Source organism: Doryrhamphus excisus, chromosome 3 (genome assembly GCF_030265055.1).
Source record: "Doryrhamphus excisus isolate RoL2022-K1 chromosome 3, RoL_Dexc_1.0, whole genome shotgun sequence".
NCBI lineage: Eukaryota > Metazoa > Chordata > Actinopteri > Syngnathiformes > Syngnathidae > Doryrhamphus > Doryrhamphus excisus.
The window spans coordinates 30,090,872-30,231,610 of NC_080468.1; the positions used below are offsets into that span (position 1 = coordinate 30,090,872).

The window sequence follows — 140,739 nt, forward strand, 5'->3', positions numbered from 1 at the left end:
TTTCCCCCAGCATTTGTGTAGTTTTTACATAGTTTAATTGGTTTTTCCAGCATCTGTGTACTTTTTACATAATGTAATTTTGTTTTTCCAGTATTTGTGTACTTTTTACATTATTTTGAGGGGGGTTTTCACAGCATTTGTGTACTTTTTACATGATTTCATTGTAATTTTTTTCCCACAACTTTTGTACTTTTCACATAATTTGTATTTTACCAGCATTTGTGTATATTTTACATAATTTAAGTGTGACTTTTGACAGCATTTGTATATTTTACATGATTTAATTGAGACTTTTTTCCAGAACTTGTGTACTTTTTACAAACATTTTTGTGTTTTTTCCAGCATGTATGTACTTTTTATATGATTTAATTGTATTTTTTTCCACCACGATTGTATTTTTTACATAATTAAATTGTGTTTTTCCAGTATTTGTGTACTTTTTACATAATTTCATTGTGAGATTTTTCCCACCACTTGTGTACTTATTACATGATTTAATTGTGTTTATTCAGCATGTCTACTTTTTCGTTATTTAATTTTGAAGGTTTTTTCCCTCAGCATTTGTGTACTTTTTACGTAATTTAATTGTGTTTTTTCAGCATTTGTGTACTTTTTATATAATTTGATTGTAATTCTTTTTTCACAACTTTTGTACTTTTTACATAATTTGTGTTTTTCCCGCATTTGTGTATATTTTACATGATTTAATTAAGACTGTTTTCCAGCATTTATGTACTTTTCACATGATTTGATTGTGCCTTTTTTTCCAGCATTTGTTTACTTTTTCCATAATTTAATTGTGTTTATTCAGCATTTGTCTACTTTTTCATTATTTAACTTTGAGGGTTTTTTCCCCCTAGCATTTGTGTACTTTTTACATAATTTAATTTTTCCCAATATTTGTGTACTTTTTACACTAGTTTGAGTTTTTACCCCCATCATTTGTGTACTTTTTACATGATTTTATTGTCATTTTTTCCACAACTTTTGTACTTTTTACATAATTTGTGTATATTTTACATAATTTAAGTGTGCCTTTTTCAGCATTTGTGCACTTTTTACATAATTTAATTGTGTTTATTAAGCATTTGTCTACTTTTTGTTATTTAATTTTGAGTATTTTTTCCCAGCATTTGTGATTTTTTCACATGATTTAATTGTATCTTTTTCCATCACGTGTGTACTTTTTACAAAATGTAATTGTGGAGATATTACTTCCATTTGAGGTGCATTTTAGGGTGTGCTGCTGATCAACCATCAACACTCCCATCCCAAATAAATCAAGTTGAACAGATGGAAGGCGCGTGCACCATTAAGAGGCTTTCAATGCGCGTAACAGAGGATTAAAGAGCCTACTTTTTAAACAGGCACACGCACGGGGACGCGCGCACGCTTCCACTGTCTTGTTCATTATTATTGAAAGGGACAATAATACACCGCTATAAATGTTGATGGATTTATTGTTGTTACTATAAACGCCAGCAAGCCCACAACAAATACAAGCATTGATTACAAATAAATGAATGATTAATTAAAAATAAAACCAATTCATGATCAATGAGATGTTATTTTCACCTATAAGACAAAGCTTAGATGTGGATGTTTTGTTCAGAAAGCGTCAACGTGATTGGCCAGGTTAATTGGACGTGTTAATAAAGTCGGCTTGCCACAATCACAACCGGAAGTTGAACGTTTTTTTCCAATGCACTTAAATCCCAAAAACGTACTCTCTTTCGGGTTAAATGTGATAGAGAGTTGATTTATGTAAGGACTAAAAATATGTTTACGAAGACAGTTTAATACGTTTATACGGAGTGTTGAGGTAAACACTCTTATTTTGACACATGGTAACCGGAAGCTACACCTTCATCAGTCCTAACTTAACACTTGTTTTTTCCCTGGCCATATACATAGAGATAATGGTTTTTTTTGTTGCAAATTTGAAACTCTGGAGGTTGTTCCTCAGCTGAAAACGTGTTAAGACCCCACCAAGACGGACGGAAAGGCGCGTTTTTGTCTCGCAGTCTTCAAAAAGATGGACATGCACGCACAGAGCCGGACGTTGGTGGTGAAGAGGTTCTTCCAGGATCTGGAGGTGACCAACATGAGCGACATCAACAAAGCCAGCCCTCACGGCTGCGACAACGGCGCTCTGACGGACAGGTTCGGGGTTCTGATCCAGGGACTTCTGGCCATCGTAGCCTTCAGCACGCTGATGTGTGAGTGTCATCTAAAAAATGAAATGGCGTCAGAGACGCAGCACGTGTCCACGTGGCGTCTTGTTGATGTTTGTTTGCTACAGCTGACGCCGAATTCCGTTAAGAAAATCTGAAAATTCTAACACGACTCGCTTATTGCGGATATTTCAACAAGAACAGAAAGCAATGTCAAACACAACTTGAATCCTAATAATTAAGAGTCACATTCGGCGTGTTTAAACTGGATTGTAACTTCAATTAAAGTAGGGACTTTGTTGCTTTTGCTGCAAAGATGCTTCATTTTGTTTTCGACCACTGCGCATCTAACCCCGTTGAGAAATCTGCGAATTCTAACTTGACTCGCTTGTTGCGACAAACAACAACAACAACATCAGAAGGCGATGTCATACACAACTCATCACAGCGACGAGTCACATTCGGCGTGTTTCAACCAACCTGTAACTTCAATTAAAGTGAGTTTTACAGTCCTCGTTGTACAATACACATTGATTTTTTTGTTTGGCATAAGCTGAATTTTCAAAGCAGCATCTCAATAGCGCTTTGCTTAAAGGGATTTGTCACTTAAGCAGAAAGAGATTTGGAGTTATCCGGGTTGCTGTGCTAAGTAACAAATCTACTTTAGTGAGTGCTTGTTGTTTGTTGTTTGATGACACATATTGTGGCAAACGCTTCCTGATTTGACTTCCTCCCTGTCATGGTATCTCCCAAAGCTGCAGATGTCAAAAAGGTCAAGCGTGTTTGACACGATGACATTTTAGGCGTGTGGTGCTTCTTAGTGGCTCTTTCCTGTAGGCCAGGGGTGGGCAAATATTTGGACTCGAGGGCCGCATTGAGTTAACAAAATTGTCTGGGGGGCCAGAACATATACGTATTTAACACACACACACTATTTTATGCTTATCATTTTCCTTGAATTATTTGTCTAATTTTATCTGTAAAAGTGTTATCCTATATCAGTTGTATGTTCTCATGTCCCTTTTTTAGGAGCACTTTAAACATCACACCACATCAAACTATGTCATTTAATTTTACAGTTTTGTTGTTTATTTTTTACTAAATCAGACATCCGACTTGCTAGTCATGTTGCCAGTTTGTATGTTAAAAGTTGAAGTTACTTAGAAAGCAACTGGCGGGCCGGATTCAAACGCTTGGTGGGCCGCATGTGGCCCCCGGGCCGTAGTTTGCCCACCCCTGCTGTAGGCGCTGGATTTAGTAGACGGGAAGAATGACCGCTGATGGTGAACAGCTTGTGATTCCTGCAGCAGCTGACTCGGGAATGTGGGCCATCTCCACAGCTTCCGAGTGGAATAATGCTGCATCTCTGAGTGTGCGGCCCGAAGATACACTCATCACTTTGTGCTTGGGAAAGGTCAACACACTCGCAGTGATTTCATCAAGCCAGCCAAGAGCTGCGAGAATGGAGGCCGTGTGAGATCAATCAGCATCCACTCGGTTACTTATTGTCATGAATACCGTGTTTATTTGCGTGTGAGCAGACAGGCCTTCAGCTGTTGTTGAACACAAAGTACAGTGACAACAATAACGTGAACTTGTGAAATATCTGAAAGAATAAAAGACCCTTTTATTTTCTCTTTGCAGTGAAAAGGTTCCGGGAGCCTGTGGGGATCCGACGCCCTTGGAGGATCTGGTTAGAAATATTCATGATCTTTACACACGTCGCAGTGTATAGAAAGTTTCCAATGTGTAGGTACCATGCGTACCATGCCACCTATAGTGGCCTCCAGCAGCATTGGGTGACTGAAAAACCCAAGGATGCAGACACCACTTTGATATTTTTAATTTTGTAAAAAGTCCTGAATGAATTTGGATGACATTTTCAGGAATTGTTGGAGATGGGATATGGAAGAACCGATTCAATTTTGGGGGTGATCCGGTTCACCGTCTGTATCCGGGATTCTTTAACTTTGCCAGATGAGAGCATTTTCGCCATTTGTACATATTCTTACTCCACAAAAATAGATCAATTTTCGGACATTGCACAATCATGCTAGGTGTTAGCGTCCTAATGTTAGCATGTTAGTAACTCTATCATGCTAATTATAGCATACTAGTTAGCATACTAGCATTTTTTGCTATTTTCATGGGTGTATTGCATATATAAACACCACTATCATCAAGTGTGAGCATGCGAACGTTAATAGCATTTTAATAAAGTTTCATAGGTAGACACTTGTTAGGTGTTAGCATGCCAGCATGTTAACTTTGCTACTATGCAAACATTTGCGCAGTAGCATTTTAATCAATTTACAGGTAGACATGTATGTCAGGTTTTGCATGCTAATGTGTACATACTAGCATTTTGTTGTGGTTTTTGTGAATATGAACCTGGACAGACACCACTATCATGTTAGGTTTTAGCATACTAACATAATTATAGTATACAAACACTTTAACTTTTTCAGAGGTAGGCGCTTAGACAAACATTTAGCGCTATTATGCTAGGTGTTAGCATGCTAACATTAGCATAGTATAGTATTTGTATCCATTTTCACAGGTAGACACTTACATATGTCAAGTTTAGCATGCTATCATGAGCAAACTCGCTCACAGCCTCACAGCTAAGAGACCCGAGTTCGATTCCACCCACGGCCATCTCTGTGTGGAGTTTGCATGTTCTCCCCGTGCATGCGTGGGTTTTCACCGGGGACTCCGGTTTCCTCCCCCATTCCAAAAACATGCTAGGTTAATTGGCCACTCCAAATTGTCCATAGGTATGAATGTGAGTGTGAATGGTTGTTTGTCTATATGTGCCCTGTGATTGGCTGGCCACCAGTCCAGGGTGTACCCTGCCTCTCGCCCGAAGATAGCTGGGATAGGCTCCAGCACCCCTGCTACCCTCGTGAGGATAAGCGGTAGAAAATGAATGAATGAATGAACTTAACAGACACATACTGCTATCATGCTAGGTTTTAGCATGCTAACATAATGGCAGTGTAGGAAACATTTAGCATTTTCAGAGGTAGGCACTTACACAAACATTTCACGCTATTATACTAGGTGTCAGCATGATAACATTAGCATTATATCATTTTTAGCCTTTTTCACAGGTAGACACTTACGTACATATATGTCTGATTTAGCATGATAACATCTACATACCAGCATTTTGTTGTGATATTTATGAATATGAACTTGGACAGACACTTACCACTATCATGCTAGGTTTTAGCATGCTAACATAATTCATTCTTTTTCTACCGCTTATGCTCACGAGGGTGGCGGGGGTGCTGGAGCCTATCCCAGCTGTCTCCCCGGCAAGCTAACGTAATTATAGTATACAAACACTTTAACCATTTTCAGAGGTAGGCACTTATACAAATATTTAGTGCTATTATGCTCGGTGTTAGCATGATAAAATTAGCTTAGTAGCATTTTCATTCATTTTCATAGGTAGACATGTGTCAGGTTTAGCATGCTAACATGACCATACTAGCATTTATTTGTGATTTTCATGGATATTAACTCAAGTAGACACTTACTGTTACCATGTTAGGTGTCAGCCTACTAACATAATTACAGAATACTAACATGGTTACCATTTTCAGAGGTGGGCACTTATACAAACATTTAGCACTATTATGCAAGGTGTTAGCATGGTAACATTAGCATGTTAGCATTTAAGTCATTCAAACCCTTGCCACATTTTGGACGTCATAGAAATAGAAAAAGTGTTTTTGTCAAACAAATTTCTATATAAATGTTGAATCTTTTGCAGGTTTTATGACACGTCCAAGCAGGCCATTGGCGCTTTGTTCATCCACTTTTCCAACGTCTTCCTCTCCACGCTCACCAAAGAGGACCCATGCTCACTGTCAGTCACACCATATATTTGTGTCACTATTATATCAAATAATAACAACCACATTTTTTTTAGCTACCTGATGAACTTCCTTTTGGATGCCACCATGGGGATGCTGGTCATCTGGCTGGGGGTGAAAGTGGTGTCCAAAGTGGTGGAGCACAAGCAGTGGACGCTGCTCACCTTTGGAGAGTACGGTGAGTGCATAGATCAAGGGTGTCCAAAGTACGGTCCAGGGACTATTTAATTTAATAATTATATTAAATAATTTAATTTAACAAGAAAACCAAAAAAATGTTTTAAAGCAAAAAATTGAATATTCAGCAGAATTTTTCCAAGAATAAATAAAAACTATTAAGAGGAAAAATTGTAAATTCCATGAGAATGTTCAAAAAAGGAAAAATAGTTGGAATATTAAATATTAATCTTTTGTACAAAGTTTTACTATTATGAGAAACAAAACAAAAATTTAGGCTTGCAAAAAACGTAATGTCACGAGAATAAAGTTAAAATTTACAGGAAAAAAGTTTAAATATTTGTGAATTTAAAAAACTAATGACAAAACAAACGATATAATTTTACAAGAATAGGGTCAAAATATTGAGAGAAAAAAAAGTCACAATTTTACGAGAATAAAGCCGTAATATGAGGGAAAATAATGTTGGGCGCATAGAGTTGAAATGTTAAAGAAAAATGCTTTCCTTTTTAAAGTAGTAACATTGTGCGAAAACAAGCAAAATTAAGTTGTAATTTTTGGAAATGTAGTTTGGGGAAAATATGGGCAAAAAGTCACAAGACATTTGACCCTAGGAGGAAAAAGTGTGGACACCCCAGGGCGTAGACCAGGGGTGTCAAACTCATTTGGCATCGTGGGCCACATACGGCCTAGGGAGATGTCAAGTGGGCCGGACCATTCAAATTATACCATACTCTGCTATAAATAACCAAAATATCATGTCTTTCCTTTGTTTTGGTGTAAAGAAGCACAAGAACATTAGGAAAATATTGAAATTTAATGAACTATCCTTTTACAAAACATTTCATGAAACACCTCATATTTCCTTAGACAAATGTGCAATTTACTTTTATCATTCACAAATATCAAATCAAATCAACTTTATTTATATAGCACTTTTCCTGCAAGGAGATGCAACACAAAGTGCTTTCCAGAATTAAAACAATTTCCACAATTAAAAAGGAAAACAATGAAGCAAAAAGAAAGCCCCTCCTTCCCACCCTCCATACTAGACCCACACACGCACACACACACGCAAGCACACAATCACCCACAGTAGGGAGACATGGCATGGTACTGAGGAACAAGGAAACGCCACCTTTGGGGCCGTCCACACTGGGAGGAGCTGCAGGCCGTGCCATCGGAGGACCAGCACCCGGGCCCCCCGACTCCGTTAGACGGGCGGACCCGCCAGTGCCGGAGGACCGCAGGGTCCGCGGGGGTTGATATGGTAAAAGCAGATCAGATAAATAAGAAGGGGCAAAGCCGTTAAGACATTTAAAAACCAGTAAGAGAATCTTAAAATCTGCATTATGCAATATGCATTGCAACTGATCCCACTGATTGTACAAAGGCACAAAACTTTAATTGGTACTGAAAAATATAGTAATGCACTAAATATGCACTAGATTAAATGAGACTTTTAAAGAAAGGGATTTTTAAACCACTTACACATACGCATATAAAATCTACATGTAATCCCTGCGTACACCTTACAAACTAAGGAGAGTGATTTTAAATGTGTAATGATGAAAGTGTTCGCCTGTCCTGTAAATCTGTAAACTTCATACATGAAACATACATACACATACAATATATACTGAAAATGTATGGAGTTGTATGAACAGTAGAATTCCATCACACAACTTTTGTTTTGAAGCTGCTGACTAACATTAAAGTGCACATTTTTGAAATCACCACAGTAAGGATTCATCTTCACAGAGCTGTATTCTTTCAATGCAAACAGTATCTAAGGCAGCATTTTAAAGGTGTTAGTCTAGTCTGGACTTGTATTTGTTCCTGAAACTTGGCATCTTTTGGCCTGTACAAGTGCATCAACACCCGGTGTCATGTCCTGACTAGCTGTCACTTTCAGAATGTCATTTAAGTGCTTGTTTGTGAGCCTTCAACGCTTTTTTGTTTTATTGATATTCATCACTGAGACAATTTGTTCACAAAGGTAGGTTGTCCCAAACATGCACAACATTTTAGCAGCCAGGGCTGTTAATTTGGGGTACCCTGGTAGTTTTTCGCTGTGGTGAGTCTCGTAGTGGCGTCGAATATTATATTCCTTCAATACCAAAACTTGTTGCAAACACACCAAGCACAGAGGTTTTCCGTGCATCTCTGTAAATAAATAGGACGTGGTCCATTTTTCTTTGACAATTCTACACTCCTTATCTACTTTTCTCCGTTTGGATAACGACATTTTGGCTAATGAGGGTGTAGCGGAGAGGTAGAGACCAAGGTATTAACAACGTCGTAACAAGCAGCAGATGGCGCATTGATACCGTCTGCTGTTCTCAGTCTGTCTCAGTGATGCGGCTTGTCTTCTACTCTGATGGAAAGAGTGCGCCCCTTAGCGGATAATCCATGAATTGCAGCGAATTAAAAATATTAATTCCATGTCTTTTATGCATTTTTTCCACTTTCAAATTATCCTGCGGGCCTGATCGAACCTCCTTGGGGGCCAGTTCCGGCCTGCAGGCCGTATGTTTGACACCCCTGGCGTAGACACTCAAATACTGTGTAGCACGAGGCTGCACTTCTCGTCTTGGCCGCTGAATGTCACTGTTGCCATGGGGACAGACTCCTCATTTACCGTACATACTGTATAGCCACAATTTATCTCCCCTATTCCTGGTCCAGGTGACCCCCCCCAGGCGGCAGCGTGGCTGGGTCAGTGTGGCATCTACCTGCTCATCATGGTGCTGGAGAAAGGTGCCATCAGCCTGGTGCTGCTCGTCCCAGGATGGTCCAAAGTAAGTGGTCCACCCCCTTTAAAGGACCTGCCGTGTGAATTCAGTCCTGATCCCAATATCCGTCTCAGCTGCAGGAGGTTCTGCTGGGCTACATCGCCAACCCGCAGCTGGAGCTGGCGCTGGTTATGCTCATCGTGCCCTTCATCGTCAACGTAAGACATCAAGTTTCTCGTCTTTGCTCCAGTGTGACGCCTTCCCTGTCGTTTGTCTCCTCCAGTCCATCATGTTCTGGGTGGTTGACAGCCTGATGATGAGGAAGTACAAGAGTATGAAGAGCCTGGACGACTCGTGTGATGGCTCCGTGAAGAAGGCCGACCCGCTGCCCTGGGCTGTCAATGACGAGTCTCAGGTGGGACTAATAATGAACTCACCATCACTTGCTATACCGCTCACAGCCGCTCGAGGGGATTATTTTCGCTGTCAGCCTCTCACCTGATTGTTACTTTGTGTGTCTTTGCCGGCTGGCAGGTTCTCCTCACAGTGGACACAGATACCGACGAGGAGCCCAACGATGGAGACTCGTTGCCTCCGGTGCAGTACTCTGGCGCGCCAGTGAGGCCCAGCTGGGTGGGGGTGTGAAGCCACCACGATCTAAACCACACGTGGTTACCTCATCAAATTAAAGGTCTGAGCGTCACCTTTCAAGTGGGAACGCCACCGTGTGAAGTTGTAAATCAACAACATTGAGGACTCGGGAGACGAGCTGCACTTCAAAATGCGGAAAATAAATCTGCCCGTGCTCTTTTGGGACTTTTGGGAACGCCGTCACCGCTCTCAATCATCTCGTGTTCCAAAGAGGAGCCTGACATAAGATGCAGAACGCTTTCAAGAAACCTTTTGATGGAAGGTGTGATTATTATTCCTACATGCTGCGGCTGTTTGCTTAAACTTCCATGGAAGGTTAGCGTTCATTACAAGACTTACAAGAAACTGCCTCAGCACGGCAAACATGGAGTTGAACTGAAGAACAAAGAAGAAGAAGGTTCTGAGGGATATGTCACAATGTCACAGTCACGGCACACAACAAAGTGTGTGTATTGCGTTGTGGACTCCTATAGCAGCTACACACGATAACCCGCACACAAAGATGTCTAGATCTTCCAGAGTCTGCACCTATCCAGCTCTATTTCTTTGGGTTTTGTTGTTCCCGCGAAAACAGTCTGTTTGAATGTATTCCACCCGCAGGCCGCCTCCAGCCTCGCCCACTCCGCTGTTGTTGGTCACACTCCTTAATGCATAGAAACACTTTGGGTTTGTGCTGCTAACTTAAAACGGCAAATTATCTTTACGTCTGCTTTTAACATCCAGCCATATGTGTTGGATCCCAAATCCGATCTGGAAGTAAAGACTGGACAGTAGGGATTGACCGATATGTTTTTTTTCCGGCCGATGCCGATACCGATTTTTTTCCATCACCCTTAGCCGATGGCTGATTTTGCTTGGGCCGATATTTGTAGCCGATACTGCTTTTGCTCCCTCAATTTATATGAGAAAATGACAATGATAACAAATATTCCAGGTCTCAAGTTTAAACAAATATTTATTGAAATGTAAACACTGAACACAGTAGGATTCATCTTTCTTAAACACACATTTAAACGGCATTATCAATTTTAAAAGGAATAAATATTCAACCATGTGTAAAACAAATTCTGTCGTAGTTGAAGTTTTATCTAGCATGGATGTGATGACTGCTCCTCCGCAGTGTGACGCGCACCCCCCCCCCCCCCCCCCCCGTCCGCCTCCACACACAAACACATCACACTGACACAATTTAGTAAGATATATAAAACATTTCTCTCATCATTAAAGTTTGTGTTGTACACACTAAAGACCTCTCATAAGTAGACACGGCTGCTCCAATTCCTTCTGTGTGTGCGTGCGTGCATGCTCGGAGAGAGCAACACACACGTAACACGACACGCATTTAACCTCAGCCCGGCTGAATGATACCGACTATCGGCCGATACCGACTCAAGTAAAGAACGCAAATATCGGCCCGATATATCGGCCGGCTGATGTATCGCTCGATCCTTACTGGACAGTCCCAAGTTTGGTTTTCTACAGCATTTTTTTAACATCTAATGTGGCCACTTGTGGGAAATGGCTATTAGCAGCACCGCTCCCTGTATGCACACTATATAATGCTTCACAGACAAGCGTGTTTGCTCCATGACTTAGCCAAAATGAAGACAGTTGGACACTGATAAACTGTTACTTACTGCTGCCTCTCTGTGACATCACAAAGGAACAGTTTTACCACACCTTCTGAAACAGAGCGTTTTGAGCCATCTCAAACTTCTTTCAGGACTCACTTCCAAATGCTCAAACCTCATGATCTGAACCTTTGGCATGGTTTAACACCAGAATACAACATTCTAACTACTTTTATAGGTCAGAAAAGTGGAAAAAGTATCATAGACAAATATGTAAAAATGATGTTTTTGTGGTACATGTACGCTGAATTGTCGCATATGTATAAATTATTACCCACTTATGATGAATGTCAAAAGGAAAAACAGCTTGTTTTTAAAGAAAGAAATTTGGGGAGGACCAAAAATCCGCAAATTTGAATATTGTGTATGTATTTTTCTAGCCTTTTTTAATGTCTAAAAATAGCACAACCAAGGCATCCTTTGATTTTTCAGTATATGAAAAGTATAATGAAAAAGTATAAGTTTGGACACCCCCAGTGTATTTAAATATATACAGTATAAGTGATGGGAACATACTACTAACAGCTGAATGTCGACTTAGCCACTCTGGAACCACTGTGTGGACCCTGGACCCCGCCCATCAAAGGGTTAGTTAGCGGGCCGTATCTAGCAAAGATATTTACACGTCAAATGATTACAGTAGAAACCGATAATATAAAAAAACAAAAGAACTGGTCCATATGACTTTTTGGCAGCCCCCTGAAGGGGCAACTGGAAGTGTACCACATGGTGGACCGATGTAGGGACGGGGCTTCACTCCGTGTTAGTCCCGTGCGGCCACTCTCCCGTGTCAAACATGTGCAGCACCACATAGTCCTGGTACTCTCCGTCTATGAGCTTGGCGCCGTTGTTCCTGGCGAACCAGCAGTCCACGCTCTGAGCACCGCCGTAGATGCGCCGCTTCTTCCGCACCGCCAACACAGAGCGCCCTCCCACCTTCAGGAGCTTCCCGTCCCGGTCTGCTGGATCTTCTTCTGCGAGTCCCACCTCCTCGTACAGGAACTGACCTGTCAAGAGGTGAAAGGTCACATACTGACAGAAAGCCTGCCGGTGTGCCAGCCGGTCACGAGGTGGTGCCCCCTACCCAGCAGGCCGTGGCAGCCACGTGACAGCCCTGTGCTATTCTGGATGTAGAAGCCCAGGTGGTCTTTCTGGTAGGGGGCGGGGTTCTTGTAGCGGTGCAGCAGGATCACAAAGCTGATGTTCCCTCCGATGCCCACCGTCACGTTGGACTCGGCCATGATGGCCACCGAGATAGCACCGCTGTCCACGGAGACGCTGGAGCGGCAGGGCAGCACCAGGCGGTCCCGCCCGTCCAGGATGACCTTGTTGGGCGTCACCTCGATGTAGGCGCGCCTGGGCTGGTCCGCCACGATGGTGATGGTGCTGAAGTACGTGCGCAGGTGCTTGCGGCTGCCGGGTGGGGGCGGGGCGCTGATGAGTTTACCATTCACCGTCACGCCTGAAGAAAAACCAGAACACTCACTGGTCGCTTCATTGGGTACACCTGCACCATCTCATCCAATACAAGAGCCTCCCGGATGCCTCCCTGGTGAGGTGTTCCGGGCATGAGGGCCCCAGGTACCTAGGACACTCTGGAGGGATTAATGTCTCACAGCTGGCCTTGGTGTCCACCCGGTGGAACTGGAAGAGGTGAAGTCTTAGGGAAGTCTGGGCTTCCCACTGCTGCCCCCGCAACCCAGGGAAGTTTTATTCATCTAATCGTCGAGGGCGTCTTACCGGAGAACTTGTGATCAGAAACAAGGCGAAGGACATCTCCAGGCTCGCCGTTGATGTTGAAGCAGACGGCCATGTTGCTGAGAGGAAAGTCCACCACAAAGTGAGGGTCGCCGTCCGCTGAAATGACGCAAACAGCAGCTTTTAATACACACATACCACATAATACACACTGGAAAAGTCCATTCTAGCTAGAATAACTTTGTTTTGGACGTATTTGTCCATGCTGCTAGTGTGAGAAGCCCCAAAGATGAACAGCAGTGTGATGACAGAGTGGCTGTAATAACAGGGTCGTTACCCTGCTTCTTCTTCTTTACTGTAACACAAAAGGCCTCGCTTGCAATTATACCTTCTGCTCTTCCCCCCAGTTCGCGTTCATCCCGGTGGCTGTGTGACCAGCATGCAAATTACAGGCTGAAGACGGAAAGCCTGTGTATTGTACACCCCCCAGCCTGCACTTTAAAGACGGTTAAGAATGTGGCGTCACCTGAAGTTTTGGAGATGGTGACAGACTTCTTGGCGGGTCTCCTCGCGACTTTGCCTGCTTTGAGGAGAGAAAGCACGTTTAGTTCATCACTGCAATGAACCTACTGGCTTCATTTGTTGTTATTCATGCTAAAACAATGATGGAAGGTGAGCACACACAGCTAGCATACACATTGTTGTCTCCGCCGAGCACTGTTTACCTGTGTTCAAAATAACGTGAAAAGTTCAGAATGGATTTGGATGACATTTTCGGAAATGGGATCTGGAAGAACTGATCAAATTTTGTGGGTGATCCAAAATTCCAAATTTGACCCAAACCACCCTTTTCCCTACAGGTAATTATTACCTGCTACTACTGCCACATTTCTAAGCGATTCAAGTAATTCCAAAATCAAACTATTCAACGCATTCAGGACATACCTATATTTATACCGAAAAATATCACCATTTTCCCAAAATGTACTTTTTCGTAAAACTACTAACTACGACTTCCACATTAGACCGTCTCAAAGTCAAATTTGTCAAATCATGCGGGACGTTTAGTCTTCCCGGTACATTCCGCTATCATGCTAAGTTAGCATACTAGCATTTTTCGCTATTTTCTTGGGTAGACACATACAGTATATAAACACTAAGCACTATAATGCGAGGTGTTTGCATGCTATGGTTGGCATGCTAGCATTGCTATCATGTTAACATTTGCATAGTGGCATTTTTAGCCACTTTCATAAGTAGATACTTATATCAAGACAGACCACTATCATGCTAGGAGTTAGCAAGCTAACGTTAGTACAGTAGCTTTTTTGCCATTTTCATAGCTAGACACATATTTAAACGGATGATGATGATGATGATGATGCCCTTTATTTTTGTCACAGAAGTTCAAGCAAAATGGTGCAATCATCCGTCCATACATATGCAGTGAGACAAGGGGTGACAGGACGGGATGATTGGGCTATGAAGGGGGGGAATAAGGGGGACAACGCTAGGAGAGGGGAGGGAAAAAAAACAACAACTCCAAACTAGACTCTTAAATGAAGGAGCACAGTGTGGGACTGTTAAAAAAAAGTTTGCAGAGTGTCATTGCGATACATAGCAGTTGCCATGGAGAAGTCTGTGGTGGGCCAAGAGAAGAGAAACAACAGGTGTCCGTGGAGAAATGAAGGAGGGTCAGAGCGTTAGCCATGGTGGGGACGCCGAAATCCAGAATAAGAATATTGTTTGGGTTAGTTCGGGCAGCCACATTCCAATAGACCGGACCACCCTATTGTCCATTCTGGCCTCCCAGTTGATCCGACTGCTTTTGCAAAGCCGAAATCTTCACCAAGATGGCATCCTTGTTGTGATTGGCAGTCACAGCCAGAGTGTGAACGGCTTTGCCCACCAAATCATTCACGATGGGCAGCTGTGGGCCTACTTGATCCGCTGCCTTCATCATACGAATTCTGCGATACACCAGGAAAGTCCCAATCCAAGTAGATGTCTTCGATGTCCTCCACGGAAAGAATCGCCAGGCACATGACCTTCCACTTTCCCCAACTGTCCATCACGTACCCGGCGGTGTACGTTCCGTCAGGGCAGGCAGGTTCCCCCGAACCTGAGCTTCTCGTCGAGAAGATCGTGTCAATTGCGTGGAGAGACCAGTTGATCAATTCCATGATTTGGGTTTTTGGAGAGCTGTGCAGAGAGAGGCTCTTGAAAAAGTACAAGATGAAACTAGACAAGACATAAGAAGCAAGCAAAGCAGGGGAGATAAGGGATAGGAAGGAGAGGGGAAAGATGCGACCGCTATTATGTTAGCACTATTATGTTACATGTTAATATGCTAACATTAGCATGTTATCATTTTTTGTCAATTTCATAGCTATGCTTAGTGTTAGCATGCTAGCATTACAATGCTAGCACAGCTAGCATGCTAACAATAGCATGTCATTATCTAAATATGTAGATCAGGGGTGCTCACACTTTTTCAGCATGCGAGCTACTTTTAAAATGACCGAGTCAAAATGATCTACCCACTACAAAAATGCAAAACATCTATTTATTTTCAAATGTATTGAGGATTATTTGTACGTACAATGTATGTTGATGTACCTTACATAACCAAATGAGCCAATATTGCAAAACACACATAATTAACTATTAACATTTTTTGTAATTACCTGAGTTTACTTTGATGACTTGCACTGAATTGAACCAGCCAGGGATGCATAGTCCGGACAGTAGCTGCTGATAGCCAGGTTAGCCAGGTTAGCCAGGCAAACGCACTTCGAAAAAGACATTGTGAAAAAAAAGTCCACCTCCCATTCCGTATGGAAGTGATATGTTTTTGCCTTTTTACTTGGTCCAGCTCCTTCACTCATTTTAGTGACCATAAACTTTAGCGAGGGCTTAAAATCTGACGCAATTCGCCGACTAGCTTAGCACTTTGCATCGTTGTTTACGCATGAGCGGTGACCTAAAGGTCAAAATTCAGTTGTCATCTGATTGGTTGTCCTGTATGTCAATCAAGTAACGGGGATGGATGATAGGCTGACATCGTAAGTTCTGCTGCACTTAGAGACGTTGTTTGATTTGATTGGTCGCCCGAAGGGCAACATTCAGTTGTCATCTGAATGGCTGCCCTGTATATCAATCAAGTGACGGCATTGATGCTAGGATGATATTTTTTTAATGTCACGCCGCGATCGACCAGCGATCGACCAGTACCACCTCCGCGATCGACCGGTAGATCGCGATCGACTTAATGAGCACCCCTGATGTAGATCAAATAAATGTGGGACTAATATTTATGCTGTAAATCACAATATGGGGGAACTATAGCGCTTGGTGGAGGTCTGTGCTCTCCGAGTGCTTTTCTATTTTTTTAATTAGCTTTTTTTAATTCATTATTTTTTAAATTTACTTTTTGTTGCCAAGTACTTGATATCATCTATAAAAAATGAAATTGCAATGTTAATACTGTAATTATGTAACATATTTGGGTGCAACAATCCAGAAAATTCACGGTTGGGTTCATTTACATGTGTGATACTTTTTTCATACAAAAAAATGACCTTGCATTTTTTAATTTGAATTTTATTGAAATTGCCCACATTTCTCTCACTTTTAGGTGTTCCCACAAATGAGTATCGTAAAAGCGGGTTATAAGGGAAGGCGGGGTAATAAGGGACAATTTTCGGGGAAGATTTTGTAATTCTGAAGAAACGTAATTCTGCCTTTTCATGTTAAACACGAAGCTGCTTTGTGTTGTTTGGTTTTTTTCAAAGAAGCATATATTCTTGAACAAAATCGTTCAAAAAACATTTTCACAAAAATTGTCCCTTATTACCCCGCCCTCTCTTATAACCCCGTTTTACGGTAGTGTAGCCGTGGCTAGCTTGCATCTGTCCTAGCGCCTCCACTTTTACTCTTCCCATATAAAAAATATAAAAATATATATATTTAGTGCATTTTCCTCATTAGCATAGATTTTGTTACTATCGTGGAGCATTTTAAAATAAAAACAAGTGGTGGCATTGGGCTGAAAGTGATAATACATAAGCTGATGTCTGGTGTTTTTCAGCAAATACATGATGAGTTGAGTTGTGGACTCCTATAGAGCAGCTACACACAATAGCCAGCACAGAAAGCTTTCTAGATCTTCCAGAATCTGCACCTATTCCAGCTGGATTTCCTTGGCTTTACAAAACGGTCTGTTTTCATTTATTCCACCCACGGCCTGCCTCCGCCCATTGGTTTGGTCCCACTCAGCTTGTACAGCTTGTACCCAGCACGCCGATGTAAGGACGGCGACAGACAGTGGTGTAAAACAATGCATGTTGAACACAGCAGAGCGAGTGAGAGCGTGTGAATGAGAGGATCTTACCCATGTCATTGCTACGAGTTGAACTTTGTCTGTCATCTTCTCTCTGCAACTGTCCTTCCTCTCCGTGACCTGGCAGCTCGTTATCAGCGTCTGGTGTGATGGTGCCGTCCGCCAGCACCTCGGGCTTGTCCACCAGCATGTTGGTGAGGGGGGTGAGGAAGTGGTACTTCATGGACAGAGTGGTTGCCCGCTGGACGTGCTCTTCTCTCTCCCTGCTGGTTCGGCTTTGCAGGCGTGAGCGCAGCCCCTCCTTGATGCTCAGGAAACCCCACACCCGCTCCACAAAGTCCGCCCCCATCCCGCCCAAAGTGTCACCCCAACCCTGTGTGAGGCCTGGGCTTTTAGCCACCGCCGCCGCCGCCTTCACATGCATCTCCGTTTCCAACTGCTGGCTTCGCTGTGGCACGTCGGCCTCCAGGACGACAGTCTTGTCGTCGTTGCTGGCGGTGACCTGGACGTGAAGAGACCGGGCGCTCTGGTTGCTCAGTTTGCCGGCCACGACCAACTCGGAGCCATTGAAGTAGTTGGCAAAGAGATGTTGTGTGACGTACTCCACAGAGTCCTCTGTGTAGTTGATCCTGATGTCCGACAGCAGAGGCGTTCCAATCTCCTTGTAGAACCTGGAAAAGGGATGCAGATCCACGCTTCACTGATGTACCACCAGAGCTGGGCAAAGTATGGACTTTAGTTACAAGACACTTGTAACTAAAGTCCATAGGTTAATGTTCATTGAAGTTATCATATATTTGACTGTGAACACATTTAAATGTTGTATGTATGAGCCCTGTATCCTGCTGACCTTCGGATGAGTGTCCGTGTGGAATAGAAGACTTCAAGACACCCAAGATTGTGAAGAGGAAACAGAAAACATCTGACCACAGCGGCACACAGAGGCACAACCAAGTCCACCAATTGTATTCTTGTCATCCATCTAAATGCCATCAACCGTTGTTGTGTAAGCTTGATCACATCACATTGCAACAGCCACTTCCCTGTCCTTTAGGGCTGCATTGTGAACTTTGTAACTTAGGGAAGACCCCACGAAAATAAAAAGGGAGGCAACGGAGAGTGTACTCAGAGCGGTTGGAGATTGTATGCCAAGTACATCTCTTTTCTCCTCGCGAGTCTGAGTACATCTCAACCGTTCTCCTTGCGAGTAAAATTGAAAACTGCTGCCTTCTTTCTTCCTTCTCATTGTCAAGGTGCCTGGACCTGACACTTACCCCACAAGGGAATTACTCCTTCATAAATGCTGGGAAAGAAAACAACACTGGTATTACCCGCCTATCTGTGTGCGGATCCCGGGGTAAGCAGTCTTCCCGGGTTGCGGTCGCCTCCTCCAGCTCCACCGGGAGGACCCCGAGGCGTTCCCAGAACAGCTGTGAGACATAATCCCTCCAGCATGTCCTAGGTCTTCCCCGTCTGCCCCCGGAACACCTCACCAGGGAGAGGCATCCGGGACTAGATGCCCGGAGTACCGGCTCCTCTGTCAGATGACTGAGCTCCTCACCCTATCTCTTAGGATGAGTCTACTCATTTCATCCTTTTGTATCCTCGATCCTTGAGCTTTGCCTTCCAGCTCAGCTCTCTTTTCACCACGACAGTCCGGTACAGCAGAGGCCAAAGTTCACCGGAAACAGGATGGACAATGCCATGCTGCTTCCAAGCTCCTTCTCCGGTTGTACAAGGACCGAGGACCAAGGACCAATCCTATACTCCTGGAGCACCCTCCAAAAAACGACGCAAGGGACATGGCCTAAAAGCGAAGGCCTTTTCCAAGTCCACAAAGCACATGAGGACCGGATTGGCAAACTCCAGACTGGGACGAAAACCACATCGACCAATAATATTATGGGAATAAAGTCACAATACTACGAGTCAAAAGTTTAAATATTCAGAAAATGTAGAAAAAACAGCCAAAATTGGCAAAAAGAGCAAAGTTGCTACAAATGATATGATTTATGATATTTGATATAGTGAAAGGCGATATCAAATATCAGGAAAGGAAAAGTGGCATCTTGTCGTATATTTTCATACAAATGGCCCCAGGGCCACACATTCAACATCCTCTCGTACCAGCATCCTGTTCTCTGACACCTTTCCACCTGAATGTGCTTGTGCAGCCTCTCCAAACGACCGCCACCCTACTTGAGAGGTGTGTTCACCTGCATCCTAAATCCTGCATCCTGTCCTCTTCACCTTGTGAGCAACGTGTTTGTTCAAGGCCTATTACCTGTTGGGTCAGAAACAAGTTGCGCAACACGCGCACATTCCTCACGCCGCAGTGCAAACAGCTCACAGGGCGGCCAAGATGAGTGGATGGTCGGGGATAAAGAGCAGGAAAGACGGGGGGGGGGGGGGGGGGGGGGCGTCTTGGAGGGTCTGGGGCTGATTAAAGCGGAAAAAATAGGACTGCTGTCAGCACTGACACGTTTTTTGGTGTTGCTGTTTCATCGCCGTGATGAATGACGGACGGAGGGAGGCAGGGAGAGATTAAACACACACGAGAGTACGGCAATGAGCAGTGAAAATATCATTTATAATGTTGCACACTAATAGATGTCACCGTTAGAGCGGTTCTAAAGAGGCCACTAGGTGGCAGAAGTGAATTTGATAAGCGCTCACTACCCCTGACAGCAACGAGGAGTGTAGCATGACAAAGGTTAGCATTGTAGGGACATTGTAGGGACACACACACAGTCTAGTTCAAAACGTGACAACTGTAAATAGTTCCTGGTGTTATAAGTATAAATAAACTGTTTAGGGATGTCCGACAATATCGCTCCACCGATATTAGCAGCCTGATACTGGTCAATATCAGTATCTAGTTTTTCCCTATAATGAAAACCGGTTTAAAAAACTGCTGTATATACCCTATGGGCTCCCGTACGACCGAGCTGGCGAGCAAATGATCTCATCAAACCGCGCCGCAAAGCATGTAAACAGGCCTTGGTGGCTGCAGTAACAAGCTAGCTTGCACCTGACTAACGTCATGTCTGTCGTGTCTCCTTCGGATATTAAACTTGCGATTCACAATGACTGCATAGCATTGGTTGCACAAGGCGGAACCTTCTTCCTTCAAAACTTTCCATTCCCAGGGCCAAGACGCCGGATGTTTCTGTGGGTTTAAGTTGCTCACACAAGACGTGGACAAAGTTTTTTTTCGGGGACATAATGTACATTTTACCTTTGACATCAACAAGGTTAAAGTAGTGTCTCTACTTTCATTTGGCAAACGCTATTTGTACGTGCTCGAACACCCCACAAAAGCGAAACGATTGTGTCAAAGTGAAAGCTAGTTTTCTCCCTCTTCTAGTCGGGAACTGATATTTTCCTGAAACATACCTATGTTCTACTGCTGATTACTAAAGGACGGAAAAAGGTAGAAAAAAAACAGGAGTATAATCTTTCTTTTGGTAGGTTCCATGTTTATATAGCCACAGAACACAATATACTGTTAATATTAATAATTAGCCTATTATTACGATCATCATTATTCTACTTCCGATTAGTAGTGGTAGGCTAGTGTTTGCCTGCTTATCGGTTTGCTTATTAGCCAGCTTTTGCATGATTATGAAATTTGTCAGAGATATTTTTTTATATAAAAAAAATCAATACATTTTTTTTAAAAATCAATAAGAAATATCAAATTATTTAGGGGGGCTCAACATTTTAGGGTGATTGAAGTCCCCCTAAAATAGGCCTAATGACACCCCTGCTAAGGACACAAGTGCACCAACCAAGACGCAGCCTTTCTCACCCTTTGAGCATGGCGCTGGCGTGGGCCTCCTCGTGGATCCGTCGGGTCATCCCGCAGTTCTCCAGAGACATGCGCTCTAGAAGCTTGTAGTCCACGTTGTTGCCGATGCCGATGGTGAAGATGCAGAACTTCTCCTGCACAGCCGAGCGGGTGTTTCCCAGGATGGCTGTGGACTGGGATTCGCCCACCGTGGGGCGTCCGTCTGTGAGGAAGACGATGAGGGAGACGCTGTTGGGGTTGGCTTCAGGACCTGAGAGGTAGTCGCGGAGGAGAGCCGAGCCGGTCTGGACGGCGCCGTCGAAGTTGGTGCCTACAGGGAAGAAGTCCATGAGAACACGTAAACCATGATGAGGTCTCCTGCATGGCAGCGTGACCCTCTCACCTCCAGTCGCCACCAGTGTGTAGATGAACTTCTTGGCATCTCTGATGTTGAGGGGCGTGACAGGGACCAGGTGGCTGGTCTTCCAAACTTTAATCTTGTTGGAGAAGCTGATGAAGTTGAAGCGGTCCACAGCTCGCAGGTCCCTCAGGATGGTTAACAGGGCGTCTTTGGTCTGGGAAGGAGCCACGTGCAGAACATCATGTGAAGTGCTTCAAATATTATCACATTCATTACCAATGGATTGGGAGGAAATTTTACTTTACGGGGATCCGGATCACTGGCTGGTTCCAGGAATGTTTTATACAGCAAAATACATATACCGCTTATCCTCACTAGGATCGCAGGTAGGCTGGAGCCTATCCCAGCTGTCTTCCACCGAGAGGCGGGGTACACCCTGGACTGGACTGGTGGCCAGCCAATCACAGGGCACATATAGACAAACAACTATTCTTTGGGCGAGCCAGCCAATCACAGGGCACATATAGACAAACAACCATTCCCACCCACATTCATACCTATGGACAATTTGGAGTGGCTAATTAACCTAGCATGTTTTTGGAATGTGGGAGGAAACCGGAGTACCCGGAGAAAACCCACGCATGCACGGGGAGAACATGCAAACTCCACACAGAGATGGCCAGGTCGAATCCAGGCAGAATACATACTTTGCCACACAAAAAATGGTGAGAGCACTTGTTGTAGACATTTTTGCCTGCCCGCTGCATTGCGGTGTTAGCATGCCAACGTGTTAGCCCTGCTAATGTTTATATATATATATATATATATATATATATATATATATATATATATATATATATATATACATACACTAAATATATACATATAGTGTATATACACATATAGTGTATATACACATATATATACTACGTATATGCAGAGATACATGTATGCATATATACCTATATACATATATATAATGTTGAATATGTATATTTATATATACATACATATATAAACATGACCATACCAGCATTTTTTGCAATTTTCATGAATTCAAACTCAAACAGACACTTAGCTGCTATTATGTTAGGTGTTGGCAACTTGGCATGCTAACGTTAGCATTCTTTCAGTCATTCAAACCCTTCCATGGTATGTTTTCATGGTCAAGGCATCTAAATATGTCGATAAAATAAATGTAGGAGTAATATTTATGGTGTAAGTGACAATATGGGGGGCCATGACGCTTGGCGGAGGTCATGCTTTTTTTGTGTGACTATGTTTTTCCATTATGCATTATGCATGTGTGTGTGCATGTGTGTGTAGGCGCATTGTGTCATTTGGCGCCGTGGTTTTACAGGCTGTGTACATTCCCGTCAGAACCAAATGCTTGACCCCAAATGAAGAACACCCCCCATTGTGGAAGTGCATCCAAACACGCTTGTTGTTCTGTTCCCATGCCGCCCCGAGAGTAGCCATGGGCGGGGGCGGGGGTCAAGGAGGGGGTCGAGTGTACCGTTGTCTCAAAAGTTCCATGACTGAGTCGACGCTGACCTTCCTCCCTTACAGCGCGGCCTTGTGCTTGGTCCACATCCCAAGTGGATCTGTTTTTCACTCTCATGGATGGAGGGAGGGGATAGGGGACATTGGAACTCTCATCTTCCAGTGTTTTCGAGCTCAATCGGATTCCCTGGATGCATTTCAGACTACACTCCTGCATACTGACATTTAGCCTTTTGAGTGCATAAGTGTGTTCGCAGTGGGTGGGACGAACTTGAGTGGTTGTAATTCACCATGAAGTCGGAGGGAAGAAAAAGACGTTTGCAAAGACAGTCATCGATTTGGGACAGCCACCTGTCTCATCTTGGTGCCCAGCATGGAGGCGCTGGTGTCGATCACAAACACCACGTTCTTTGGCACCACAGGGAGGTCTTTCGGGGCGAAGTAGTGCACAAAGTATCCGTTTAGAACCTGGCAAAGACACAGCAAGACTCAGTTCGTTTTAGGAGAAGAATAAATCCAAGCCTCACCTGTAAGTCCCCGACCCCCATGTCTCTCTGGACGTCAAAGCGGACAATAAAATCTCCCAGGATGCCGTTGGTGGTGATCTTGGCCTGCTGGACGATGTTTGGACTGAAGGTGACCTTGCAGACATTCTTCTCTCTTTGGATGGCGGTGGTGACAGGAGGCTCAGGCTTGGCTGCTTCCAAGGAGGGAAAGGGACAGGAAGCGCTTGTTTGCGACCGTAGCGTTTGCGGTCGAGCCAAGATAAAACCAGAATGGCTAACCTGGCGTGCGTTTCTACTCAGAAAAAAATGCTCATATGCTAATGTCAGCATATTAGCAATGCTAACCTTGGCATGCTAAACCTAGCATGATACCACTGTTTGCCAAGGTTAAAACTAATGAAAATGGCTAAAAACAATACTATGCTAATGTTAGCATGCTATCACTTAACATGATAACACTAAGCGAACTCATGAAAATGGTTAAAAGCGATACTATGCTAATGTTAGCATGCTATCACTTAACATGATAACACTCAGCGAACTCATGAAAATGGCTAAAATCGATACTATGCTAATGTTAGTATGCTGTCACTTAACATGATAACACTAAGCTAACTAATGAAAATGGCTAAAAACGATACTATGCTAATGTTAGCATGCTATCACTTAACATGATAACACTCAGCGAACTAATGAAAATGGCTAAAAACAGGTGGCTCAGGCTTGGCTGCTTCCAAGGAGGGAGAGGGACAGGAAGTGCTTGTTTGCGACCAAAGTGTTTGCAGTCGAGCCAAGATGAAACCAGAATGGCTGACCTGGCATCCTGGGTGAGTTGGGCCCGCGCAGGGGAAGCACCTCCAAGTGGGTGACGGGCGAGTGGTCCACAATTGTGACATCCACGCTGAGGCGGCTCACCAGCTGGAGCGGCTGCAGGCTGGTGACGTGCTCGTAGCGGCCTAGGCGGCGCTGCAGCAGCTCCTCGTAGGCGAGCAGGAAGACAGCGCAGTTACGACCCGGGATGTTGGCCACCATGCGAAACAACTCCACATCTTGCTCTTGACTGGCAAACCAAAAAAGAAAACGCAGTTACTCATTTATAGCGGTTAATTGGTTCCATACCTGACCGCTATAAATGAATATCCACGATATAGAATTTTGTTAACTGGAGGTATGAGGGCGGCACGGCGGTCGTGTGGTTAGCGCGCAGAACTCACAGGTAGGAGACCAGGATACAATTCCACAATCGTCCATCTCTGTGTGGAGTTTGCATGTTCTCCCCGTGCATGCGTGGGTTTTCTCCGGGTACTCCGGTTTCCTCCCACATTCCAAAAACATGCTAGGTTAATTGGCCACTCCAAATTGTCCATAGGTATGAATGTGAGTGTGAATGGTTGTTTGTCTATATGTGCCCTGTGATTGGCTGGCGACCAGTCCAGGGCGTACCCCGCCTCTCGCCCAAAGACAGCTGGGATAGGCTCCAGCACCCCCGCGACCCTCGTGAGGAAATGCGGTAGAAAATGAATGAATGAATGAATGAATGAATGGAGGTATGAGCCGAATGAACGGCTGAAATAGTAATCTCTACTTATGAAAATGACTACATGCTAACAATGCTAACATTCATCCATTTTCTACCGCTTATCCTCACGAGTGTCGCGGGAGTGCTGGAGTCCATCCCAGCTGTCTTCGGGCAACAGGTGGGGTACACCCTGGACTGGTGGCCAGCCAATCACAGGGCACATATAGACAAACAACCATTCACACTCACATTCATACCTATGGACAATTTGGAGTGGCCAATTAACCTAGCATGTTTTTGGAATGTGGGAGGAAACCGGAGTACTCAGAGAAAACCCACGCATGCATGTCTCTGTGTGACTATGTCAGTATCAGCATGTTAGCACTAACATGGTAACAGCTGACATGATAAGGGTGCTCATATATTAGCAATGCTGACATTAGCATGTTAAACCTAACATGATACCACTGTTTGCCAAAGTTAAAACTAATGAAAATGGCTAAAACAATACTATGCTAATGTTAGCATGCTAATGTTAGCATGCTGCCACTTAACATGATAGCACTAAGTGAACTCATGAAAATGGCTAAAAACAATACTATGCTAATGTTAGCATGCTGTCACTTAACATGATAACACTAAGCGAACTCATGAAAATGGCTAAAAACGATACTATGCTAATGTTAGCAGACTGTCACTTAACATGATAACACTACGCAAACTCATGAAAATGGCTAAAAACGATACTATGCTAATGTTAGCATGCTAAAACTTAACATGATAACACCAAGCGAACTCATGAAATTGGCTAAAAACGATACTATGCTAATGTTAGTGTAACCCAGCTAGAAAATAAATAATATATAAATATTAAATTTACCGTGCGTACCATGTTTTGGGGTGCAACGTCATTAGGTCACGTGACGGTGTCTCACCAAGTCACGTGACTGCGCGCCACCAATCAGTGACGTGTATATATAGTCCGGAAGGGACTACACACCGGTAGCGGTGAGGGACGCATGGAATCGCTGCAGGGGCCGTCCACCGACGCAACGCTGAACTTTAAAAGAGCAGTGTTCGATCACACCTATGGAATTGGTGAGTGTTGACATTTCATTACTAAACGGCATTAGCACCGTTTACTAGCACCTTTTGTCTGTCACTGTTCTCCCGATTGATTAGATTATAAGATTAATACTAGTTGATTATAATGAATAATACCATAAGTGCAATTATTTATTATAAATGATAATATATTGTACAATTGAAGTTATGATACGACTTGTATTATATATGTAATTTGAATGGTTGTGTGCAAATAATTGATGTCTGCTGGTCCTATTTTACATAGGCCAGGTTTTGATGGCAAGCTAGGAACCCTGCATTGAGGCAACACGCCTGGAAGTTGGAAGCCCAGATGAACTGATGAGCTGTTACCCACCTGCTCTGCTCTGACCGGGCTGGTAGGAGGCTTTGCAGCCGTCCTTTAACTTTTTGTCTCTTTGGCCTTCATAAAAATCTTCACTCCTTTCCTCCACTCCTGACCCTCTGGACACTCGATTACTGGGCCATTGGACTGTTGTATGTTTTTGGGACTCTCAGTATATGAGATGAATGTGTTTTGTAAATTGAGCTCATTGAAATGTAAATTTGTAAATTAGTGTTGTGAATTGTATTGTTCTGGTTTTTCACTTTGTAATATATGGTACCGCCACTGCTGCAAATTATGTGCTCGCCTCTTTTCCATCTCACTCCCAGAGCCGAAATCTGGATTTTTCTGAGTCTAGCCTAGAAATTACAATTACAATTAAAGTGTCTAAAGCTAATATTAAATGTACTAGCGCATTCTACACGCTACATTAGCATGCTGTCACTTAACATGATAACACTAAGCGAACTCATGAAGGCTAAAAACGATACTATGCTAATGTTAGCATGCTGTCACTTAACATGATAACACTAAGCGAAGTCATGAAAATGGCTAAAAATTTATACTATGCTAATGTTAGCATGCTGTCACTTAACATGATAACACTAAGCGAAGTCATGATAATGGCTCAAAACAATACTATGCTGTTAGCATGCTGTCACTTAACATGATAACACCAAGCGAAGACATGAAAATGGCTAAAAACGATACTATGCTAATGTTAGCATGCTGTCACTTAACATGAAAACACTAAGCGAAGTCATGAAAATGGCTAAAAACGCTACTATGCTAATGTTAGCATGCTGTCACTTAACATGATAACACTAAGCGAAGTCATGAAAATGGCTAAAAACTATACTATGCTACTGTTAGCATGCTGTCACTTAACATGATTACACTAAGTGAACTCATGAAAATGGTTAAAAATCATACTATGCGAATGTTAGCATGCTGTCACTTAACATGTTAACACTAAGAGAGCTCATGAAAATGGCTAAAAATGATACTATGCTAATGTTAGCATGCTGTCACTTAACATGATAACACTACGCAAACTCATGAAAATGGCTAAAAACGATACTATGCTAATGTTAGCATGCTGTCACTTAACATGATAACACTAAGCGAACTCATGAAGGCTAAAAACGATACTATGCTAATGTTAGCATGCTCAAACTTAACATGATAACACTAAGCGAACTCATGAAAATGGCTAAAAACGATACTATGCTAATGTTAGCAGACTGTCACTTAACATGATAATACTACGCAAACTCATGAAAATGGCTAAAAACGATACTATGCTAATGTTAGCATGCTAAAACTTAACATGATAACACCAAGCGAACTCATGAAATTGGCTAAAAACGATACTATGCTAATGTTAGCATGCTGTCACTTAACATGATAACACTAAGCGAACTCATGAAGGCTAAAAATGATACTATGCTAATGTTAGCATGCTGTCACTTAACATGATAACACTAAGCGAAGTCATGAAAATGGCTAAAAATTTATACTATGCTAATGTTAGCATGCTGTCACTTAACATGATAACACTAAGCGAAGTCATGATAATGGCTCAAAACAATACTATGCTGTTAGCATGCTGTCACTTAACATGATAACACCAAGCGAAGACATGAAAATGGCTAAAAACGATACTATGCTAATGTTAGCATGCTGTCACTTAACATGAAAACACTAAGCAAAGTCATGAAAATGGCTAAAAATGCTACTATGCTAATGTTAGCATGCTGTCACTTAACATGATAACACTAAGCAAACTCATGAAAGTGGCCAAAAACTATGCTATGCTAATGTAAGCATGCTGTCACTTAACATGATAACACTAATCGAAGTCATGAAAATGGCTAAAAACTATACTATAATACTGTTAGCATGCTGTCACTTAACATGATAACACTAAGTGAACTCATGAAAATGGTTAAAAATCATACTATGCTAATGTTAGCATGCTGTCACTTAACATGTTAACACTAAGAGAACTCATGAAAATGGCTAAAAATGATACTATGCTAATGTTAGCATGCTGTCACTTAACATGATAACACTACGCAAACTCATGAAAATGGCTAAAAACGATACTATGCTAATGTTAGCATGCTGTCACTTAACATGATAACACTAAGCGAACTCATGAAGGCTAAAAACGATACTATGCTAATGTTAACATGCTGTCACTTAACATGATAACACTAAGCGAACTCATGAAAATGGCTAAAAACGATATTATGCTAATGTTAGCATGCTCAAACTTAACATGATAACACTAAGCGAAGTCATCAAAATGGCTCAAAACAATACTATGCTGTTAGCATGCTGTCACTTAACATGATAACACCAAGCGAAGACATGAAATTGGCTAAAAATGATACTATGCTAATGTTAGCATTCTGTCACTTAACATGATAACACTAAGCGAACTCATGGAAATGGCTAAAAATGATACTATGCTAATGCTACCATGCTAAAACTTAACATGATAACACTAAGCGAAGTCATCAAAATGGCTCAAAACAATACTATGCTGTTAGCATGCTGTCACGTAACATGATAACACCAAGCAAAGTCATGAAAATGATTACAAACTATACTATGCTACTGTTAGCATGCTGTCATTTAACATGATAACACTAAGCGAACTCATGAAAATGGCTAGAAATCATACTATGCTAATGTAAGCATGCTGTCACTTAACATAACACTAAGCGAACTCATGAAATGGCTAAAAACGATACTATGCTAATGTTAGCATGCTGTCACTTAACATGATAACACTACGTAAACTCATGAAAATGGCTAAAAACGATACTATGCTAATGTTAGCATTCTGTCACTTAACATGATAACACTAAGCGAACTCATGAAAATGGCTAAAAACGATACTATGCTAATGTTAGCATGCTGTCACTTAACATGATAACACTATGCAAACTCATAAAAATGGCTAAAAACGATACTATGCTAATGTTAGCATGCTATCACTTAACATGATAACACTAATCAAACTCATAAATATGGCCAAAAATGCTACTATGCTAATGTAATAAAATGAATAATTTTGTACTTAGAGCATGATAAGATAGAGGAATGATCTGTTGAGTATTTCAGTGGAGCAGGACGGTGATAATAATCTGCCACTTAAAGTGTTGTGTTTTTGTTTTCCTTAGAAACACAGAAAGAGCATGAGGACATGATGAAGAAGAATCTAGCAGGGAGGAGGAGGAGGAGGAGGAGGAGGAGAGACAGGGCGATGACTTGAACAGAAGAGGAGGTGATGTCATGGAACGTCTGTCTATTCTTCCTTCTCGACACACAACTTTCATCCGCCTCCTCCTCATCTGAAAAGTCATACATTGTACAACAATAGGCTCTTTTACTGCCTACTTGCACACACACACACACACACACACACACACACACACATGTACACACACACATGTACACACACTCTAATCGCCATTAAAGTTGTTGTGTCAGTTTGTTAGCAAACTTTAAGAAGTGATTGGAGTTTGTGATTACACAGACACACACGTTACCTGGCGTCACCTGACTTCTGAGCTTTGTCGCCGGCCTGCTTGCCCTTTCTCCTCTCCCTCGGCACGACCCGACTCTGGTATACATGCCCTCCCACGATCCTAATTCAAGGGGTCAAAGGTTGACAATTAGCGTCCCTGCCGTGCCCACAAAAGAGCCAAACTCATGCACATGTTTACAGCGTGTTGTTGCTGTGTGAAGCTATCTTTACTGCTAACAGTCTGCATTGGAAGCCATGGATGTCTACCTTCATGTGCTGACTAACTATGAACTATATAAGGAAGTCCGCCCCTCTGTGACATCACAAAGGCTCAGTTTTACCACGCCTTTTGAAACCGAGTGTTTTGAGCCATCCCAAACTTCTTTCAGGGCTCACTTCCAAATGCACAAACCTCATTATCTGAAACTTTGGCATGGTTTAACACCGGAATACAACATTCCAACTACATTTATAGGTCAGAAAAGTGAGGTTCCCTTTCACAATGTGGCACATCACTGTTCAGTAGTTTTCTTTTGATTGGGCTCATAATTATGACACCTGTCCAAGATATCAGTAATCCAAGGAGCCCCAAGACTCAATGCCATTCATGAATTTTATTGTACAGCTGTCAGACGCCATAATATAAACTGCTCCAAAAACCTTGTACAATAACTGTGCAATAAACGAGTACAATAACCATGCAATAAACCTGTGGCTTGATCAACATGCACATAGCGGAAAATGGTGTACATAATGTCAAGCCGCCAGTGTTCTGTCTTACATGGTGAAGTTGGTCACGAAGGCGCCGGCGGGGACGTGGAAGCGGAAGAGACCCTCGGCGGTGGCAGCGTGCCGGTTGAGCATGATGCAGCGTACCGCCGTGAAGGAGTAGCGAGAAAGGATGGTGGTGTTGATGGACAGCTCCTGGATGTGAGGCCTCGTCTCCTGCTGGCACGAAGGGGCGGGAGGTTGGAGAACAAGTTGTTATGACCAAAGAAGTTACGTGAACACGTTAACATGATTGATTGATAATATCATAATATGGACATGCAGGTCCTGAAGCAGCAAAACAGCCCCAGACCATCACACTACCACCACCATGTTTTACTCTTGCTATCATGTTCTTTTAATGACTTTTATGCCAGATGTAATGAGACACACACCTTCCAAAAGGTTCAACTTTTGTCTGGTCAGACCACAGAGTATTTTCCCAAAGGTCTTGGGGATCATCAAGATGTTTTGCTGGCCAAAATGGAGACCAGAATAAATGTTCTTTTTGTTCAGTCATGGTTTTGAAAATGCACAAAAAACGTTCCTAATTGAGCTAAAGTGGGTCAGCATTTTAACTCAATTAAGAGCTTTGCCGTGGGTAGATGTAGATGAATCAGAACATTCATGATTCATATCAGTGAAGTGGGTTCTACCTTGGTGAGGATGTTCTTCACCTGCCGTGGAACTCGGTGTGGAGCCTGCATACACACAAAAGTCAAACTGCGTTAAATTATAAAACACACACACACATGCAATGATAAGTCTTTTAGAAGTCTTACAATATCCAAAACGAAGTCATCAAGGTCGTCATTGTCTCCGATTTGGACCTGGTCCACCAGTGCAGACAGACTGGTGGTGGACATCAGCAGTAAAGCCCCCAGCAGCATCTTCATCTTCTTCCACTTTGTTTGGCTCACATGTTAGTTTGCAGCCCGCAAGGACAGCAAGCGCCCTCCCGCTGGAGGCGGGGTTATTAGAGTCTTCAATCAAGGAGCAGTTGCAGTTACTAGCGCCCCCTCGTGGACGTGAGGCAACACTACAGATACTACACGAACTAAAAGTGATCTTCTGCCATCAAAATACCAAAGCAAACTTTAGATAGTGTGAACCGTTGAGCAAAATTATTCACTAAAAATAACTCACCTTGTTATCTTGTGTTCTCAAAAGTGTGTGTACTGGCGCCACTAAGTGGACACAAAGAGTAACAACAACTACGGCTCCTTTAAACGGAGCTTAGACTTTTTACAAAGGCCTTTTCTTAGCCTTTTTTTTTAACAAATATATATATATACCTTTTGTTGTGTTGTAGGTTTTATGCTTTCTTTGTAGCACTTTGAGATTTCTGTAATGTAAAGTGCAATATAAATAAAATGTATTATTATTATTATTATTAACTGCATCGTGGCTGCGTGCCGGAAAAGGAGGGATTGGTTGCAATTCACCATTAAAACGGAGAGGAGCAGAAAAGGGATCAATATTATGATAATTTCCGACAGATTCAATGTCAAATTATTGTCACACACTTACACAAATTAATATTTAAGGTTAGTTTTACCTTTATTGAAGACGCGACTGTTCCCAGAGACACGGTGTGGCAGTGAGATCAACAACCACCACCTTCCTGTTTTCAGTCACGTCAAGAATCACGTCTTTAATGAAGGTGAAAGTCATTTTAAATGTGCATTTTTGGGTGGACATGGGTAGATCCATATATAAATACGTATATATATGTATATACATAAACATATGTGTGTGTGTGTGTGTGTGTGTGTGTGTTTAAATACGTATTTATATATCTATATATATCTATATGTATCTACCCATGTCCACCCAAAAATATACACACACCTACCACAATCCAAATGCTAGGTGTTGGCTTGCGAACATTAGCATGTTGGCGTTGTAAGCATGCTAACATGAGCATACTAGCATTTTTTAATGGGTAAACACATATATAAACACTTACCACTATCATGCTAGGTGTTAGCATGTTAGCATGCTAACTTTACAATAATATTTTTTAAAGTAGACATTATGCTAGGTGCTAGCATGCTAACATTAGCATTTTGACATTGCTAGCAAGCAAGTATGAGCATACTAGCATTTTTTTGCAATTTTCATGAACATTAACTTCAGCAGAAACTTTTTCGGTTTTAGCATGCAAACATACTTATATTAGCATTTATAGCTTATTCAGAGGAAGGCACTTATACAAGCACTTGACGTGATTATGCTAAGTGAAGAAAAAATGCTAGATGCTCGTCCACTTTAAGCGTCATTGTTATTCGTCAGGAAGGGCATAAAGTGCTCAAGCCAAAGCCGTAATCAGGAAAAAAGCCAAAAGAAACAAACAAAAATCTTCACTTATTAACCAACTAGCGAGGCGAGGGCATGCATCATCCATCATGAGGCAGGCAGACAAGGTGAGAGGTGAAGGTGTGTAGTAAATGAGCCTTTATTAGAAAGGTTACACACGTCTTCACTCAGTCCAACAACAACCTTCTAGAAAGAAATAATAGTTAATCAATGGAGGAGTCTATTGCTTATTAATCGTCTCGATGAATCAAAGATATTCAGATCAAATAATCAGCTACATATTCTAATGATCTAACGTGACCTCCCAGCCACACGTAGCTTCATACCGTCTTCATCGTATCTTCGTCAGCTTTTGCCTCTGTCCCGTGTCTCCCCGGGCCCGTCTCTGGTGGGGGGGCGAGGGGACAAAAAGGACGGCTGCTGGTGTCGTGGCCCCATCTCAACGCATTGTCTTGAAAAATGACATTTTTGCACAACACCTACTTTTCTTTGATGTCACGCTCACGGAAGCCTTGCGGCTGTCGGCCACACACAAGGACGAAGCGCTTGTGCTTCCTTGCGTGTTTTATTGTGTTAGCTTAGCATAGCCTAAGTCCCATCCCAGTGGCTGAAGCTAGCTAACAAGCGTGTTGTCCTTCTATCGCTGGAGGTGACGCAGTAAAAATAATAAGAAAATTATACTTTTGGGATGAACGCACCCTTCCTAGCAGGAGAGAAGCTCTCTTCTTGGAAAGGAAAATATATCTGAGCAAGCAGGGCAGAATCTCCACGTATGGCGGGTTCAAAGCGAACCCTTATGGCAGAGAGGAAACTCTGTAGATTTGTGTACAGATGGCTTCGCGGGAACATGTAGCACCATCAATCAGTCAACAATCAGCAGCACAACAAGAAGTCCACCATCAAACGTCATCACAAGCACATCATTGTTGCTAAATGGTCAGCGCTAAGTAAGATAGAAAGTCTAAAAGAACACTATTCGATAACTGAAGGAAAACAATCAGCTCTTTGATCAAAGTGGAATTAGCTCACTCGCATAGGCTAGGCTAGGCTAGGCTAGGCTAGGTCAAGGTGTGTTCCGGGTGATTATCAGGATGCCACCTAGTGTGTGCAACAGTGCGTTGTGTAAAGCTCCCCGCCACCTTAAGGGCTGCGCTGGGCAGTGGGTTGACAGCTCAGGGCTTTTGGCTCAACGGCTAGCGCTGCTGGACTGAACTCTCATTTGGTGGAGATGATGTGTGGTCGCGGACGACCGCTGAGGAGCATCAGTCAGGTGTTACTTACGTGGTTCTTCACTTGGAAGGTTTGTGCTTGTTAAAGAGCTCAGCAGTAATTCAGCGTTTGATGAAAGAGCGGACGATACGAGAGGATACGCAGCTCGCTAACACTCAGGTCAAGTGGAGCCCTCCAGCAGCTGTCTGAGGGCCCGCTCGATGTTGATGCGATGACCCAATCGGGTGACGCCCAGCTCCACGTAGTCGTCCTTTGTGAGGGCGGGAAGATGCGAGCCTTCAATCTCGTGTTCCTGGAAGCGTTGGCGGTGCTCGGCCAGGCCCACGCTCTCCAGCCAGTCGCCCACGTCGTATTTGTTCCACAGGCTGAGAGGCCGCTGCCTCCACGGCCGCAGGGCCAGCAAGGGTCCGCTCAGGACCGGCGAGGGGCATGGCGAGGCGTGGGGGGATGGGGAGGGCGAGCGGGACCGGGTCCGAGCGCTGGCGCTGCGCATGACGAAGCGGACTTCCTTGGGTTCCGAGGGCAGACTAAGACTGGATGACTTGAGGATGGTCAGACCTCGACCTGAGCTCAGGTCCGGCCTGTCAGAGCACGGCAAGGGGGACGAGCCCAGCCCTGTCGTCCTCTCCGAGGGAGAAGGGGAGGGAGAAGGGGAGGGGCTCCTGCGGGTGACAGGGTAACGGCTTCCTGGTCGGACCGTGTAGGTGGCGCCGAATCCTCGTTGGGAGATGGTGTGCAGCTCGCCCAGACTGGAGAACAACCTGGAACACAACGCCCCATGTTAGCACTTTATCATGTTAGCATGAACATGAGAGGGCATAGTGTTTGTAAGAGCAACAAAGTTAGTCAAGGAGTGTATTGCTACAAGAGACAATTAAAGATGATGTGTAGGATGTTAGCACGTTAGCTTCATGTTAGCACAGCTGACATATCATGAAGCTAGCCTACATATATGTTAGCAAGTTAGCTTTAGCCGCGAATAAGAAGGAATGTTTACCAGAGATAAAAACCTACGATTTTCTATCGCCACTGTCCACACACCTGCAACGATGATAACACAAATGACACCTAGTTTATTACACAAACAAAAACACACAGACACACACAGGTGACATACCTGGCCCCGCCTACTGGAGACCTTCGTCCCGGGTCCAAAGAGCTAGGCTCCTCCCCCAAGGAGTGGCTGTCCTTGTTGAGCAGTTGGAGCCGGTTGGCGAGGTCCAGGCCCGACCCAGCACGGCCACTCAGCTCCAACGCCGACACGGACACAGATCGCCCACTCAGGTCCACCCCTGACCCTTGACCCCCCAGAGCCGCTGGCCGGCCGCCGCCCTCCTCAGAACCAAATCCTCGGCGGTCGCTGGCACGGTCCTCGCCACCCCCCCACAGCTTGGAGCGCCTTTGGAAGAGGTAGCGAGGCTGGCGTCCGCCGGTGGGGGAGGCGGAGAGGGGGGAAGTGGGGGAGGAGGATGAGGGGGCTGAGGGGAGGAGCTCGCTGTCAGATGACTGCTTGAGGAGAGGGTCCCTGAGCGCTGAACGGCCTCGTCCAATAGGGGAGCGGAGGCGGGGTTTGAGGGCGGACGGGGATGTGGCGGCCTGAGAGGCGGGCGGTGAGGATGGGGAGGAGGTAGCAGGAGGTGAGGCTAAGGTGATGGAGGGCGGGAGGGAGCTGGGAGAGGAGCTGTCGTGGAGACGCTCTTCATCACCCTCCTCCTCCTCCTCGGCTCTCCTCCCCAAGGAGTCGGAGGCGCTGCCCCCGCCCTCCCCACCTCGCCGTGGCAACAAGGTAAGTGGGGCGGGGGAGCTGGAAAAAGCAGGGGGCGGAGTCACCAGGCCAATTCTGCGCAGCTCCTCCCTCGTCTCCTCGTCACTGGATGACAACAAGGCGGGGGGGAGCGTAACAGTATATGCCCCGCCCTCTTCCTCTGAACTGCCAATTGTCAGGCTCCTGCGCCTGTCAATCAGAGGAGAGTGGCTCTCATTGGCCAAGCCTGTCAGCGGGACAGGCCTCCAGCGCTCAGAGGAGGGACCGGCGGGAGATGTCACGCCCCCCTCGGCTTCGGGCCGTTCCACCTGATCATCGGGGAACAGGGGCGGAGTTATGCGCTTGTGCCTGAGCTCTGGGCTGGTCTGAGGAGTGGTGCGCTTGCTTCGCTGCTCGGGGCTGGTCTGAGGGGTGGTGCGTTTGGATCGCGGCTCGGGGCTGCTCTGCGGAGTGGGGACAGGCGTGCGCTTGTGTCTGCCCTCAGGGCTGGCAGCCGGGGTGGGTATGGGAGTGGTCGAGGCAGAAGCATGCTTGCTTCGTGGCTCAGGGCTGGGCGTGCGGGCTGTGAGCGCTCGTTCTCGTGCGGCCAGAGCCAGGGCGAGTGGAGATGAAGGATCTGTGTAGTGAGAGGGCATTGTTGATTATCAAAAACAGGTCAGTTATTGCTGCCGCCTGGAGGGCGTGGAGGGAGTGGAACATTACCCAAAGGTTTCCCGGTCAGCGGGTGGAGGAAGGTGTGAGGGGACGGCGATGGCGACAGGACAGGCGCGGGCGGAGGCAACTCCCCGAGGTCGTCCATTGAGTGACTCTGGGTCAGGAGAGGCGGAACCTGGTTTTCAGAGCCAGAGCCCTCCACTGACAGGAAGAGGGATGAGCGGCGGCCCTGGACCCGAGCACGCTCGGACAGGACCTGCTGCTGGTATAGCTCTGCCCTGCTGGGGCTGCTGGGTCCGCCCACCTCCAACTTTCCATCGTGGTCTTTGAGTCCTGGAGACAAAATGGAGGCATATAGGTGGGGAAACACCATGTTGATGACGACTCTCACCATCCGTACCTTGCTCCTCTACAGGAAGTTGTTTCAGCAGCGGTGACTTTCTCCTCTGAGGTTTAGAGGGCGCAGCCTGCTGGCCCACATTAGCGTAAGGGTTTTCTATGGGACGTCCGCGGCGGCGTGACAATGGTGACTGGCCGAGGGCGGCAGTTGAGCCGTGGAGCGACAGCGTGGGGGTGTGCGTACCGGCAGTGTGCAGCGTGTGCATGGCGGCGGCGACGTGCATCTCCGTCTGCAGCTGAGGGGGCGTGTCCTGCAGGATGATCATGGACCTGGCCTTCCTCTGGCGCTCTGCGTGGGCGTGGCTCCTGGATGGCGAGTCTGAGAGCTCCTGCAGCCGCGGTTCCGCTCCTGGCTTGAAGCTGGAGCGGGTCAGGCCCTCCCCTCGGGCAGGGGGAGGCGGGGGAAGGAAGGAGGGAGGAGGCCCGGAGTCCAGCAGGAAGAGGGGGGAGGCGGAGGGAGGAGGGGGGGGAGCTGTCTGAGGAGGAGGCGGGATGAAGCTGTCCGTCAGTGAGGAGCTCCTCGGGAAACGACTCTCGTTGATCAGAGCGGAGAGCCTGTCGTCCTCAGGCGTGCCTGTGCAGTAACCATGGCGACACAAATGCACATCTTACTCTGGACCGGTTCGGCCAAGCTAGGCTAACAAGCTTAGCAGAGTAAATATTGTCACTTTCACTCACCAAAACTTTTGGTTCTGGACATTCCTCTTGGCAAAGCCATGGTGCTCTTCTCTGGAGCAGTAGGGGGAACCAGACCCTGACGCTCAAACAAGGACTACAAACACACACACAAACTATGTGTCATTGCCTTGTAATGCGTCTACTGTCCACCAGAGGGCGACGGCCGCCTTACATTAATCTCAGCCTGTGTGATTCGCCGGCTGGTGGGCCGCTGTTTGACGGTGGCCGCCCTGAAGTCATCGGAGGGGCGGGACCGCATGATCACTTCCTGTGTGTTTCCAGCCAACATTTCGTCCAGTTTGTCTGCAAATTAGAGACACGCCAATGTGTGAGATAGTGGATGTGTTTAAACCTCACTCCCTGACACCTTAGAGCTGCTTGGGACAACAAGTTGACAGCCCAGGCCTTATTTATTATTTACTATTATTAGCTTATTGTCGACTTAACTCTCACTCGGTAGGAAGGCATGGACCCGGGTTCCGGATTGTGCGGGGCGACTACTTTTACACACATACACGACACATACACGACGCATGCACACAACACAACGCTTTAAGAACACAACACACTGTGACCGCCGTGGTCCCATGACTCACCAAAGCGCCTCCTCCTGGCTGCACGGTGGGCGGACAGAAGGTCAACACTACCTCACACTGACTTGTGTTTTCAATGCGTGTGTGCGTGTTTTACCTACCTATCTCCTCCAGGTCAGCGGTCATCGACTTGGATCGGAGAGTCAGTGAGGTACTGGGTGCGCGCTTGGGAGGGGGAGGGGCTATGAGACAATAACCAATCAGCTGTCAGAGCTCATTAAAAGTCACAAAAGTCACAAACAAAACTAAGAGCTCCACCTTTCTTCCTGATCAGGTTGGTGTCTGACTTGCGGGAAACGGACACCACCTTCATCAGCAGCCGGCTGCCGCCCTGCCGGATCAGCGACACCACCTGGCGATGGCCCACCTTCACCACATCAGCGCCGTTCACCTGAACAGACGAGCGCATGGTGAGGGGAGGAAATGAAGGCATCGTCGCAGCAGGAAGCTCGTCACCTCTATGAGGAAGTCTCCCGTACGCAGCCCCGCCCTCCAGGCCACCCCGCCCTGGTCCACCGACTCCAGGTACTGCAGAGCGGGAAACGCTGGAGTGGGCGCAAACTCCTCGATGGGCGTCTCAGCTGACGAGAGGTGAAATATTACAATGGAGCGTGAAATGTGCTTTCATTGTTGTCTACCTTTTGCTCCTCTGAGGACAAAGCCGAAGCCTTCGCTCTCTCTCTTCTGCAGCACGGCCATCTTCTCCTCGATCACGTAGTCGCTGTCATGCCACAACACACTGCCTTAGCTACAGAAGCTCTGTGAGCGTCCCCAGGTGTAGTGTGCGTGCTTCACCTGTAGGACGTGTAGTTGTCGTAGGAGCCCACTGTGTAATGCCGGAAGAGTCTCTTGGTGCGGTCCTCCCTCGTCTCTGAAAGAAACGTGCACACTGTCAGGCACCAACACGTCACGTCTTCACACGACTTTGCATCGTCTTTACCCAGTCGGGGGTCATACTGTCTCATCTGGACCTCTTCCACACAGTCGGCGGGAAACCAGCCGGTTCTTCCTTTGACGCTTCCTTCCCAGAATCCTCCTTCCCCGATAGACAGGACTGTAGAACCACGACACGTAGATATGTTAGCACCGGCTTCTCGCACGCTCTTGCGTTATTCAACATGGCGGCCCGGTCACCTTTCACCCTCTCGCCGCGGTGCAGCTGGATCTCTCCGGGCCCCTGGGGCACGTGGGAACGCGTGGCAATGAAGGTGCGTCCCGGCACGGCACTGTACAGTCTCTTCTTCCTCAGCTGGGGGGTTAGCGGGGGCGAGGATGGGGGGCTGGTCTCCACGTGACCACCAGTGCCACTCGGACTGCACACACACACACACACACACACACACACAAGCAAGACACGCCGTTGGCCTGCTAGCTAAAAGTAGGTGTGCTCACCTAAGTACCACAGGTGTGCTCACCTGAGCCTGCGAGTGTGTCGTCGTAGTGAGTGTGTGTGTGTGTCATGATGCGTTTCCAAGCTTTGCAAGGAGGGGCCGGGAGAGGAGGCGGGGCTTTCCAGCGCGTTGTCACTGGCTGAGCGAATCAAAGAGCGCGGTGAGGAGAGACCGTTTCCTGCTGGCAACCTGATGGTTCCCAAGCGGCGGCGTTTGGTGTAGGACGGTGTCTCTCGGAAGGGAACTGCTTAGACACACACACACACACAGGCAGTATCAGCACATGCTGTCAGCCATGTTGGAGGCGGTGTGAGCACGACGTCACGTGATGCATCTGACTCACCAACATCAGAGGTTTTGTGGATCTTGATAATTTCAGCCAAATCAAAATTGCCAGCGATGATGGCCACCTGCACACACACACACACACACACACACACACACAACAATTACAAAGACAGTTTTAGTCAACTAACCAAGTCAAGTCTTCTCTCAGCGCTCAGACCTGAAAGGCAGTCTGGTTGTTGTAGTTCTTGATGTCCTTGTTGGCTCCTCTGAAGAGCAGCACTCTGGCACAGCTGTCCTGTTAGAGCAGCAGTGGAGAAATGAGTCTAAAAACAAACCAACAACCAATACAGTCGTTAAACTTTGTTTACCGCGGTTAAATCGCATTGTTCCAGACCTGACCGCATGATATAGGATTCCATGTTAATAAATTGTATCTTTTTGTAAATCTGTTTCTAAAAAAGTTTTTTAGAGCCCTGTAGATATGAAATAACACCCCTATAGCCACCTTTACACTCCTACTATTCACCGTTTACACCACACTGCAACTCTTATGCTGCAGGGACTCAAGATGGTCACTAGCTAGCACATTAACGAGCAGAGCGTTTATTACTTGGCTTACTAAGCCTAAGGAGCGAAAAACATGCCATTTCAACATTTCATGGGAGGAGAGCTTTTTTAACTCCATTATGTCTGACATGCAGTGTTAAGGTAACCTAGTGCTTGTCAAATAGTAGGGCGGGCATGGTGAGAGCCAGGGAGGACGTTCCATATCAGTGCAGACCTACCAACATGTCTTAGAATTTGTCTTACTCAGCATGTAATTGACGCTTTCCGTTTTGTTGCATGTCGCCAGTTTCTGTTTCGAGTTCAATCTGTACAGTACAGATAAATAAATATTTAATTTCAGAAAAAAACGCAATATAGCAAGGGAGCAATAACCGAACCGCGATGTTGCGAGGGACGACGGCAATAAAGTTATTGTCGGGGCTGTGTGTTAGAGACCTGGTTGTAAAGAGCGCAGAGGTGCAGAGCAGTGTTTCCTGATGCATTCTGGGAGCTCATGTCAGCACCATAGAACAGCAGGTGCTCCAAGTGCTGTACGTTTCCATAGCGACACGCCTAAACACACACAAACACTGTGATTACACTTCTAAAAACGTACAGATAATTGTAGCTGTCATCAGTGTGTGTGTTTGTGCATCACCTGGTGGATTTCCTGCCATCCGTTCTCGTCTGTCATGCCTGTAACCATGACAACCATCAGTCTTTGAGCAGTCAAGCTTGACGTCATTATGGAGACAAGAAGGTACCAATGGTGGCGTGGTCCTGCAGAAGCAGCTCACAGCAGTAGGGGGCGCCACCCACCATGGCGCAGTGATAGAGTGGCGTGAGTCCTCTGCTGTCCTTGTAGTCCGGCGAAGCTCCCAGGTCCAGCAGGGTCTGGAAAGCAGCAGATGCGAACCATCAGCGAGGTCCCCTGAAACATCGCCCGCGAGGTTCAGGTTCTGACGTCCTCACCGTGAGAGCGGCGCTGTTCCGGCACAGGACGGCCCGATGCAGGGCGGTGATCCCATCTCTGGTGCGGAAGTCCAGGTGAGCGCCACCACTGCGGAGAACTTTGATGAGCTCGCAGCTCTCCTCCAACTGGACCGCCAGTGTCAGAGGACACTCTGAGAGGCAATGCAGGGTCTTTCAGAATAAAAGCCCTGGAAGGATGGCGGCTGAATAACCACACGTCGACTTACCACCACTGTCAGAGTCGTGGAAATTTGGATCCAGTCCTTTTTCCAGCCATTTGGAAACCTTCTCCAAGTTCTTCTGATGGACATGTTCCATGAAGCGCTTCAGGTTGGCCTGAGAGGTTTGCCGAAAAAAACACAACAAGATACTCAACACTCTCTCATTCCTGATGTCTTATTGTGAAATGCGTTGCCTACTTTTGTGTGCAGCTTGGCCAGCTGCTTGTCGTCCACGTAACTCTGCGTGTAAACTCTGCGTTTGTAACGAAACTGTCAGGATGACAGAAGAGTGGAAGGTGTCAAAGTTTGAAGAGTTGTTTGCGACCAGGAAGTGGCTTCGGGGTTAGCGCACCTCCAGGTATGGGATGGGCGTGATAGGAGGGAGGGGGTACTCTTTCAACAGTCGCTCCTCATCCAGAAACTTGCCAGCTCGGCCGTTGAACGCCGGCTGGAAGAGACCATAGTTCAAAACATCCGACAGAGACTGAGTCAAGGTGACCAGAACCCTCTGCTTACTGGTCCAAACGGGTAAATCTGGGTCCAGCCGCAAACACTTCTGAGGGAGCCAGAGATGGACAGAGGACATGTTTGACTGACTCTACCTTCACTTTGTCTTCCTGTCCTCCACCGGTGCCGCAGAGTCAAGTGGCCTAACGAGAGTAGCGTGTGTGTTACCGTCTGCTGAAGGTCCGGGATGCCGATGCGGACGACGATGCTGTTTCCAGAGGGCGTGTCCTCCGCGTCGTCGTCCCTGGCCACGGTAGAGCCTGTCGGGTTGCCGTTAGTAATCGCCTGTTGGCGTGGGCGATCATGTTTGGTGTCAGCAGCTGGACTCAGAGGCATGTGGCTGCAAGACAGGACATCACCAAGATCAGGGGAACTCGCATCCAAACCTTAGCACCTAGCTGTGACAAGAGTGCGTAAAGGAGGAAGTGAGAGAGCATGGAGGAGTGTAACGTGCAGAGGGTTACGCAGCCATTGTAATAGGGGACCTATTATGCTCTTTCTATTGACTTGTGGACTCCTACAGAGCAGCTACACACAATAACCAGCAGAGAAAGCTTTCCAGATCTTCCAGAATCTGCACCTATTCTAGCTGCATTTCCTTGGATTTCCAAAATGGGCTGTTTTAATTTATTACACCCACGGCCCGACTCGGGCATTGCATGGTCCCACTCCCAAGCTTTCCCAAAGACTTGCACACTACTGCTTTCTAATTTTGTCAGAATAGGAGTTGATAAAAAATAAATGAATAAACCCTTTGGAGAAGTACTTGAATGCTAACCTAAGTGGTGAAGAGCTACTGTAGCTCATGAGATACGAGCTGGAGACAACCGTTTATGAATTAATGGTGATGGACGCACAGCGGCCAACGGTTTCACAGTCCCATGTGAAATGCCGTTGATTGATGAAAATGTTTTTCTCTTGCTGGGAATCACCAACTCCAACCACGTCCACCTTCGAGGAACGCTTCGTATAAGGAAGCCCGGAAACTCAATAAGACCGAGCGTTCAGAGCCATTCCAAACTTCTTTCAGGGCTCACTTCTAAATGCGCAGACCTCATTATCAGAAACGTTGGCATGGTTTAACACCGGAATAGGTCAATAGGTCCCCTTTAACACATGCACACGCCTTGTCTTATATTTGTAAATAAATTGGTATTCTGTTTTTTACTTTATTTTTTCAATTTTGTTTTTTAAACAAAACATCAACATTAATACAAACAAACTCAAAACAAAAAGGGAGCACTGGACATACACGGGTTATAAGTTAGGATTTCACATTCCTTGTCATGGTGCAATTTGAGTCATTTCCTTGGTTTCTGTCCGTGAACAGTGTCCACTTCACCCATTTTTCTCCACATATGTCTTCTGCAGTCCTCAATCTATGTGTTAATAGTTCCGTATTGTGTAATGTATTCATCACACATAGCCAGTCCTCCAGTACCGGGGGTCTTGGATTAGGCCATTTTTTGGTAGTGGCTTTTTTTACCTGCTGCCAACATGATTTTATATAAATACCTATCTTCCCTTAACACAATGTCTTGCATGAAAAAGTCACACTGTAACCTGAAATCCTCTCACACGCACGTTTTACATGCCATCTTCCAAAAATTGGTGATATTTGGGCAGAACCAAAACACATGTGAATGCTTAGCATGGACTGCACCACACTGACGTCAGCATGGCTGGGTAACTTTAAGACATTTTTGTTTAATTTTTGGTGTAATAAATAATCTGATTATATTCTTTCAGCAATACTCACTCCAGACCCGAGATGATGTTGTGGAGCTTTGGGTCATAATCATACACAACCATTCAGGTACTCTGTTTTTTGTCTTGCGGTGCAGTTGTTTAGATAAAAAAGCAAAGTTATGCTTGAAATGTATTGTTTTTCATTTTTCTTCCAGAAACTTACCTATGTTCTACTGCTGATTACCAAAAACGTAAAAAAGGTAGAAGCCCCTGAAAAAACGGTCAACATGGTCTAAAATGGCCGCTACTGCAGGGCCTGATTTGTGGAAAATGGCTGGGAAACACAAAAGTCACATTTGCTGAATATCTCCATTTCGATTTATCCGGGTTGATGTGAGACTTGGAGAAGATTTAACACTCATCTGACCTCCACCTTCTCCGATGCTAATATTGGCCCAGGAATGTTACATCACTTCCTGTTTTTCCACTCTCTCTCTCTCACACACACACGCACACGCACACAGTTTTGGCAAGAACAATGTGGAAATGAATCAGAAGATGCAAACCACAGTCAAGCAAGCCCTGTTGCTATCCATCCTGAATGCAAGACCGCTGAAGTACTTCCTGCTACTGAAGGAAGTGGAGGCACTCTACTTCCTGTTGAAGGAGGACATTTGCTGACCAGATTTAATGGCTGCTCCCATCCCAGTGAGCCAGCGAGGCCATCCACCAGTGGCGTGTTGCCATGGCAACTTGAAAAACAGGGAATCCTGTGCTAACCTCACTGTGTCAATCTGTGTGTGTGTGTGTGTGTGTGTGCTCTACATGCTCGCTGTTGCTATGACAACACAGCTGAACAATTTTCACAGTTTCCGTGTGAAACTACATCCTAACTGCTGACTCTGGCTCTTTCCATCCTGCTCTGCGCGTCCACTAACACATCTGGGACGGCGACGGGATGGCCTGCAAAGCTTGCAGCTGCACCAAAAGGTCACATGACAACAACATTCTGACCCTGACATCTCCTCGACGGGTTCTAAGGCGGACGTTCTTAAGGTGAAGGTAACATAAACAGGCTCGTCCCCAAAGAATGAAAAAGAGGTGGGGCTCCACAGCGGTTCGGGTGGGTAGCGCGCAGACCTCACAGCGAGGAGACCCAAGTTCAATCCCACCCCCACCCTTGCATGTTCTCCCCGTGCATGCGTGGGTTTTCTCCGGGTACTCCGGTTTCCTCCCCCATTCCAAAAACATGCTAGGTTAATTGGCCACTCCAAATTGTCCATAGGTATGAATGTGAGTGTGAATGGTTGTTTGTCTATATGTGCCCTGTGATTGGCTGGCTCGCCCAAAGAATAGTTGTTTGGCTATATGTGCCCTGTGATTGACTGGCCACCAGTCCAGGGTGTACCCCGCCTCAGCTGGGACAGCTGGGATAGGCTCCAGTAACCCCTGTGACCCTCATGAGGATAAGCGGGAGAAAATGAATGAATGAATGAAATACATAAGAGGCTTCTTACCTACTGGCAGCAGTCCCATCAAACTGTGCTGGTCTGATCCCGAGCCGGACTGCTTTAAGGCTTCAGTATCCTGATCTGGTCCTCGACCAGTCTGAGGGGCAACTCGATGTCTTGGATGGACGAGGCCGTGGGGACGCCTCAGGTGGATAGCGGCAGAGAGACCTTCAGATGGTATTGTGGGAGCTGCCCAGCCCATCCTGTGGCCAGGAGAAAGAACGACAGGAAGATGGGGGGGGGGGGGGGTGGAGGTCAGGATGTAAGGGGGTTGGCGGAGAAAACAAAAGCATTAGGCAACTGGAGACGACATCTTATCAGATCGGTCAACTTATTGTCTCGCACGTCTGGCAAGCAGCTCGTACTCGCTCTCCGCTCCTGTTAGCCTTCCGCTACACCTTGCCACGCCGGCAGGGCTTGCTAGCATTCGAGGGGCAGCTTGTTGCAGTGGCGACGCAGACAGCAAGAGGACGCAACTGAACCAAAAGGGATCAGAACTACTTCCTGTGACTCACAATTCCTGTTTCCTGTGTGTGTGGGCAATGGAGCGGATGTGAGGAAGGAAAAGGTGACAAGCTGGACTACTCTGATAACGCACACACGCACACACACACGCACACACACACACACGCACACACACACACACACACGCACACACACACGCACACACATCACTGGTTTTCTTCTAGTGATGTTCAAGTGGTCAAAAGTTGACATGAAAAAGGCGTCAAGTACGAACACAGCGCATGTGTCCTGGAAATGTAACTCCCTTTGCCCATTCCCATGGCAACCAATGGCAGGAGCTGATAAAACCCACTGTTCTTTCTCTCTCACACACACACGCCATCTTGTCAAGTTTCTCACATCGGCTGAAACATTGAGGCTGCACTTCTTCTTCTCGCACGAAATAGCGAAGACACGAGACATAAAACCCCAGAAAACGTTTGTCTCCGGTCTTCATCAACGTCTCATCATCGAGGGACGTTACCATGGCAACCAGGTCTCGTGCCAAGAAGAGAAGAGAGAAGAGAAGAACACTTCCTGTTCTTTTCTATGCTGAGCAGATCATCTCTTAGATAGACACGGCCTACACATTCACTGCTGCACTTACGTAACACACGCTCACACTCAGGGGATGCTGGAGGAAAGAAAAGTAGCAAAAGTAGAGAAAGAAGAGGTGGGAAGGAGAGGAAATAGGAAGAGTGAAGGAGGTGAAGGAAGGTGGCAGGGAAAGGAGGAGGTGCAGAGAAAAGTTCAATCGAGGAAGCTGGCGGATGCTTGCCTAGAAGATTCCCAACCGGCAGGAGGCAGCATGTTCTGTGGCAAAGGGAAAATGAAGCATTTAGAACTCAAAGGTTGGGTTTCGTAGGACATGTGGCGTGGCATTGTGCCTTTACATATGTGCTCCATAAAGACATTGATCTAAGTGATCAATGGATAAGTGCAAGCCATGCCCGCTTATTTGTGATGGGTGGAGCTTGTCGCTTGTTGACGCAAAGGAAAGGAGCTGAGGAAAAAAAGGCAAGAGGGCTAAAAAGGACGGAAAGTGTGTGAAGGTAGAAAAAGTTGCACACACACACACACACACACACACACACGCATGCATGGAGATGTTTGTGCGCAGAGACTCACCCAGCAGATGAGCAACTTGTTCTCCATCATGAAGGACTGATCCAGCAGGGAGGAAGAGGAGGATGCTGATGAGGAGAGAGGAAGAAGCAGGACGAGTGGAAGGCTGCTGGGTTCAGCCCACGCACACACTGCTGTGTGTGTGTGTGTGTGTGTGTGTGTGTGTGTGTGTGTGCACGTGAGCATGCGCACACTATCTCCCACTCCAGTGCGTGGGTTAGAACACACACCTCTCTCTCGCTCACTCTCTGGCATCTACAGTGAGCAAGTCGGGGTGATCGGCGTGGGTGTGGAGGAGCGGCCCCGTCGCCAAGGCAACGATGCACTAGAAGAGGAAGCAAGGGACGGAGCTGTCACATCACCTTTCCTGTCCAATCCCCGTCAGGCTGCTGCATGATGGGTAATCAAATACTTTTTAGTTCGTCTTCTTCGTTGGTGCGTTTCTGAGGAGGACCTCTGGCCTGGAGCAGCGACTACCTGGTTGCCTCGCAATCCTCCGAGGCGTCTACTCTTTGCACTTCCTCCTGGCACTCTGTGGCCCCGCCCACACGCTCGGGTCGGTGGCCTTGAGGAGAGAAGACTCAGGGACGAGTCATGTGAGCAATTTGAAAGTCAGTACCAGAAGTTGCAGAGTAACAGTCCCCTCTGCTGGACGCTTTTGGGTGTCATGTCGACATGACATCTTTTTTCCAAACGTTTTTATGAGATCTAGCGGTTACCATGACAACCAGCCTCCTGCAGGTTCACCTCAGAGCTTCTTCTTACAGCGACGGTCACCTAATAAAGCTTTGGAAAAATTAACTATCATTTATTTAGTTAATTAGTATTTGAATTAATCACTGATCAGTGATGACTGAGGGCGTAGAATCCCTGTGTACGATCAATACCGCCCTCTGCTGGCTGCTTCGGGTACAGCGCCTAATTAATTCACTCAGCATACTTACAGTAATATTCGAACACAAACGATTGTACACAATTGATTTATTTTGTTAAAAACATATTTGACAAGTTTGGTGTTATCAGTGGTCTGTGCTGGTGTGTTTGATTTACGTCTCAGTGCATCCCTCCAGCAGCAGGTCCACGTAGGCACCCGTCATCAGACTCTCCTTGGCCACGCCCAACCGCTCCATCAGACCCTCCACCACCTGCCAACACACAAGACACTGCTCTGACGCTGAACACCACAAGGTGATGAAAACAAACGCACTTGCTGTCCGTCCTCGAACGTCTGATCCGGACGCATCACCACCTAAAGACAGACAGGTAAGACCAACTGCAAAACAAACACCGGAGGTAATTTTCTAGTAGGAGCAAGACCTCCAGCTCCATGTAGTGTCCAAGTCCTTCCACCATGTCCAGGTGGACTCGTGTTTGGCCGATTAGGAAGAGGCGCCGCTCCTTCCGCACCTCACCTTTGAGCCCAAGCGCGTCCGAAAGCACAGCCTGACGGCACACAGTAATAATGTCAACACACACACACACACACATAGACACACACAGGGTGTGTGCGTGCGTGCGTACCTTGAGGCTGGAGGGGTCCGAGGTGGGACTGATGGAGTAGCGAGACAGTCTGGGTCCATCAGTGTCAGGCCGCTCGTAGAAGATCAGCTGACCTGAGCCGTTCTAAAAACAAACAAACGCTGATGTCTAGCGACTGGATGTTGTTCATCGTGTTGGACGCACCATGAAGTCCCTCAGTTTGAGCCTTCCTCTGGAGCAGCTGAAGAAGGTGTCATGTTGCCTAATGATGCTGCCATCTGATTGGCTGAGCTCAGACGCCATCTTGGCAAACTGCAGTGGGTCGCTGACCTTGGCCTTGATCTCCACGTTGGACGGCATGCTGCTAGGAACATTAGGATACAAATGATGTTGTTACTGTCTCATCAGTCAAGTGGTACACATTTTAAGTGTTTACTTTGGGGCCTTGGTTTACTGCAAATAACTACACACGTCCCCTAAAAGCACCAATCCCTTCAAACACACCATTCTAAACTAGCTAAACTAGCCTTTACAGCGTCATGCATGCTAGCCACTGTACTTTAAAGCAGCGACACCGACAGTAAACTTACTCGCAAAAAACCACGGAATGTCAACTTCGCTCTTTTGTGGCTCGTCCCAAGTTTCCTTAGTTGTTTGTCTAGTTTCCCGCGGAAAGCGTACATGTCCGAGAACAGCCAGGGAGTCTCGTGTAGCCGCAAGAGGCCGAGCGAACTGATCCTGGACCCGCGCTTCCGGCACACGATGCAGAAGTAGGAAGTGTGTCACGGCTATTTCCTGTTAGGTTGGGAGTGAAGTAAGTATACCGATATTGATTCAAATTGAATCAATAAATACAAAAACATCAGCGGGAGACAACAGTGAGAACTATATTACCCATGAAGTGGCTGCAAATTTTATTGACATTTTAGACAAACATCCTCCAGTTTCTTTACCTGCACCCTGTGATTTTATTGTTGATGATTTTTACAGTAAATTAAAGACAGCCATCGACATTGGTTTTAAAGAAAGTCCCAACTAAACATGCTATGCCGTGGAGAAATGAAGAAATCAAAAAACTGAAGAGAAACTGCAGGGTGGCAGAGAGAAAATGGAGGAAAACAAGTTAACAGTAAACTACCAGATATACAGTGAGCAATTAAAAATATATAATAAAGCTCTGAGAAACGCAAGAAATTTCATTTTTAGCAGAATAATCTCATCTCACAAAAACAAAAATCAAAATCCTTTTTCACACCATTGACCATTTAATAAATCCGGATTCAAGCAAATTCCAGCACACTCGAACAAATGGTCCACTTCAGAGGTAAAATTGATTCGACCAGATCCACAATTTTAGGTCATCGGAATAGTCATTTTAATTCAGTTGAATGTCTGTTTTACTCTGAGGAAACACTGGACAGTTTTGTCCTGGTTGATGTCGACATGCTTGGTAGAGTAAGTTCCCAAGTCAAACCAACAACCTTTTAGACCCTATCCCAAAGTCACTTTTTAAAACACTGTATGGATTCTTTGAAGTTGAGCTTTTAAACATTGTCAATTCTTCTCTTCAGACAGGCGTCTTCCCTGCAGCTTTTTAAACAGCTGTAGTGAGGCCCCTTCTGAAGAAGAAACACTTGGATCCCAGCATTCTTAATAATTACAGACCTGTATCCAAATTACCATTTTTAAGTCAAATTTTAGAAAAAAATTGTTTTTATTCAGCTGAATAGTTTTTTTTAATTAACCATTCAATCTTTGACAAGTCTGGTTTTAGGATGAATCACAGTACAGAGACTGCACTGTTAAATTGTTTATGACCTCGGTGCAATTTGGACACACACAAGCGTTCAGTCCTTGTGCTACTGGATCTCAGTGCTGCTTTCGGACACCCGGTTGGCCTCTCTGGCACTGTTCTTAAGTGGTTCACAAGGATGTGAACCACTTCGAGAAAATTCATGGTAAGCTTGGATACATGCTCCTCAGAAATACATGAGATAAAATGTGGTGTGCCCCAAGGATCAATTTTAGGCCCCATTCTTTTTAATTTATATATGCTCCCACATGGCAGTATCATCAGAGACATGGGATCAATTTTCACAGTTATGCCGATGACACACAGCTGTATATTTCCATGTCTCCTGGTGACACAGGTCCACTTGATACATTTTTAACTGTATTTCAGACATCGAATCTTGGATGGCAGAAAATGTCCTGCAGCTCAACCAGGATAAAACTGAAGTTTTAATCATCGGTCTTGAGGCCCAGAGAGTGAAACTTTTACCAAAATCTCCAAACTCCGCCCGCTCCTCTCTTTCTGGTCTTCCTAAAAGAAACATCACAAGTCTACAACTTTTACAGAACTCAGCTGCTCCTGTGCTGACAAGGACCAGAAGGCAGGCGCATATTACACCAGTTCTAAAATCACTGCATTGGTTCCCTCTATTTTTCAGGATCCATTTTAAGGTTTTTAATTTTTAAATGTCTTAGGGGTTGTGGGCCTTCTTATCTTTTTGAATTGCTTTTAAGTTATGAAACCTTGTGGACCCTCAGGTCTTCCGACACCGGCCTGTTATGTATTCCCAGAGTTAAAACACGAACACACGGTGAGGCATCTTTCCAGTTTTATGGCCCCCGTTTGTGGAACAGCCTGCCGGAGGACCTGAGGGCCGTAGAGAATGTTGAGATTTTTAAAAATAGGCTCAAGACCCGCCTATTTAATTTGGCTTTTAACTCATGCTCTTAGTACACTCTTTTCTTAACCTTTGAACTTGACTTTTATCTAATGGTTATTTTATACCCTATACCTTTTGTTTTGGATCTTAACCAAATGTTTTTATATTTTTACACATGTTTATTTTAGTTTTTATTAATGTTCTTATATATTTCCCTTTTTATGTCTTTATTTTTATATATACTTTCTATATTCTTATTTTATGTTTTTTTTATATTTTGTATCCCATATATCCAGTGTTTCCTCAGTGGGAGCTCTCTGATATAAAATATACCCATTGATTCATTTGTATCATAATTGTTTGAGAGAAATAGTGTCTCAGGGCCCTAGGCCATCTCCGGGTACTCCGGTTTCCTCCCACATTCCAAAAACATGCTAGGTTTGTTGGCGACTCCAAATTGTCCATAGGTATGAATGTGAGTGTGAATGGTTGTTTGTCTATATGTGCTCTGTGATTGGCTGGCGACCAGTCCAGGGTGTACCCCGCCTCTCGCCCAAAGACAGCTGGGATAGGTTCCAGCACCCCCGTGACCCTCGTGAGGATAAGCGGTAGAAAATGAATGAATGAATAAACATGACAAAATTAACAGTGTAATAACATGACCAACAAAACAAAAAACGGAATATGCATGTATATATATATATTGAAATATTTATCTGTATAATTATCTGTATAATCTGCAATAGCCATACTATAGTCATTTATATCCCTGTATATATCAGATATATATATATATATGTCCATTTACAGCTCTATTCTATTTCTTCATTTATTTACTTTTTTTTATAAATTTAAACTTTATAAATTTGCACTTCTGGTTGGATGCTAACTGCATTTTGTTGCCCTGTACGAGTGACATGAGAAATAACAACAAAGTTGAATCTAATCTAATCTAAATATTTACTTCAGTGACATAGTGTGAGAATGTAGACGGACGCCATTGAAGTTATCTTTATTGATGACAAATCAGACTTTAATGGTCAGCTGGATGGCGAGCCTGCGCAAAACCAACGCGGTCCTGTCCTCTGTCGAAGACGCTGTAATACTCGCTGAGGAATACATCTCCCAGAATCCACAGGGGGCCTTGTGGCGAGACAATGTCCACTGCCTGGAAGCCGCTGAAGCACAGCTCTCGGTCAGCCAGCATCTCCTAAGGGACACGCGTTTGGTCACCTGACAGGTCACAGCGGGCTTGATGCAAGACAAAACCATGCTGACCTTCCTCACGTAGCGCTCCGCCGTCAACATGTACCCCATCCCGCCCAGGATGAAAGTGATGCGCGGCAAACTGGACACCCTGGCGCAGTCGATGAGGAACTGCCAGTGCACACAGTCAGTCACGTGACCTGACGGCGTGATGATGTCACCCCTAGACCTCTCACCTCGCCGATGTTTGTGGGCGTGGCTCCAATCAGCTGCTGAAGGATGAGGATGTCATTGGTTGGCCCGGCGATGAGGGAGGTCCCCGTGTCCACGATGGCCTGGCAGCCGCGAGGACAGAAGGAGCTTACACCTTGGACCTCCACGCTGGAACACGCCCACACAGCGTGTCAGAACGCTGACCTTCAGACGCTGCCAGGGGGCACGCACCTGTCCATCTTGATCTGCCAGTAGCCTTTGGCTGTGACGGGAAGCCACGCAATCGGTCCGTTGTACAAGGCCTCATCAATGCCGCCAAACACCAGTTCCCCGTCAATGCCGCCGCCACTCGACTTCCTACCAGCCACAAACGTCTCTCTCTCGCCAAAGCACATTTTTACTAACTGAGAAGCTCTCTGGTAAGGTGAGGCCTCACCTGCTGAGGTAGAAGGAGAAGACAGGCGCCTCCACCCCCTTCTGAGCCATCATGTTGTCAAAAACGGGGTTTCCCAGGATCTCCGCCAGGGGTGGGTACGCCATCCCCAGAACGCCATCGAACCTCGCCAGGACGAAAGTGGAGCCGGGCTCGTAGACGGACTCGCCAAACTCCTGGCCGAGGACGGTCATGCCCCCCACCTGTCAAAGACCCCTCAGAATAGAACAGCCTAGACGAGAACAGGCTAGAACCAGACAGCCTTGACCAGACCTTCAGCGTGTCTCTGGCCATGACTCCAAGCAGGTGTCCCGATCCATAATGGATGCCAAAAGTTCGCCCATCATGGCGAAATGAAGTCGACTCGAATGCTCTGAATCGTTTGTGCAGTGCTGTGTACACACACACACACACACACACACTCACACTTGTCAGTGGTCTCTTATCATTAGATGTGGTCAAGCTGCTCTGACCTCCTCAGTGGGGAACACGTGGAGGTCAAACTGTGTGTGTGTGTGTGTGTGTGTGTGTGTACGGTACCGCAGGCCTGGCTGACACAGTATGACGATGGCACCCACAGGTCAGCTGAACCGGTGTCAAAGATGACAGAAAAGTTCTGTTCTGGAGTCCCAAGGCTGATTTCACCGTAGTACTGAGCCTGACACACGCACACACACAGCATGCTTGGATGTTGTGCAGCATCGACTGTAAAGCCACCATACGTGACGGCCAGCATTGCTCATCATCGCCACACGTACGTCCATAAAGTTGTAGAGCTTCTCGCTGGAACGTTGGAGGTGCAGGGACGGCGTTCCGGCAGGGAAGCAGTGAGCGTAGCGGCGGCTGAAGGCGTCGGGGTGGTGATCCCGCAGGAAGTACTGTAGCTGACCACTGGCCCGCAGCTGCGAGCGAATGGAAGGCGCCCGCCTCAGTGGAACCCTGCAGGAACACCCCGCCCCAAACATCTTCAACACCAGTGAGGGTCTTTGAACGCATCACCAGGTGGACCTTTCTCACCTGAGCAGGGCCCAGCTGGCGCACGTGCACAGGAGAAGCAGCAGCAACAGCCTGACCATGTCTGCCTCGCTCGGTCCACCGCGGAGTGACTGCCAGTGAATGCGCATGAGGTTATCAGACTCCACGTGCACGCTGGCTGGACACAGCATGGATCAATACGTACACGAGTAAGAATGATTTATGTTCCGATCAACTGTCAATGTTGATAAATGCTAATATAGGATTCCATAGAGTGATGTCATAATTAAGACACTGGACAACAAAACTAACAGAAAAGTTCATTTATTTGTATGAACAAAAAAAAAAATCCACATTTTTGCAAGCGATGCTAAGTGGCTAAGAGCAAGCGCTTCAGTTAGCACGTTTCTGAGGAGAACTACACAGTGGAGATAAATAAAGACCATGTCATCCATCTTCATCTCGCTTCCTCTAACAGGGATGGTGGTCTGGAACTCTCTTCCTGCAAACATCAACAAGGTGTCAGTCCACATGGGCACCGCTGCTTCTTTCGACGTGCACGTGACTGACCTGGGAGCAGCTTTGATGATGTTGTCCACCCTCAGGATCATCTCGGCGGCCTCTGAGGCGCTCAGCAGCACCTGACGTTTCACCTGGAAGGACTCGGTGATGCCCAGCTGCGCCATGTCGCCCACGGTGCCCTCAGACATGTCTGCAGGTCACATGCAGATTACATGGGCCGTGCGCCTCAATAGACTGACAGGAGAGGCTGTGCGGAGGCGTGGACTCACTCAAGCCGGAGGTGGTCTTGTTCTCCTGGTGTGCCGCCCGCAGTTGAGCCACCAGGTCGGCGCTGTCGTAGCCGGCGTTGTCGGCGATAATGGTGGGAAGCTGAGGAGAAAGCTGAAGGTCAGCTGACGGGGAACAAGACAATGATTTGATTCCTTACCATCATCAGGGCTTTGGCAAAAGACTCCATGGCGACCGCCTCCTTCCCTGGCGTCTTATTGGCCAAATCGCTCACCACCTTGGCCATCAGCATCTCAGAGCAGCCTGACAAGACAGCAGATTGGCGTCAGAGGTCACGTGTCAACGCTATGCTGCCTGAAGGGGGCGTCGGTACCTCCACCGTAGACTGTGCGTGGCTCCTTGACGGTCTGCGCCAACACGCACAGGGCGTCGTGCAGCGAGCGCTCCGCCTCGTCAAGAATCTGCTGAGTCGCTCCTCGCAGCACGATGGTGCACGCCTCACCTGGGAGGTCAGAAGTCAGGCGAGTGTGTGGACGTGCATGTGTGCGTGCGTGCGTGCGTGCGTACCCATGGCCACGCCTGAGAAGTGGATGAGTGTGTCCTCGCCGATCATCACTTCCTCGATCAGCTTGCAGTGACCCAACTTCACCAAGTCCGGATGTTCAAAGGTCGATGTGATCTCGCCGCCTGCACACCACACACACACACACATTTGATACACACACACACACACACACACACACACACACAGTCATCGTTCATGTACCTGTGACCAGGGCCAGGCGCTCCACGCCGGCGAAGTCGGCGTGTTCGATGGCCATGACGCCAGCCTGAGCAAAGAGCTGCTCGGGGTAGTTGTAGATGAGCTGCCTGCACCACAGAAGAAGAGCAAGAGGTGAGGGTGTGGCCACAGGAGAACAAGAGTCCATGGACGTCACCTGTTGATGAAGCAGTTGATGCCGTGTTTGAGGATGCGCTCCACCTTCTCCTTCATCTTCTCCTTCTCGGCCAGCTCAATCTCGGCCACCTTCGCCGTCGAGTCCACGCGAACCCTCGAGCCGAAGATCTGCGTCACAAAAATCATGTTTGCTCTGCTGAGGTCTAAGAAGATGAGGAGTAAAGGGGCGGGAATTACTCACCTTGATCTTGTCTGTGTCCATGCCCGTGTTGGCGATGAGGATGTTGGCGTTCTCCAGCCTCTTGGGTTGGTTCACTCCGATCTTCTTGTCCAGCAGGAAACCTGAGGAAGTACACGGTCACGTGACTGCTGCTGGGGCGAGCGATGGCACGGGCCATCGCAGTGCGCTCACCTTCGTCCAGGTAGGAGTCGGTGAGGCTGCCGCCAAGCTTCTTGATGATATGGATGGCCTCCAGGTTGCCCGAGCCTTTCAGCCTCATGACGGCGTCCACGGCCAGCTGGGAGAAGTGGTCCTTGTGGTGAGTCAGCAGCTTGGACGACAGCGTGGTGCGTGCGATGTTCAGGAGGTCCTCCTGGAAATGGGCCGGGTCATTGCTATGGAGACAAGGAGGGGCTATTAACATACACAGTGTTGTGATAACCGATTTATTTTGTCACACTTAAATGTCTCAGATCATCCTGCCCCTTTACATTTGGTGTAAAAGTAACACCGCATTTCAGAAAAAAAGACCATCATGGCGATGGTAAAATATGGGGGTTGCAGTACGGTGGTATGCGGCGGTTTGCTGCTTCGGGATGTGGCATGAATTATGCAGTCTACCAAAAAATCCTGAAGGAGAATGTCGATTTTATGTTCAGATGTGTTAAATATTTGAATAGGTTTCAAGATCTGAAACATTAGCGTGCGACAAACATGGATGTTTATGTTGAAGAGCAAATAGGAGCACCTGTGATCCACAGCCGCCTCGCGCAGCGCCTCACGAGCCGCCTGTGTGGACTTCCTCCAGCCTGAGATGATCGTCTGTGGGTGGATCTTCTTGGCGATCAGAAGCTCTGCCTCCTATTATCGTGAACGAACGCAAAGATGGTCACGGGCGCTCATTTTGTGCAACATTGTGCTTTTTACCCGAAGAAGCTCGGCTGCCAGAACGGTGACGGACGTGGTTCCATCACCGACTTCGTCATCCTGGACTTTGGACATGTCTACAAAACGCACGTGTTAAATCCTGTTGCCACGCCCACCACAGGGTGGACACCATGCGTCTTCACTCACCAACCAGAACTTTAGCGGCCGAGTTGTCCACGCCAATGGCCTTCAGGATGGTGGCGCCATCATTTGTCACCGTCACTGTGGCGCCTTTCCCGCCTCCCAGAAGAATTTTATCCTGGCGATAACAGCACAGACACGGTCACACAAAGCAAACGCCAGCTTATGGAGAACAAACAGATGCAATAAACGCCTCACCATGCCCTTAGGTCCGAGAGTGCTCTTCACCAGATCCCCGATGGCGATGGCGCCCACAAAAGATGACTGCAGGTACGACACATACAGTTTAGCAAACTATAACAATGACGGTAAAGAGTTGGCAGGAGATACACACCAGTCGAGCAGTTTCAGCTTTCTCCTCATCAGCTCCATGCTTGAAGATGTTAACGGGGGCCATGGACAGGGACGCCTGCAGAGACATCACCAACATACATTTTATTGTACTTTGAGTGACTGTAATAATATCAATACATTCTATTTATGCAAATGCAGGTGTTTTCTGGTACCGTAGACAAAATGTTTTTAAAAAAAAATCAAATGAACTACTTTCATGCCGTTTTTGAATCCTGAAAGGGTGTGCCGCAAATTTGGAGGCCAATAAATCCGAGCTACATTGAACGCAGCATCATTCATCCTGGCAAGCGCAAGAAGCTTTTCCACAAAGTCTAAAACACCTAAACTGAATACGGCAAGAACACGTGATAACAGAGCAATAAGCGGTATGTGTGTATGTGTTTATGTCTCCACGTTATGTGATTGTGCTAAGTCATGTTCTTTCCCGGCTCGCTGACAGCCACCAAGGCAAAACGACGAGCTAAGCTATCACGCTAACCAGCAGTGACGCGAACATACCAAACAAAGGACAACAAAACACCCAAATTACATTCTTCTATCAACTCGTGGACATTTCACTACTTCCCATGATATTTAAGGATGTTTAAAACCAGCTCTGAATCAATAAAGTAAGCGGCTTGAGCGCACATAACGCCCATGTGCTCGCCGGCTAGCTCCGCTAACGGTGAGCACAACCACGCATAAAAACAAGCAAACATAGAAGTAATCTCTCAGAAGGATCTGTCTGGCTGTTTATCAATAATTTGACTGTGACGCTCCATGGTGTCTTCAGTCACATTTGTGTGATAACATGGCCAATAAATTAGCAGGAAACTCACCATTATGTGCTCGGCTGTGGCTACGAACGGCAGAAGGGCTGGACAATAGATACGCACTGACGTAAAACGGTGACGCAGTTACGTAAAACACGTACGGGCCGCTGGCCTCAGTCTTTAATGGACTTCCTTTGTTATTTCTACAGAAAAACATCATTTGCTACTGCGTTACGACACATTTTATTATGTTATCGTTTAAATTTCATGGTATGTCGTTTGATGATTTGAGACGTCTACATCAAAGAGGACCTTTTCCACCTGTCCCCTTTAGGCCCCACCTACGGCCTCTGTGATTGGTTGACTGGACAGGGAGGCAGTAGATGTGCATGGGGAACTTCCTGAAATAACTGCTGACCCAAGGTCTGTAGGAGCATGAACACACAATGACACTCTGGTATGCCTTATTTGTCACGTGACATGAGGTGATGCGGCTCGCATGTGCTACCTGCCGACGCGCTGGCCGAGGCTGAGGAAGCAGAGGTTCCTCCGCATCTGTCGGTTCTCTTCTCTCTGCAGGAAGACGGCTTCTTGCTTTCGTTGTACGTCGACCCGCAGAGACTCTCGAAGGCGTTCTTCGATGGAACCCAGCTGGCGAAAGACAGTCACACAACCGGTGTTGTCATTGTATGCCATCAGGCAGCGCTGGCGGGGCGCTGTGTGAGAATGACCTCCTCCAGCAGAGTCCCGCGGGCCTCCACCTTTGGATGAGGAGACGTCCCCCTGGCCCCCTGCTCGTCTTCCTGTTCACGACTCACGCCTGCTGCGGACGGCAGGAAAGAAGAACTGACAGAAAGGATGTGATGAGTTGACAAACGTCCATGTCTAATCACGGCAACGCACACTTGTATCAGGGTATAATACATGTGTCACATAATAAGTGTTCTCCAGTGTCGGCCGGTCGGCTAGCTGCTTTCTAACCTGCGCTCCCCGCCGACCGCCTCCTCCTGGATCTCAGCGAGATGGTGAGCTCCCATCATGCTTTGCAACACACACACACACACACACACACAGCATCAAGTGTCACTTAATGACATGTTCTCAGAGAAGCTGAAAAGAAGACACCATTTCCTCCAAAGACAGTTTCCATGGTGATACACACACTTGGACTTGGTATATGTTCTTTAAAAGAATAAAAACTAATGAGTTACAGCCAATCAGAGAGCTGCTTTTATTAATCTGTGCAGGCGCACACACGCGCACCACAGATTCCAATCTTTGCTTTTAACTCTTAATAGTACACGTCGATCATAACTTTGGATTGTAAAGGAAATGTAAAGGTACCGTGTCTCATTTAGAACTAAATGTGTGAAGTGAAAATATTTCAATTATTATAAGCAGAAAAACAATGCAGGAGAAGCTCACCTTGTGTGTTGTGTCTTGTGTGTCAGCTGTGAATGAGTTAGTAGGGTTAGGAGTCATTCAAGTACTCGCCAACACGTGCTAGTGAGTACTTATTTATTCCAGTTATTTGAATATTTTTTTTTTTAGGAATGAGCAGACTGCCACGGAAAAGACACCATGGAATCTTAACACGTCATTATTGACATATTAGGTTATTAGTCTTAATGCGGATGTTTATTCACATATATTTTATCTCTGAATACATATGCGCATTAAGAATAACAATAATATAATTGAAGAAGCTACTTTTAGTTTATCGGACCCTCATGAAGTAAACATTACTACTACGTTTGTTTACAATGAAGAACGAATTAAAAATAATTGTTTTTCCAAGAAGAAGCGCCCTGGTCTTCAGTCCAGCAGGTGGCGGTAGTGCAACAGTCTGCTCTCGCCGTTAAACGACAAAGAAGAAGACATGCGCTGTGCCCGCCACCAGACAGAGCGAGTTGCTAATGTTAATACAGCGTTAGCAAACAGTGCAGCGGCGCATTTGTTTCAGGAATACTTTGTAACCACATAAGTCGACGAATCTTGTAACATCCGGACTACAAGTAATGTTGCTCTTGGTTCAAGTCGTGTGAGTGTAAAGATATAAAAAAGTAATGACTAATGAATGTGTATCGTGTGTCAGTGCTCAGGTGTATGTCGGCGAGTCTCCGTGGAAGCTTCCTGACATGTGCTCAGGTCCACAAGACGTCCTCACAGGGTCCACTCAGGATCCGCTGTGCTCTGCTGGCGCAGACTAGGTTTTTATCTCAAGGTCAGAGGTCATCAGCCCAGGTCAAGCTGAGGACCCGTGTGGTGGTGACGCTGTTGTTTGGCGGCGGGTTGCTGGCGGCGTGGAGCTTCGTGCATGCAGAGAAGCAGCAGAAAGACCGGAAGCAGCGTTTGGACCAGCTGCGTCAAGTTGCTCTGGGTCAGGGGAACTTCAGCCTCTTGGACCAGAACGGGCGGCGGCGCACCAAGCAGGACTTCCTGGGCTGCTGGGTGCTGCTGTACTTTGGCTTCACGCACTGTCCCGACATCTGCCCGGACGAACTAGACAAGATGAGCACTGTGGTGGAAGCTTTGGACCGGGACCCATCTCTTCCTCCGCTCCAGCCCATCTTCATAACAGTGGACCCGGAGCGCGATGATGTGGGCGCGCTTGCTCGCTACGTCAAAGACTTCCACCCTCGCTTGGTTGGTCTCACTGGCACGGTTCAGGAGGTGAAGGAGGCGGGCCGGGACTACAGAGTCTACGCCAGTGCCGGCCCCAAGGACGAAGACGGGGACTACATCGTGGACCACACCATCCTCATCTACCTCCTGAGTCCTGACGGCCTCTTTGTAGACTACTACAACCGCATGAAGAACCAGGAGCAGATCATGGAGAGTGTGCGGAACCACATCAAGAACCACCGCATGCTGGCCGATGCATGAGCGTACGCGCACACTAAATAAGAAACATTTAATAAATTCAATAAAAGACATGATTAATGTCCCCCTTTTCTATATAGGGGCTCAGTTGTGGGCTTAATGCATAGTGTCATCATCAGGAGGTGTTCGCCGTGGTGGCGAGACTTTTAAACCTGTCAGCAGCTCGTTGTGTGCTGATAAGCGTCAACGCCATGGAGTCCAAGTTCTCCTCCAAACCGTCAACACTGTCGATGGCCACCGTGTTGTCGTTGGCCTGAAATGTGTGGAAAAAAAAAAAACCCAAAACATCAGATGCCATGCTGCTTTGGGATGCCATGACATCACAGTTACCAGCTGTAGCGACGCTAGCAAGAACTTGCAGGCTTCCAAATTGTCCAAGCCGGACACGATGGACGAAAAGGAGTGGCGCTGTCCCACAGTGTTCAACGCCGACACGATTCTATCGCCATATTGGTGGATGTCAAACGGCACGCGCTGCTCCTATGACGGGAAATGGCGTCGGGTGTGAAGAGGTTGCTTCCTGCTCACCGTGGAGTCAGGCTCACTACCTGCAGACACAGCTGGGGCTGCAGCTTGTCCTCCCAGTCTTTGACCCGTCGAGACAACGCCGTCTCCTGCACGTACCCTTGAGAGTTGAGCACCAGCTGCTCCTGGACACCGCCGAGCGGAACACATGTCTCGGTTAAGGTGCTAAAGTGGGCTCCTTAATCTTAAACGGGTGATCGCCAAGACCTACCACACGCAGCTTGACGAGGCCTTCATAGGTCAGCTGAGCTCCTGCAAACAAACACCAACGTCAAGCACAGAGCGGAAAACAAAAGACGACGATAAAGACACAAGGCGCACACCCGACAAGCCGTCGTCGTCTTCCCCCTCGCATTCGACAGGAAGTTGTTCACGGTCGCAGAGGTCCTCTGCGCTTTCAAAGCGACCATCTTAGACACTCTCCATGTATTCAAGCAGAACACTCACACACCTGCATAGTCCAGCTCTCCGAAGCCCTCCACATGCTCCGCCTCCTGACCGTGCGGCCCCGCATCCTCCAGCTGCAGTAAGTTTCTCGTCAGTTCCCCGTCCGTCAGAAACACACCCTAGAAACATCAAGCACGCGCACATTAGCCCTTTCCTGTGATGTTACTGCTTAGCCAGCCAAGTGACACAGAGTGAGCACTGACTTGTTTCCTGTTGATTCTCTTGTGGGAGGTCAGCTTGCTTTTGATGGTACTTAGATAAATATAGTTGAGGTCTGAAAGAAGAAATGATTAGTGATCAAACGGTCAATGTTAGCTAAACTATCAGGTTGGCAAACGCTGTCATGTGACCACGTGCCGATGAACGTGGGCCCCTTCTTCATCTTGGAATCAGGAGGATCATCTGCAAGAACGAGAACCTTTTAGGCAACAGCGCCTCACGTGCGGACGCCACTGGAGGTCTTACAATTTTGTTTGAACCATCGACAGAAGTCCTGCAGGGGAGCCGCGTGCCTTCTTTTCCTCTTCCCTCCGTGGTCCAGACCCATGGGAACCGTGTAGCACTTTCCTGAGGGACAAGCGGATGTCAGACCCGCACAGAACCACCCGTGACCACGACGCCAAACGCCTTACCTAACTTCATGGCCTTCTCGCCCTTCTTGTCGAACTCTGTGGCGTACGGGTCGTGGAGCGTCCACGCGGTGACCTGAAAGGAGGAGCAAACGATGTGGACGGACCGTCGCCCAAACAGATACGAGAGCAAGGGTGAGGTCTGCGTACGGCAGGCAACTTCGCCTCCTCGGCGACGACCTGCTGCCGTGCTCGAATCATGCGCGGTTCACTCTGAACCTGAACGTAAAAAATATGCACGTTAAAGCTTAAAAAGGCACGCTTCAAATGCATCCCAACAAACCTGCTGCCTCTCCACATGCTCCACGTCCATCACATCCTCCACAGGAAGGAAGCTCTCCTTGGCCATGTCTGCAACATCGGCAACAACTGACACGCCAAGGAGCTGCAGGTTCTGGTCTAAGAGAGGTGTTCTAGCCTCAGGGCCCTGATTGAGGAGGATCATGTCCCGGTGTCCTGGGAGGAACAGATTAATCCAGAAGTCCTTCTGGCTGTACACGATTTCACCTTGCCCACTGTCAAACACAAAAAGACACCAGCGTGACAAGGCCTGTCGCAAAATGTCATCGATAGACCTTTTTTCATTATTGTCATGAGGTGTAATTCACATTTGAACCACTAGATGGTACTCAAGTATAGTGTACCTGTGTAGCCACATTAGCTTGACACAGACACAGTCTGTTGTATTCCTTTTGCAATGTAGCTGGGGACACCGTCTGTGCGCGCACACCATTTTGCACCGTTTTGTTTGTACTTGCTTTCCCGACCAAACGACTGTCGGGATGAAGGCTCCGTTGCCCAGGTCACCTCCATCCGTGCTCCCCCCCAGTTGAGAAAGCTGTGTCGATGTTCATGTGCTCACCTTGTTGACTTTGATATTCCCATACTGGGGCTGAGCCGTTCACCTTGGTAACCATCGCTTCCTTGCCTTCATTCATGTTAGCGTATGCTTTCTCAAGAGGCTAATTTGCTGCTAGCTCTCTGTATCCACTCACTCGTAGCCCCGCCTCCACCAAGAGGCCCAATGAGTGGATGCTTCACTCTCTACGTTCATTCCACTAAAACCAATGCATACACAGAGATGCGGAGTGAACACTCTTGTCATCCAGCCTGTCCACATCAATTCATCAAGGGCGACATCATAATCAACTTGGCTTCTTTTTAATTGTATGATTATTGTGCTAGGTCTAAGCTGACACTTCCAGGTGTCGCATGGGTGGAAGACACCACCCACCTGATGAGGGGCAGCTTCTGCTTGTCATGGTTTTCGGGAGCAATCAGAGACGCCGGAGGAAGCAGAGTCACCTTCACCGGCTGACGGGAGAAAAAAGACAGTGTGAGTGACACAAACGTTTGCAAGAACACCGCCGTCGTTTGCAAGAACATCTGACCGTGCACAGGTCCTCCTGGTCCGAGTTGTTCATCACATTGCTGTCCATGAACGAGAACTGCGTGGATCGAGCAGACGTCATTAAAAACTCCAGCAGCAACACCCACTTCCTGTTTCTCACCTCGTCTTCTATGGACATCGCTTCGTCTGAGTGGGAATCCTCACACGCAGTGGCTTGTTTGCTTCGTCTGTCGGGGGAGAGTACATTGAAAGACTGAAAACGTCAACGGTGTCAGTCGGCCTGAAGATGCTCACTTCTTGTTCCTGTCGCTGATGGACTCCAAAGTCTGGTAAACCAGACTGTGCAGCAGCTCCACCTGCAGCAAGGACACTGTCATTATATATATATATATATATATATATAATACACACACACACACACATATATACAGTGAAGAAAATAAGTATTTGAACACCCTGCTATTTTGCTATTTCTCCCACTTAGAAATCATGGAGGGGTCTGAAATTTTCATCGTAGGTGCATGTCCACTGTGAGAGAGATAAACTAAAAAGAAAAATCCAGAAATCACAATGCATGATTTTTTTAACAATTTATTTGTGTGATACAGCTGCTAATAAGTATTTGAACACCTGAGAAAATGAATGTTAATATTTGGTACAGTAGCCTTTGTTTGCTATTACAGAGGTCAAACGTTTCCTGTAGTTTTTCACCAGGTTTGCACACACTGCAGGAGGGATCTTGGCCCACTCCTCCACACAGATCTTCTCTAGATCAGTCAGGTTTCTGGGCTGTCGCTGAGAAACACGGAGTTTGAGCTCCCTCCAAAGATTTTCGATTGGGTTCAGGTCTGGAGACTGGCTGGGCCATGCTAGAACCTTGATATGCTTCTTACGGAGCCACTCCTTGGTTTTCCTGGCTGTGTGCTTCGGGTCGTTGTCGTGTTGGAAGACCCAGCCACGACCCATCTTCAATGCTCTGACAGAGGGAAGGAGGTTGTTCCCCAAAATCTCACAATACACGGCCCCAGTCATCCTCTCTTTAATGCAGTGCACTCGTCCTGTCCCATGTGCAGAAAAACACCCCCAAAGCATGATGCTACCACCCCCATGCTTCACAGTAGGGATGGTGTTCTTCGGATTGTACTCTTCATTCTTCTTCCTCCAAACACGCTTATTGGAATTATGACCAAAAAGTTCTATTTTGGTCTCATCTGACCATAAAACTTTCTCCCATGACTCCTCTGTATCATCCAAATGGTCATATGCAAACTTAAGACGGGCCTTGACATGTGCTGGTTTAAGCAGGGGAACCTTTCGTGCCATGCATGATTTCACATCATGACGTCTTAGTGTATTACCTACAGTAACCTTGGAAACGGTGGTCCCAGCTCTTTTCAGGTCATTGACCAAGTCCTGTCGTGTAGTTCTGGGCTGATTCCTCACCTTTCTTAGAATCATTGAGACCCCACGAGGTGATATCTTGCATGGGGCTCCACTCCGATTGAGATTGACCGTCATGTTTAGCTTCTTCCATTTTCTAATGATAGCTCCAACAGTGGACCTTTTTTCACCAAGCTGCTTGGTAATTGCTCCGTAGCCCTTTCCAGCCTTGTGGAGGTGTACAATTTTGTCTCTGGTGTCTTTGGACAGCTCTTTGGTCTTCGCCATGTTACAAGTTAAAGTCTTACTGATTGTATGGGGTGGACAGGTGTCTTTATGCAGCTAACGACCTCAAACAGGTGCATCTGATTCAGGATGATACATGGAGTGCAGGTGGACTTCTAATGGGCAGACTAACAGGTCTTTCAGGGTCAGAATTCTAGATGATACACAGGTGTTCAAATACTTATTTGCAGCTGTATCACACAAATAAATTGTTAAAAAATCATGCATTGTGATTTCTGGATTTTTCTTTTTAGTTTATCTCTCTCACAGTGGACATGCACCTACGATGAAAATTTCAGACCCCTCCATGATTTCTAAGTGGGAGAAATAGCAAAATAGCAGGGTGTTCAAATACTTATTTTCTTCACTGTATATATATATATATATATATACATACATGTACATGTGTATACACATGCATATATATATATATATATATATATATATATATAGTATATATACATACACACACACACACAACACACACATATATATGTGTGTGTGTGTGTATACATACATAATATGATTATATACATTATATAATGCCTGTCCAACCGAAACTGTACACTGCTGACCTTCTTGCTGTAGATGGAGGCAGAGCCTTGGATGAGTAGCGCTGCCTCTGCAAAGTTCAGGCGGGTTTTGCCATCAAACGTGATGCACATCTCGTCCAACTGCAACACACACACACACACATATCGACAACATGTCCATCAGTGCAAGGAGTTTTCACACCGCCAAAGTCACCTCCTCCAAGTAGTCGTTTAATTCGGACGTCAGGTCGATGTCCCAGTTTTCGGTGAGCTTCCTGATGGGCTTCAGCAGGTGAGTGAATCTGCTCTCTGTGGGCTCCATGAGAACACAACTTGACTGCCAGGCAGCACTGAAATGCATTGGTGAATCGGTGGAGTCATTCTTCACATAAACGTCACATCAAACAGTTTTCACAATAAACATCTCATTTAAAGACTATGGGAGGTCTTCAGGGCGAAACACATCAAACATCTGCACACACACTTACAATGTACTCAAACACACACTGATTTTTGGCACATATGCCCCCCAAAAAGGGGCAAAACACATTAAAAAATCTGTACACACAGACAATTCACACACAGACAGACACACTGATAATGGGTTCACACGGACCAACAGTCACACAGGAGTAGTCGTTTTCTTGTCTGTTTAAACTTAGGTAATTCAGCGCGCGTATAAAAATAAACTCAGTACGCCCGGAAGCTCAGTTCAGTGTAACCGGAAAACACCAGAAACTGAGTTGTGAGCATCAGAATAAAACTCACTCCCGCTAAACATGGTAAAACGCAAAATTAGTTTAAAAGCAAAACCTATAAAATTGAGAACATTATTTTGAAGAGGAAAAATCGGAAGTAGCTGTAGTTGTGTCTTCCTGTAAACATAGTTTTTTACATTTTTATAGGCTTTGCTATTAAAACTTCATACTTGACAGACAGGTATTTTGCGTACATTTACAATCCATAAGAACAAACCACATCGCTTGCTTGCTAATTTTGACTTTTAGCATGTTGAGCACGAGTGTATTTTATTCTGAAACTCAACTCAGGATCCGGTTAAATTGAACTGGGCTTCCGGGCGCACCGAATTTATTTTTACACGCGCACGCTGAATAGCCTAAGTTTAAACAGACAAGAAAACTACTACTCCTGGGTGAATGTTGGTTTGTGTGAATATTATATCTGTGTGTGCGTCTTTATTTGCTTGTATGTGTCTGTGTGTGTACACGGCTTTTTAACGCGCTTGTTTACCCATTATCAGTGTGTGTGTGTGTTTGTGTGGACAGATTTTGTATGTGTTTTGCCCTAAACGGCCTCCCATGAAACCACTGGAACTTTTGATTGGATGGGACGTTAACGTCTAACGTCAATAGCGATGTATAGAAATGGTGGAAACGACTATAACGTAATTCTAGCATTAAGTCAGTGAACACATAAAACCGTAAAAAATACGTGATTATCGTTTCTTACCTGGGTGAGAACTACAACGACTAAAGTAACAAGAGGAATCGAAGTGCCCGCCAGCCCGCCTGTTCGCTTCCTGATTTTCTTCTTCTACGATTTCTTCCTGGCAGACACAGCTGCCACCTGGTGGTCAACCTTCATATCGCACAGGATAACGTAAATAAACAGTAAATATGTCAAAACCTTAAAAGCAGCATATATATATATTTATGTATATATATATATATATACACAACCTTCACTTATTTAATAGAACCGTGAAAGGTGCATTAATGGGAAAATAAATGTGACATTTCTCCTCTTTCTCTCCTCGCCGTCCGCTTCTCTCGGACCACGTGACCAAGTTCCTGGAAAGTTCCTGGAAATACTGCTGCTGTTTTGTTTCTGGCGTGGGTTCTGATCTGATGACCGCAGCATGTTGGGACACGAATCCGACCGAGCCAACGAGTAGAAATAACCAATGAAACATCGACAGCATCATGAATAAAGGAGTTCAAAACAAGCTCGCGGTTGACGACTGGGCGCGCGCACAGAGGACGTTCTGGGAAGTTCGGACCCTCAAGTGAGTCCCGAACGAGGCGGGACCAGAGCCCAACGAGAGACAAAGAACTTCCTGAGTGTGCAGGTTGTAAAACGTATCGTTCAAGTCATGTAAAATGTCAACATTGTGCTTATGGCAAGCTAGCTTAGCTGCCAACAGCTAGCAACGTTTATTATTTTTTATTATTGAAATCTGTCACTGTTCAGCTTTTTACTATCAATCGTGCACTTTCACAAACATGGAATTTATACTTACTTTGTAATAAATTTTATATACTTGTGCTAATATTAAAAATTTGGATGATTTTGTTCTCCAGGGTCATCCTCCTGGTCTTAGTCCTGGTCCTGGTGGTCGTCCCATGTCGGGCCACTGAGGGCTGGACGCGTCCAATGACCTGCCAGTCCTCCGAGGCGTCGGGTGAGAGCAACCCAGGAGTGGGGGCGGCCTCCAGGAGGACTGTGGAGTGTGACGAGAGCCGTGTCTCCTTGGCCATGAAGGAATTGAACAGCACAGGTTAGCCAGGTCGGAGATGTCCGCTTCGCCGCGAAAGGCTCTCGGTGCGTCAGTCTTCTACACTTGTGGTTTCAGGCTGGTACTGGGGAAGCCTGAGTGCCAACCAGGCCAAAGAGATCCTGCAGGACGCAGCCGAGGGAACCTTCCTAGTGCGGGACAGCTCTCAGAGGGACTACCTGTTCACCATCTCTGCCATGACGTCGGCAGGTCCCACCAACCTCCGCATCGAGTACCAACACGGCAAGTTCAAGCTGGACTCTGTGCTTCTGGTCAGACCCAAACTCAAGCAGTTTGACAGCGTGGTCCACCTGGTGGAGCACTACGTCCAACTGTCCAAGACCGGCCACAAGAAGGCGCCCGAGTCTCAGCCCTCCACGCCACGTAACGGCACAGTGCCGCTGCTCCTCACCCGGCCTGCCTACGCCACCATCCCGCCGCTGCAGCACCTGTGTCGCGTCACCATCAACAGAAGCGCAGGGCGGGTCCGGGACCTGCCCCTGCCCAACAGACTAAAGGACTACGTGGCCGACTACACCTACAATGTGTAGCACGATCAGCTGACTGGTTCTGAGGCTGCCAGGACACCAAAATGTTCCATGATCACAGCGTCACATCATTCCACAGCGTCTTTTTCCTGCTTTGTCCAGGTCAAAGGGCAGGTGACTCTACCTTGAAACACAAGCGTGTGTGTGTGGTACAGATGCCGACCATTGTTGTGTCCTCGGCGTTGGGTCCTGATGGACAGATAGCTTGATAGCAGCAGACGTCTGACCTCATGCACAAATGCTGATGATCTGATATTTAAATAAAACAAACGTGACTGTTTGATTTGCTGCACGGAGGACCGGTGGTCACGGTTTGAGTCTCCACTTGGGTTTGCATGTTCTCCTGTTCGTGTGTGCGTTTTTCAGGGTAGTCCACTTTCCGCCCACATTCCAAAACATGTTAATGTTAATTGGCGACTCCAAATTGTCCATAGGTATGAATGTGAGTGTGAATGGTTGTTGGTCTATATGTGCCCTGTGATTGGCTGGCCACCAGTCCAGGGTGTACCCCGCTTCTTGCCCAAAGACAGCTGGGATAGGTTCGAGCACCCCCTAGTGAGGATAAGCGGAGAAAAAGGATGGATTGACTGCAAGTTCTAGTTGTGTCCACACGGGGGCGCCATTCATGAATATCTTCAATAGTCTGTTGAACGCGAGTACATATCTGCATACTGTACGTACTGTGTACACATGCAGCTGTGAGGCTCAATAAAGGAGGGGTGGTGCCCCGTGTATTACAGCGAGAAGGAGGAGGTCCCCTGCAGCCCCCCCTGAGGGCCACAAACTGGAGTGTATTAAGATGTATTAAGTGTATAAGATCTTCTTCTTTTTCTTTGGGCTTTTCCCTTCAGGGGTCGTCACAGCAAATCAACTGCCTCCATCTGGACATGTCCCAACCATCTCAGTCTGGCCTCTCTGACTTTATCTCCAAGGCTTCTAACATGTAATGTCCCTCTGATGTACTCCTTCCTGATCCTATCTATCCTGGTCACTTCCGATGAGAACCTCAGCATCCTCATCTCTGCCACCTCCAGTTCTACTTCCTGCCTTTTCCTCAGTGGCATTGTCTCTAGACCAAACAACATGGCTGGTCTCACCACAGTTTTGTATACCTTTCCTTTCATTTTAGCTGAAACTCTTCTATCACGCATCACGCCTGACACTTTCCTTCCCAGGGCAAGCCTCCACTCGCCTAGCATCTCCGCCTGTTCCCTACTCTCACTACAAATCCCAATTCATTCATTCATTTAATTCATTCATTCATTTTCCCAGCTGTCTTCGGGCGAGAGGCGGGGTACACCCTGGACTGGTGGCCAGCCAATCACAGGGCACATATAGACAAACAACCATTCACACTCACATTCATACCTATGGACAATTTGGAGTGGCCAATTAACCTAGCATGTTTTTGGAATGTGGGAGGAAACCCACGCATGCACGGGGAGAACATGCAAATTCCACACAGATGGCCGTGGGTGGAATTGAACCCTGGTCTCCTAGCTGTGAGGTCTGCGCGCTAACCACTAGCCCACAAATCCCAATGTCATCTGCAAACATCATAGTCCATGGAGATTCTTGTCTAAGCTCATCTGTCAGCCTGTCCATCACCATAGCAAACAAGAAGGGGCTCAGAGCTGATCCCTGATGCAGTCCCACCTCCACCTTGAACTCTTCTGTCACACTTCCAGCTCATCGTACCACCGTCTTACAGTCCTCATACATGTCCTGCGCCACTTGAACATACTTCTCTGTCACTCCAGACTTCCTCATACAATACAGTGTCTACTTTCCTCCGCTGCATCATGTCAACCAACTGTCTACCCTTTTCCTGTCATAGTTCCAACATTCAAAGTACTACTCTCAGTTCTAGGTTCTTGGCGCTCCTCTTATCTCTCTTCCTATGGGCACATCTTCCTCCTCTCTTCCTCCTCTTCTTCTTAACCAATAGTAGCCCAATTTCCACCAGCACCGATGGCGGGAGTTGTGTTGTTGATTTGCATATTTGTATTGGCAAAATGTTTATGTCAGATTCCCTTCCTGATACCAACCCGCTGTATTTATCCAGGCTTGGGACTGGCACAACAAGGCACTGGTTTGTACCCCATTGGGGCTACATTAGTGTATTAAGATAAGATAAGATATGCCTTTATTATCTTTAAACAAGCATTGTATTTTACCATGATGTCAGGTATAAATCAGATTATCTCAATTTCAAGCCATTTTGATGGCCTTCACACCTGGAACACAAATACATTTCACACATTCACTTCCTTGTCCACATACATCTATTTACTTTTCCTTCCTCTTTTTTCCCTTTTTACAGCATCCTTGCCTTTTCAGCCCCATGTTTGCAATTTTTGAATGTTACTTTTCCCTACCGTGGCAAGAGTCACAGCTCACAGTCAGCATCCTCATGCCAGCTGGCGATAAACCTTGTAACTATAGTTCTGTTTTTTTCCTTCCACTTACTAACCTTAGCTTTGTTAAGGCTTTTGAACGACTGGCCTAAGTCACACACGCAACTGCTTAATTCCTCGGATGGAGTCATCGGGGCGAGGATCAGTGTTTCTGTTTTGTTAGCATTTAGCTTGAGGGAGTTAGCACTCAAACAATGCTTGATTTCCTCTGAACAGCTTTTCACCGAGTCCAACTTCTCAGCCTCAGTGAAGCTGAATGTCATCAGCAAATAGCTGATAGGAAACATCACTGAACTTTTGGATGATAATATGTTCGTAATAAAGAAAAATAGTCATATAAAAATATGCTTGCTATTGTTGTAAATAACATCGATACCCTTTTACTTGAAATTTGATGTAATTATCATTGTATTTGCATATCGAATCATTTAACACAAAGAGATTTCCCATACTTATTATACGTAGTTATTTCTATCTGCGATTAAATGTGTTTAATACGTGGGTGGTGTGCTGCTGGTTCTGGGGGCGAGGTCGGGCCTCCCGGTGGATGGTGAGGTCCGTCGGTGGCCTTGCGCTGGTCTTGACTCCTCGGCTCTGGTGCTTGGCCTCCCCGTGGCTTGGAGCTATGGCTCTTCCTCTCCGGGGTGAGCTGCCCAGCGGGTGTCGGCCGGCGCGATGGGACGCCTTACTGCTCGCCTGCACGCCCCCTCCGCTTGCTCATGTACGGGCCTCCTCCCCTCACCCGCTCCTTTGTCTGCCACACTGCTGTAGCCCCGACGCCGTGGTCGAGGGGGGTTTGGGGGTGCTATGCCTTGGCGGTCCGTATCTCCCTGGGCTCCGGGCCTGGTTGTGGGTCTGGGACCCCTGGGTCCCCCGCCCAATGGCGCCCCGGTCGCCCCACCCGGGGACGTCCACGGTGTGTGCTTGCGTGTGTGCATATTGAGTGGATGGGGTGTGCGTGTGTGTCTGAGCTGATTTTATGTATTTATTGTTTTAAATACTTAAATAAATAATTATTAGTTTTATTATAATTATATGTATATATATATTGTAGTGGCAGGTTACCGGGACATAATTCACCCCGGAACTATCGATAGGGAAGGTGTTGCCACCCGGAGGGGTAGGCGCGAGGGACGGGGGTTTTCCGCTTCCTGTTGTGGCTTTCATGTCTTTCATGCCTTTACGTAGCAAAAGAGTGCAAGTTAATGTTAATGTTAAAATAAAGTTTTCTCCCAAATTCGGCACTCCGCCTCAGACTCCAGTTCTTCGGCGCTTCACTGGTGACCTCGACAGTAGTCCCGAAGTGTTCGGAGCTACAGCGAACATGGCTACAAACGCCACCCTAAAATTGCCGGAGTTCTGGGAATCAGCAGCGGCGGCGTGGTTCGCACAGGCGGAGGCACAGTTTGCCGTCCGCGGCGTGGATGACGACGACTCTCGCTACTACCATGTTGTTGCGGCGTTGAGCAGCTTGACGGCCGCTAAAGCAATAAACTTCATCACCTCCCCGCCGGCCCAGCGGAAGTACGACGGTCTGAAGTCGCACTTGCTGAAGATTTTCGAGCTCTCTAGGCAAGAGCGTGCACGCCGGCTCCTGGACATTTCCGGTTGGGAGACCGTAAGCCGTCGGAGCACATGGAGATGATGCTGAACCTGTTGGGCACGGAGGAGCCCAATTTTCTCTTCATGGAGCTTTTCCTACGGCACATGCCCCCGCAGGTGCAAACCGCCCTCGCCAATACTGCAGCCTCCGACCCGAGGACCCTGGCGGCCGAGGCAGACCCCTTCTTCTTGGCCGCCCAGCGCTCTACGCCCGGCCATCTGGCCCCAGTGCAAGCCCGCGCACCCCTGCGAGCAACGTCGCCGGCCAGGGGGAGTCTCCAGAAGCCTCCCGAGCGCGAGGATGGATGGTGTTTCTTCCACGCCAGGTTTGGTGCGAAGGCGAGGAGATGCCGCCCCCCGTGCACCTATAAAGTTACGGGAAACGGGGAGGCCTGCGCTCAGTAGCAGCCCTGGGCGCAGGCACAGCGAACCGGCTGTTGTTCATCAGAGACTCCCTCTCGGGGAGGAAGTTCCTCTGCGACACCGGCGCTCAGCGAAGCGTAGTTCCCACGACGGCCAAAGACATCGCGGGGGGCGGGCGTGGACCGGCTCTAGCCTCCGCCAACAATACCCCCATCCGGACCTATGGAACCCGTGCAGTGGAACTACACTTTGATGGACAGCGCTTTGTGTGGGACTTTGTTACGGCGGACATCGCTTTTCCCCTACTCGGCGCAGATTTTTTCTGCGCGCATTATTGGTGGACGTTGGTCGGTTGGTGGATGCTTTAACGTTCTCGTCCCTCGCCTGTGTCCGGGGCGGAGGGCGGTACGGGGGCCTGTGCTGCTCACAATCAGAGGGCGACGACTTCCAGCCCCTCCTCAAGGAGTTTCCCAGCCTCACCAGCCCCACCTTCTCCGCCCTCTCTGCCAAGCATGGTGTGGAACACCACATTGACACCACTGGCCCACCAGTCCACGCCCGAGCCCGCCGCCTCGACCCCGCGAAGTTGGCAGTCGCCAAGTCGGAGTTCACCAATATGGAGCGCTTGGGCATTGTCCGCCGTTCTGACAGCCCGTGGGCATCCCCTCTCCATATCGTGCCCAAGGCAGACGGCGGGTTCCGTCCATGTGGTGATTACCGCCGCCTCAATGATGCTACCACGCCTGACCGCTACCCTGTTCCCCATGTCCAAGACTTTTCGGCGCACCTTGCAGGCTGCACCATCTTTTCAAAGGTTGATTTGGTGCGGGGCTACCACCAGGTGCCCGTACATCCCGCCGACATCCCAAAGACGGCTGTCATTACACCTTTTGGGCTGTTCGAATTTCTCCTGATGCCGTTTGGACTCAAGAACGCAGCCCAGTCCTTCCAGCGCCTCATGGACTCTGTGCTCAGGGACATGCCGTCCGTTTTCGTGTATTTGGACGATGTCCTGGTGGCTAGTCGGTCTAAACAAGAGCACCTGCATCACCTACGAGAGCTGTTCTCGAGACTCGACAAGAATGGACTGATCATTAATCCAGTAAAGTGCGTCTTCGGTGTCCCCTCGGTCAAATTCTTGGGGCACCTCGTCAGCGCGGATGGTTCTGCGCCACTGCCGTCAAAAGTGGAGGCGATCACCGCCTTTCCCCTCCCACAAACAGCCCATGGCCTCAGAGAGTTTTTGGGCATGGTAGCTTATTACCACCGCTTCGTCCGCCATGCAGCGCATGTCATGCGGCCGCTATATGAAGCGCTACATAATCTGTCGCCCAACCAAGCTATTGTGTGGATGGAGGAGAGGAAGGGCGCCTTCGAAGCCACCAAGTCCGCTCTAAGCCAAGCTGCCTTGTTAGCACACCCATGCCCCACAGCCCCGGTGGCCCTCACCACGGACGCTTCGGACTATGCAGTGGGTGCTGTTTACGAACAGTGGGTGGATGACGCCTGGCAGCCGCTCGCTTTCTTCAGCCGCAAGCTGGTCCCATGGGAACAGAAGTACAGCGCCTTCGACCGGGAGCTCCTTGCGCTGTGGCTGGCGATTCGACACTTCCGTTTCCTGCTCAAAGGTCGTGAGTTCACGGCCTACGTCGACCACAAGCCACTCGTCTTTGCCATGTCCAAAGTGGCCGAGCCGTGGTCCGCGAGACAGCAGAGACAACTGGAATTTGAAGCAAGAGGCCATGGAGGAGCAATCCCAACCGGCAACAGGGCGCCAGCAGGCCGGAGGAGAGCCGCACCCCCGAGACCGGCGGGAGACCGTACCATTCCATTGTGACCCTTAGCCATCATTGACATTTAACTGATGCAGTCCTGTTTGTCACTGTTGTTGTTATGGGAATTGTTGTTGCTGCTGTTTTTGTCTCTCTCTCTACTGCCCCCCCCAACCTACCCCAGTTTCTCTTCTTTCTTCTTGCTCGGGTCCGGTCGCTCCAAATGCGCATAACAAAAACATCAAATAACGGCAAATAAAATTTCATGGTACAGGGAAGTTGTAGCCAACACCTTTCCTGACACAGAGCAAATCTGTTTAGCATGTAAGGGCATTTAGATCAACAATACTATCTGCCCCAATGGCTGGACGGGACAAAAAAAAGTGTTTAATTCTGAGTTGACTATGGACAATCATGAAATTAATCCCGATCAAATATTTTAATCGATGCACAGTCGTACAACAAACCCTTATTGAAAAAGCCTGAACTGAAGAACATGGGATGATGACAGAAGGGTTGCGTCTCGGGTTCTTCTTGGTCGAATTTAGCAGTCTACATATCATATCTATTTATCAGTTATGGTCTCATTGACACAAGCCCCCAAATAGCTGTCTTAACTAGCTTAAAAAAACAAAACTAGTCTTAATTCAGTAACTAGCATCTCCTAAAGCAAGCAGTTGAAAGCAAAAGAATCAGGCAGAGATGACTAGCATCTAAATAAACTCCAAGGTACCAATGTATCATGAATCTGTTTTGTTAATGATATGGAGATTTTTGTCATTGATTTACGTATTTTTCACCACAATAAAACTTACTTCTGTCCTAAAAAAAATGTATAGAAATATTTCAGCATTATATATTTTTCTTTTTTATATATATTATTCTTTTTATTTATTTTTCTTTTTTGTTTAAGTAAACAATACACAAAGCTTTATTAAAATGCTATAAACAAACATAGTGACTGTGAGGAAAGTTCCAGTCGTGACAAGAATGGAATGAAAGGTGAGTCCACCAGGTTGTGTTCTCTGAGGCTGCATGTGAGTCATGCACATTTTTGTTATCAAGTGTGTGTCTGTGATACAATCATTTGATTCTTGGCGCCTCCTCCATGCTTTCCATTCAGTTATGTCCCGACTATCTTGTCCACCTTTTGTACTTTGTTTCAGGAAGTTTTGGGCATGCTTCTGGTTCAACGATTAAGGCACTTCAACACAGGCGTCGCAAACACATACCACATCACGTATACCACAAAAAACGTTTCCAGCATTAAAAAAGTAAAAAAAATGTTTGGGAAGTTTGGGATCACCTACCAAGAAAAACACATTTTCATGCATTTCACAAACAATTACAATTATTTTGATAATTTTCAAAGAAGGATCTACATTTTTGCATAGAGGCCAACTATCAACAACTGTCAGTCCTCTGCATCAATATCCTGGTATGGCTGCTAAACCAAGTTCATCATTTTATAAGGCTAATGGATTATTAGAAAACCCATCTAAAAATCTAAACTAAAACTAAGATCTCTTACTTAACTACTCCCTTCAGAGAGCAGCACAAACTGGGTCTAACAAGGACAGAAAAACAATGCACAACTGTGCACAAGAAGACAAATATCTGAGAGTGTGTAGTTTAAGACAGAGATGCCTCACAGGTCGTCACCTGGCAGCTGTACTAAATAGTAGCCGTCAAACACCAGTGTCAGTATCAACAGTGAAGTGGCGACTTCAGGATGCTACAGGATTGCCAAAAAAAAGCCATATCTCAGACTGGCCATATATATGGTATGTATATATAGGTATATATAGGTATATATATATATGTATATATACACACACACACACACACACACACACACACACACACACATATATATATATATATATATATATAGTATTGTCTCGGACTGAAATGCTGCCGCTAGCATGCTTACACCGAACCCCGATGCTGCTGATGCTGGCGCCGAACTGCAAAGCTGCAGCTAGCATGCTCACGCGTAGCCCCGATGAGCTAATGCAAATGCTGCGGTCAGCATGTTAACTGCTAGCATCTATGTCGTATGTGTCTATGTATGTTTTTGTCTTTGCAGAAACAGAAAAGCTAAGATGCACCTAGAACACCTAGCATGCCAGTGCTGCTAAAATGCTAACATTTTTAGCATGCTATTTTTGATTTGTTTGAGCAGTTCATGTGCATGTGTATCATTCAAGAGCTAGTTTGAGCACTGCTGCCACCTAATGCTTGCCGGCATTCACACAATAAATGTTATACGTGTGAATGCTTGTCGGACCGACACAGATGGAGGTGCCTTGGGCTGCGGAACCTTTGCTTACTGAGGCGTTCGGTTGGCAAACCGAATACAGACACAGACAGAGTCGCTTGCTGCATTGCAAATGAAATGCAACCGTTTAATGTGGCATACATTCATGAAAAATATGATCTCAAAAAATGCTGTCCATAATAATATTGATTATTGCCTGAAAAAATCCTAAAGGTGGGGCAAAGGGAAGGAGAGATGATTGTTATCGTTAATATTGATTAGCAACGATAATTTGTAGCACAATTTCTTTTCGTGACAGGTCCAGGCCTCTTAGCCTGCCTTGTGGCACTTTGCTTAAGTCAGGCATTTAGAGTTACTATCGTTGTTTATCACCCCCCCCCCCCCACACACACACACAGTCCGTGTTTAAAAACATGGTCCTCTTGTTTTGCACTGACACAAACAACTCCCACACATTGGTGTGCCGCCTTTCCTCTCTCTCTCGTAAACTTTTCCCAATAAAAAAAGCCACACATTCCTCAGCGGCTTCCTGCTCGAGTCTAGAACTGGACAGTTGTCCCCTGATGGTAACCTTGGCAACAGCACCGATGCCTCAGGTCAAAGATTAGACAGTGTGACCTTGGAACATACATTCTAATACTTCTTGTCCGTACCTCCTCCTGGTTGATAGCACAATGGTGACACGCACCCTCATGCCCCCCCTCAGGTCCACGCCTCATAGATCTACAGCAGCTAGACTTGACAATCCATGAAACTTAAGTTTTAATTCTATTGTTTTCATCCTTTTCTTCAACCTCATGATATTTGATTCCATGATAAGAGTCATCCAGCCTCGTCCTTGTATACAGGAAGTGTGATGAAATGAAGATGGTGGTGGGTGTGTGGGGGTGGGGGGGCACAAACGGGTCTGGTCTGAACGCACTAAAAGTGGGCTGGCGCTGGCATTCCCCCCGCAGGTTTCATTTCACAAGAAGCTGCAGCTCTCATCGAAGGCACAAAGCTCACTTCAGCTCTCAAGATGGGAAAGATTAACGGCTGCCTGAAATGTCTCTTCATCTTCTTCAATGTGGTCTTTGCCGTGAGTACTTCTGCGTCTTCTCACCTACTTTTTCACCTCATGTTTGGAGTTGTGTCAAGTATGTAAAACAACAACAACAAATGTAGCAGGTATGTGTTAAGTTGATAACATTTTCTGAATTAAATCTAAATTGATTTTTACAAGAAGTTCAGCTCAGGTCATGTTTCAACTCAGCCCCCCCCCCCCCCCCCCCCCCCCCCACACACACACACACTCTCTCTCTTCTTTAAGTTCTTTGCTTTTGAGTGAGAGTTACATAATCTCATGGCGATGCTAACAATGTAAATGAATGCTGTCTTGTTAGATCGTTGGATGTCTGTTGATCTTTGGCTTGGTGAAGGCCAGCATCTACAGCAGCCAGGTAAATAAACTTGATGCTTTTCACAGGAATATCACACTTCAGTTTGCACTTCAAAAATCCAAACGTGTCTGAAAACACGCAGAAAATACTTTATTTAATCCGACCCTTCTCCATGTCTCAGCGATTACTGATTGTTTGTTCGCTTCCTATCAAAGGTCCCGTTTTCTGTTTTCCTGTTTTTTGTAACGTTCATAAAAAGCCCCTCCGGCTTGCGCCTTAAAATATTGTACATTGATAATCTGCTTTTGCTGCCATCTAGTGGTCGACTCATGCAGTGGTCTCCGACTGGTTTGGCTGCGGGCATTTTTCCACCTCATATTTAATTATTTAATGAAAAGGATGAAATTGAGATGGTGCAAAAATAATACACAGCGTGCCAACACATGACATGCCCATGGGCCATTTCAGGCACAATACGTTTTAATACACAAACTCAAAATTATGGAACAAAAAGTTGAACAAATAATTAAGACAGTTGACAAACAAAAGCTAGCTTGATGCTAATATACATTGGAAATCCCTTATAAACGCTAGCGATTAGCATTGCCATTTTACATGGCGAATTCCAACACCTCCAAATGTGACACTAAAGTAGATAAATACATTCCACTCAAACAGTGGATGTTTAAGTACAAAATACCTACAGGGTAGTACTTTACTTTCAAAATCTCAATTACGGCAGCAGACAACTAATAACGAAAGTTTTTCTTCTACGGAAGCGGGTTTCAAATAGCATTACAGGGCATTGTCGCCACCTAGAGGAGAATTGATAGATGGCACCCTGCCGCATGAAAAGCGAATACCTCAGGAATAAAAGCGCGTACTTTTTGTACATTTTTGGCTAATTGAGAACCACCGAGCTACTAAATTCAAAAAATGTGTCTGAATTAAGAAAAATTGAACATATATTCCCCTATTTCCACACACTCACACATTACATCACACACAGTAGACACTAGATGGCAGTAAAAGCACCTTGTAAAATTGCCGTGCAGCGTTATATAACCTATTTATATTGACGACGTATTATATAACACATAATACACACATTGTATTATATAACACAGTTTAGAAAGAAAGTTAAAATAACGGAAGTTAATGGGAAACTCTGTCAGAGAGGTCGTGGAAAGTAGGTTCCATCAACCCTTTAATAAACACAACTATCACCTCACAGAGACAGAAAAGGCAAAGTAGCAAAATAAGAAAGCAGGCGAAGAAGCATCTGACACACATAACGTGAGCCCAAGATACAGGGAGCTAAATAGCTGGTCAATCCAGAGACAAACACTGCCCTCTAGCGTTTTTGGAGATAACTGCATTAAATTCCTGACATATTTGAAGATTTTCCTCGTTACTCAATCAATGACTGTTTTGGGCTGCTGTTTGACATCTTAACTCTAAATATTATGATTTAATGATTATGTATAGAAAGTGTGGTGCGGGACGCGTGATAAATAAAATATAAAATAATGAAATAATAAAGAAACTCCCTCTCAGCAACAGCAGGCTCATATTTCCTGTTCTTGCTTTGTCGGGAAATGTAGTAAGTATGAAGGGGAAAAAAAACAGTGTTCCAGGGCCAAGGCGAAACAATAGCCATGTGTTTTGATTTGCTGGATGCCCCCACCTACACCCCCACCCGCCCCCTTTCAGGGCCCCTCATTAAGTGTGCTGCCAGAGGTCCATTTGAGAGGATGACGAGTCTTCGGCTGAGAAAATCAGCCTCATATGGAAGAAAGCAAAACTTTCCACTCACACGGCAGGGCGTAAACACTCTGATGAGAACCATCTAGAACGTATGTCTACAAACGCAGCTCCAAGGAGGCGGAGACCGCATGTTCAAATCTGCACTTATGCTTGTTTTTTTCAAGCCAGCAGATGTCTTTCACAATCTGAACCCTTTAAGGTTACAGAAACACCACAGCGTTTTTTGTATTTTGTAGCAGTTCTAGGAGCCAGGCTTCCTTTTTATCCACCTTTCTTGTACGAGAGAAGCTTTGAAACAGCGTGACTGTGTCATGGTGTAATTGTGTTGTTGTGCTGAGCAGCTGTCGGCGGTCGGGGCCCCCGGGCTCGGCTGGGGATGGGTGTTTGCCATCGGCGTCCTTGGCATTTCCTGCCTGGGAATCTACGCCGGAAGCTCTGAAAAGGAGCTGGCCCTCAAGATCGTATGTAGAAAGAACACTTTTTCCACATAGCTGCCACCAAGGGGTGTCATGGTGTCATGGTGCCCCGGAATCATGGTTTAGGGTCACAATGTGGATTTTTGTGAGGGGTACAAATTGCAAAATATATACATAAACCTTCAAACCACTTAATTAATGAAAACACAATTTTTTTAATTTAATTTAATTTAATTTAATTTAATTTAATTTAATTTAATTTAATTTAATTTAATTTAATTTAATTTAATTTAATTTAATTTAATTTAATTTAATTTAATTTAATTTAATTTAATTTAATTTAATTTAATCATTTTCTACCGCTTATCCTCACAAGGGTTGCAGGGGTGCTGGAGCTGTCTTCGGGCGAGAGGCGGGGTACACCCTGGACTGGTGGCCAGCCAATCACAGGGCACATATAGACAAACAACCATTCACACTCACATTCATACCTATGGACAATTTGGAGTGGCCAATTAACCTAGCATGTTTTTGGAATGGGGGAAGAGACCGGAGTCCCCAGAGAAAACCCACGGGGAGAACATGCAAACTCCACACAGAGATGGCCGAGGGTGGGATTGAACTCTTTTGATTGAAGTATTTTATTTTATTTTATTTTATTTTATTTTATTTTATTTTATTTTATTTTATTTTATTTTATTTTATTTTATTTTATTTTATTTTATTTTATTTTATTTTATTTTATTTTATTTTATTTTATTTTATTTTATTTATTTCCTTAAGTTCCTTATGGTTTGAAATGTAGTGAAATTGTGAAAGCAACAGGCGAGGTTCTTCACAAGGTTTTTCGTACTTCTCCTTGGCACTATTGCTAGCTAAAGGCTAGAGCACTTCCTCTTTCTCACTTTTAATTTGTCCTGAGGCTTCCATATAGAAAAGTGCGGCTAGGAATACGTGCACCATCACACCCCTTAGACAGGCTTCGGCTATTACAGTGGTGTGAAAAAGTGTTTGCCTCCTTCCTGATTTCTTTCTTTTTTGCATGTTTGTCACACTTAAATGTTTCAGATCATCAAAGAAATGTAAATATTAGCCAATGACAACACAACTCAACACTAAATGGGGGTTTTTAAATGAAACCTGTTATTATGGAAGAAGAACAAAAGTCCAAACCTCCGCGGCCCTGTGTGAAAAAGTGATGGCCTCCCTGGTAAAACATAACTGGGATGAATTGAGATCTTTCAGTGTGGAAAAGGTCATAAAGCCATTTCTAAAGATTTGGGACTCCAGCCGACCACAGTGAGAGCCATTATCCACAAATGGCCAAAACATGGAACAGTGGTGAACCCTCCCAGGAGTGGCCGGCCAACCAAAATGACCCCAAGAGCGCAGCCACGACTCATCCGAGAGGTCACAAAAGACCCCACAACAACATCCAAAAAAGTGCAGGCCTCACTTGCCTCAGTTAAGGTCAGTGTTCATGACTCCACCATAAGAAAAAGACACTGGGCAAAAACGGTCTGCATGGCAAAGTTCCAAGACCAAAACCACTGCTGAACAAAAAGAACATTAAGGCTGGTCTCCATTTTGCCAAAAAACATCTTGAATTCTGCTGAGGGAGAATGTCCGGCCATCTGTTGGTGACCTCAAGCTGAAAGCAACTTGGGTTGTGCAGCAGGACAATGATCCAAAACACACCAGCAGGTCCACCTCTGAATGGCTGAAGAAAAACCAAATGAAGACTTTGGAGCGGCCTAGTCCAAGTCCAGAGCTGAATCCTATTGAGATGCTGTGGCATGACCTTCAAAAGGCTTCATGCTGGAAAAGCCTCCAATGTGGCTGAATGACAACAATTCCTCCACAGCGCTGGAAGAGACTCATTGCAAGTTATCACAAACGCTTGATTGCAGTTGTTGCTGCTAAGGCTGGCTCTACCACTTCTTAGCTTTATTTAGTGTTTAGTTGTGTTGTCACTAATATTTACAATCATATTAATATTTTAATAATATTATTAATAAATAATATTAACATTTCTTTGATGGTCTGAACATTGAAGTGTAAAGAAATAAGAAATCAGGAAGGGGCAAACACTTTGTCCCACCACTGTGCGGCCACTGATGAAGATTGTTGTTGCTGTTGTGTTGCTGTTGTGTTGTTGATGTGTTGTTGTGTGACAGTTTGCAGGCTTCATGGGCATCGGAATGATCATAATGCTGATCTTTGGCATTGTTGCCGTTGTGATGAGAAACAAGGTATACTTCCCAGACTCAGCACCCACTTAAAGTAACGTCACTTGCATTGCACACAGCTAAAGACGCCTTTGTGTGTGTGTGTCCACAAGGTCAGAGATAATTTCCGCAGTGCCTCTTCGGAAGTGATCAAGACCTACATGGCACAGGAAGGATTCCAATCCATGCTTAATCAACTCCAAGAAACTGTAAATGTCACATGATCGCATGTCGAGGTTGTTTTTCTTCTCCCGCTCTCGGCATTTCAAAATAAAAGCACTGTTTCTCTGGCAGGCTCAGTGTTGCGGCTTGACCAGCCCCGGCGACTGGGGCGACAACATCCCTTCCACCTGCAGGTGCAAAGCGGGCAGCTACGGAACATTCGGAGCGGCCGAGTGCAAAGCCCGGCCGCAGGTTTGAACCCGCTCTGCTTGCTCAATGTGGTCGTCAATGAGCCGTGAATGATGTTGTGTGTCCTTGCAGGGAACCTCAGGCCCTGATCAGATCTACACGCAGGTAAGCAACTTGGGCCGCTAAGTCATGATGCCCTGTGCCGCCAGACGTCTTGTGTCTGACGTCAGACATTCCTCGGTCTTTGCAGACGTGCGGCGAATTCATCATCATTTGGTCCGACTTCCTCTTCAACGTGTCCATGGGCGTCATGTTTACCTTCGCTGTCACTGCGGTAAGTTTCCTTGTACTTGTTCGTGTGTGGGGGGGGGCGCAGCCTGCTGGTTGCTTGTGGAACTAACCGGTTCCGCGTGGCCTTTCAGCTTCTGGGCCTGCTGGTGTCCCTCCTGATGATCCACCAGGTCAGGCGCCACGATCAGGGCGGGGCGTCGTCCATGTCCATGAAGGGCTACTGAGGCAACGAGACGGCCTCTTCTCTTTTTTTCTTCATTTTGCATCCACTTTGAGCTTTTTGTTGTGATATTCAAAGTGAGGCGGCGGCGACGGAAGAGCCAGCACAGTTATTTACCCAGCACGGACCAGCTCTGCTTTCTATCCAAAATGGTTGCCTTTGTGTTTGTTTTGCGTTTTGGTTTTAAGAAGAAATCTTACTTTATCCACTTTGTCATCTTCTCTTTGTGTTGAAATCACAGATTTGGATGGTTTTTGGGGATGTGGTCTAAAAGGTCTAAAAAGGTCTAAAAAGGTCTGAAAGGTCTGAAAGGTCTGAAAGGTCTGAAAGGTCTTAGGACTACAATGAGTCCAGCCTGTAGTGCACTGACGTCTCTTTTACACCAACATTCAGTTGTCTTTTATAGAAATATTAAACAGTCTTTTATAAGAACATTCAATTGTCACTTGTACCAAAAAAATAAATGGTCTTTTATACCAATATTACATTGCCCTTTGTGTTTTGTACCAACATTAAATTGACTTTTATGAAATATGATTAGAATAAATAATAATAAATAATAATAATAATAATAAAAAAAATAAAAAAATAATAAAAAATATTATATGGTATTTAATACTAATATTACATAATATTTTATACCAATATTACATAATATTTTATACCAATATTACATAATAATTTATACCGTTAATAAATAATATTTTAGCGCAATTTTAAATTATATTTTATGACAATATTAAATCATAATTTAAACCAATATTAAGTGTTTTTATACCAGTATTCAATAATATTTTAGGTCAAATAAATTGTATTTTAGACCAATATTAAATTATATTTCAGACCAATGTTACTAAATGGTATTCTATACCAATATTAAATAGTATTTAATACCAAGATCAAATAGTGTTTTATTCAAATATTAAAGGGTATTTTAGACCAATAGTAAATTGTATTTAGACCAATATTACATTGTATTTTATACCAATATTAAATTGTATTTTAGACCAATATTAAATAATATTTCAGACCAATGTTACTAAATGGTATTCTATACCAATATCAAATAGTATTTTATACCAAAATCAAATAGTATTTTATTCCAATATTAAAGGGTGTTTTAGACCAATAATAAGTATTATTTTAGACCAATATTAAATAGTATTTTAGACCAATATTAAGTGGTATTTTAGACCAATATTAAATAGTATTTTAAACCAATTTAGAATAAAAATTTTAGACAAATATTAAGTTGTTTTCACATCAATATTAAATAATATGTTAAGCCAATATTATATGGTATTTTAGACCAATATTAAATAATATTTTAGGCCATATTAAATGGTATTTTAGATCAATATTAAATAATATTTCAGACCAATGTTACTAAATGGTGTTTTATAGCAATATTAAATAGTATTTTATACTAAAATCAAATAGTGTTTTATTCCAATATTAAAGGGTGTTTTAGACCAATAATAAATATTATTTTAGACCAATATTAGATTGTATTTTAGACCAATATTAAATGGTATTTTAAACCAATTTGAAATAATATTTTAGACTAATATTAAATGGTATTTTAAACAAATTTTAAATAGCGTTTTTTTTACTAATATTATTTGGTATTTTGAACGAGTCAAAAGTATATCACGTTGACTTTAAACTGTTGCAGTACTGACTACCAGCCACTAGATGGCAGCATAATACAACATCACAATTGACAGTGAAACTTTTCACTTTAAGAGCACTATTTAACAGGAACGTCGACTTCATGTCAACTTGTTGTTGCTGGAATGGATGCTTGTCAACACGCACACACACACACACACACACACACACACACATTTTGGCTTTGAATAACTTTATTGACAGACTTTTCAGATGATAAAAGAGTCCTCGTCATGAAAATGTACATAATACAAAAGTTGTAAGGAAAGACAGCAGTCAAGAACAAGACAAGACAAGCCAATCACCACGAGGCTCCACCCATACGAGTCCACCATTGAAGCTAAAGTTCTCGTCAGTATTTAGCCAACCCGAGTATCAGAGGTGCCGAGTTTTGCCCGTCATGGTTGAGTCCGGGGCTGAGAAGTGGCTGGATGTCTTCAGAGAAGTTGCAGCCGTTGTAGGAGTGAATCAGAGCGCCGGTGAGGACGTCGTAAAAGGAGACCCGGCCCAAATCGTAGTCCACAAAGACTCCCACACGCTTGGGCTTGGTCTTCACCACCAGAGGACGAGGAGTACCTTCCAGAGCCGCATACTCGTTGCCATTTTTCAACCACATGGCCCAGTGGCCGTTTTCTGGACTGATGGAGATGACGCCCTTCCTCTTGATGGACGCTTTGGCCACGCCCAGTGTCCACCTGGACTTGCCCTCCACATGGACCTCAAAGTAGAACTTTCCTGAAGAGAACCTCTGCTTTCCGAGGACGCAGCAGCTCGGGTTGAACCTCTTGCCATTGTTAGGGAGGTCTCTGTCCACAGAGCCGTGAAAGACCTGCTTCCTGTCGTCGGACAGGATTAGTGCGGGATGAGCCGTGTCCGGGTCCAGCGTGACGTCCACAGCGAACTTGTGCATGTGCTTCATCTCAGCCGACCGCAGCACTCTCTTCAACTGTTTCCCCAGCTTCTCCTCCAGCTGCTCCACGGTGGTCCTTGAGGTCCCCTCAACGGGCTGAGCACTGACTTGGACCCTGGTCCAGTCTCTGGTGCGCAGTGAGGGTTGAGGGCGGAGGTTCTGCAGGAAGTGGAGTTGATCTTTAGTGTGTGACAGCTGCTGCACCTCCAACTTCCTGTTGTTCAGCATGCTGACTTCTTTCTCCAGCTCTCGGATCAGAACGTTGGCCTCCTCCTCAATGCACCTCTGCTTGGCCTCCACGGTCTGGACCAGCTCCTCCTGGGCCTTCTCCACAGACTGTGTCAGAAAACGGAAGAAGTCCATTCCCTGGGCTAGCTCTTTGTCCGCAGCGTCCTTGTTGACTTTAACGATGCGCCTGAACTCCTCCCTCTTTTTGAGCCTAAAGTCCATGGAGTGCGTGAGCTCTGCCTCCGTCTTCCACAGCTCGGCCTTCCTTCTGTCGCACTCTTCCTTGAGCGGAACCACCTGATGGTTCTTGTGTTCCAGAAGAGAACACAGCATGCACACGCAGTTCAGGTCGCTACGGCAAAAGAGCTCCAGAGGTTTGTCGTGCAACACGCACATGCGGCCCTCCAGGTTCTGGACCGGCTCGGTCAGCTGATGTCGCATGAGGCGCGACGCCGTCAGGTGCGGCCCCAGGTGGACCTTGCAGTAGGACGCCACGCACACCAGGCAGGACTTTAACGCTGGCGCTTTGTTCCCTACGCAGACATCACAGGTGACATCCGGTCTTTTGCTGATCGGAGCGGTAACTTGTGTGGACTTTCGGAACTGCTCGGCCATCTGGGCGATGAAGGTGTTGATGTGCAGGTCCAGTTTTTGAGGGAATACCACCTTGCACGTGGGACAGTGGTTCTTGGCCTGGATGGCCCGGTGCTTCTCGATGCAGGCCTTGCAGAAGTTGTGTCCGCAGGGAAGCGTCACCGGCTCGAAGAAGACGTCCAGACAGATGCAGCACAGGAACTGATCCTCCATCAGCACACAGTTGGCGGCGGCGGTGGTGCTGGCGCCAAACATCTTGGAGCTCACAGTCTTGCTACTCGCTTGTTCGCAGGAGTCGTCTTCAGGGTGGCAGAGTCTTTGCAAGAATGAGGTTTGTTTGCTGCGGACTTCCTGATGTTGATGTGTCAGCGCGCTTCAATGCTGCAGCACCGGTGTGTTCCGTTCCATTCACATCCACGCCTGCTTTGGCTGCCACGCCTTTCTCTCCACTACGCCTCCTACCCTCATCCAAACCCAGTGGAACCACAGTCTCAGACAAAACTATTCACTCTCCGGAAATAGAGTATCCCTATTACTTGACGTGACCTTTACCGTGTCTTCTTCTTCTTCTTCTCAATGTTCAGCTGCTCTCCTAGCCTAAAGACCATGGATCCAGCAGATCTCCTCTCGGACCTTCATCAGCTATAGTCTTTACTGAACAAACACAACCACCCCCACATACACACACACTGGTTTAGCAGGTTCTGTTAGTGAAGGTGTGTGTGTGCTCTGAGACAAACTTTGTGCCTCGTTAGAGTTGGAGGACGAAAAATTTCCAGTCAACAATCTGATTGACAGTTTCTGCTGTTTACTGTGTGTGTTTGTGTGTGTGTGTGTGTGTGTGTTTGTGTTTGTGCGTGCGTGCACGTGTCCTGCAGGTATCAAACAGTGTCAGACCTCATTAAACACACACTTCTACGTCTCACTCCTTTTTCACTTCCTGATCATTTTCTCCTCTTTTGGAGCATGGCATCATTTTACCATCTTTACACACAGACACACACACACACACACAGGTGGGCTATTAGGTTATATATGTGTGTGTGTGTGTGTGTGTGTGTGTGTGTAAGCCTGTGTCTGTGTTGGGGGGGACAAAAGGTCAGCTAGCTGCTTTTTAAAACCCCAAACCCAGCCTTAACCCCAAACTCAACTGCAACTCTAACTCTAATCCTAACACCAAACCCAAACTCAACCTTAACCCTAAATAAAAACCAGTCCCAACCCTTAACCTAGCAACCTAAACCCCAACCCTAACCCCATCTTTAATCCTAACCCAAATCCTAAACCCGATCCCAACCCTAATCCGAGCAACCTAAACTCCAACCCTAAACCCACACTCTTAAAAATGCTGGGTTAAAAACAACCCAATCTGGGTTGTTTTCCAACCCAACGCTGGTTAAATATAGGACCAACCTCGCGTTGGGTTATTTTAACCCAACAAGTTGGGTTGGTTCTCTTAACCCAACAATTGGGTTGTACATTGGGTTGTTCAAATGACCCAACGCTGGGTTCATATTTACTACACGGCTGGGTTATTTCAACCCAGCAAGTTGGGTTGCCAATACACCATATATATTTTTTTAAATTATTATTTATTTATTTTTATTGTATGCTAATACTATTAATAATATATTACAATGATAATGACACCAATGTAACAATAAAATATTTATTAAAATTCAACATTTCCAGAACATACAAATATAACAACTCACAACATTTCCTTCACATATGAACAAATTATGTACAAAAAAATAACATTTTAAGAACGGGTGAGGGGACAGCTATGAGAGAGTGATATATACATAGAACAAGAGGCTCTGTGAGCAGCAGCACAAATGGGGAGGCCATTCTGCCTGCTGCAAGTATTCCACCATGTTAGCTTCGACCTATGATGAGAAAAGAAAAAAAGGTAAGTATTTTGTAAGTATTTCTAGCAGTGCAGAGCAATTGTCATCAGCTCTCTACTGAAGCTATTTCAATATATATTCTACAGGGAGAAGTATGACACCTGTAAATTCAATGGCGTGTTGTTCAACAATTTATTCAGGGGGTTTGGCCAGTCTTATGTTTGGTCTGTGGTTTATACGTCACACATCACTATGGAGTAACAACTTACACCAAGTTACAACTTGTAAGAATAGTGCTTCATGAAATGAGAAACACAGCCAAATGTTACGTTGTCACACATTCCACGAAATACAATCTTTTCTAGTAGTAGCTAAGTAGTAGCTCCTCACAAAAAGAGTCCTGCTTTACAACTGTGTAAAAGAACAACTGGAGTCATTTCACAATTCATTTACATTTTAATTTCTATTGAAAGGTAAATTACTTACGGGCTTAACATCGATGAAGGCTCTCTTCACCTCCTGAATACTCGCCCCGACCAATTTCCTGCCCTTTTTAAACACAGGCGGAGGGAGCAGGATGGGCAGAAGCGTCAGGGCAACTTCTCCCCTGGCATCTGTAGGACAATTATGGGTGTCATTACCAGATTGTTGAGAACATGAGTTTTAAATAATATAATACAATTACAATTTTAGATAAAACTGTCTTGTTTTCATTACTTTCAACTACTGTGCAGTGTTGTCATATTGCAATCAACCCTAACATAATATGAAGAAAATGTCTTGATTATGTTTACTTGGTCTATTTTAAAACAAACCCCAAACATTTTTTACCAACTGGGATCATAATGTGTACCATAGAGGGTTTGTCATCATTGTCCAGAGCAGTGGTGAGCAAACTTTTTGACTCGCAGGCTGATATAACAGCAATATATATTGGAATCACAAGATGGATCACTCTGTTAAAAATGTGGGTATTGGTACAAGCTACAGTGACTGACCCACCGCCATTTCTTATGTATAGAGCATATAGTAGGCACAGTAGCTACTGTAAAACAATAGCCATAAAACGAAGGCATGAAGAGGACTTACCTTTCAATCAGCTGCCACTCAGTCAATTTGGAACTGACAAACTCATCCATAGATGCTTTCCAGCGAACTGAAACATCACAAAGAGGGTCCATAAGAACAAACATACCATGAAATGAAATAAGATTCAGTAGTCTAAACGTATTCTCCACATTTATATGCGACTTACAAAACTGTCGTCGAATTCGCGCCCAAACTAGTTGAAACTGCTAAGTATACAGTGGACTATCGGTGGCTAACGGAAGCCCGCTAGCATGCAGCAGTCTAGCGTAAAAAAAACACCGGTTCATCAGCACGCTCGTATTAATTCACGAGATTCTTTAACTTGATATCACATAAAATGGCAAATTGACGAGATAACTGACGTTGTCCTCATAACTATCACACATAGTGCACGTCTCTTGTAACTTCAACAACATAGTTTGGTTCCTACATAGCTCGCCAGCGAATGTGTTCGCTTGCCACTTTTGGAGGGAATGGAAGTTTGCTAAGGTTACCGATCCATTCCTGAAGCTAGTACTCAACAGTGCTTCACGAACTTACATTTTAACAAGTTTATGAAGCTTTATATAATAATATAAAGTCAATTCTACGGTAAAACAATAGTGGGCATGTAACAAACCTTGCTCCGTGCTGAAATTCGTCTCCTCAGATGAAATGTGGGGTCCGAACGAAGTAAGTTTGTGGGCGGGGCTTTGTTGCGCGTGTCCAAAATTCTACCCAACGCTTTGGGTTGTCCAAAATAACCCAGCACAAAATAATGGAAATCACAACCCGGCAGCAAATAACTCAGCACCCAACAGAAATAACCCAGCGATTGGGTCAAAAAAATAACCCAGCATTTTTAAGAGTGCAACTCTAAACCTGACCCCAAACTCAACCTTAACCCGAAACCAATCCAAACTCTAATCCTAACAACCCAAACCCTAAATCCAATTCTAAACCTGACTCCAAACACAATCTTAACCCAAAACCAAAACCAATCCCAACTCTAATCCTAACAACTCTAACCCCAACTTTAATCCTAACCCAACCCCAAACTCAAGCCTCATCCTAACCCAAAATCAAGAACAACCCTAATCCGAATCAACCGGAACCCCAACAATAACCCCAAATTCTTCAACTCTAACTCTAATCCTAATTCCACCCCAACCCTAAACTCAACCCAAATCTTAACCATAACCCAAAACCAACCCAAATCTTAATCTTAACCAACCAAAACCCTAACTCCAAACTCAACTCTAATCCTAACCCTAAACCAATCATTCATTCATTCATTTTCTACCACTTTTTCCTCACGAGGTTCGTGGGGGTGCTGGAGCCTATCCCAGCTGTCTTTGGGCGAGAGGCGGGGTACACCCTGGACTGGTGGCCAGCCAATCCCAGGGCACATATAGACAAACAACCATTCACACTCACATTCATACCTATGGACAATTTGGAGTCGCCAATTAACCTAGCATGCCGCCCCCTAAACCAATCAACCCAACCCTAATACTCAACATCAGTTCTAACTCAGCTAATCCTACCCCAACCCCACACTCAACCCTAATCCTAACCCTAAATCAACCTCAACTCTAACTCTAATCTTAACCCCAAATCCAACTCCGTATCTGTAATCCTAACCCTATCCCAACCCCAAATTCAAGCCTCATCGTAAACCAAAACCAATTCCAAACTTAATCCTAATCAATCGAAACCCCAACATTAACGCCAAATTCCCTAACTCTAACCCTAACCCAAATCCTAAACCCAATCCTACACTCAACCCAAATCTTAACCATAACCCAAAACCAACCCAAATCTTAATCTTAACCAATTTAAACCCCAAACTCAACATCAATTCTAACTATGAAGCTAATCCTACCCCAACCCCACACTCAACCCTAATCCTAACCCCAAATCAACCACAATCTAAACCCAGGTTCAACCTCAACTTTAACTCTAATCTTAACCCCAAATCCAACTCCATATCTCTAATCCTAACCGTGCCCCAACCCCAAACTCCACACCAATCCTGACTCTAACCCTAACCTAAAACCTCCCCAACCCTAATCCTTGCCTTTACCAAAAAACAACCCCAACCATAATTCTAACAACCTAAACCCCAACTCGACAGTAACCCAACTCTATCTCTAATCCTAACCCTTGCCCAAACCTTAATCCTAACCCAAAACCAACCCTAATCCTAACCGACCTAAACCCCAAACTCAACCATAACTCTAAACCTAATCCTACCACAACGCCAAAGTCAACTTTAATCCTAAATCTAACCCTAACCCAAAACCTCCCCAACCCTGTCCCTAATCCTAACCCTATGCTGCCCTGGTGTCTGATGCTAATGTGGTTGCATGTGATAAATAGAGTGGTGACTGAAGGGGGAGCTGTTGTTGTTCCCCTCACGGCACATTTCTTCTTCATGATGATGAAACGCACACATCAGCTGAGTGATTAAATAAAAACAAACCTCCTCCTCCGCTGACAGTGATGAAGAGTGTTTTTCTTCCTCTTTCATCTCAGCCTACCAAACTGCTTTCAGTGCACTTAATTACACGCACGCACGCACGCGCACACACTTAGGTGGTAAAGGCAGCAATGTCATCATCATGTGACAAAAGAACGTCGATTGGACTCGTTGTCGTCCAGAACGGGCGGCGGTCCAACTCGCTCCCACGTGCTGGAAGTCAGGCACCGCCAGGAGTCCAAACTGACGTGCGCGCTGGCGCGTGAATCATGCCCCCCCCCTTCCCCCCGGACTCTGCGGGGGCTCAGATGGTGCGTTTGGTTTGGCCTTCTGCTGCTGCCTGCGGGCCAGCCGGCCCGGGTGGGCAACACTCGCATCTGGGACTCCTCTCTTTTTGTTTTTTCTTTTCTTTTACTTGACTTACTTTGACTCCATTAGTAGGGGCACGTGTGCACGCTAGCTCCGCCCACTTCCTTCCAAAACACAACCCTACACAAAGTGTGTGTGTGTTTCAGATGGGAGCTGACACACTTTGTCTCCAATGAACACACACACACACACACACACAGTGACACCAATCTGTCACATGCATACACACAATTTAAGGTGTGTGTTCGTGTGTGTCTTCTATGTTGTTGTCATTTAGCATTAGCTGCTTTGTTAGCATCGCTCCAACTATACGTGTGTGAGTGGCCTAAAAATAAAACTTTAATCCTACTTGACACATCTTTAATTGAAATATCAATCACCAACACACACATATATAACACACATACACACACACACACACACACACGTCTTCTCAGAATGTCCTGTGATGGACAACTGATGCAACATACAGAAACACACACACACACACACACACACATTGACATGACTGTGTGGGTTCTTGTTCATGTGGCCTTGTGAGCACATGTACCTTGTGTGTGTGTGTGTGTGTGTGTGAACAAACAGAAGAGCTGAAAGGTGTCGCCATGGAAACACACAGAAACGTGGCATTAACAAGACAAAGGAAGTGACACTTTGTGGTGAACCTCGCTGCCGTTTCAACACACTGTGTACACCCCCCACCCCCGCCACCCCCCAGGTGATCAATTATGTATTAATGTGCATCCCCTCCCATCACAGCGGGGAGAGAGCTCTTCGTGCACGACCTTGCACAAGGACGCCAGCACCAGAGGTGTACAGTGCACTTTTTAGTACACAATCACCTGTGTGTGTTTGTGTGTGTGTGTGTGTGTTTCACGCTGTCATTTGTCTTCATGAACACTTGTGCACACTCGGGTACACTCCACTGAAATGTATGTGTGTGGGGGGTGGGCGGATGCATGTTTTGTGTGAGTGTGTGTTGTTGCGTGACAGCTGATTTGCATGTGCATGTCCACTCCAGTGTGCATGTGATGGGTGCACATGACCTCTGATATGACCCCAGGAGAAGAAGATTTTTTATTAGATTTTTACAAATACACTTTATTTGCAATTAATAAACTAATACAAAATGAATAAATTAATTGTTTACAAGGTCAGAAAAGTGTAAAGTGTTGTCAGCTACAGTGCACAAAGCATCATTAAAGCACCATGTATCGATAAAAGTTGGCAGGTCATTTGACAATTTATAAAAACCAAACTGGAGCCTCAGTCTGCATCGGACGCTGCAGCGCCAGACTGAGGCTGCGTCCTGACCTGCATGCTCCTCAACCTTGTTCCAGTGCGACACATAAATAGCCAGCTTTGTTGTGCCCGAGACAAAGTTGAGGATCTGCCATTTTCTCTGAGATTTCTTTTGGTACCCTGAACCGTAAATGAACATCTTCTCTGAAAAGGTGACATGAAATAGATCAAAAACCTGAGATCAAAGAGTGAGGAAAACCGTGAGTCCCTCACACACGCTAAAAAAATGAAAAACCATCTCAGGGTGGCCACAAAACGGGCAGATGTTTGACACAGCGGTGCTAAAAGTGCACACAACAGCGTTGCAGGCGATGGCACCGTGCAAAATCCTCCATTGGAGGTCAGCAGTTCGTTTGGGGATCGGGGGTTTGTACAGGACTCGCCAGCACGGAGCTGCTCCGTCTCCATCCAGCCTGCTGCTCCACACGGATGGCGTCCTGTCGCTCAGTCCTCTCCTGCAGATCACTCTCACAGTCATGGTACACACACAGTCATGGAGTTTTTTTGTCACCTGTGCGGAGGTCTAGTTCCCGGGCCTTCTCCAGCAGCGGGCCGGAAGCGTCGCCGAGCTGAAGAATTAACTGCAGATCCGGAAAGGGGTCCTCTGGATCGGGTTCAATCCCTCTTTGGTATCTGGCCAGGAGAAGCTTGTCTGCAGTGGTCAGCCTCCTCCTCCACAGCTCCAGAGCTCTCTGGACTGCCCTGGTGGACCGGATCCCCAGCAGCGACCCCAGTGCCCCAGCATCTGTCAGCGTCGGCCTGCCATAGCAGCGAGGCCACGAGATTGTTAGCCACCAGTACGCGACCTCTGTAGGACATCTGGGGGAGCAACCATCTCCATTTCTTTAGTTTTCCCTCTACTTTTGCCGGGATGTCCTCCCAGTTTCTTTTCTCGACACCTTAATTGCCTAAATAGACCCCTTGGTATTTAAAACCATCTCTCTTCCAGCAGAGGTTCTGGGGAAGGACCGGGAGACCGCTGGCCCACTGACCGATGGCGAGGGCCTCGCTTTTCCTCCAGTTTACCCTCGCCGCAGACAGGGCATTAAAAGAATCTGTCAAGTTCGATAAAACCTCTATGTCTTCCTGGGTGTGGGTCATAACGACGACGTTGTCGGGATAGGCCGATAAAATAACGTTCTTGTTAAAGCCGGGTAAAACCAAACCAGCAATGTTCGAGCGAATCTTACAGAGGAGGGGTTCGAGGGAGAGTGCATAGAGCAGGGGTGCTCATTAAGTCGATCGCGATCTACCGGTCGATCGCGGAGGTGGTACTGGTCGATCGCTGGTCGATTGCGGCGTGACATTAAAAAAATATCATCCTAGCATCAATGCCGTCACTTGATTGACATACAGGGCAGCCATTCAGATGACAACTGAATGTTGCCCTTCGGGCGACCAATCAAATCAAACAACGTCTCTAAGTGCAGCAGAACTTACGATGTCAGCCTATCATCCATCCCCGTTACTTGATTGACATACAGGACAACCAGTCAGATGACAACTGAATTTTGACCTTTAGGTCACCGCTCATGCGTAAACAACGATGCAAAGTGCTAAGCTAGTCGGCGAATTGCGTCAGATTTTAAGCCCTCGCTAAAGTTTATGGTCACTAAAATGAGTGAAGGAGCTGGACCAAGTAAAAAGGCAAAAACATATCACTTCCATACGGAATGGGAGGTGGACTTTTTTTTCACAATGTCTTTTTCCAAGTGCGTTTGCCTCATATGCCATTCTACCATCGCAGTACCAAAGAAGGGAAATGTGGAGCGGCATTTTCGGACTATTCATGGAAGATACGACACCGACTTCCCGCCGAAAAGCGAGCTCAGAAAGAGAAAGGTGAATGAACTAAAATCCCAGTTGACAGGACAGCAGTCATTTTTCACACAACATACTTCAAAAGCGAAGGCGGCCACCGAAGCATCTTTCCGGGTGTGTCACGCCATTGTTAAAAACAAGAAGTCCTTCCAAGACGGAGAGATGGAAAAAGAGGCATTCGTTGAAGCAGCTGACTCATTGTTCCAGGACTTTAAAAATAAGGCAGAGATATTATCTTCAATCAAAGCTCTGGAGCTGTCAAGACATACAGTTACACGTCGCTGTGATGCCATGGCCGAGGATTTAACCCAGCAAATGTGGACGGACATCAGAAATTGTGAATTTTTCTCACTGCAGTTGGACGAATCTACGGATGTGAGTGACACAGCCCAGATGTGCGTTTTCATTCGCATGGTGTTTAGTGATATCACTGCAAAAGAGGAGCTATTAACGGTACTTCCCATGAAAGAACAGACGCGAGGAGAGGACATATTTCAGACGTTTAAAAACTTTATCGAGAAAACTGAGCTCCCAGTGTACAAAATGGTGTCTATCACCCCAGATGGAGCACCTGCAATGGTTGGGCGTGTGAATGGATTCATTGCCAAGTGCAGGCAGGATGATGCGTTCCCAGACTTCTTGAATTACCATTGCATTATCCACCAACAAGCGTTATGCGCTAAAATGCTCAACATGAAGAGATCATGGATGTGACAACGAAGATCGCATGTTCTATTCGAGCCAGATCTCTTCAAAGACGGTTATTCCGTGCACATCTGGAGAAGGCTGACTGCGACCACTGTGAGTTGTTGCTACATACTGACGTGAGTGTCACGGTCCGGCTTGTGAGTTGTAAAGTTCGACCCCAGGATGCAGAGATTAGGACCCAAATGCAGGTAAATGTATATTTATTTATGCTATGCAGCGGTGTGGCGGAGTAGCCAGGAAAACTCAAACACAAGACAATGAACCGACAACGAAGGGAGCGTGCACCTGAACTAAATAGCAATCACCGATTGGAAACAGGTGCAGGAGAAAATGGAAAGAAACGGAAAGCAGGACAGAGCAACAGAGGAAGTGAATACAAAATAAGGGCACGAACGAGGAACAGAGAGGAAAGAGAAAAACTAAGGAAGCTGTCATGAGGGGGTGAAGCCCGATCATGACAGTGAGATGACTTAGTCGTGGGAAATTCCTCCAAAGATTTCGAGAGGTCTGTCCGGAGATTAAGGAGTTTTTCCGTGTATCTGGACATGCAGAATACAAGCAGCTAAATGACGGTCAGTGGCTGTTAGACTTGGCATTTTTAACCGATCTGACAAACTTGTTGAATGACCTTAATCTTAAGCTGCAAGGAAAAGACCAAACAGTGACCAATATGATCAGCTCAGTTAACGCTTTCAAACGAAAGATGCAACATTTCTCCACAAAGCTGCAGCGCCATGATTTGGCACATTTCCAGAACCTGGCGTCAGAGTTGGAGACGCAAGGGAAGGCCTGGGAGCAACTTGACAGTGCACGCTACACGGAGCAGATCACCGATTGTCTGTCAGAATTTGACAAACGCTTTCAAGACTTTTCTTTGCTTGAGCCAGTCGCTACATTCATGTGCTATCCTTTTCAGGAAGAGGTTGATTCACTCGCATCAAACATTGCATCACTGTTTCACATGAACTCTTCTGGAGTGGAAGATGAGATTTTGACTCTACAAACCGACATTGAGCTGAAGTCGAGAGCTCATGGACAGTTCTGGAACTTACTCACGGAGGAAAAGTACCCCAACATGAGGAAATGTGCTATCTCTTTGACTGCATTATTTATGTGAGTCAGCCTTTTCTTACATGAAGATCATTAAGTCCAAATACCGTTCCACCATGACTGATGAACATTTGGAAGTGTGCTTGAGGCTGGCTATCAGCAGCTACTGTCCGGACTATGCATCCCTGGCTGGTTCAATTCAGTGCAAGTCATCAAAGTAAACTCAGGTAATTACAAAAAATGTTAATAGTTAATTATGTGTGTTTTGCAATATTGGCTCATTTGGTTATGTAAGGTACATCAACATACATTGTACGTACAAATAATCCTCAATACATTTGAAAATAAATAGATGTTTTGCATTTTTGTAGTGGGTAGATCATTTTGACTCGGTCATTTTAAAAGTAGCTCGCATGCTGAAAAAGTGTGAGCACCCCTGGCATAGAGCATCCCGGACAGAGCGCAGCCCTGCCGTACGCCTCTACGCGCCCTGAAGGGAGCACACAGACTGCCGTTGAACTTAAGTATGCACTCAATGCCTTCGTACAATGCCTGGATCTTAGCAATGAAACTCGGTCAACACGGTCAATTGCCTTTTCCTGGTCCAGTGAAATCAGACCGGTGTTCAGTCCCAAAAGGCTGGAGGTTTTCAAGATGTCCCGAATTTGATGGACGTTGTCCACCATGGACCTACCGGGTACGCAGTAAGCTTGGTCGCGGTGGATGACCTCCTCCATTGCCTACCCCAGACTGGAAGCTAACACCTTGGACAAGATCTTAGAGTCGGTCCAGAAGAGGGATACAGGGCGCCAGTTCCTGATCTCTTGCAGGTTGCTCTTCTTTGGCAACAGGGCTATGAACACTGGCAAGGAGCCTGAAGCCAGGCTTTCATTGAAAACAACTAAAAGATCAGGTGCTAAAAATGTCCCAGAATGCCATGTAAAACTCAACCGTAAGGCCGTCGATGCTGGGAGCCCGCCGTTCCTGCATTTTCTGCAGGGCAGCGTGCCCTGGCAGGCGGCTCTCGGAGCGGCCTGTCCAGCTGGTCACATGTGGCACCTGAGACCTGAGGCAGCTCTCCGCAGAACTCCTCAAACAGCTCTTCCCTTTCCTCATACTCACTCGAGTACAGGGAAGAATAAAAACCAGTTGCCCGCTCTCTCAGCCGGCCAGGCTCAGTCAGCTCCTCCCCCGTGTCAGAGAGCAGGGAGTGGATCAGCCTCCTCTGACCATGCTGTTTCTCCAGACCACAGAAGAAACCAGAAGGGGCATCCATCTCTACATGTTCTGGACCCGCGACTGGACTCAATGCGCCTTGCACCTTGGCACCCCGCAGGTCCTTCAAGGCCATTTTTTGGCTTGAGGATTTCAATGTGTCCTAGATTTTCTATGGGCGCGCTCAATGTTTCCAAGTCCACGATCTTGCCTTCCAGCTCTCTGATAGATCTACAGGTGTAGCGTGTGACATTGAGTGTATACTGTTGGCACAGAAGCTTAATTTCCGTTTTGCCATTGTCCCACCCCTGCTTAAGACATGTAATTCAGTTTTCCTGTGTCTAAAACGAGTCCAAAAATAAATAAGGGACTCCCTAAAACCTTAACTGCTCTTCGGTGACACATTCTTGATAAAAAATTGACATAAAACCAAAGAATGATCGGTACAACAAGCTGGCGTGATTTTTTTGATCCTTGAAAACATAGAAATGATCAATGTGTACTGACGACAGTCTGGGTGCATCCTCCTCCCCACATCCACGAGGCCGTGGGAGTGGACCAGCCGCCTCAGAGCGTGCTGGGAACCTGAATGAGGGTCTGCATGATTGCGGTCCAAAGACTCGCTCTCGGTGCAATTAAAATCCCCACCCAAGATTAAAAAATCCTTCGGGCCGCAGCAGCTCAGTCTAAAAATACTCTTCCTCTCCGTATCGTTAGTCGGTGCATAAATATTAATATGAAAACAAAGACACGCTCATCAAAGCAAGCTTTCAATAAGAGGCATATCTCTCTCTTTTTACGTGCTCCGCTTCTATCGAGGTGGGAGTAAAAGTCCTGGAGAACAGGAGCCTCGCACCCCCAGTAACGGTGGTTTCGTGGCTGAGGACCACCTGTCCTTCCCACTCTCTGTCCCAGTCCAGCCTGTCGCTGTGTGTTTCCTGCAAGAAGAGTACATCTATGTTCTTCCTCCTTGCTGTATCAAACACCAAAGCAATTTTTTCTGCCACCATGGCGCTGTTGACATTCAACATCCCCACTCTAAAAGACTTCATGTCGAAGAGGAGGTTAAAAGCACTGGTGAAGAAAAAAAGACACAAAAGCAAAATGTTCATGATGATCAAAAATTGAGTTCCTTTCTGACCTTTACCATTTGTTTTTTGAGCCTGAAAATCTCCTGATCGGTCAGATCAGACGTTTTATTTTTGTGCTTTGCTGACTTCAAAAACAGCAGCTAGTCTGGGAAATATTTTTCAATTTCAAATAAACCTTTAAATCCTTTTGTCTGCTGTAGAAAACGCTTACAAACATTTTCTCAGGATAATACTTGCTTTCCTGACTGGCAGTGGTGATGTTCGACACATTACTGCAGTCAGACATGTATGCTTCACTGTCGCTGTCTGCAGTGGTGGCTAGCAGGGCCTCCAGCCGCCCGGTTTTACAGCCCTCCACCACTGCAGTCAGCACGTTTTTGCTTTTGCTTTTGCTGCGCTGCTTCACGGAATCAGACACAGACGCACACACAGACACACTCCCAGACACACTCTCATAACCCCGGCCTGAACAGCGGCAATACCCTCCCACTGCCTGCCTGCTCTTACCTGTCTCGCCTATCTGTCTCCCTCCTGTCACCCACCACCTCACCTAACTCACCTGTTACCTCCGCCACCTCACCTAGCTCATCTGTCATCTCCACCACCTCACCTGTCGCCCCCACCACCTCATCTGTCTCATCCACAATCTGACCTGTCTCACTAAACTTTCGAGCCCCATCCACCAAACCTCCTGGCTCACCCACCTGTCCTGCTCCCTCCACCACCATCTCCTCTACACCTCTGTCACTAACTCCATCGCCAGCCACCTCAGTGTGCTCACTGTGCTCACTCTGCTCTACCTGACGCTCATTCGCTGCTCCCTCCTGCTGTGCTGCGACAGTCCCTCCAGCGGATCCGCCGGCCCCTCTCAAATCTGCTGGCCGCGAATCCGCCGGGTCGGAGCGGTTCGGACAAGCTCTAATAATGTGCCCTTCCTCCCCACAGCCAAAACATTTCAATACGGAGGACGTGGTAAAAAGTTGATAATCGAACCCGTCCACCCGCGCAATGAAACCATAGTCGAACTCCTCAGTTCTGTTGTTCAGGATCATAAACACCTGTCTGCGATGGGACACAACGTGCTTCAGTCAAGGCGATTTACACCCAGACAGAACTTCCTTCATCGGGGAGACCGCTTTCCCATGACGAGAGAGCTTGTTGTTTCGAAACTCGTCGCTGATGAATGGCAGCACGTTAGACAACATGATTTTTGTTGCGGGCTGCGTGAGTGGCAGCACCGGCTCAAACAGGAGACGGGGATCACAACAGTGATCCCCGTCTCCAACAGCCTGTTCACCTGCTCCACTTTGTCCACTTTTGTCCAGCACCACTGCCTTATTCATACAGGCGGTGGATTTAATAGCCTTATTGCCAACTATCTCCCCCACGGCCAGCACTACCTCCTCCACGCTGCAAAGGGAGCCAGCGCCCAGTTTGACGCTGTGCTTCCGCGACAGCTTGGCGAGGCTGTCGTCGCCATTACGGCTCCCGCAACAGCGCCCCAGCCGGCTAAAGCCCGGCCGGCAAAACCCACAAAAACCCCCACCAATTAAGCCCAAAAACCACCAAGACAAGCACAAACACCTACAAAAGCCACCACAGAGAAAACGTGATGAGAAAAAGTACAGAAAACGGAAAAAAGAAGCCAAAACCCTCGCTTTCTCTCTGCTCCTCCACTCACACTCCTCCCACACGAAGAAGAAGAAGAAGAGAAGGAGGAAGGATAGTGAAGATGTTTGACAGCAACAGTGCCACCTGGAGGAGTTTGGACAAACTCACTTAGCAAGCTCACATCTCCTATACAGGTCATTCAAAGTCAAAGTGTGTGTGTGTGTGTGTGTGTGTGTGTGTGTGTGGCAGGCTGTAAATCTCATTAGGAAGTGAGGATGATAGTCCACTGCCTCAGGACACACACACACACACACACACACACACTAATCTTGGCTGCTGCAGTACAACATCCCACAATAACAGTCAGTCTCATTGATGACTGTCAATCAGGGTTTCCATGGTGACCGATAGCCTGCCAGTTGAAATGAAGGCTAAGAGAACAATCTCGAAGCAGCTCTCTCTTATTGATTTGTGTGAGTGTGTGTTTGTGTGTGAGAGAGACCACTTTGTGTCACTTTTGGTGGAGGCTGACGAGTCATTAACAGCAAAAACACTTCAATACACAAACACACACACAAACAGGGTTTGGGGGTTAAGCAGGGCCACACAAAGTGACACAGTACAAAGTCTCTGTCACGTTGATCAATGATTCACACACACACACACACACACACACACACACACACACACACACACACACACACACACACACAAACAGTGCATAGTAATTATAAAGCAAGGCGGCCATGTTGTTGACTGGAAGACAATGAGGACCCCATGGGGCCACACAGGAAGTGATGCTGAGGCTTGGTCTTTGAAAGCAGCCGGGTGCAGTGAGGACGCAAAGAAAGGATGACTTAGCTGACTCACACACACACACACACGCACTTCAAGTGGTCTTGAAGGCATCATTGTGTGTTTGTTTGGTTAAAAAAACCCTCCAATCAGTCTCAAAGTGTACCTGTGAGCATGTGAAAATGATGCGTTCCAGCTGGAGCTTTACGAGCCAAATGCTGCATCTGCTTGATCGTTTTGATACTTTTTACGCCTTTGATTGTTTCTTGATGGTCTTCATGGCCTCCTCTGGGACCAAGCAATCACATCGCACACTTTCATTCCAGCTGCAATACCTTCTAACCTCTTTATGTCTGCCTGTGTGTGTCAGCCTGATGCCTGCATGCAGCAACCTCTGACCTTCCTCTGCACGCTGAACGACTGCACGTTGCACGGGCACGCCGTCTAAAGGAGCACCACAGTGCAGCTCGTTTTTATGTATGCGTTCCGATAACATGCACATGCTTTAGGAGGCTGGTCGCCATGGTTACTCATCGATCATGTTATCCTCGATCGATCCAGATCGCATTGAATGACAATGCGCGCAGTCAGTAACTCAAATGAGCAGCTACTTCCTGTTTGTTGTTGTCACGGCAACTCAAACATCCCGCACACCCGGCTGTCGACTCGCACAGCTGGTTGCCATGGCAACGGCAGCAGGCTTTGGGGGTTCACAATGAGACGAGTGTTCTGCTGCAAGGGACAGCACGAGCCCAGCCAGCTCCAGATGCACTGTGGGTACCATGGGGGCAATTTGGTTCAAGTGGTTCTGTCTCCACGACACACACACACACACACACACACACACACACACACACACACACAAAGCTGAGTTACAATGCAATTTGCAGAGCGAGAGCTTCACTGATGACCTGGTGCCCACCGGCCTTTTTATTTATTATCTGGCAACCGGAGTCACATTTACTTTATCTCTTATTTCTACCTTTATGTATTTAGTATTTGGCAAACGCTTAGCTTAGCGTGTCTTGTTAGCTTAGAGCTTCTTATTAAAGAGGTGTTGTTACACACTAGCAGAGATGTTTAAGTGTTTGGAAGAAGAACAATTTGCAAAGTGACTCATGTCTGACTGCGTCCCCTGCTGGTCCCCACAAACACTGCAGGTCTGTGCTTCACTTGCTGGAAGCTACAGTGCGTCCGCTTCATGCAACTAACTTACACCTGTCTTGATGCCTTTTTCCAAGGAGCAGGTCCACTTCCTACCAGCAAGAGGCGCCATTCTACCAGCTGCTAATGAATGGACTCCATTGATTTGTCCAACAGACCCACAAGCAGAACCTTATTGTTGATTTCAACAAGGACTCCCATGAGAACAACTGAACACACACACAAACACTACAAGCTCGTTCATCATGTGCGCCTTGTCATCTACACTCACACACACATGCACACACAGCGAAATGTTGCTTTGTTAGTGCAGCACTCTGTGTATGCTAATACTTCCAGCAGCAAGTGCAGAAGCAATCAAAAAGCTCTCACTTTTAATCAGCGTCACACTGAGCTAAACACACACGCACACGGAATAGTAATGTAGTAGTTCACACGGCTGTCACAGGATCAACTACATGAACGCACAATCAGACACGGGAATGAAAGAATACGCTTTTAAACGCGCACACAAAAGATAAACGGTCATGTGAAAGCACATCAGCTAGCCATGACAGGAATGAGCTTTCGCTTTCGCCTCCTCCTCCACCTTACTGCCTACCTGTCAACCCTGTTTCGTCTTTCTTTCCTGTTTTACAGTCGGTTTGGCTCACGGTTTGAGCACGACACGCCCTCACACATTCACCACACTCTTCATTCATGCTTCAAGGCTAAATCCTTTCCTATGTAAAATAGTCACAATGCCACCAAAAAGGCTCATTTCCTGAGACTTTCTCGACACTCTTGGTAAAATTAGCAAAAAAAAAAAAAAAAAACGGAATGGTTCAGCTCAACACCCCCATGGTTCATTGGCAAAAAGCTCATATCCCAAAAACACTTCACTCATCTGTCACTTGCACTGCAAGTGAAAATGTTTGGATGTTTTGGCACTACGGCAAGGGACCATCCAAATATCACCATGACCACCTCTCTTCTGAGCCCAGTCCTTCACTCGCTATGCTTAGTGCAGTGTTTTTCAACCTTTTTTGAGCCACGGCATGTTTTTACGTTGGAAAACTTTTGCGGCACACCACCAACCAACATTATTTGCTTCTTTCAGCTTTTTCCTGATTACGGACTCGCCACAGCAGATCCTTTTGATCCGCATACTGATTTAACCAACAATGTTACAAAATGTCACCACTACCTCTCACGTGCATCACTAAGTCTATTAGAGGAATGAGGCAATCAGCTGCGTGTTGCCACACGGACAAATATTACATTGCTCTGCCAGTCTTTATTATTCATTCATTCATTTTCTACCGCTTTTCCTCACAAGGGTCGCGGTGGGTGCTGGAGTCTACCTCAGCTGTCTTTGGGCGAGAGGCGGGGTACACCCTGGACTGGTCGCCAGCCAATTACAGGGCACATATAGACAAACAACCATTCACACTCACATTCATACCTATGGACAATTTGGAGTCGCCAATTAACCTAGCATGTTTTTGGAATGTGGGAGGAAACTCGAGTACCCCGGAGTGCATGGGGAAAACATGCAAACTCCACACAGAGATGGCCGAGGGTGGAATTGAACCCTGTTCTCCTAGCTGTGAGGTCTGTGCGCTAAAAATGATTAATACATGTTAATTAAAAAAAGTGATATTGAATAATTCGTCACGGCCCACCTGACGATTTCTCACGGCACACTTGTTTGCCGCGGCACGGTTGTTGAAAATCACTGGCTTAGTGTACTCCATTTGAAGAAAATGTCTTCACAGGAAACATACTGTTGTTGCCCTCAGCCTACTGGGCGTACCCACACTGCTATCAAATGAGACATCATCACTATAAAAGCAAGATGGTGGAGTTTGACCAAAAGCACTTTTCAAAAGAAATAGGCTGTTTCAGCTGATCAAAAGTTTAAGACCATTGCGGCAAAAATGAGAAAAAAACTCTCCAAAGCGGAGGAACACAAATATCTGAGTAGGACTCAGTAATGAGTAGCTCCACCGTTCTTGGTCATCACTCCGAAAATGTCTTTGGGCATGCTTGATGCGAGAGTTTCCAGGAGGCTATTGGGAACATTGGTCCAAGTGGTGAAGATGACGTCACTGTACATTAACTGTATTGAACTGTTGTATAATCTGTTTTATAATCTTCGCTTGCCATCCATACACAAATGTTCTCTATGGGATGTCAATCAGGGGAAGATGCGGATTAGTCCAAAAGATGGATGTTCTTCTCCCTGAAGAAGTTCTTGGTCAAGCCAGCATTGGGAACTGTAGCGTTGTCCTCTTGAAGAACCCAGCTGTTACCACACAGACCAGGGTCCTCGCTCATGTCACGATCGCCGTTTGATGACCCTGTACCACCTGTTCCACTGAATGAAAAAGATGGACCCCCCTCCATCGTGCCGAGTAGAAAACATCTCAGGTGGATCTCCTTGTCGTGCCAGTAACATCTGAAGCCATCTGGACTGCCAAGATTCCATTTTTCCTCATCAGAGAATAAAACTTGTTTCCACCTTCCAATGTCCCATGCTTGGTGCTCCCTGGCAAAGTCTAAACAGGCACTTTTGTGGCGTTGAAGGAGACCAGGTCTTTGGATTCCTTTTCCCACAGATGGCGTCTGACGGTTATTGTGCTGCAGTGGGCACCAGTAAGGGCCTTCATGTGGGTCCAGGACCGCCCCGTGTCTTGACGGACAGCCCATTGGATCCTCCGGCTCAATGCAGGTGTCATTTTTGGGGGTCTAACGCTTGACTCTTTAGTTCCGTAATGCTGAGAATCTTCCCTAAAAATGTAGGTTGACCATCTTACTGCGTCCAACCTCAGCATCAATGGCACGCTGCCAGAAGCCTGGCTTATGGAGCTCCACCATCCCACCACCTTGAAGAAGAAAAAGCTTCTTAGCTTTAGCCATCAGGAGGGCATGACCGTGTCAATGCCTGACAGAAAATAAGAATTGGGAACAGATTTTGGCTTTTATAGCCTGTGGTCTGAAAAACATCTTATTTTACTTTATTATTTTTGTTTGAAGTTCCAAATGTTTCAATAAGTCCCAGTCCCGGGGTACATATAGGCAAACAGCCATTCACACTCGCATTCATAGAGAGGCTGATGAACGAAAACATGTTTTAGCTACCTGTACTTAGCTCGCTGTACATCATTTACAGAGATGGACCTACACATTGAGACGTTCATGTCATGTCATTTGATGAATTGAATGAGAAATGAGGTTTGTACATTTTATTCTAAGAATGTCATTCTTGTTTCAAGAAACGAGCCAAACCAATGTTTTTTCACCCATATTTGAACGTTCGCGATCCCCGCTCCACGTATTTTTAATGCAAATGCTGACAGGCATGCTTCGTTGTTCACACATATATATCATAATGGCAATGTGAGTGTGTTTGAAATCCACGCTCCGGAGGCAGACTCTCCTCGCCGTCTTCCACCTTAATCCACTTGGCTCAAACACACCGCTAATTGGCAGTTGTGTGTGTATGCGTACGTGCACGTGCGTTGTGCCGTGCGGCCCTCTAGAGGCCGCATTGGTCCCTACAGCCATCTTGCTCGTTAGCAGTTAGCCAAGACGACCACTTTGTGACAGCTGGGAATCAAACAACAACCCCGTGACCAAAACATGACCTTCATTCTAGCACCATATGTGTACGTGTGCATGTGCATGTGCATGTGTATGTGCGTGTACGTGTACGTGTGTCATCAGTCAATAGATGTTTCCGGCGGGCGTCACGTGTCTGTGTCTCTGATTGGACGTTGCACCTCTCCAACACCAGGTGGCCACGCCTATATAAGTATAAGTGACTGATAGGTAAGCACCACGTGACTAGTTTTATTTTTTTTTTAAAGTCTAATCGCGTGATTAGTGTGGTTCAATTCAGCCGTAGCGCGTTGAAACATTTTTTTTCTTTCGAGCACGAGCTCAATCAGTGGGCTGTGTGTGCACGAGACCTCCTCCTCCTCTCTTCATCATCTTCGTCCTCCTCCTCCCTCCGCGTGCACGGAGGCTGAAAGCAGCGAGGAGCAGCACTCAGAAAGGTTCCTAAGGTTCCTCTGGTTCTGCAACAGACTTTGTCGTGCGTGGAAACGGACCTGCTGGATCTGCTGGAGCTCGAACGGAGCACCGACAGCTCGGCGGCGCCGAAACCCATAGCCGCTTTATCTCTCCGGGCTCACTTTGGTGTGTTCGGGATGTTCTGGTGGTGTCGGCTCGGTGGATCCGTATTACCGCGTTGGTTCGGCCTTTTCTGCGGAAATGAGAGTGGACTTTAGCGTGACGAAGGAAGCCATCAGCGGCCGATCATGGATGGACAACTCCACGTGAGGGAAACACTCACTTAAGTTAATGTTAATGTTAATGTTAATTGCCTCCTATCAATTAAAATGTAGTACAATTTATTACAGCTTCATCAATTAATCAATTTAATGTGTATCATAAATCTTACTGACATATATTAATCTATTTTTATATTTATATTCAAAGCAGACAAAAGCAGCTTTGATCCTTTGAGCTAAGACCGCTTCCTGGCGTCTGATTGGTCCTTTGAGTGCCCTCCAATGCGAGAGGGCCCGCCCCCAGTGAGAGCAGGTCAGAGGTCAAGTTGCCCATCTCCATGGGACTGAACGGCCATGCGCAACGGCCGTGGCCTCTCAGAGCAGTGGGCGGAGTCGGTAGCGGTGCGGCCCCGGACCAGCGAGCGTCACATGACCGTGCACAAGCGCCTGGTGCTCGCCTTCGCCCTGTCCATCCTCACCCTCATTGTGGTCACTGTGGTCGCCGTGGTGCTTGGCGTGCGCTTTGAGGAGTGCGTGGGCCCGGATGAGGCGCCGGTGGGGGCGGGGGATTCGGGTTCCCGGGGCCCGGGGGTGTCGCCCAAGTCGAACGGCAGCAGAGGGGAGAGGGTGTGGGACAGGGGGGAGGAGGAGGCGGGCCAACCATGGCGGAGGTCGCGTCTGCCGGGCTCGCTGAGGCCACGTCACTACGACATTGTCCTCGCCATTTGCATGGACAACTTCACCTTCTCTGGCGAGGTCAGCATCGACATCGAGTGCCTCAACACCACCAGAGTCATCGTGCTGCATGCGGACCGTCTCCAGGTACCCACCGTACGCCATGTTTGCTCCGACAGCACTTCCTTCTTCATCACTTTTGGTTTGGTCACATGGACAAAAATATTTATGGGGGTGTGGTCTGCACAGGCCTACCCCCTTCCACTGTTATCCTGTGTTATAGCATGTTGCTGCTATGGTTATTTTTGAGCTTCCTGGGGGGCTAATGATGCTGAAACATCCTAATTAGACCCCCAGGAGCATCTGGCTAATGTGACAGCAGCTTCGGTGAGGTCAAAGGTCAATTTCAGTCAGAGTAACACGCCCTCTGGCTGTGAAGGTCTTGTTATGTTGGTTAGCATTAGCGTTAGCAGTCACCGGTCACTTCCTGTCTCACCCAGGTGGAGCGTGTGTCTGTGACGACGGAGGGCGGGGCCGGCGGCCGTGCCGCCAGCAGGCCTGGGGGTGGAGCCATCCGCATCCACCGCCACTTCCCCTTCCCGGCCAATCAAATGTACGTGGTGGTCCTGCACCGAGAGCTAAAAGCTAACCGGAGCTACCGACTCAACATCACCTTCGACGCCGCTATCGAGGACGAGCTTCTGGGATTCTTCAGGAGCTCGTACATGCTGCAGGGCGAGAGGCAGTATGTGCACGTACACACACAGACACACACACACACACACACACACACACACACACAGTGGAGCTGCAGCAGGTGGTTGCTGTGGAAAAGGTCACACTTCACATCCACATCATTGATTACCTCTCACACACACACGCACACCCTATGTATTTATATATAAGTCTGCTGAAGCCTGGCAAAACACACTGATACATTTTTAGACTTGAAGGAAATCTTCTGATTAGTCAGGGCAGCAGCATCACGCCCATAAAAGGGCAACACTTCCTTGGTTGTAGTTTGGAATGAAGGATGTCGTTAGCATTAGCTGCTGCTGAATGCTAAGTGATGTATGTATAATAAATGTGCAGAGGAGAAGATTGAAGGTGCTTTATGTTCTCCTGCTGTGATGTTCCACATTAGTTCAGACCCTCAGTGGTCCTCGCTTCACTGCTGACTGCTCTTGTTTCGATACTGGATCAATACACACACACACACATATATAGTCCACACTGTCAGCTACAAACACCATTCTTATCAAGCGTGTTCACACATGTGGTGTGTGTGTGTGTGTGTGTTTTAGCTTGAGGATTAGCAGCGATGCGGCAGAAGCACAGCTTTTTTCACTACTTTTAGGTGACAAAATGAATCCTTGCCCACACAAACACACGCACACACACACTTGATGACGGAAGTGATCGCATGACACCAGAGCCTCAAATGAAATCAAATCTGCTACTTTTAGCTACTTTGTTCTGAATGGAACCTTCTCGGAGTCGTGATCCACCACTATGATGTTATTGATGCCCCTCCTCCGAAACCTGAGCCATGAAGCCCCACCCCTTTCTTGGCCGAGTCAGCAGCTTCCTCGTAAAGCTATAGCACGCACACACATTAGGATTCAAAGATGATCTTTTCTGTGTGATTTCCTCTCACCAAAGTCTCGTTCTTTCTTCCCCAGCCCTTGTTTGACCTCCACTTCCTGTTTATGCCCCCCCAGCTACCTGGCGGTGACCCAGTTCAGCCCGACGCATGCCAGGAAGGCCTTCCCATGCTTCGACGAGCCCGTCTACAAGGCCACCTTCTCGCTGAGCCTGCGTCATGACGCTCAGTACACGTCTTTGTCCAACATGCCTGTGGAGAGCAGCAGGCCGGCGGAGGACGGCCTGCTGACGCGGCGCTTCGCCCGCACGCCGCGCATGTCCACGTACTACCTGGCCTGGGCCGTGTGCAATTTCACCTACAGGGAGACACACAGCGACAGCGGCGTGACGGTGAGTCGCCATCTTAGCGTCGTGTGATGCGAAGCTGATGCGGGGAAGGCGAGTGTGGGTTCTTCACGGGTGAGGCTGAGCTTTGTTGTTGTTGTTGTTGTTTTGGGGCCGTCTTGAGAGATGAGCTCATCAAGTTCCTTCACGCGCGCGACTTCCTCCTCGGTCACAGCTGCGCTGCGTTAGCACTCGCCAAGCCACGCCAGCTGCGGCTCGTTGGTGGCGCTCCAAAGCGCTGATGTTTTTCTGCTGATTGTGTAGCGTCAGCGTCCATTTGCACTCTGACTTGTCAACACACAACTTGTATCAGTGACCACCCCCCCGCGCCCACAATACACACACACACACACAGACATATAATTTTATTGTAATACCAGGACAAGGACGTGCTCGACCTTGTTTCTCCTATGATTGTTTCTGTCAGTGTAATGACACCTCATCCATCTTCCCTCACACACACAAACCTGCCCTGGTGGTTGGAGCCTTGCCTTGGTGGAGGTCATGTTGCTACCAGAGCATGAATAGGGTCATGTGACCATTTCACTAAAGGTTTGCAGGGAGTGAGTGTGTTTGAGGAGGAAGTCTTCTCAGTAGCAGTATCACTCTCATATGCAATGTCTTGTTAGCGCCTGCAGGCAACCCTGTGTGTGTGTGTGTGTGTGTGTGTGTGTGTGTGTGTGTGTGCAGCATCAACAGAAGCAAAGCTGTGAGAGACAAACGACTTCATTATGTGACAAATGAATTGAATGATAAATCTCTTTTGTTCTCTTTTGTCAAGCTCTCGCTCTCTCTCACACACACACACACACACACACACACACACACAAACGTGCACTGTAGGAGGCAGGTTGGAGTACACAGGGGTGTCCAAATTTTTTCCAGTGAGGCTGACATGGTTTAAAATGAAAGGCTGCAAGGGCTGCTTTTGATATTATTATTATATATTTGATATTATTTACAAGCTATGCTAAGACGTTTTGTAGTTAAAAAAATGATATATTCATAAATCATCTCTGTTTCGTGGTGGGCAATGGCCATTTACAAGTCAAGAAATATTGAAAAAGTTATATGTTGTCTTGTGGTCACTGGGCATCATGACATTAGATGACTTTAACTTCCACACTGCATGGAGATATGCCGACATTCCGTGAAAAAAGGCTTCTCCTCTTGTTTCCGTGTGGAAGTGGTAAGTGCTCCTAACTACACACCATAACCCGCACAGAAAACTTTCTAGGAACTTCCAGAATCTGCACATATTCCAGCTGTATTTCCAAAACGGAATTTATTCCACCCACAGCCCGCCTCCGAGCATGCACTGGTCACACTCCCAAGTACTTCCGAACCACCGCAGAACCTCACTTGGTAATATGGTGGGTATAGGAGTGGATAATAAATGAATTAAGCTTTTGGAGAGCTACTTGAGAAGTGTTTAGGAGCTACTGGCAGCTCATGGTCTACTTGTTGGAGACCCCTGACTTACCGTGTATGAATCTAGGTCTGCATTTAATAAGTGTGGGCATCGTGTGTTCGACATGAATGCACCTTTCCCGGCAAGAGGGCGCTGCTTCTGGCTTCAGCAACAGTTTGGCAGATATTTCACGTTCATGTTTACAAACACAATCCCGTGTGAAATGTTGTTGACAGATGAAAATGTTTTTCTCTTGCCGGGAATCACCAACTCCAACCACTTTTGCTTTAGCTTTCCTCGTAGAAAGATTTCCTGGGAGCCATAGCTAAGAACCGTAAACAGCGAAGTAGAGCAGTGGGGTGGGCAGTCCTAGAGAGTATCTGGCCTACAGCACATGCCCATATATGGAAGCCCAGCTCCTTGTGATTTCACAGAGAGCCTGTGTTATGAAAAGCCATTCAGAGCCATTCCAAACTTCTTTCAGGGCTCACTTCCAAATGCGCAAACCTCATGATCTGAAACTTTGGCATGGTTTAACACTAGAATACAACATTGTAACTCCATTCATAGGTCAGAAAAATGGAAAAGCATCATAGGTCCCCTTGAAGTTTGGAGTGTAAAAGTAAGACTGTTGGGGTGTTATTTCATGTCTGCAGAGCTCTAATAATGTTAAAACCTGTGTTTGGAAAGTCATAAACAGCTTTCCTATGCTCAAACTGCAAAAATATTAAATGTATTAATATTGACTCACTTATCACTGATTGCTCTGGAAGCAACTTGCCCCCCCCCCCCCCTGCTTTTTTTTCTTTATCCACATATTTAAACTTTATTCTTAAATAATCTTCCTAAATGATGCTTTTATTCCATATTTGGACTTTATTGCCAACCCAATTTTCCCAAAACTTTATTGAGATTTGTTTGCTTATCATACTATTTTTTTCTCTCAATGTTTTGACTTTATTCTCGCAAAATTACTGATAATTATTATTTATAATAATTATTACTTATATAATAATAATAATATTATAACATATATATATAATTATTTTTTGGCTGTGATTGTTGTTTTTTTTATTATGTTTTTAAATAAAAAAATATATATAAATAAAAAAAGCAGTGCGCCACAAATGGTCCCAGGGCTGCACTTTGGATACTCCTGATACATCACAGTATATCATAGCAATACGGTGGATCCCTATATATTTGCTTTTCAGCATTCATATCCTCTCAAATTTGCAAATTTTTGGTCAAAAATGATTTTTTTTGGGGTGGAAAAACCCCCATTTGTGTGTTTTCTCTCTGAAATGTTGATCCAAAATGGTTGGATGTCAATGCCGGCGACGCAGGATGGCTTGGAGGGGGAGGAGTGAGCTGGTGTAGTGTCATGCAGGCTTCATTAGAGTGTGAAAAGCAGGTGTTTTTATGGCCGTTTCCACTTCCTGGAAACGACTTCCTAGTGTCAGCGTTTTCCATTGTAATTGTGGGCGTTGTGTGTTTACTGGTTAGTTGTTGACTTCTGACCCCTGTGAGTGGCATGTTGATGCTCTTGTCGGCTGTTTTCCTGGCTGTCGCAACGTAGACGTCCGATGCGGACACGTTGCCGCTATCAGTCACTAAACTGTCCATCAAAGCCAACGGCGCCAGGCGAGCGAGGGGAGATAAGTAAACGGGGTGCTTCAGCTTGACCTCTTGGCTTTAGTTGTGAAAATAAATCTCTAGGAGACACTGGTTGAGGGGCTTCTAAAAGGGCGGGGCTGGACGCAGTTCCATGTGTTGATTGGTGGACAGAGAATGCTCATTTCCTCAATGGCTACTGCTCTCGTCATCCTCACCGGAGCAATTGTCTCGAAGACAATCTCTGCTCAAGTGGAACGTCTCTTCACACTCAGGAAAGACAGAGACATCTTGTTGCCATGGCGACGATAAGTGACCTTTTAGTTTGCGATGAAGGCTTTCGATGTTGCGTTTCTCTCAATTTGCGCGCTTCCATCCTGACACTTAGCATTTTGCGTGCTTACTTGTGCACTTATGCACACAAAATGACAAGTGCTCAGTATAATATGCACAGGTAAGTGTGGAAGTCCATACTTATGCATACTTCTGCACTCCAAGTGCTCAGTGTAAGATAGAAAATGCTAAATGTAAGTATGCACTTATGCACATTTTCTTATGCACTCAAAATGTTATGTGTAAGTTTGGAAGTCTGTACAGTATGTGCTAAGTGTAAAATGCTAAATGTAAAATGATAAGTAAGTATGCACTACACACCTACCCTTACGTACGTATGTACTCAAAATGTTATGTGTAAGTATATACTTAAGTCTATACTTACCGCTCTTATGCATATTGATCCATTCGAAGCGCTCAGTGCAAAATGCAAAGTGTAAGTATGTATGCATGTATGCACTTGTGCACTCAGAATGCTAAGTGGTTGTATGTAAGTCCATACTTGTGCACTTATGCATACTCATGCACTCTAAATGCTAACTATACATTTGCAAATCCATACTTGTAAACTTATGCACTCAAAATGCTAAGTGTAAGTAGACACTTCCACAAATTATATGTGCACTCAAACTGTTACATGTAAGTATGGAAGTCCATACTAATGCACGTTATGCACACTGATGCATTCACAATGCTGAATATAAGTATGCATCTATGTACGTGTACTGTATATAGTACTTATACGCTCAAAATGTTAAGTGGATGTATGGAAGTCCATACAATCATGCTAAATGCTCGGTGTAAGTATGCACTGCACTCACTGCAATGTCAAGTCTAAGAATGGATGTCCATACTTAGGCATGTATACTAAATGTAAATATATGCAGCCATGTACTTCTGCATACTTGTGCAGTCAAATACTTCAGCGCTTCTGCATGATAGTATGAAGTATGGAAGTGCATGAATTGAGGCAGTTCTGTGGTTCATGTTCCATCACGGCAACAATGAGGCCAGTCACGTGACCAGGAAGTATGGATTATTGATCACCATGTGTGTTGCACATGTGGGCCACACATCTGCTCACATGATGCTCGCTGAGCGGAAGGCAGCGATGAGTCACATGGTGCTCGTCGACCTCGTAGCTTCCACATCTGGCTGCATTGTTGACGATGTGTCTTTATTGATGCCAGAGAAAGTTCACTCCTCTTCTCTTCCCTCAGATCCGTTTGTACGCACGTCCGGACGCCATTGCCAGCGGGGCGGGGGACTATGCGCTGCACATCACCAAGAGGCTGCTGGGATTCTACCAGGACTACTTCAAGGTCCAGTACTCGCTGCCTAAGCTAGGTAAGCAGCCTGGACATGTCCTCAGCTGGGCGTCACAGCAAAGTGGGCCCGCCTCTGTTGTGTGTGGTGGGCGGAGCCAAAGTGAGGACTGTGAGTCCAGACCGGGACGGTCTGTCCTGTTAGTCTGACGGGGGGTGACATTTATTTTCTGACCTTTAGGAGCGTCAGCTGTCAATCAGATCAGTCATGAGAGCAGTGGCCTGTTAGCATACTAACAGCGCGGCTGTCTTCGTTTGCCTCCTCAGACTTGACATCAGCAGATGTTAGCAGGTGTTGATGCTCTCCTCCATCTGTGTGCACGCACTTGTGCGCGCGTCGGCCATGTTCAGGCCCACGTCCGCACGAGCGAGCGCACTGATGTTGACATGCGGCCTCGGCCTGGCTCCTCTTTCTCGCTTGATGTGTGCGAGGTCCCAGAGCCGCCGGGCGCCATCTGTTGTCAGTCCGGCCGGCCTTCTCCCCCGAGGAGCACAGAGGGACCACATGGACTCCACTGTAGCGGCAACGCAAACCGTAGGAGTCAGCAAAGTCTCGTGATGGTAAACACCATGGAAACACGTTAGCATTCATAAACGCTCCAAATCAGACGGATACAATCATCATAACCATCAGGAATGTTGGCTGGGCGTCGGTGTCGTAACGAGCGAGCAGCTCGGCGGAGCGTGGCGGCTCAGGTGATCCGCCTGCCCGCACAATAGGAGTCAGAGTGTGTGAGAGCACGCCAAGTGGACTGATGTGTTCTGTAGAGTTCTGGCTCCATCTGGGATCCGCAGAGAAGCACAGACAGCGGCGCCCGAGGACTGGCGTGCACGCGCGCACACACACCTACATGCCGCCTTTACTCTTGTTGTCTGTCCGCCTTGGGCCGACACGCAACAACAGATGGACTTAAGCAAAACACACACACACTCAGAGCTGCGGGCCAGTCAGCTGTTTGCCTTTCTTAACCACATCAAAGATGGATCCGAACCAAAGCAAAGATGTTCTACTGCTACAAGTAGTACAACACATTTGGACGTTCTCATGTTGCTACTTTGCATAAAAGCTGGTGAAGACTTCTCCTCCACAGTGACAGCTGTAGGTGGACATCGGTAGCACCTCACACACTCAAGGGTTCAGATCTGGTTGACCTGTCTTGGCTCAGCATCTTTGCCATGGCAACGTCTCTGGTGACTGCCCATCTGCTGTGAAAGTCAATCAAAGTCAGCAAAGTGTGGAAGGTTCTACATAAAGTCTTCAACATGTCTTCAACTTGTCCAAATGAGGTCCCTGTTCAAGTCCACGTCCAAAAGAGTCGTCTTCAACACAGACGTGATGCGGAACAAGACGTGTCGGCGCCAATCGATCCTGCAGCGCTGGTTCGTGTCCTCCTGCACGGCCGAATGGACACATTAGGACACGTGCGCTGATCCAATTAGGACGTGTCAGAAAAACTTCCACTGTGGTCAGCCTGGACAATTAGAACCGCTTCTGCAGTTTTCTGTCATGTGATTCCTCCATGCTGATCCACACACATAAAGCAGGGTGTGTGGGGGGGTAAGCACGTCTCTGCGGGCCGTTCTCTTGGGATCGTCTGTGCGAGTTGAAAAAGGAAAGAAGAAGAAGAAGGCAGCAGCAGAAGGAAACAAAGAAGTAAAAGTGCGTCCATAGTTACACATCGTAGGAAAACAAAGACAAACCCATCAAACACCACTTTCACGCTAATCTTCCCAAAGTCACCAAACCACGCAGACATTACACTTTCAACGTATATGCTAACCACTACATGCTAATCATGCATGTTAACCACTACACGCTATCTACGCGAACTAACAATTACACTGTAATCATGCATGCTAACCTTCATGGAAACTACCACATGCTAACAATATTGCCAGCCTTACATTTTAACCACTACGTACATACTAACCATGGTTGTGAACCACTACATGCCAACCATGCATGCAAGTGACCACATGCCAGCAACATTGCTAACCACAGAAGCGAACATTCATGCTAACCACTACATCTTAACTATAGATGCCAACAATATATCTTAACCACACATGCTAACCACTACAAGCTAACCATGCATAACGGTAACTACAACATGCTAGAATGTTGCTAACTGTACTCTTACCATGCTTGCTAACCACTACATTTCAACCATACATGCTAACCACCACATACTAACATTGATGGAATCCACCATATGCTAACCAGTATATGCTAAAAATACATGGTAATCACTATATCTTAACGATGCATGCTAACCAACGCAAACTAATCATGCATGCTAACAACCACATCCCAGCAACATTGCTCACCACGTCATTCTAACCACTACATGCTGACAATATTGCTAACTACAACATTCTAACCAAGAATGCTAACCACTGCATGCTAACAATGTGTGCTAACCAGTACATCCTAACTATAGATAACCACAACCTCTTAAGCATAGCTGCTAAGCACCACAAGCTAACCATTTATACGACTAACTACAACATGTCAACTATTATATTCTAACCTTACATGTTAGCCATCGCATGCTAACATTGGTGGAAACCAGCACATTCTAACCATGCATGCTAACCCCAACATGCTACACTCCAGCATTATCCCCCAGGCAGCTGTCAGGTGTGTGCGCTCATCTCCCTTCCTAAAATAAGAGCTAATTGATGAGAGTGTGGTCTTTGTGTTGTGTCTGCAGGCTGCAGTCACACTTTCAGCTCACTTAAGATTATTAGAGACAGAAGTGGTTCAGCCTGGAGCCCCATGGACGCCACCGGACAGTACTTCAGCACACATCCTGGTAATGAGCCCCCTCGCAGGCCCCCGAGGACAAACCAGCATGAACTCCATGTCCTCTCTTCCACGGTCAAGTCCAATACGACTCTTACACCTTGCACACGGGGGTCAAAGCACACCCGGCTTGCAGACTTCGCAGCAGCGGAGAGGCTGTTGACAAAGCTATCTGCAGTCGTCGCAGCAACTGGGAGGCAAACACTTGAGCGAGACAGAAGGTGCGACGCCAGGAAGCAGATGGAGGGAACAATTTGTGGAAAAAGAATAGACACACAACAGCAACTTGATGACAACTCTCATTATGCATCATCAAACAGCTCCTTGCACCGCCCCCTGGTGGCTCCTCCTGGCAACACGTGTGACTCATGTTGGTCACGGTCCTCTGACTGTCCTTCACACACATGACAAAAATAGACCTTTCAGCTATTTTCAGCAACATGCCATTGTCACCTTGTGTGTGTGTGTGTGTGTGTGTGTGTGTGTGTGTGTGAGGTAGCTGGCTGTCTTTGTCTCCGTCACAAAGACTCAGAGAATGTGTGCACTTGTCTTCTTGTGCAGACAAGACGCCTCAGGCACCATTCAGGTGAATCACATGAGACCAAGCACGCTCTGAAAGTGTGTGTGTGTGTGTGTGTGTGTGTGTCACTGCAGTAAGATTGGTTTCACTTCAGTTCAGTCTTCAACGTCTAATTCCTTTAATGTCGCATTTGCATATTCCACCTTAAACCTCATTTGCATGTGCACCGCAAGTGAATGAGTTTCATTAACATATCCCGCCCGCTAGCCAATCAGCTGTCAGCGCCGGCTCAGTCGTGCGGGAAATTAACCAATCACACGTCTCCTCAGAGGCAAATGCCAGCTTGTGGTTGGCTGTGTGACAGAACTTTGTTTCCGTGGTAACTCAACTCTTGTTTGCTTTTTGTCACGCAGCGTTAGTGGTTAGTGCTACCGCTGGTTAGTCGCCGACGCCGCTGATTGACAGCTGGCGAAAGCGCTGCGGTAAAAAGTCGCTGGTGGAAATGTCATCATGACTTGGCTGAAAGATGGCGGTCGCGAAATCGTTTTTACCTTTATTGCTTCATTTTGCATTCTGGTCACGGTGGCTTTTTCATGACGCTTTAGCTGCTACATCCACTTCCTTCTCTGACGGGTGTCCACATCCTGGTTGACGGCCTGTCTTTTTGCCCTCAGACCTGCTGGCGGTGCCCAAGCATCCGTACGCCGCCATGGAGAACTGGGGCCTTAGCGTCTTTGTGGAGCAGAAGATCCTGCTGGACGCCGACGTGTCGTCCTCGTCCTACCGCATGGAGCTGACCATGGTGGTCATCCATGAGATCTGCCACCAGGTGAGGCCAAGACCCTTTGGCCCCGCCCAATATCTGGAAGCGAGGGGGGGGGGGGGGGGTGGGAACAGGAAGCAGAGGAGTGAGGGAGAACACCGTCATGGCAGACAGAAGCGGACAAGACAGAAAGAGAGCACAGTGCGCTAAAAAATGGCAACACGGTCTTCAACAAACCGATGGGGGTCATGGAAGTTGAAGGGAGGAGTCTCGCCGCGGGGAGACGCCATCTGACGCCATCTGCATCAAGACGGAGGCCCCAATCAGTCGGGACGTTGTTTGAGTCCACGCTTGTTCAGCTTGTTAACGAGCGTCTTTGCTGTCAACACATGCTGCCGTCTTTCTTGTCCTCCTGCCTGCCGTCTTTAATAAGACAGACAATCTGTTCCTCTTTCCTCTTCCTGTGTTTGCTTCTTTCCATCCTTTCTTCCCTTTCCTCCCTCTGTTCCCTTTCTTCCACTGGACCACGTTTGCTAGACTTCACACTCTCCTTCCTTCCTTTCTTCCTTCCTTTCTTTCTTCCTTTCTTTCTTTCCTTCTTTCTTCCTTATTTCTTTCCTTTGTTTCTTCCTTCCTTCATTCCTTCCTTATTTATTTCCGTCGTTCATTCCTTCATTCCTTCTTTCTTTCTTGTCCTTTCGTCTGTCATTTTTCTTCTTTATTGGCTTTATTCTTTATTCTTCTTTCTTTTCATTTTTTCTTTTCTTCTTCTTGTTTTCTTTCCTTCTTCCGTCTATTCACATTTCCTTCTTCCTAGTCGTATTTCTTCTTTCCTTTTCCTCTTTCTAGTTTTTCATTTTTTATTCTTTTCTTCATGTTCTTTCTTTCTTCTGTTTCTTTTTCCTTTGTTTATTTATTTCTTTATCTCATTTTTGTTATTTTCTCAATTTAGATTTGTTTTCCATTCTTGTATTTTATTCTTCCTCCTTTTTCTTTTATTTTTCATTCCTCATCTTCATCTTTTCTTTCTTCCCCATTGTTCCTTTTTCTTTTCCTATTCTTTCATTTTTTCTTTTCTTCGTCCTTCTTATTTTGTCTTTAGTGTTTTCTTGTCTTCATGTTTCCTTACTTCTCTCCTTGGTTACCTTCTACCTTCCCTCTTCTCTTCCAACTTCCTTCCCAGATGTTATCAATTTGTGACAAAGTGAAAGTGGACGTTAGCCACCGGGTGTGCTGACCATGCAGATCGGGAGTGCAAAGCGGAAGCGGCTCGGCTTAGCGACCGCTTCGGTGCGTCAGTGGCATCTTTCATCCACGAGAAATCATCCGGTGTCCCGAAATAGAAACGTTTCCTCCACGTACGGCTGTGATTGGTCGGCCGGCCAAAAGTAACTCAAAGTGTTTAAATGCCAAGTGGCGAGCCGCATCGTTAAAAATAATCATCTTGCTGTCGCTGCAATCAGCTGGAGGTGGGTCTTTAAGTATGGCCAGCACGTGCATGTGCACACCCACTCTGTTTGCAGGCACCCTCATTAGAAGCTGGCAGCACACCGTGCTCATGAATATTAATGAGCTCAGATGAGGAAGTGATGATGATGATGATGATGATGTAGCCCTTTATTCTTGTCACTTATACAGAAGTACGAGCGAAATAGTGCAATCATCCGTCCATACATATACAACATACTATGCAGTGAGACAAGGGGTGACGGGATGGGATGATTGGGCGATGAAGGGGGGGAAGACAACACTAGGAGAGGGGAGGGGAAAAAAACAACATTTCCAAACTAGACTCTTAAATGAAGGAGTACAGTGTGGGACTGTTAAAAAACCTCGGCATACAAATTGGCATACAAGTAAAAACATTGTTCACACACATAGACACAAGACCAGCGCCAGGGAAAATAGCCGACACGAGCAGCGGCCGGCCCAGCCATGGGGGGGGGGGTGCCTGCAACGCTTCCCCTGCCCAACATGGAGCTCAGTTCGCAGGGTGTTATTGCGATACATAGCAGTTGCCATGGAGAAGTCTGTGGTGGGCCAAGAAAAGAGAAACAACAGGTGTCCGTGAAGAAATAAACGAGGGTCAGAGCGTCCCGCTGCAGCAATCGTTTGGGAGAAGTTGTTTTCACAACACAACCTTGGTTAGCCGTGGTGGGGACGCTGAAATCCAGAATAAGAATATTGTTTGGGTTAGTTCGGGCAGCCACATTCCAATAGACCGGACCACCCTATTGTCCATTCTGGCCTCCCAGTTGATCCAACTGCTTTTGCAAAGCCGAAATCTTCACCAAGATGGCATCCTTGTTGTGATTGGCAGTCACAGTCAGTTTATACTTGTCAGAGACCAACTAGTTGTTTGCGGCATTCTTGGTTAGTTAGGTGTTACCATGGCAACGGTCAAAGACACACTAGTGAAGACCAGTGAGGACCTACGACCTTGTACTGGCTACGCTAAGGTCAACCAAAAATAGAAGGTCACGGAAATATCTGTAGCAGAGGAGCAGGGACTCTGTCATCACTTCCTGGTTGTAACGTGTTCCACGTGTGTGTACCAGTGGTTTGGTGACCTGGTGACCCCCATGTGGTGGGAGGACGTGTGGCTAAAGGAAGGCTTCGCCCACTTCTTCGAGTACGTCGGCACCGACTTCCTCTTCCCCAAGTGGAACATGGTAAGCACGCCTCCTCAAGCCACTTCATTAGGTACACCCACCACTCCAGACTAGTACTATTCTATAGCATATGTATTACTAATATACCAATAGTATGTATTGATAATAAACCTACAGTAGGTATTGATAATATACCTAGAGTAGGTATTGATAATGTACCCACAGTAGGTATTGATAATATACATACAGTAGGAATTGATAATATACCTACAGTATGTATTGATAATATACCTACAGTATGGATTAATAATGTACCTACATATGGATTGATAATATACCTACAATATGTATTAATAATATACCTAGAGTATGTATTGATAATGTACCTACAGTATGTAGTGATAATATACCTACAGTAGATATTGATAATATACCCACAGTATGTATTGATACTATACCCACAGTAGGTATTGATAGTATACCCACAATATGTATTGATAGTATACCTACAGTATGTCTTGATAATACACTACCTAAAGTATGTATTGATAATATACTACCTACAGTATGTATTGATAATATACCTACAGTAGGTATTGATCATATGCCTACATTATGTATTGATCATATACCTACTTTATGTATTGATAATATACCCACAGTATGTATTGATAATATACCTACAGTATGTATCGTTAATATACCCACAATATATAGTATTGATAATATACCTACAGTATGTATGGATAATATACCCCCAATTTGTAGTATTGATAATATACCTACAGTATGTAGGTATAATATGGTATATAATGTATATATTGATAATATACCTACAGTATGTATTGATAATGTATTAATATACCTACAGTATGTATTGATAAAAACCTACAGTATGTATTGATAATACACCTACAGTATGTTATGATAATATACATAGAGTATGTATTGATAATATACCTACAATATGTAGTATTGATAATATACCTACAGTATGTCTTGATTATCAAGACATACTGTAGGTATATTATCAACATATTATACCTACAGTATGTATTGATAATGTACCTACAGTAGGTATTGATAATGTACCTACAGTATGTATTGCTAATGTACTTAGAGTAGGTATTGATAATGTACCTACAGTATGTATTGATAATGTACTTAGAGTAGGTATTGATAATGTACCTATAGTATGCATTTATAATATACCTACAGTATGTATTTATAATATACCTATAATATGTAGTATTGACAAAATACCAACAGTATGTATTGATAATATACTACCTACAGTAGGTATTGATCATATGCCTACATTATGTATTGATCATATACCTACTCTATGTATTGATAATATACCCACAGTATGTATTGATAATATACCTACAGTATGTATTGATAATATAACTACAATATGTATCGTTAATATACCCACAATATATAGTATTGATAATATACCTACAGTATGTATGGATACTTACAATATGTATCGATAATATACCCCCAATTTGTAGTATTGATAATATACCTACAGTATGTCTTGATTATCAAGACATACTGTAGTTATATTATCAACATATTATACCTACAGTATGTATTGATAATGTACCTACAGTAGGTATTGATAATGTACCTACAGTATGCATTGATAATGTACTTAGAGTAGGTATTGATAATGTACCTACAGTAGGTATTGATAATGTACCTACAGTATGTATTTATAATATACCTACAATATGTAGTATTGACAATATACCAACAGTATGTATTGATAATGTACCTGCAGTATGTATTTATAATATACCTACAGTATGTATTTATAATATACCTAGAGTATGTATTTATAATATACCTACAATATGTAGTATTGACAATATACCAACAGTATGTATTGATAATGTACCTGCAGTAGGTATTGATAATGTACCTACAGTGTGTATTGATAATATACCCACAGTATGTATTACTAATGTACCTACAGTTGGAATTGATAATGTACCTACAGTATGTATTGATAATATACCCACAGTATGTATTACTAATGTACCTACAGTAGGGATTGATAATGTACCTACAGTATGTATTGATAATATACCCACAGTATGTATTACTAATGTACCTACAGTAGGGATTGATAATGTACCTACAGTATGTATTGATAATGTACCTACATTATATTGAAAATGTACCTACAGTATGTATCACAATGCAATAGTTTCCCTCCTTTCCCTTACTGCCCCAAATGCATCACAGACAAAACAAATGACACAAACACTCAGCCAGTAAGTTTCACTCACTGACTCACGGGTGCTTGACAAGGACTCTCGTTTCGACTGTCTTTCGACTCATGAGTACTCAACCAAGACTCGAGTTTAACTGACTCACAAATGCTTGATGAAGACTCAAATTTCACTGACTCACAGGGGCTGGGCGAAGACTCGAGCATCACTGATTTACCGTTCCTTGATGAAGACTGGTTTCACTGACTGACCTGCTTTGCAAAGACTAGAATTTTTCTAATTCACGGATACTTTAGGAAGACTCGAGTTTCACTAACTCACCGATGCTTGACAAAGACTCTACTTTCACTGACTCACGGACGCTTATCCAAGGCTCAGGCTTCACTGGCACAGTTCATTGATGAAGACTGGAGTTTCACTGATTCACCCTTGCTTGATGAGGACTATAGCTTCACTGACTCATGTACTTTACAAAGACTTTAATTTCTCCAGGAAGACTCATTTTACTGACTTACTGATATTTGAGGAAGACTGGAGTTCCACTGACTCACGGGCGCTTATCCCAGACTCAGGTTGGATTCTTAATGAAGACTTGAGTGTCTTTGAGTTTAATTGACTCTCGGGTGATTGACAAAGACTCTGGTTTCACTGACTCACGAGTGCTTATGAAAGACTCACAGTGACTCACAGGTACTCAAGGAAGACTCAAGTTTGACTGATTCTGTGGCACTCTGGGATGGGTGAATTCGAATAACCGATTCACCTCAGTGAGTGAGTCATAGGAAGTGGAGTTGGTAAAAGGAGTGTAATTTCCCATCACTACAATAAAAGTTTGATGTGAATAAAGAATATTTGAAAAAGGATACTCAAGTGGAGCACTTTGTCACGCACCACAAGCTTCAATTAAAACACAATTAATGTTTTTTTCCTATGCCGTGAGTGAGAGAAACTATGTCACCTTCACACACACACACACACACACACACATGCACGCACAAGAATAGAGTTTTTGCCCTTTTTAAATTCCGCTCAGTGTATATTGTGTTGACAAGTAGAACAATGATAAAGTGGCCGCCTGCCTGCTGATCATTTCCGCTATTTGCTGCTTTTCAACTTTCACAGTTTCAGCTGTTTCTGCAACCTCCCCACCCCCGGACATGCTGAGATTGAAATTCTGTTTTACATTAATCAACATTAATCCATTTATTAAAAAAGTGTCTAGGTTGATTAAAATATAAATTAATAATTAATAATTTTAATAATTTTTAATAATTGAAAAACTACATGGGGCGGCACGGCGGTCTAGTGGTTAGCGCGCAGACCTCACAGCTACGAGACCAGGGTTCAATTCCACCCTGGGCCATCTCTGTGTGGAGTTTGCATGTTCTCCCCGTGCATGCGTGGGTTTTTTTCCGGGTACTCCGGTTTCCTCCCACATTCCAAAAACATGCTAGGTTAATTGGCCACTCCAAATTGTCCATAGGTATGAATGTGAGTGTGAATGGTTGTTTGTCTATATGTGCCCTGTGATTGGCTGGCAACCAGTCCAGGGTGTACCCCGCCTCTCGCCTGAAGACAGCTGGGATAGGCTCCAGCATCTCCCCGCGCCCCTCGTGAGGAAAAGCGGGAGAAAATGAATGAATGAAAAACTACATGGACTAAAGCACTTTGATCCTGGAATTAGACTGATCCCAGCTCTTGCTGCTAATTAAAAGCAGCAACATTAATCAGAGGGACTTTCATTAAAAGTGGAATCTCTACTGTCAACACCAATTAGCCACGGCCACACAGTCCAGGATGTAGCCCGAACCCGGTGAGGCAGCGCTGGTTGGAGCTCTTCGACCATGCAGACAAGAGAGCAGTTTGGAGGGTGGCTAATGCTAACACTCGCTAAAAAGAGGTTTTTGCGTTTGCAGGAGAAGCAACGCTTCCTGACCGACGTTCTCCACGAAGTAATGCTCCTGGATGGCCTCAGTTCCTCCCACCCCATCTCACAGGAGGTCCAGCAGGCCACAGACATCGACCGCGTCTTCGACTGGATCGCGTACAAGAAAGTAGGTATTCAGTGGATTTGTCATCTACGTAAATGGGAAAAACATTTCTACTTGTCTTGTACAGAAAGTAGTCATAGGCAAGCGTCAGCTACCTTGAGGAGGTGTTCTCATGTTTCAACCAAAAATAACACAAGTAACACACATAGGACACACAATGTAACTTTACCACACTGGCTACTCGGGTATGAAGCCCATGTGTATACTTCTCTAACAGGAGGTTACCCGGCATACCTTGCGTGTACCTTGTGACCCCTGACTGTCCAAACTGAATCACGGTCTTGATAAAACAAAGGGTTCACTCATTCAGCCGCGAGTTTTTACTAACTCACGGGTGGTCGATGAAGACTAACTCATGGGTATCATCTCCCTCAACAAGATGTAACCATGTCATCAAGGCAACCAATCGTACTCTACAATGTAGACCCTTTCTTATTTATTATTTATTCTTCTAATTCTTCTATTTATTCTTTATTTATTCTTCTAATTTCTTGATGAATACTCGACTTACACTGACTCATGGGTACTCAAATTAGACTCGAGTTTTACTGACTCACTGGTACTCAACATAGACTCGAGTCAGTGACTCATGGGTACTCAAATTAGACTCGAGTTTTACTGACTCACTGGTACTCAACATAGACTCGAGTCAGTGACTCATGGGTACTCAAATTAGACTCGAGTTTTACTGACTCACTGGTACTCAACATAGACTCGAGTCAGTGACTCATGGGTACTCAAATTAGACTCGAGTTTTACTGACTCACTGGTACTCAACATAGACTCGAGTCAGTGACTCATGGGTACTCAAATTAGACTTGAGTTTTACTGACTCACAGGTACACAACAAAGACTCGAGTCAGTGTCTCACGGGGGGCTTCACAAAGACTGGAGTTTCACTGACATGTGGTGGGGCTGTTACATTGCTGTTACATTGCCCTGTGAGTGACTACCTTCATTTTGTTTGTGTCAAACTTGTCATTTTCATGGCCGCCTCAATTACTTGAACGTGTTGATGTTTGTGCGGCCCACAGGGAGCGGCGCTGATCCGAATGCTGGCCAACGTCATGGGACAGAGACTGTTCCGGAAAGGACTTAACGTAAGGAGACGTGTTGGCATGTCGTGTGAACTAAGTGATGCAGAGAAAGATCTAGAAGCAGCAGTCATGATGTGACGAGAGGGAGTGAAAGCCGTTGTCAATTTGGGGACGACCTCTCAGCAAAGACAATGTTTAGGATTTGGGAAACAGAGCATGACTTTGTCTTGGGAAAGTGACACGAGCAGCGGCGCTAGCACGCTGCATTATTCATGCCAGCATGGCGCTCTGACGATTAGCGGTAAGGTCTCCCAAACGTCAGACAGAAGACAAACATAATACACGGTTACATTTAGCGTGCCTCATGAGGACACGTCTGCAGTCTCCATGAGAGCCACTAGCGGGCGTGTCTTTGCTTTGGTAAGCTGTTGGTAACCATTTTGTAAAGCAACTTATGTACGTATTTATGCTAAGATATTTACAGATTATTTTTCCTCTTAATATTATGTAAATTTGCGACATTTTTCCCCTTAAATACTCATAGTATTTCACTTGTAAAATGACAGCTGTTTTAAAATTCCAACTATTTTAACTTGCAATTATGACTTTATTTCCATAATATTATCTCTTTATTCTCGTAACATTACTACATACACCTGTAAATTAAATAAGTCTCACCGAGTGTAAGCCGCATCCTCTAAATTCAGAGGAAAAAACTTGATTTGTACGAGTTGGTGAGGACCAGGCAGGTCTTTATTTGACAGGAGTCGATCAACCCATCAGAAATGACTCAATATAACAGTCAATAGAACACTAAGCTCATGACACAGCAACCCAACACTATGTAAGTACCCCGAAGAAATATAATGCATCACTTATGAGCAAGGCATTTCAGTAAACATTCAGCATAAAAAAATGAATGGATGGCACTGCAATGCTGCCTTTGTCCACCAGAGAGCGCCAAAGGAGCCTAGAGGGAGGCCGATGTCATTGCAGTGCCTGAATCAATACATTGCTCAGATGCAATACATTATGGGAAAAAGTTTGTTCTGAGTTTAGCGTTATTTGTAAAATGACACCATAGTAAGTACCGTATTTTCCAGATTATAACTTTTTTCATAGGTTAGCTGTTCCTGCGACTTATACTCCAGAGCGACTTATAAATGAAAAAAGTGTTTATGTTACATAAACACTGGACACCTTTTGTGTTCATGTTTATTTTTTGTGTAGCTGAATAAGCATTGTGTTAGCATATCTTACACCTATTCAGCCTGTTCTCTATTCTTTTATTGTTAGAACTTGCCTTCCAAGAGGACGCAAAGTCTGTTTTGGTCAAGTAGTTTGGAAAATAAATTACCCGCAAAAAATGCCACTGATACTCCAGTGCGACTTATGTATGTTTTTTTTCTACCTCATTATTCATTTTTGGCCTTGTGCAACTTATACTCCCGAGCGACTTATAGTCCAGAAAATACGGTAGTTCTGAAGTAAAAAAGAGATGTCACAAGATTGGAACTTAGCTATAGACTGGCCGGGGTCAAGGTTAAACAAAAAAGCAGTGACCGAATTTACTTCAAATCCATGGCAGTAGAATGACATAATTTTTTCGTCAACATATCATCATTCTTGACCAAAGACATATTTGTATGTCTTTTCAACCCGAACGCCCGATCCCAAAGATGTATTTATATGTCTTTTATGTTTTTTTGCACGGGAGGCAAAAAGGGGTGATGATGTAACTGCACAATAGAATATATCATGTTTAGTTCAGTTTTAAGCCATAAAAACAGCACCAAATGAGTTAAATGATCATTTTAGAGTTAACATGTTTGCTGTGTTCAACATGTAGGATGAAGAAAGAGACTTGGTGTAATCCGACCCCCATCAATCTCTTTGTTATCCACTTCTATTTCAGCTGTCATTCTGTGGTTGTAAACTCTTATTTGCGCTTTGTGTTCCAGCGCTAGCTTCTTCACGATGCGGTGATATTGCAATTCCCTCACACTCGGCTCCTTGTGAGTCATCCCACACCCCAATTGTATTTTCTCTCGATTTTCCTGGCTAGCAGAATGTTGCTTTTCTTGCGTGGCGTGGCACTGTTGCTAGGCAACCGCGCTGAGCCTTTTCGCTCGTCTTTGATTCAATTCATCCGCACTTCAGGGCGACGATGTCGGTTGAAAAAGGGTTGAGACACAGTTTGCCTGGAGCGTCCTTTCCGGTTGACAGGAAGTGGCATCACAGTGGGCGGTCTGATGGAATTTCATTGATAATTGGTTATTAAATACAAAATAAATGGCATAATTATTAAAAAAACAATTACAAATTGTATTTTTTATGAAAATATATACAAATATTGTGGAAAAAGTGAACATACACAGACAAATTGTATGTATATCTGTGATATACAGTATACTGTACATGATCTGATCTGTATGCATGAGTGCTTCCATGTCCAGGAGAACAGAAGACAAACAGAATCCAACGTCTTCATTGTGTGATTGCAGGATTATCTTCTCAGTCATATGTACGGCAACGCAGCACGAGATGACCTTTGGAAGAAGCTGTCTCAGGTACCACCTCCATGTTCTCGCTGCCCCCCCCCCAGGGTCTCTCCCCGGCACGGCAAAGCAGAGCGATTGAATTATTTAAGGAAGTAGTCCTAACGAAGGCCAGGCTTCTTCTTCAGAGGATGGACTGCTTGTTACTGTGGCAACGTGACTGCATTGTCGTCTCTCACTCACTTTGCTAGCTTGTTAGCTGTTAATGTCGTTGATTATTGATTCATGCTGTGTGCAGGCCATGCAGTCAGAGGGCCGGGACATCGACATTGGTGCCGTGATGGACAGGTGGACTCTGCAGATGGGCTACCCTGTCCTGACTATCAGCAAGAACCAATCAGAGCAGCTGTCCACTCATTACATCACCGTCAGCCAGGAGCACTTCCTGTACGGACAGGAAGGGAGGGGCAACCACAGGTATCCTGTCAGATGGCCGCTTGCTGGCTGGCAGGCGATGACATCATTTATATTTGATTGTCACATGTTTTATTCACGCCTACGCCGCTTTTCTTGGCTCTCTTTTACATCCGCTTTGCTTCCTCGCTCTTTCTTCCAACCTGCCACCAACTTTCTCTTCTTTTTTAAACATCGCACACTTCCTCCTCCTTTTATGCGTCCCTCGGGGCGACGCCGACACTTGTTGTTGACAGCTTCACCGGTGGAATATGCACCGCTTTCCCAAGCAGCGTTCACGCGTGTTACACGCTGTCGACTTGCACTCGGGAAGCGCTAGCCGAGCCACGCTCGCCTTTTCCTCACTCTTGTGTCGGCTCTGCAGAGCACAGCGTGCAGCAGGCAACAAAGAAAGTCCAAACAGGTAAAAAAGAGAAGTGTTGCATTTAATGAGCTTAAATGCTAAAGAGGCGCACGGCCTGCTGAATTATTGATGAGGCAGCTGACACGCAGCTGAGAGGAAGTCAAGTAGATTCACATGCAAACGAGGTAAATAAAGACGCACCGTGATGCTAGTGGCCAGCAGGCAACCTGAACCCCCCCACACACACACATCCCCTCCCCCCATCTATAGCTTATACTGTACCCGTCCTCCCTCTATATGAGCCAGCATGCCGTGTGTGATCGTTGTAAGACAATCGTGTTTTAGTGGTGATCGATACGGCTGCCTGGCAACCACCTATTTCATCCCAAGATATTTATATCAACATGATTGACAGCTGACAGCGCACACTCCAGGATGTCTCCTTTCAGGACGAAAGCACCCTGACATGAGGGTCTCATAATCATCATAATGCCAAGTCATAAAAATATGATGAATTAGCACGAATGTTTAATAATTCACGATAATTTATTGAATCATTTAAAATAAGGGTTAGAATGTTAAAAAAATATTGGGATAATTAAGATAACAATAATAATAGTTTTAACCAATAATAAAATTATTGAAAATTATAATCATAACAATAGATACAAAGGGTGTGGAAAATAATCGATATTAATCGATACATCGATGCGCATGTTCGCGATGCGAGTGCATTGGCTCATTCACTCGTTATAAATGCAATTGACGAGTGAAATCTAGATTCATTGCGATGCGTTTGTGGGTATCTGTAAAATCCGATGCAAGCGCTGTTTTATTAATGTTCAACTTCACCCCATATGCTGTTCCCCAGGCGCCATATATGTGCCCTGTGGTTGGCTGGCTCGCCCGAAGAATGGTTGTTTGTCTATTAGGGGTGTGTATCTCAGCACTGAGGACGATACACATCTCGATGCACTGCCAGCGATACGATACATGGAATTTTCTGGTGATACGATGCGATACGATTCAGATAGATAGACAGATAGACTCCCTTTATTGTCATTGCACAAAAACACAGTAGTGAAATTGCCAACGAAATGTCGTTGCCTGACTCCCATATAATAACAGACACAAAAGAAGATAAGTAATAATAAATAATAATAATAATGTGGAGAATAAATAGATAGAATAGACACTAAATATGAACAACATAATGTAAAGTGCAGCGTGAACAGTAAATTGCCCAAATAATTTAAATAATTTAAATAAATAATAATAATGTAAGTAAGGTAGAGGGGCTTATTTGGCATTCAGCAGTCTGATGGCCACCCTCTTCATGATGCGATACCATCTTAAAACAGCAACCACTTTTCAAAAACACTTTCACATCGGCTATGCAATGACAATAGCAGTGGTTCAGTGGTGGAGTAAAACAATTAAACAATAATTCCTACTGTAAAAAATACAGTACAGCAACAACAAAGTTAAAGTGACACTTTCCACAGTGCAATCAATGTTTGTTTATATTCCTGTCTGCAAAACATACTGCTAATATGAATGCACCAGAAGGTAGGCTAATACAGTAGTGGGGAGGTAGACTTGTCCGTGTTGTGGTGTCCCCTTTTTAGGGGGGTCTGCATGTTTGTAGTGCTGCCGTTGTACGGCTTCTTAAGGCGGCATTCTTTGCAAATGACGGACGTTTTGTCGAGCTTTCCGCATTTCTTTGAGAATCCGTAGTGTTTCCAAACATACCATTTAAACCTTGGGGGGGGGTTAAATATAGAAACGTCCATGCTGTTTTACTAGTAGTTGTATGTGCCTCATGGCTTCCATCCGTATTCAATACAAAACGCCAAATAATGATGGTGCATTCATTGCGCCTGGGGAACAGCATATGGGGTGAAGTTAAACATTAATAAAAGGGTGGTTGCATCGGATTTTAGCGATACCCACAAACGCATCGCGATGAATCTAGATTTCACCCGTCAATTGCATCCATACCCAGTGAATGAGCCGATACACTCACATCGCATGCATGCGCATCAATGTATCAATTATTTTCCACACCCTTATTGTTTATATGTGCCCTGTGATTGGCTGGCCACCAGTCCAGGGTGTACCCCACCTCTCGCCCCAAGACAGCTGGGATAGGCTCTAGCACCCCGTGACCCTCGTGAGGATAAGCGTTAGAAAATGAATGAATGATGATGACGATGACACACAGCTGTCTCATTAGTTTACAGTGGCAGGTCCCGCTGACAGTTGCCGTGGGAAACGAGTCCTGGGTCTGTTCAGAGACGCTCATCTGGATCCACAACAAGACCGGTACATCCACATGGCGTCAGAAGGACGTTTCATCGGTCACTCAGCCTTTCACTGACGGATTGACCAGGCGATGTTGTTCTTCTAGAACGTCATTGGCTGGTGGAGATGGACGACAAGTCCTGGTTGTTAGGCAACATCAACCAAACAGGCTACTTCCGGGTCAACTACGACCTCCAGAACTGGAAGTTGCTGATCCAGCAGCTTCACACCAGACCTCAGGTAGGCTTCCTCGGCCTCCGATTGGCTTCCGATGGGTGACCACGCCTCCTCCTGTCTCTGTCAGCTCATCTCCGTGGGCAACCGGGCAGGACTCATCGACGACGCCTTCAACCTGGCCAGGTGAGCGCAACTCTGACCTTTCCGAGAAACCCGTTCTGGGATGGAACACGGCGCCAATTAGCTGCTCCGGGCTGTAAACTTGTTAGCGCTTGGATGCGGTTGCCGTGGCGGCGCTTATCTCTCCCACCTGGCGAGTGGATTATGCTAATACGTGTCAGACCAGGTGCATGATGGGAATGATGATGAAGGCGGGGGGGGGGGGGGGGGGTCGGATGAGGGAGATTATGGAAATATGATGAGTGATCCTTTTGATTGACAGGCCGGCTAGCTTTCAAAGTACCATGTCTGGCTCATTCATATTCATGAGGTGTGGGCGGGGCTACTGGCAGGTAACGAAATGTTAATCAATGCAAAGAGGCCAAATCACTCTGCTGACATTTGCACACACGCACGAACACACGCACACTTGCAGCTTGCAGTGAGGACAAAAAAACACTAAGAACACACACACACATAATGTCACCAGAACAAGAAATACATCACAGCATATCATAGCAATCTCATGCAAATATGCCCACTCTGGAGGAGTGGTGCTAACTTCCTTAGCTAACTCCTCATTATACATAGCAGCTGCCGGGAGTCTTCCTCGAGGACTCGTGAGTTCGTGAAACTCGTGTCTTCACTGAGCACCTGTGAGTCATTGAATCCTGAGTCTTCATGGAGCACCCGTAAGTAGCTCAAACTCCAGTCATTGTCCATCTTGAGGCAGTGAAACTCGAGTATTGGTCGAGGATCCATGAGTAATCGGAAAATCGAGTCTTTGTCAAGTAGTGTCGAGTACCGTAAGTCTGTGAAACTTGAGTCATTGAGACTCGAGTCTTTGTCAAGGACCCTGAGTAATGGGAAACGAGCACCTGTGAGACAGTGAAACTTGAGTCTTTGTCGAGCACTCATGAGTAATTGAACCTCGAGTCCTCTCAATCACTTTTGAGCAACCCGAATACTCAGCGATACCCAAGTCTTTGTCGAGCAGCCGTGAGTTAGTGAAACATGAGTCTTGATGGAGCTCCCATGAGTGACTAAAACTCGAGTCTTCGTCCAGCACCTGTGAGTCAGTGAAACTCGAGTCTTCATCAAGGACCCATGAGTAATGGGAAACTCGAGTCTTTCGCGAGTACGTGTGAGTCAGTCAAACTCATGTTGAGAAACTTGAGTCTCTGTCAAGTAACTGTCAGTACCCGTGAATCAGTGAAACTCGGGTTCTCATCGAGCACCTGTGAGACAGTGAAACTTGAGTCTTGATGGAGCTCCCATGAGTGACTAAAACTCGAGTCTTCATCCAGCGCCTGTGAGTCAGTGACACTCGAGTCTTCATCAAGGACCCATGAGTCATGGAAGACTTAAGTATTTGTCAAGTACCCGTGAGTCAGTAAAACTTGAGTCTTCGTCAAGGACCCATGAGTAATGGGAAACTTGGGTCTTTGTCGAGCACTCGTGAGTCATTGAACCTCGAGTCCTCTCAATCACCTTTGAGCAACCCGAATACTCAGCTATACTCAAGTCTTTGTCGAGTGCGTGTGAGTCAGTCCAACTCACGTCTTCATTGAGCATCCATGAGTCATTGAAACTTGGGTCTTCATGGTGCTCCCATGAGTGTGTAAAATTCGAGTCTTTGTTGAGTACCGTACCCATGAATCAGTGAAACTCTGGTCCACATCGAGCACCTGTGAGACAGTGAAACTTGAGTCTTTGTCGAGCACCCGTGAGTTAGTGACGTGAGTTAGCATGTTTGGTGTCTCCCCCACCCCCCTCCCTCCTGCAGGGCGGGGTACCTCCCCCAGGGAATTCCTCTGCAGCTGATTGGCTACCTGCCCGAGGAGACGTCCTTCCTGCCGTGGCACGCCGCCAGCCGGGCACTCTACCAGCTGGACAAACTGCTGGACCGCACCGACGACTACAGCCTGTTTAGTGTAAACCTGCACTTGCCCCTTGCCCCTCCCTCCTGTAACCTGTCAATCCATCCTTCAATCATCTGATGTGTGTGTGTGTGTGAAGGACTATGTGCTGAAGCTGGTGGCGTCTCGCTACCATCACATGGGCTGGCCGAGCAACGTGGCGAACGGCGAGGGCGACGTCCTGCTGCCATCCTACCATACAGAGTAACGCTCACGCGCACGTGCACTGCCTCACACACGTACACACTGACGGTGTTTGTGTGCACAGGGAGCTACAGCGGGAGCTCATCATGCTAGCTTGTAGCTTTGGAAACAAACAATGCCACCGCCAGGCCGTGGCTTATATCTCTGACTGGATCTCCAGCAACAAGAACAGGTACACACGCCGCCACGCACACACACACACACACACACACAGTGTTACTACATTAAAGTGTGTGCACGTGCAGGATCCCCCCCAACATCCGTGACGTGGTGTACTGCACGGGGGTCAGCCTGATGGATGAGGACGTGTGGGAGTTCATCTGGATGAAGTTCCACTCCTCAAAGGCCGTCTCTGAGAAGAAAATCCTGCTGGAGGCGCTCACGTGCTCCGACAACGCCTTCCTCCTCAACAGGTGTGCATGTGCACGTGAGCTGTAAACAGGCCGTGGGACACCTTGTGCATGTGTGTGTGTGTGGCAGGTTGCTGAACCTATCTCTGACCTCTGAACTGGTGGCCGAGCAGGACGCCATCGACGTCATCATCCACGTGGGCAGGAACCCTCAAGGACGCCGCCTAGCCTGGAGCTTTTTCAGGGACAAGTGGGACGTCCTCAATGCACGGTGAGCTGTCATCTTGTGTGTGTGTGTGTGTGTGTGTCACTAACGGCCTCTGGTCACTCAGGTACGGCGAGGCGTTGTTCATGAACTCCAAGCTGATCAGCGGCGTGACCGAGTTCCTGACCACGGAGGAGGAGCTGGACGAGGTAACCACGACCACATGCGTCACACCAAATCGCCCTCGTTGATGGCCGTTTTGTCTCCGCAGCTCAACCACTTCATCCAGTCCAGTGGCATGGGGGCGGGGCCTGCCCTGCCGCGAGCACTGGAGATTGTGGAGGGCAACGTGCGCTGGCACCGCCTCCATCGCCGCCATTTCTACCAGTGGCTGCGCAAAGTTCCGAGCCTCACCTACGCTACCTGGAGCTAGCCTCTGTGCTAACTGCAACAAGCTAGCAGTAAATTAAGCTGAAAAAAACAGGATCAGGGCTGCCCTCCAAAATAAAAGCATGCATTTAAGCCCCCCCACCTGTCTGCCAGCCAATGGGAGGCCTCCACACAAACACAACATAACCACGACAACATAGCCCATCATGAAACTGATTCAGGACTACTTTGAATCCGGTTCAGAATTGTTTAGGAGTGCTTGTGAGGTGGACTGACTGGAGCGCAGCAAAGCATTGTGGGAAGGACGTGAGGACAACGTCTCACGTTTACTTTCATCCGGAAGAACAAGGAATGTGATGAAAACTATTGAGCCATAAATGATATCATGACTTTGCCTGCTTCTCAACCCTGCGTGTACATGTGTGTGTGTGTGTGTGTGCGTGTGTGTGTGTGTGTAAAAAAGCTAATTCGCATTGTTTATTATTTTGCTAATAAATCAACATCCTCTCAAGGATTTACAGAATAAAAGCACAGAATAAAGTATTTGTATAATTAAGTGTACATAGCACACATGGTGATTTTTAACGAAGATGAAATAAAGATAACGGAAGGTGAACAGGAAGTCCAGATCCTCAACTTCCTGCTTCCTCTTCTCATTGGATGACAATAAAATTATGCCAAAAGTTGACTTTCTTTTCATCAACAACTAAGAGCATGACAGCCTCTGACAATTTAGTACCTTCATGTGTGTAACTCCGTATACATACTATATCCATAAACGTATATTACATCTTGTCATTAATAAGAGTATATAGAGCCACTTTAATAGATGGCTAATTACATACTATGATACTATATAGATACTATAGTAGCTATGCTATAGCTGCTATACTATAGCAGATAGCAGCCCCCATGCTAGCAGGATAACAGCTAAGGGGTTACAATGTCAGACATTCTGACATTATAAGGCCACATGCTAAGATGCTAGCAGGCTTACAGGCCCAATGCTAGCAGGCTAACAGCAAAGAGATTACAATCTCATAGGCATTTTGTTATTGTCCACATGCTAAGAGGCTAGCGGGCTAACAGCTAAGAGGTTACAATCTCATAGGCTTTCTATTATTAGTCCACATGCTAAGAGGCAATCAGGCTAACAGGCCCCATGCTAACAGGCTAACAGCAAAGAGGTTACAATCTCATAAGCTTTCTGTTATTAAGTTGCATGCTAAGAGGCTAGCAGGCCTCATACTTGTTAGCTAACAGGTCACATGGTATTCATTAGTGATTCATTAGTGGAACTTGATTCCTTTTACTGACACAATTTGGTAGAAGTCAGTCAGTGATGTGAAGATACTGTGAAGATTACTGTAGACCAGCACCCATTAAACTTGAGTTTTTGCAGTTGCACTTTTAAGTCTTTTAAGTACCTGTGATTCAGTGAAACTCCAGTCTTTGAGGAAGACCTGGGAGAAAGGGAAACTTGAGTCTTTGTCGGCACATGTGAGTCACTGAAACTCGAGTCTTCGATGATTAGCTGTGAGTCAGTGAAACTCAAATCTTTGTTGAGCACCCATGAGTCAGTTAAAAACTATTCTTCCTTGAGTAACCGTGAGTCGGTGAAATTGAGTCTTTTTGAGCACCCGAGTCAGTGAAACTCGAGTCTTTGTCAAGCAACCGTCAAACTCCAGTCTTTGTTGAGTACCAGTAATTCAGTGACACAAACCCATGACTCAGTGAAACCCAAGTCTTCATGAAGGACCCATGAGCCCATGAAATTCTAGTTTTCATCAAGCACCTGTGAGACAGTGAAACTTGAGTCTGTCAAGCACCATGAGTCGCTAAAACCCGAGTCCTCTCAAACACCTTTGAGCAACCTTGATACTCTTTGTCGAGCACCTGTGAGTTTTTGTTGACATCCGTGAATCCCGAGTCTTTGTCAAGTACCCGTGAGTCAGTGACACTGAAGTCATCAATGTTTGCCAGTGAATCAGCAAAACTCAATTCTTTGTTGAGGATTCATGAACCTTGAGCACCCGTGAGTCTTTTTTGAGTCCCGGTGATCAGTGAAACTTGAGGCTTTTTTTAGCACCCGTGAGTCAGTGACACTAGAGCAGGGGTGGGCAAACTTTTTGACTCGCGGGCCGCATTAATTTAACAAAATTGACGGGGGGGATTATGTAGTATTTTACACGTAACAGTCCATTTTTACACCTATATTTTTACACATATTTTACATGTAAAAGTGTCATGCAATCTGCTATATGTGCACTTTGAAATCATTTATTTGATGTAAAGTGTGTTATAAATGTATTATTATTATTATTATTATTGTTATTTTTATTAGAATTATTATTATTATTAGTTATAGTAATGTTATTATATTATTATTATTATTATTTTGTTAATAATAATAATATTACTACCATGATTATATTAATATTATTAACAACAATATTAATATACTAGTAGTATTATTATCATTGACAACATTATTATTATTATTATTATTATTATTATTATTATTATTATTATTATTATTATTATTATTATTATTATTACTATTATTACTATTATTACTATTATTACTATTATTGTGCTTGTGCTCCTTTTTCCAGGAGTATTTTGTAAACAACAGACCACATCAAATAACGAAATTGATAAAGCAGCTACCTCAACCATCAAAAAGTTGGCCCAAGCCACGATGCCAGGTTATGTGTTGAGTTTAAATGAAATACTTTGGAAAAAACAGGCGGGCCATATTGAAACACTTGGCGGGCCGGATGTGGCCCCCGGGCCGTAGTTTGCCCACCCCTGCACTAGAGTCTTCACCGAGCACCCGTGACTCAGTGAAACTTGAGTTTTGATCAAGTACCCATGTGACAGTGAAACTGGAGTCTTTCCCAAGGACCCATAAGAACCCATGAGTCAGTGATACGTCTTTATTGAGCGTCCGTGAGTTAATGAGATTTGAGTCTCTGTTGTGCGCCCATGAGTCGCTAAAACTCGAGTCCTCTCAAACACCTTTGAGCAACCCTACCCCTACTCTGCGATACTCGAGTCTATGTCGAGCACTCTTGAGCCAATAGAACTCGAATCTTTGACGAGCACTCATGAGTTAGTGAAACTATGGGTGCCCGTGAAAGAGGCGCCGCCGGGAATTCTGGGAAATCCTCATTCATTCATTCATTCTTCTTTCTACCGCTTTTTCCTCACAAAGGTGAATTCTGGGAAATCATCTTGAAAATAGGACAGGTTTTGAACGACTCATTCTCCGGTATCCGTTCATTTTCCTGCTCAAGGTGCTGAGACGGCGTATGGTGATCAGGAGGTGAGCTGGCTGGCAGTCATCCTCCCGTCATTCTCCTCCATGATGCACGGCGGATGCTTCCTCGAGGGAGGAGGAAACAAGAAGGTCAACAGGTAAGAGGAGGTGAGACAAGGTAGCCAACCTGAGGAAGGTCAGCGAGAAAGAGATGGATGCACATGGTCTGCGCATTCTTGATAACACATGCACAAGAGGGAACAAAGTCAAACTGTAAGTGTAATCCTGGTTGTCATGGCAACGCAAGGTCAACATGTGGTATAGGTTGAATAGCAGGTCAGGCTCCTGGTTATGATGGCAAGCGTTTTGAAACGACTGTGCTAATGCTAGCAAGTTAGCACAGAGGAGATTGAGAGTGACTTCCAAGTCTGCGAGTGCGTGTTTGTGTGCCGTGAACGGAGAGCTGCAGATTCTTTTCTTGATGTTTTTAGGCCGCCGCCATCCATCAAAGGCATAGGCTAATGGAGGTCAACTTTCTTATTCCTCCTCCTCCTCCTCCTCCTCC

The 140,739-nt window shown here is 45.8% G+C and overlaps 11 protein-coding genes across 34 annotated transcripts; 5 read left to right on the forward strand and 6 right to left on the reverse strand.

The window, feature by feature from the left end:
• Nucleotides 1-1,870: 1,870 nt before the first annotated feature.
• On the forward strand, nt 1,871-11,660 carry tmem110l (transmembrane protein 110, like). Of its 2 annotated transcripts, XM_058065849.1 has the most exons (8): nt 1,871-2,219; nt 3,819-3,867; nt 5,956-6,051; nt 6,115-6,236; nt 8,924-9,036; nt 9,105-9,188; nt 9,254-9,385; nt 9,505-11,655. In XM_058065849.1, the coding sequence occupies exons 1-8, from the start codon at nt 2,036-2,038 to the stop codon at nt 9,613-9,615; spliced, it is 891 nt and encodes a 296-aa protein (XP_057921832.1). In that variant the 5' UTR covers nt 1,871-2,035; the 3' UTR covers nt 9,616-11,655. The 2 variants fall into 2 exon arrangements, with proteins under 2 accessions (XP_057921832.1, XP_057921833.1); XM_058065850.1 differs by lacking the exon at nt 5,956-6,051 and having other exon boundaries at nt 9,505-11,660.
• itih5 (inter-alpha-trypsin inhibitor heavy chain 5) lies at nt 10,782-31,620 on the reverse strand. 5 transcript variants are annotated; one of them, XM_058065768.1, is made up of 14 exons: nt 31,492-31,620; nt 31,366-31,410; nt 30,723-30,886; nt 29,964-30,062; nt 24,268-24,512; nt 23,474-23,643; nt 23,298-23,414; nt 21,486-21,657; nt 21,104-21,413; nt 17,344-17,963; nt 13,477-13,533; nt 12,993-13,109; nt 12,337-12,714; nt 10,782-12,259 (listed from the first exon to the last, which is right to left on the reverse strand). In XM_058065768.1, exons 1-14 carry the CDS (start codon nt 31,603-31,605, stop codon nt 12,006-12,008), a joined length of 2,862 nt encoding a protein of 953 aa, XP_057921751.1. In that variant the 5' UTR covers nt 31,606-31,620; the 3' UTR covers nt 10,782-12,005. The 5 variants fall into 5 exon arrangements, with proteins under 5 accessions (XP_057921751.1, XP_057921749.1, XP_057921750.1 ...); XM_058065766.1 differs by having other exon boundaries at nt 23,474-23,646; XM_058065767.1 differs by having other exon boundaries at nt 30,723-30,889.
• A 1,262-nt stretch (nt 31,621-32,882) lies between these two features.
• Nucleotides 32,883-48,130, reverse strand: shank3b (SH3 and multiple ankyrin repeat domains 3b). Of its 13 annotated transcripts, XM_058065742.1 has the most exons (31): nt 47,514-48,130; nt 47,332-47,426; nt 47,105-47,169; nt 45,479-45,675; nt 42,441-42,612; nt 42,282-42,321; nt 42,118-42,213; nt 41,964-42,035; nt 41,772-41,880; nt 41,545-41,696; nt 41,337-41,466; nt 41,231-41,268; nt 41,029-41,145; nt 40,244-40,321; nt 40,082-40,148; nt 39,763-39,985; nt 39,482-39,660; nt 39,288-39,401; nt 39,143-39,218; nt 38,986-39,068; nt 38,804-38,928; nt 38,606-38,738; nt 38,449-38,529; nt 38,351-38,368; nt 37,927-38,057; nt 37,755-37,848; nt 37,078-37,650; nt 36,726-37,010; nt 35,376-36,639; nt 35,273-35,299; nt 32,883-35,019 (listed from the first exon to the last, which is right to left on the reverse strand). In XM_058065742.1, the coding sequence occupies exons 5-31, from the start codon at nt 42,575-42,577 to the stop codon at nt 34,419-34,421; spliced, it is 5,043 nt and encodes a 1,680-aa protein (XP_057921725.1). In that variant the 5' UTR covers nt 42,578-42,612; nt 45,479-45,675; nt 47,105-47,169; nt 47,332-47,426; nt 47,514-48,130; the 3' UTR covers nt 32,883-34,418. The 13 variants fall into 13 exon arrangements, with proteins under 13 accessions (XP_057921725.1, XP_057921723.1, XP_057921719.1 ...); XM_058065740.1 differs by having other exon boundaries at nt 42,118-42,321; XM_058065736.1 differs by having other exon boundaries at nt 39,763-39,982; nt 42,282-42,612.
• A 4,155-nt stretch (nt 48,131-52,285) lies between these two features.
• On the reverse strand, nt 52,286-54,180 carry nots (nothepsin). The gene is made up of 9 exons (XM_058066026.1): nt 54,122-54,180; nt 53,863-54,043; nt 53,639-53,762; nt 53,378-53,493; nt 53,108-53,307; nt 52,903-53,028; nt 52,695-52,839; nt 52,522-52,629; nt 52,286-52,462 (listed from the first exon to the last, which is right to left on the reverse strand). The coding sequence occupies exons 1-9, from the start codon at nt 54,178-54,180 to the stop codon at nt 52,286-52,288; spliced, it is 1,236 nt and encodes a 411-aa protein (XP_057922009.1).
• Nucleotides 54,181-54,387: 207 nt separating this feature from the next.
• cct2 (chaperonin containing TCP1, subunit 2 (beta)) lies at nt 54,388-58,322 on the reverse strand. The gene is made up of 16 exons (XM_058065804.1): nt 58,188-58,322; nt 57,350-57,424; nt 57,214-57,279; nt 57,022-57,133; nt 56,875-56,951; nt 56,696-56,808; nt 56,140-56,342; nt 55,969-56,069; nt 55,768-55,895; nt 55,596-55,699; nt 55,397-55,516; nt 55,203-55,331; nt 55,029-55,132; nt 54,871-54,970; nt 54,650-54,791; nt 54,388-54,581 (listed from the first exon to the last, which is right to left on the reverse strand). The coding sequence occupies exons 1-16, from the start codon at nt 58,188-58,190 to the stop codon at nt 54,551-54,553; spliced, it is 1,608 nt and encodes a 535-aa protein (XP_057921787.1). The 5' UTR covers nt 58,191-58,322; the 3' UTR covers nt 54,388-54,550.
• A 1,623-nt stretch (nt 58,323-59,945) lies between these two features.
• LOC131124888 (protein SCO2 homolog, mitochondrial) lies at nt 59,946-61,064 on the forward strand. The gene is made up of 2 exons (XM_058065852.1): nt 59,946-60,136; nt 60,217-61,064. Coding segments are annotated over exons 1-2 (792 nt in total). The 5' UTR covers nt 59,946-60,135; the 3' UTR covers nt 61,008-61,064.
• Nucleotides 61,021-67,873, reverse strand: ncaph2 (non-SMC condensin II complex, subunit H2). The gene is made up of 20 exons (XM_058065790.1): nt 67,855-67,873; nt 67,625-67,753; nt 66,369-66,504; nt 66,197-66,295; nt 64,251-64,312; nt 64,117-64,183; nt 63,997-64,053; nt 63,840-63,919; nt 62,889-63,120; nt 62,756-62,824; nt 62,609-62,681; nt 62,442-62,543; nt 62,334-62,378; nt 62,180-62,250; nt 61,981-62,095; nt 61,853-61,918; nt 61,741-61,781; nt 61,553-61,654; nt 61,335-61,484; nt 61,021-61,257 (listed from the first exon to the last, which is right to left on the reverse strand). The coding sequence occupies exons 3-20, from the start codon at nt 66,474-66,476 to the stop codon at nt 61,120-61,122; spliced, it is 1,677 nt and encodes a 558-aa protein (XP_057921773.1). The 5' UTR covers nt 66,477-66,504; nt 67,625-67,753; nt 67,855-67,873; the 3' UTR covers nt 61,021-61,119.
• Nucleotides 67,874-67,955: 82 nt separating this feature from the next.
• Nucleotides 67,956-69,513, forward strand: socs2 (suppressor of cytokine signaling 2). Of its 2 annotated transcripts, none has more exons than XM_058065854.1 (3): nt 67,956-68,180; nt 68,476-68,672; nt 68,748-69,513. In XM_058065854.1, the coding sequence occupies exons 1-3, from the start codon at nt 68,098-68,100 to the stop codon at nt 69,218-69,220; spliced, it is 753 nt and encodes a 250-aa protein (XP_057921837.1). In that variant the 5' UTR covers nt 67,956-68,097; the 3' UTR covers nt 69,221-69,513. The 2 variants fall into 2 exon arrangements, with proteins under 2 accessions (XP_057921837.1, XP_057921838.1); XM_058065855.1 differs by having other exon boundaries at nt 68,008-68,243.
• Nucleotides 69,514-78,562: 9,049 nt separating this feature from the next.
• LOC131124891 (tetraspanin-6-like) lies at nt 78,563-84,789 on the forward strand. Of its 2 annotated transcripts, XM_058065857.1 has the most exons (9): nt 78,563-78,730; nt 79,035-79,091; nt 81,140-81,259; nt 83,392-83,466; nt 83,556-83,651; nt 83,737-83,856; nt 83,926-83,958; nt 84,044-84,127; nt 84,216-84,789. In XM_058065857.1, exons 1-9 carry the CDS (start codon nt 78,671-78,673, stop codon nt 84,306-84,308), a joined length of 738 nt encoding a protein of 245 aa, XP_057921840.1. In that variant the 5' UTR covers nt 78,563-78,670; the 3' UTR covers nt 84,309-84,789. The 2 variants fall into 2 exon arrangements, with proteins under 2 accessions (XP_057921840.1, XP_057921841.1); XM_058065858.1 differs by lacking the exon at nt 81,140-81,259.
• Nucleotides 84,790-86,162: 1,373 nt separating this feature from the next.
• Nucleotides 86,163-88,370, reverse strand: LOC131124871 (E3 ubiquitin-protein ligase TRIM21-like). Its single transcript, XM_058065801.1, has one exon. It carries the CDS (start codon nt 87,960-87,962, stop codon nt 86,328-86,330), a length of 1,635 nt encoding a protein of 544 aa, XP_057921784.1. The 5' UTR covers nt 87,963-88,370; the 3' UTR covers nt 86,163-86,327.
• An 18,964-nt stretch (nt 88,371-107,334) lies between these two features.
• Nucleotides 107,335-137,584, forward strand: LOC131125851 (thyrotropin-releasing hormone-degrading ectoenzyme-like). 5 transcript variants are annotated; one of them, XM_058067775.1, is made up of 21 exons: nt 108,040-108,555; nt 108,719-109,332; nt 109,686-109,930; nt 110,907-111,180; nt 115,753-115,879; nt 119,858-120,012; nt 122,505-122,618; nt 126,718-126,855; nt 127,887-127,952; nt 130,394-130,459; nt 130,686-130,864; nt 133,441-133,529; nt 133,615-133,748; nt 133,813-133,868; nt 135,631-135,778; nt 135,864-135,967; nt 136,032-136,139; nt 136,213-136,380; nt 136,448-136,588; nt 136,650-136,731; nt 136,794-137,584. In XM_058067775.1, the coding sequence occupies exons 2-21, from the start codon at nt 108,865-108,867 to the stop codon at nt 136,953-136,955; spliced, it is 3,024 nt and encodes a 1,007-aa protein (XP_057923758.1). In that variant the 5' UTR covers nt 108,040-108,555; nt 108,719-108,864; the 3' UTR covers nt 136,956-137,584. The 5 variants fall into 5 exon arrangements, with proteins under 5 accessions (XP_057923762.1, XP_057923758.1, XP_057923759.1 ...); XM_058067776.1 differs by having other exon boundaries at nt 108,722-109,332; XM_058067779.1 differs by lacking the exons at nt 108,040-108,555; nt 108,719-109,332 and adding an exon at nt 107,335-107,449.
• The last annotated feature ends 3,155 nt before the right edge of the window (nt 137,585-140,739 follow it).

Excerpts from the sequence above, each read along its gene's own strand:
- shank3b (XM_058065732.1), bottom strand. The coding sequence starts at position 42,608 with ATGCCTCTGAGTCCAGCTGCTGACACCAAACATGATCGCCCACGCCAA. Across the intron at positions 42,214-42,281 it reads AGATTTACCCGTTTGGACCA|CCGGCGTTCAACGGCCGAGC; the intron begins GTAAGCAGAGGG and ends GGTCTCTTCCAG. Across the intron at positions 39,402-39,481 it reads CCGCGGCGAGAGGGTGAAAG|TCCTGTCTATCGGGGAAGGA; the intron begins GTGACCGGGCCG and ends GTGGTTCTACAG.
- cct2 (XM_058065804.1), bottom strand. Across the intron at positions 57,280-57,349 it reads AAGCTGAAACTGCTCGACTG|TCATCTTTTGTGGGCGCCAT; the intron begins GTGTGTATCTCC and ends TCGTACCTGCAG. Across the intron at positions 54,582-54,649 it reads ATCATCAAAGCTGCTCCCAG|GAAGAGAGTTCCAGACCACC; the intron begins GTCAGTCACGTG and ends TGATGTTTGCAG.
- nots (XM_058066026.1), bottom strand. The coding sequence starts at position 54,180 with ATGGTCAGGCTGTTGCTGCTGCTTCTCCTGTGCACGTGCGCCAGCTGG. Across the intron at positions 52,630-52,694 it reads CGCCCACAAACATCGGCGAG|TTCCTCATCGACTGCGCCAG; the intron begins GTGAGAGGTCTA and ends GTGCACTGGCAG. Across the intron at positions 52,463-52,521 it reads ACGTGAGGAAGGTCAGCATG|GAGATGCTGGCTGACCGAGA; the intron begins GTTTTGTCTTGC and ends CGTGTCCCTTAG.
- LOC131124891 (XM_058065857.1), top strand. The coding sequence starts at position 78,671 with ATGGGAAAGATTAACGGCTGCCTGAAATGTCTCTTCATCTTCTTCAAT. Across the intron at positions 79,092-81,139 it reads CCAGCATCTACAGCAGCCAG|CTGTCGGCGGTCGGGGCCCC; the intron begins GTAAATAAACTT and ends TGTGCTGAGCAG. Across the intron at positions 84,128-84,215 it reads TTACCTTCGCTGTCACTGCG|CTTCTGGGCCTGCTGGTGTC; the intron begins GTAAGTTTCCTT and ends GTGGCCTTTCAG.
- itih5 (XM_058065763.1), bottom strand. The coding sequence starts at position 31,605 with ATGAAGATGCTGCTGGGGGCTTTACTGCTGATGTCCACCACCAGTCTG. Across the intron at positions 30,890-31,365 it reads TGAAGAACATCCTCACCAAG|CAGGAGACGAGGCCTCACAT; the intron begins GTAGAACCCACT and ends CCTTCGTGCCAG. Across the intron at positions 13,534-17,343 it reads AACTCGTAGCAATGACATGG|CAGGCAAAGTCGCGAGGAGA; the intron begins GTAAGATCCTCT and ends CTCTCCTCAAAG.
- LOC131124871 (XM_058065801.1), bottom strand. The coding sequence starts at position 87,962 with ATGTTTGGCGCCAGCACCACCGCCGCCGCCAACTGTGTGCTGATGGAG.
- tmem110l (XM_058065849.1), top strand. The coding sequence starts at position 2,036 with ATGGACATGCACGCACAGAGCCGGACGTTGGTGGTGAAGAGGTTCTTC. Across the intron at positions 2,220-3,818 it reads AGCCTTCAGCACGCTGATGT|TGAAAAGGTTCCGGGAGCCT; the intron begins GTGAGTGTCATC and ends TTCTCTTTGCAG. Across the intron at positions 3,868-5,955 it reads CGACGCCCTTGGAGGATCTG|GTTTTATGACACGTCCAAGC; the intron begins GTTAGAAATATT and ends AATCTTTTGCAG.
- socs2 (XM_058065854.1), top strand. The coding sequence starts at position 68,098 with ATGAATAAAGGAGTTCAAAACAAGCTCGCGGTTGACGACTGGGCGCGC. Across the intron at positions 68,181-68,475 it reads TGGGAAGTTCGGACCCTCAA|GGTCATCCTCCTGGTCTTAG; the intron begins GTGAGTCCCGAA and ends TTTGTTCTCCAG. Across the intron at positions 68,673-68,747 it reads GAAGGAATTGAACAGCACAG|GCTGGTACTGGGGAAGCCTG; the intron begins GTTAGCCAGGTC and ends TTGTGGTTTCAG.
- LOC131125851 (XM_058067774.1), top strand. The coding sequence starts at position 108,865 with ATGCGCAACGGCCGTGGCCTCTCAGAGCAGTGGGCGGAGTCGGTAGCG. Across the intron at positions 126,856-127,886 it reads ACTGGATCGCGTACAAGAAA|GGAGCGGCGCTGATCCGAAT; the intron begins GTAGGTATTCAG and ends TGCGGCCCACAG. Across the intron at positions 133,869-135,630 it reads GACGCCTTCAACCTGGCCAG|GGCGGGGTACCTCCCCCAGG; the intron begins GTGAGCGCAACT and ends TCCCTCCTGCAG.
- ncaph2 (XM_058065790.1), bottom strand. The coding sequence starts at position 66,476 with ATGGAGCCCACAGAGAGCAGATTCACTCACCTGCTGAAGCCCATCAGG. Across the intron at positions 66,296-66,368 it reads TAAACGACTACTTGGAGGAG|TTGGACGAGATGTGCATCAC; the intron begins GTGACTTTGGCG and ends TGTGTGTTGCAG. Across the intron at positions 61,485-61,552 it reads AGCCCCAGCTGTGTCTGCAG|GAGCAGCGCGTGCCGTTTGA; the intron begins GTAGTGAGCCTG and ends TTCCCGTCATAG.